The 142,338-nt window shown below is 32.7% G+C and overlaps 17 protein-coding genes and 2 non-coding genes across 23 annotated transcripts in view; 11 read left to right on the top strand and 8 right to left on the bottom strand.

Annotated features, from left to right (window-relative positions):
- The window catches only part of LOC129881878 (membrane protein PM19L-like), a 1,562-nt gene extending 1,330 nt beyond the window's left edge, over window positions 1-232 (top strand). The window contains exon 3 of the mRNA XM_055955991.1: window positions 1-232. This exon is cut by the window's left edge and continues 203 nt beyond it. Within this exon, the coding sequence (XP_055811966.1) occupies window positions 1-41 (41 nt within the window). The 3' untranslated portion in view covers window positions 42-232.
- Window positions 233-14,718: 14,486 nt separating this feature from the next.
- On the top strand, window positions 14,719-16,329 carry LOC129883193 (MYB-like transcription factor EOBI). Its single transcript, XM_055957798.1, has 3 exons — window positions 14,719-14,991; window positions 15,320-15,449; window positions 15,529-16,329. Exons 1-3 carry the CDS (start codon window positions 14,829-14,831, stop codon window positions 16,001-16,003), a joined length of 768 nt encoding a protein of 255 aa, XP_055813773.1. The 5' UTR covers window positions 14,719-14,828; the 3' UTR covers window positions 16,004-16,329.
- A 255-nt stretch (window positions 16,330-16,584) lies between these two features.
- On the bottom strand, window positions 16,585-16,686 carry LOC129883772 (U6 spliceosomal RNA). The gene has a single exon (XR_008765924.1). It is a non-coding gene; the product is annotated as a U6 spliceosomal RNA (small nuclear RNA).
- A 504-nt stretch (window positions 16,687-17,190) lies between these two features.
- LOC129883191 (putative pentatricopeptide repeat-containing protein At3g49142) lies at window positions 17,191-22,297 on the top strand. Of its 2 annotated transcripts, XM_055957797.1 has the most exons (3): window positions 17,191-19,350; window positions 19,623-20,092; window positions 22,143-22,297. In XM_055957797.1, exon 1 carries the CDS (start codon window positions 17,312-17,314, stop codon window positions 19,205-19,207), a length of 1,896 nt encoding a protein of 631 aa, XP_055813772.1. In that variant the 5' UTR covers window positions 17,191-17,311; the 3' UTR covers window positions 19,208-19,350; window positions 19,623-20,092; window positions 22,143-22,297. The 2 variants fall into 2 exon arrangements, with proteins under 2 accessions (XP_055813772.1, XP_055813771.1); XM_055957796.1 differs by lacking the exon at window positions 22,143-22,297 and having other exon boundaries at window positions 19,623-20,359.
- A 1,466-nt stretch (window positions 22,298-23,763) lies between these two features.
- On the bottom strand, window positions 23,764-27,585 carry LOC129883190 (probable folate-biopterin transporter 8, chloroplastic). 2 transcript variants are annotated; one of them, XM_055957793.1, is made up of 2 exons: window positions 26,777-27,585; window positions 23,764-25,652 (listed from the first exon to the last, which is right to left on the bottom strand). In XM_055957793.1, exons 1-2 carry the CDS (start codon window positions 27,372-27,374, stop codon window positions 24,481-24,483), a joined length of 1,770 nt encoding a protein of 589 aa, XP_055813768.1. In that variant the 5' UTR covers window positions 27,375-27,585; the 3' UTR covers window positions 23,764-24,480. The 2 variants fall into 2 exon arrangements, with proteins under 2 accessions (XP_055813768.1, XP_055813769.1); XM_055957794.1 differs by having other exon boundaries at window positions 23,764-25,641; window positions 26,777-26,827.
- A 1,943-nt stretch (window positions 27,586-29,528) lies between these two features.
- LOC129881877 (pectinesterase inhibitor 10-like) lies at window positions 29,529-35,230 on the bottom strand. Its single transcript, XM_055955990.1, has 2 exons — window positions 34,319-35,230; window positions 29,529-29,612 (listed from the first exon to the last, which is right to left on the bottom strand). Exons 1-2 carry the CDS (start codon window positions 35,225-35,227, stop codon window positions 29,586-29,588), a joined length of 936 nt encoding a protein of 311 aa, XP_055811965.1. The 5' UTR covers window positions 35,228-35,230; the 3' UTR covers window positions 29,529-29,585.
- Window positions 35,231-36,210: 980 nt separating this feature from the next.
- On the bottom strand, window positions 36,211-42,201 carry LOC129883189 (haloacid dehalogenase-like hydrolase domain-containing protein At2g33255). The gene is made up of 5 exons (XM_055957792.1): window positions 41,528-42,201; window positions 41,363-41,405; window positions 39,717-39,777; window positions 37,315-37,449; window positions 36,211-36,887 (listed from the first exon to the last, which is right to left on the bottom strand). Exons 1-5 carry the CDS (start codon window positions 41,880-41,882, stop codon window positions 36,723-36,725), a joined length of 759 nt encoding a protein of 252 aa, XP_055813767.1. The 5' UTR covers window positions 41,883-42,201; the 3' UTR covers window positions 36,211-36,722.
- Window positions 42,202-43,317: 1,116 nt separating this feature from the next.
- Window positions 43,318-52,994, top strand: LOC129883188 (DEAD-box ATP-dependent RNA helicase 13). Its single transcript, XM_055957791.1, has 15 exons — window positions 43,318-43,546; window positions 45,236-45,517; window positions 46,345-46,517; window positions 46,598-46,792; window positions 47,651-47,827; window positions 48,378-48,760; window positions 49,073-49,253; window positions 49,653-49,775; window positions 49,852-49,968; window positions 50,415-50,519; window positions 51,705-51,845; window positions 52,005-52,070; window positions 52,310-52,462; window positions 52,569-52,650; window positions 52,753-52,994. The coding sequence occupies exons 1-15, from the start codon at window positions 43,399-43,401 to the stop codon at window positions 52,806-52,808; spliced, it is 2,382 nt and encodes a 793-aa protein (XP_055813766.1). The 5' UTR covers window positions 43,318-43,398; the 3' UTR covers window positions 52,809-52,994.
- A 9,532-nt stretch (window positions 52,995-62,526) lies between these two features.
- LOC129883187 (ammonium transporter 1 member 1) lies at window positions 62,527-64,394 on the top strand. Its single transcript, XM_055957790.1, has one exon. It carries the CDS (start codon window positions 62,641-62,643, stop codon window positions 64,105-64,107), a length of 1,467 nt encoding a protein of 488 aa, XP_055813765.1. The 5' UTR covers window positions 62,527-62,640; the 3' UTR covers window positions 64,108-64,394.
- A 10,771-nt stretch (window positions 64,395-75,165) lies between these two features.
- LOC129883186 (26S proteasome non-ATPase regulatory subunit 13 homolog B) lies at window positions 75,166-81,089 on the top strand. The gene is made up of 6 exons (XM_055957789.1): window positions 75,166-75,419; window positions 76,461-76,907; window positions 77,506-77,586; window positions 79,310-79,506; window positions 79,592-79,691; window positions 80,677-81,089. The coding sequence occupies exons 1-6, from the start codon at window positions 75,270-75,272 to the stop codon at window positions 80,860-80,862; spliced, it is 1,161 nt and encodes a 386-aa protein (XP_055813764.1). The 5' UTR covers window positions 75,166-75,269; the 3' UTR covers window positions 80,863-81,089.
- A 1,382-nt stretch (window positions 81,090-82,471) lies between these two features.
- On the top strand, window positions 82,472-83,604 carry LOC129881876 (pathogenesis-related protein STH-2-like). The gene is made up of 2 exons (XM_055955989.1): window positions 82,472-82,752; window positions 83,181-83,604. Exons 1-2 carry the CDS (start codon window positions 82,584-82,586, stop codon window positions 83,477-83,479), a joined length of 468 nt encoding a protein of 155 aa, XP_055811964.1. The 5' UTR covers window positions 82,472-82,583; the 3' UTR covers window positions 83,480-83,604.
- Window positions 83,605-85,342: 1,738 nt separating this feature from the next.
- Window positions 85,343-89,403, bottom strand: LOC129883185 (uncharacterized). Of its 2 annotated transcripts, XM_055957788.1 has the most exons (7): window positions 89,266-89,403; window positions 88,952-89,106; window positions 88,778-88,847; window positions 88,549-88,665; window positions 86,937-87,017; window positions 86,762-86,860; window positions 85,343-85,895 (listed from the first exon to the last, which is right to left on the bottom strand). In XM_055957788.1, coding segments are annotated over exons 3-7 (582 nt in total). In that variant the 5' UTR covers window positions 88,779-88,847; window positions 88,952-89,106; window positions 89,266-89,403; the 3' UTR covers window positions 85,343-85,611. The 2 variants fall into 2 exon arrangements, with proteins under 2 accessions (XP_055813763.1, XP_055813761.1); XM_055957786.1 differs by having other exon boundaries at window positions 88,952-89,403.
- A 750-nt stretch (window positions 89,404-90,153) lies between these two features.
- Window positions 90,154-92,354, top strand: LOC129883184 (succinate-semialdehyde dehydrogenase, mitochondrial). 2 transcript variants are annotated; one of them, XM_055957785.1, is made up of 2 exons: window positions 90,154-90,261; window positions 90,681-92,354. In XM_055957785.1, exon 2 carries the CDS (start codon window positions 90,695-90,697, stop codon window positions 92,174-92,176), a length of 1,482 nt encoding a protein of 493 aa, XP_055813760.1. In that variant the 5' UTR covers window positions 90,154-90,261; window positions 90,681-90,694; the 3' UTR covers window positions 92,177-92,354. The 2 variants fall into 2 exon arrangements, with proteins under 2 accessions (XP_055813760.1, XP_055813759.1); XM_055957784.1 differs by having other exon boundaries at window positions 90,566-92,354.
- An 882-nt stretch (window positions 92,355-93,236) lies between these two features.
- On the top strand, window positions 93,237-96,636 carry LOC129881875 (uncharacterized). Its single transcript, XM_055955987.1, has 4 exons — window positions 93,237-93,598; window positions 93,685-93,913; window positions 94,787-94,939; window positions 95,938-96,636. The coding sequence occupies exons 1-4, from the start codon at window positions 93,392-93,394 to the stop codon at window positions 96,609-96,611; spliced, it is 1,263 nt and encodes a 420-aa protein (XP_055811962.1). The 5' UTR covers window positions 93,237-93,391; the 3' UTR covers window positions 96,612-96,636.
- Window positions 96,637-106,888: 10,252 nt separating this feature from the next.
- LOC129883722 (putative disease resistance protein At3g14460) lies at window positions 106,889-107,716 on the top strand. Its single transcript, XM_055958332.1, has one exon. It carries the CDS (start codon window positions 106,889-106,891, stop codon window positions 107,714-107,716), a length of 828 nt encoding a protein of 275 aa, XP_055814307.1.
- Window positions 107,717-113,994: 6,278 nt separating this feature from the next.
- Window positions 113,995-116,498, bottom strand: LOC129881874 (plasmodesmata-located protein 2-like). Its single transcript, XM_055955986.1, has 3 exons — window positions 115,207-116,498; window positions 114,558-114,671; window positions 113,995-114,316 (listed from the first exon to the last, which is right to left on the bottom strand). The coding sequence occupies exons 1-3, from the start codon at window positions 116,075-116,077 to the stop codon at window positions 114,309-114,311; spliced, it is 993 nt and encodes a 330-aa protein (XP_055811961.1). The 5' UTR covers window positions 116,078-116,498; the 3' UTR covers window positions 113,995-114,308.
- A 1,819-nt stretch (window positions 116,499-118,317) lies between these two features.
- Window positions 118,318-124,702, top strand: LOC129883183 (uncharacterized). Its single transcript, XM_055957783.1, has 8 exons — window positions 118,318-118,700; window positions 120,268-120,752; window positions 120,850-120,922; window positions 121,043-121,123; window positions 121,383-121,446; window positions 122,901-122,988; window positions 123,078-123,162; window positions 124,241-124,702. Exons 1-8 carry the CDS (start codon window positions 118,614-118,616, stop codon window positions 124,292-124,294), a joined length of 1,017 nt encoding a protein of 338 aa, XP_055813758.1. The 5' UTR covers window positions 118,318-118,613; the 3' UTR covers window positions 124,295-124,702.
- A 101-nt stretch (window positions 124,703-124,803) lies between these two features.
- LOC129883182 (pre-mRNA-processing factor 19-like) lies at window positions 124,804-133,985 on the bottom strand. Its single transcript, XM_055957782.1, has 18 exons — window positions 133,874-133,985; window positions 133,650-133,735; window positions 132,795-132,866; window positions 132,613-132,675; window positions 131,658-131,744; window positions 130,429-130,570; window positions 130,221-130,342; window positions 129,921-130,037; window positions 129,091-129,186; window positions 128,897-128,956; window positions 128,266-128,340; window positions 127,302-127,406; window positions 127,069-127,185; window positions 126,884-126,961; window positions 126,678-126,774; window positions 126,100-126,151; window positions 125,424-125,494; window positions 124,804-125,318 (listed from the first exon to the last, which is right to left on the bottom strand). The coding sequence occupies exons 1-18, from the start codon at window positions 133,884-133,886 to the stop codon at window positions 125,206-125,208; spliced, it is 1,566 nt and encodes a 521-aa protein (XP_055813757.1). The 5' UTR covers window positions 133,887-133,985; the 3' UTR covers window positions 124,804-125,205.
- A 7,286-nt stretch (window positions 133,986-141,271) lies between these two features.
- On the bottom strand, window positions 141,272-141,462 carry LOC129883767 (U2 spliceosomal RNA). Its single transcript, XR_008765920.1, has one exon. It is a non-coding gene; the product is annotated as a U2 spliceosomal RNA (small nuclear RNA).
- Between the last annotated feature and the right edge of the window lie 876 nt (window positions 141,463-142,338).

The raw sequence follows: 142,338 nt of genomic DNA, 5'->3' as shown, positions 1-142,338 counted from the left end.
CAGGGACCGGAATCGTGGAGAAGGGTTCCGGTGTAATTTAGTTATAAGTAAAACAGTGTTTAGATTTGGGAACACTGTATATGTTCCAGTGTCTTTATTATTGGAAGTTTATTTTGCTTTTTATTTTTTGAACAGTGGTGTGTGGAGTTGGTTTTGGTTTTTAAGTTGAAGTCAACATTATTTCCTTGCAAGAGTGTCACCCTTTTCTAAAAGGGGCTAAAAGTTTAATAATAGTCACAAAATTACCTAGTTGGTTTTTGCTTTGCTGCCTGTTAAAACAGGCATTCGTTAAGACAGTTTTGGGCCAACAAGTCTAGTTGGACTTGGTAAAAAACTTTTGGGTCTGAGGATTTTATACTAAACAAATTTGGGCTTTTCAATACAATTTTTTTTGGTATAACTTACCTAACTCACCTAGTGTAAAGGGGGCTAATTATCATTTTTTTCCACTCTTTTTCAATTTACAATTTTTTTTTTAAAACATGGAAATCTAAATCTGGATACATTAATTCAGTAATTTGGATACATTAATTCAGTAATTTGATTACATTAATTCAGTAATTCGATTACATTAATTGGGGTTTTATGTATCAGCAGGTAACATTTAAAGAATTAATTTGGATACATTAATTGGGGTTTGTTTTATCAACAGATAAAACATGATTTTAAAGAATTAATTTGGATACATTAATTGGGGTTTGTTTTATCAACAGATAAAACATGATTTTAAAGAATTAATTTGGATACATTAATTGGGGTTTGTTTTATCAACAGATAAAACATGATACATTGAACATAGAGATAATTTATGAAATAGAATTAATGTATCTAGAATACTAATTAATGTATTCGGATTATTGAATTAATGTATTAGGATGAAAAGAAGCTTTTTACATATCTCTATTGGACCCTATTCATCTTTTTGAGTGAATCGAGAAATAGGTTTGATTGTCCATCTTTTTGATATATATCAGGCATTGAAATTTTTATAATTTTTTGAAATAATTTTTCTTTTTTCCAAGATTGTTCTTTTCATGTCTATACAATCCCTTGGTAAAGGCCCACTTTGGACTAAACAAACTAGTCAAGTTTAATTTTAGTTAATATTTTTGAAAACTGTTCTACCTGTTCATACTTTTATAGTTTATACTTATATAAAGGGTATATTTACTTCACTCAAATATTTCAGAAGTTTTTGGGTATTTCACCGAGAGATCACAAAAACATTAAACATTTTTTCAAGAAATTTTAGAAGTCTCATAAACTTCGGGGAATCAAATAATTCTTTTTCTCAAAGAAATTTCAGAAGTATCAATAAAATCATGTTTTTTTTATATTTTATTATTTTAAATTTTGTTGCAAATAAATTAGCACGCCTAATTCGATCAAATTTCCCTCTTCATATTTTCTCTTACAAATCAAATTTTATAGCCATAAAATCCCAAAGATGAAATCTCGAATATTTGAAGTTCGTCTTTGAGTTTCATCAAATTTATAAATCTGAAATCATAAAATCACAATTTTGAGTTTCATCAAATTTATAAATTTGAAACTATAAAATCACAATTTTGAGTTTCATCAAATTTATAAATCTGAAAACATAAAATCACAATTTGAAAACCATAAAATCACAAAAATAGAACCTCTATTTGTTTTGGTACTTCAAAAGTTACACCTTTGAATTTCATCAAAGTCTATATTCTGACAAACCTTAAAGTAAGACATTTGTAGATATTAAAATTTTGTAGTACTGTATAAGTCGAATTTAATTTTAGTTAGGGTTTTTGAAGGCTAGTCTATCCTAAATCTAAGTTCATGCCTATATAAAGGTTAATATATTTTTCTGAAAAGGTATATCATATATTCCATAATTTTTTGAATATTCACAAGACATCAAATATTGTCTTTTTTCGAAAAAATCTCAGAAGTTTCATAAACTTTAGGAATATTCATAATGAGATTAAAATATGCATGATTTTTTTTTATATTTAAGAAGATCCACAAATTCTTTCATGAAAATCAAGTGCAAATCATCCTACGTTTAAAAAATATATTACTAAAGGCTTTTGAATCACAGAAAAAATTCAAAAAGAAGAATCAAGGAAATAAATAAATTTGCATCCATATTGTTTATCAATAAAATTATGTTTTTTCATATATTATTTGTGATTGTAATTTATTTCTTTGTAACTTTAAAATTTGTTTCTAACAGATTTTCTTGAACACATTTTAATGTGAGATTTATAAAAATTCATAAATTTTAAATTCTAATTTATTTTTTCTCTGGAGAATAATATTTGGTAAATGAGATATTCACTAGGTAAAGAATGAGAGAATATTGGACTATAGACATTGTAGGATTTTATCCGTGGTTAAAACGTTCTAAAGAATTGGGCTTCATAACTTTGGATTTTATTCCTTGTCTATATTTTATTGGGACAATTTTAAATATATACAGTAATTTATAATAAATATAATCATGTTTTATTTATATTACTTATACATGAGCTATATATTGAATATAACTTGACTATGATATTTAAATAAAACTAAATAACCTAAGTAATAGACATATCATTTAACGTTAGATTACGGGATAAAAATTCATATGCAAAACACAAGACATTAATTTGGTCAAATATCGAGTGCGTATATATTTTTTCAGACAATTACATTTTTATTTTGGCATGAAACTTCTTTTATTTATCATTCTCTATTAGTATTCAATAGATGTTTTGAAATTTTTATTGATTTAAATTTATGTCGTAATGCGTCCTTATGAATGAGTCCCTCTTTTTATCTTTTTTCTTTTTGTTTTTCCTCCTCCATATCTAAACAATGAGTTGGCCAGGGTGTTGGAGTGTGTATATATATATATATATATATATTTTATTTATTTTATTTTTTTGTGTGTGGGGTGTGGGGTGGGGGGCAATTGGATGAAATTTTAATGGTTGACTAGGTTGTTGACCGCTGACCAGATTCAAACTTCACATTTGACAGTCCGTTTGAATCACTAGTAATTCACCAAAAGATATTATAATATCAGGATAGGATAGATAACAAATGCAAAAAACCTAAAAACACAACAAAAAGGGTAGAAAAAGATGCCTTTAAATATTCTATCCATTAAGAATAATTATAATTTATTGGGAGAGGGGGATTGAGAATTTGAAGTCATGAATTCTTAAATTCTTCATCAACTTTAGATTAATATTAAAATAATAAGTACTAACTAAGTTTATTATTAAATATTTATAAATTTCATAATATATATTACTTTCTCATATTCAATTTATGTAAAATAATATTTGACTAAACACAAAGTTATAAAAATAAATTGTTTTTAAAAAAAAATTATAGTCTAAAAAAATCATAACGATTTGTGCGGCTATATCAAGGGTAAAATGAGATTTGAAGTTAGAGTGTTATTTCCTTCGATTACTTTTACTTGTAATGTTTTGTTGTATGATCGTACTTTGATCAATATTTTAAGCCGTATTTTTCCATCATATTAATATAAAAAGGATGACAACTTATAAATATTTTCTGTATAGATTTCAAATACCTAAATTTACGATTTTGAATTAATCTAATTCAATATTCAGTTTTAAAATTTAGTCAAATTAATTTCCGTTTTCTATAAGTAAAAATGAAAGCGCGAAAGTACATAATTGAGGTAAATTAGTAACTATAGATAATCATTGCTTGAAAAAGTTTTTTTTATGTTGTGGAATGTGGATGAATCATTTGAATTCCTTAGTGCAAGACAACACGACCAACCTAGCTAGCTAGTTTCATTTACTGTGACAAGTATTGATTCCAAAAATATGACATAAATCCTTTTATGCCTAACTTCTTGGATTTGGACGGCATTACTTTTCACATATTCTTAATTATTGTATTGTTTCATTCATTGCATGTTGCACATCCAAAATAAACACATATATTTCACCTTTTATAACGAGATATAATATTTAAATATAATTACAAGAAGCTTTGACGTAATGATAAGAGTTATCTAATTCGTATTGTAATGATAGAAAATGTGGATCTTGAGAGTTTTATATTAGTGTATTCTAATTCTAGTATATCATCATCTAATTGTATTTCATATTAGTCAGGGCCTAGGGGTAGGCAAGGGTGAAGCCAAATAGGAGCAACGAGGTTTATTCAAACTTTATTTAATAAAAAATTACATTGTAAATATTAGGTTGAAATAATTTCTTTAGATATATATAACAGATGTTAAATTGTTTTTATTTTTTATTTTTTTTATATCTTGTATTTGCATTTGGGGAGAATTGCCTAATTAAGCGGCCATGATCATATAAGAAGATCAAATATACTTTCACATCAATGTGTACATGTATAAGAGATCACAAATTTAAATCATGAAAATAACATCTTGCAATAATACTCAAGAAGGCTATATAAAATAAATTTAATGTGGTTCTAACTTTTTCTTGTATCCATGCATAATAAAAACTTAGTTCACTGGGTTTTATTTAAACTTAGCTCCAAACCGTCCTAATATACGTGGCATTTTTCTTTTTATTTTTGCAGAGTTAATTTAATTAATTTTTAAAAGTTAAATTAGATTAGATTAAATTAGTTCAATATTTTAAAATTAAAAGACCATATTTTAAGTTGTAATTCTTCTCACATGTCAATATGATGAAACATACATTTTGGCATACTGGTCAAATTCATATATAATTTGAATTTTGAGAAAGAAACAGTGTCACATAAATTGAGACAAAGAAAGTAATATTTTAATGTAATTTTTAAAAATCAAAAATCATGTTTGCACTTGAGGAAGCATATCTGTGAAATCATATTGATTGTCTCCTCTTCATCTCCACCCACTCCATTCCCAGTGGCGGATACAGGAATTTTATGAAGGGGTTAAAAAAATTAAACACGCTAATCAGGAAAAAAAAATGTGCTTATTCGGATTCAAACCCGCGAGCTGAGACAAGCTAAGACAAAATATTGAACTCCATTTGCCACTGAACTAATCCTTTGGCTTATGCTAAAGGGGTTCAATGTTAAATATATACACATAAATTAAAATTTTTATCTTATATATACAGTGTAATTTTTTTAACGAATGAACCCCTTGAACTTGCCTTGGGTCCGCCCCTGCCCATCCCCATTGTTTTTGCCTAGATTAGGACGAATTTATAGTTAAAGTTCTGAATTTGATAGAACTCAGTAACTTCAATTTAAATTTTGTATTTATGTTTAAAAATTTAGTTAACAATCATATATAAAATATCTAGAACTCTCTCTATATTTTTAATGATCCATAATTTATACACTTAAAATTTCAAATTCGCCTCTGACTTAGATCATATATAAATATTTTTCTAACAATATTATTTTAACACCCGACGAGTATGTCTGTTCGGATTCATTCATATCCAATAAACTTCAAACAAAAGAAGATTCGGATATCAGAGTTGAGTGGACTGGCGACGAACTCCCATACGTCCCTTCCGTAAATTAAATATGATGAGATTCGGATTACGAGCATCAAATTATGTACTTTTAGATTTAAATTTTATATCGACTTTTCTGAACTTTTTTGACATGCACACCAACACAAACTCAAACCATTAAGATGCATTATATTTTCATTTTTTACAATAACAAATAACTAAACATAATTTAGAAAATTGTTGTCAAAATACTATTAGATAAAACTTTTAGTTAAAATGAATGCAAAATTCAATATGGTATCGAAATAGACAAAATTTCAACACCACCAAAAAGTAGAGAATAGTCACACACGTAATTTGACTAGTGAAAAAGAATCAAGTCCCAAAATAAGGTATGCTCTCCACGTGATAAATATTACTATATAATTAAGCAACTAAATTTAATATGTGCTCACTGAAAGAGCTAGCTTAAATATTTAGATGAGGTGCTCATACAATTTTGCACAGATCCTCGATTTATATATTCACTACGATCGTCATTCAAAAAGCAAAATATATTTTCATGTGTTTGACTAGTGAAAAGGAACCAAGTTTGTACGTGAGAGATTACAAGTCTCAACAGAACATAATTATGTATCTAAAAAATATGTTTTAATTTTTCATATCGACACTCAACTGAATCCAAAGTCTTTCACTTTATGTTGCATGCTTACTACTTTAACATTAATTTAATATCTTCTCAATAATGACTTAATTCATTCTAGAAAGAACATTTTGATAGTATGGCTTAAAGCATGTATGGTTAGCCAGGTTCCTGTAAACTTTTTAATTAATTAATTTAATCACTAATTAATGACAGGTAAAGGTCAAGCCGAAAGACAATTAATTAATTTGACTTAAGTCACAATTGGTTAACTAATTAAGGCTTATGAAATATAATCAAGAGTTATAAAATTGCAGCAACGTAGTGGAAATTAAGATTTTATCTAATTATCTTTGAGAGGCCAACTTCTGTCAGATATTATTATGATTAATATAGTATAATCTTTTTCTCTGTGTAAGATATTATAATAATATATATTAAGTGAAAAAGAATTATTGTTAGCGTGAAATTTAATATATTATTTTCTTTTTACCTTCCATGATTGTAACAACTAAAAGGGGGTTTTGGTAAAATACTTAAGTCAAAGGAAAATTGTAGTTCAAAAGTGTTGAACGTGTGTAGTGCACTTGAAAGTTGAAATTAATCACTAGAGATGAATGGATGATTGATTATCATAGAAATCCTACAAATTATAATTAATCCAAGTAAATACAATGTAATGACCCGTTAGATCATTTTGAAAACTAGCCCTTCTCCTTTCATACGAAAAGAGAAAAAAATAATATTTTTTTTAATATATATATATATAATCTGATGGCTTAATGCCATCAGATGTAACAAGAAAAATAGAGCAGCGGTGGCGTGAGAAGGTTGAATGCCTAAACAGGAAAAGAAAAAAATAATACGGAGGAAGAAAGAAAAGAAAGAGGGAAAGAAAAATAAAGGAGAAGAGAAAAATAGGGATTTTCATTCTAAAGCGTCAAGGTAATTATTCTCATCATTATCATTAAATTTTTATGTGATTATGAACATATTTTTAGGGTATATTGGTGGAGAAACAATGCTGAAATAAGAAAATATGACCCTAGGGTTCTTCATATAAAATCTTGATTTGGGGGTCGAATAACGATCTGTTTTAGCTGAAATTTGACATGTGAGTTTATTTTATCATGAGTGAACATAATCGGCAAGAAAATTTCAGATTTGACTTCAATGACATAGAATGAGTTAGTTCTCGAATTTTGATATATTGAGATATATAATTAAATATTAGGTATATTATATTTTATGAATTCCATTAAATTTATGATATTGGGGAAATTAGAACCTAACCCTAGGCTTAAAATTTGGAAATATGAGAGTTGATATGTTATTTGACATCAACATTAGGAACTTGATTATAGATTTGGGTAGGTTTCGGGTTTAGGCTAGACATATAATAATATGGGTGTTTTTAGTCTCGAAATTTTATTGTGGTTATTTATTTGACTAGATTACATTGAATTGGAGGTCCAACGAAAAGGGAAGACTCAAGTTCTGGAGTGATTGCTTGATTAATTAAGGCAAGTGAATTTCTAAATCTCAGTTTAAGCTTATAGATGCTTGTATTTCCATGTTATGTGTACTGGAGAGTAATGAGAATTGGACTGGGTTGTTGACTGTATGATTGGCCTTAAAGATGGAGATGAAGGGTATAAAATAGTGATTTAATGACATGTTGGTGGAATTGATATGCTGTGATTATGGGTTTATTTTGGACATGCGAAATTACTATATTAATGTGAGATAGGAAAAATTATTGTTGTTGTCATGTTATTATCGTGAATTATATGAACATGAATTGATTGCATTGGTTCTGACATATTGTGTTGAGACTGAAAATGATATGAAACAAAGGGGTCGGACCACACGCTCCGTGGCAGGTATTATGAAACAAAGGGGTCGGGCCACACGCTCCGTGGCACGTATTATGAAATAAAGGGGTCAGGCCACACGCACCGTGGCAGGATATATATATTGAGGGGACGGGCCACACGCTCCGTGGCAGGTTACATGGACAGAAATGTCCCCCATGGGTTTTGGACTGTAATTCAGCGGATGTGTACCAATAAGACAGACATGCATCATCTTATTGTATTGCATCGCATTTTGTTGATATTTGTGAATTTGTGTTTACCCCTTTATTGCTCTGTATATGCTGAACTTGACTTGATATGATTCATTGATAAGACTATTGATGAGTATTCGTGGATTGTATTACTGTTATTATTGTACGAGTGTAGGATTGGGATGATTTTATGCAGGTTGTAGTTAAGGAGGGTCGGTTGGGAGGATAGGAGTACTTGTATCTATTGAGCTTTGCTTAGTTTTAGTTGTCCACTTGCTGAGTACCGTGTTGTTTGGTACTCACCCCTTGATTCTACACTTGTGTAGGTTGTGAGCCCGGATTTGCTTGATCTCCTAGTGTTTCCACCATATCCGAGGTTATCATTTCGAGTGTTGAGGTAGCTGTTACATCCATCTAGCGGACACCTCTTACTCTTTTAATATGTTTTAGTCCTATTCTAGAGACAAAGACATTGAGACTGTATTTTCTTTCGTACTTCGATAATGTATTAGTGGCTTGTATACGTGACAACCAGTCTTGGGGATTTTGAGATTATTTATTTGTTTTTGACTAAGTTAAATCTTGCTTTATCTCAATTACTTTCTCATTTACTTTCCGTTGAGTTTTAGGCTGACTTATCTCGATGGATTGAGATGAGTGTCATCACACCTGGATTCGGACCGTGACATACAAGTATTGTTACAATTAACTAAATTTATTCGTTTTAGACCCGTAATCCACAAAGTAACTTGATAATTGAAACACATACTCCCAAGGGGAATAAAGTTTTAGGGACCCACCCCATACCTATTAGTTGATGCTCCCACACAATAAGAACAAATTGAGTAGGTATTCATTTATATATGAGAGATCGTGTCAAATTAAGGAACTTATTATGAAAACAGATTTTTGATTCGTGAATCAAATGTCTCACTTGGTAATTTAACTCTTGAGTCTTCACCATATACGTACAATCACTCACGATAAAACTGATCAACGATTTTACTTTCCTCTTCATATTCATAAAGATTTATATTCATTCACAGTGCTCGCAGAACGGTATACTGGAAAAAAGAAGCAATTACCTTATTCAAGCAATTCTTCTTATTTCTTAGTTGAAATTTCCCTTCTCAAGCAACTAGTTCAATGATTTTGACTCCAAAATTATTATTGATTGCTTCAATGAAAATAAAGAAGTCCTTAAAATTATCCATATCTAAACTTATGGTAAAGCTTAATTTCATCCAAATTATTGCCTGACAGTTTCAAAATCATCTATACATTTAAAGAAGACGATAAAGTGACAGACGCTTTAACAAACTTTGGCTGTAATTCTCAGTTTAAGTATAATTGTTTTTCTACAACAGATCTACCCGAGTGAAAAGCGAGTTAGTCATAAACAATTATTTATTATTGATTGGATAGGACGTATGAATAATCCATTCTAACTAGAAAAATAAAATTTTATAACAAGATCCAAAATGCTAAAGCTCGAAGACATCTGGGCCTCTAGAGTAAATTATATGGTGAAGTAGTCGAAATTCCTCCTCCCTCCATTAGAGGGAATTAAGGTTCGAATAATGAAAATGAACAAATTTTTCCCGTGTGATATTGGGTGATTACAAAAATTGAATGATTGATGTTGTTTCCTGTGTACCTACTTAATTATTATTTTTTATTTTTTTTTGATTCCAGCCAAGAAATTAGACTGTTGAAAGTGCTTTACTGCGGTCTTGGAATTCAGCAACTAGTAATAGAATGTTCTATTGTGGGTTCAAGTTAAAAGATCATTTTAATTAATGGAGGATGACTCAATAAATCTTCCATTATTAAATAATATTATTCTAATTCCACAATATTTCTAGAACTCTAATTCATCCCTCGTGCAAAACTTAAAAGCGTTCAAGTCGTAAAAATGCATAAATATAAATTAAAATTGTATAATATTTTTTTTGATTCGATTTGTTCCATAATTTTATGCATATTAAATTTATTTATTTATTATTTTATTAAATTTATTTATTATTTTATTACACCGAACATATATATATTAATTTGATATAAATATTTTATGCAAATAACTTTTTACCGTTTTATTTAATTGATTCAATATTGTAGGTGATCTTTTCCAACTATTAGAAAAGAAGTTTGATTTGATCACATATAATATTATGCTAAATATCTATGTTTGATTTTTATTGCTAAGATTAACTCGATTATTAAACGATGAAATATCTTCTAGATACTATGTGTGATTTGATAGCTAGATGAAAATAATAATAATAATAAATAGGATATGGAAGTCGTTTTACTAACTCTTAACATATCTAACATTATTTACCAGATAATATTTTGGGTCGTTTGGCAAGTGAAATAAGGTGTAACAATTTTAAAAATAAAATGTGATTAAACTATTAATTTTGTGCTTGCATTTAATTATGAATATTAATTAGTTTTGAGATATATTTTATATTAAAATTGTGTGATTAGTGATAGTGTTGGAGCCAAAAATTTGATGAAGGTTGTGCAAAAATAATATATATTCATAATAGCTAATATTTAACATCTATACACTATATAATATTTTGAGGAAAAGTGTAATGCATCAGACCACCCTTCATATAAAGTGAATCCGTCCATAATTAGCTATCCCATATAAAAAATGATCTAGCTAACTCCAGAAATTATCTCAATTTATTTCAATCTATAAAAAAAATCTTTATTTATCTCATCTCGATAATCAAAATGACCCTATTTTTTTTTTTAAAAAGAATAATTTAAGTATATACAGAAATTAATCTTACGAAAGGAGACAAACATGATCAAAGATCAGATACTATGTATTAAACAAAATATAAAGAGAAAACACAACCTTATTAAAGTAAGAAAAAACCTAGGATAAAGAATCCAGCTTCAAAATCCTCATGGGACTATGCTTTATATTTAAGATTCTCCAAATCCATGGACTTGCCTAATATCAAATAAACTAATATAGGGTATAACTCATGATATACACTTAACATTTTTTTAATTCTCTCATGATCGGTATTTGTATTGGGTGTGATTAAATTTAAATTCGTATTGAAAAGTTTCATATATTGAAAGATAAAATGCTCTCTTTTAAAATGATTTTATATCCAAAATTTAAACTCAAAACTTTGAATTAAAAATAAAAAAAATAATTACCACTCCATCACAACCGCCTTTCTCTCTATATATATATGGCATATCCCAAATTGTCTTTCAGCTTAAGTAGAACAAAAGTGATTAAAACTTTAATCAACTTCCAAGCTCCTTATCCATATCCACTTTGAAGTGACTCATTTCCAAAAAAAATAAAATAATAGTTAAAATAAATTGAAAATTTAAAATAAAATTAAAAAACAATCTGATGCACTAAGCATTCCGCATTTACATAGAGTTCGGAAAGGAGATGCACCTCCTGAAGGGGTGTTTATGTAAGCAACATATCCTGATGGAAATATCAATGGCTGATTCAATAGCTCAAACTCATGATATATAAGTCACATGTAAATAACTTTAACATTACTACAATGCTCCCCTTCAAAATAAATTGAAAATTTAGATGTATAAAAGATGATTAGTGTAAGAAGAGAAAGCAAATAATTAAAGATTGTCTCCACCTTTACTATTTTAATTGTTTTTAGACAACTGTTTAGCCACTAAATATTGATTATCTTAATTAAATAAAATAACAATATGCTTTGCGTAGTGTAAAGTTACGAATGTACTTCCCAATTAAAAGATCTCATCTTTTTTTCTTTTTATTACATCCGTACATCACACGGATCATTACTATCATTTCTTTTTGGTTACTTTTATAAAATTCCTTTTTTTTTGGATAATATTTTAACAAAATTCAGTAATTGGTACTTTTAAGGTGATTTTTTATTTTTATTTTGGTTCAATTTTTGTTGTGAAAAAAGAAATTTGGTATATATTCCACCAATTTTGGGTTTGTTTTTTCGTTTAATAAAAGCATGACACAAAATAAATACAGCTTTAAAGTATAATTGTAAGAGTAAATATATTGTTGAAAAAAGTATAATGGAGAACAAATATTACTTTCAAATGAAAACATAAAGCTTTTAAAAATTTAAACGATGAGTTTTATAGGACGTGTTAAGTTCGAGTAGAAAAATATTTTTTTAAAAGAACTTCAAAGTCGGACATTATTTTTTTCCTGCAATGAATCCGATGAAAAAAGAAATGCCAAATTATTTCATGTTCGAAAATTTTGCAAAAAATTTTAAAAAATAAGAGTAGAATGCTGATATAAAGAGAGTTTCCAATTTAAAGCATTACTTCCTTGCTACATATTTAATTTAAACATTATAAAGATTCCCACTAATTATTCAGCTTTTAAATAATAACAAGGACAATTTTCAGTGGAAAAGCTAATAAATATATTTTGGAGTGGAATATTAATCCATCAAATTAATATTGGTTCGTATAATAACACTAAAATTGGAACAAAATATATGCTTTTGACATTCCAAGCCAAAATTTAAATAGAGCGCAAAATTTTCCACACACTAAAAATAATAAAAATAAAATTAGTTATGAAATTTATGACTAGTCTGTCGCTGAATAGCTCATACATGTCTATCGTTAAATAGAATTAGTAGCTGACTTTAATATTTAACGATATAAATTATCTGTTATTAATTTTAAGTTTTATTTTTTAATTAAAATCATGTAATTTCTAGTTTCGAACATTAATTTTTTAGAGACACTAATCCCAACTCATTTTTCATAAAAAAAAAAACTCATTTTTCATCAATAATATAATCAATTTTTTTATTTTAGTTTTTGATCTCATCGTTCTTTTGTTTTTATTTGTTTCTACATTTTTTCTTGGGGTATTCTATACACAGAACGACAAAAAAGAGCACTGATATCTATGGTCCTCTACTATATCTATTTATTTCATTCTATATTAGCTATATATAATTGATCCACAAAATTATTACTCCGTACAATATAAATTTCATAACATATAATAAAAATAAAATCTGAAATTATAAGTGCGCAAATCAAGAATAAACTTATAAGGTGGAATAGCAAAATTATCACTTTATCCGTATGGATAATCGAGTTAATTGAACAGATAATTTTTAAATTAGCAAAATCATTTTTTTCGATCGAGCTCGTTGTGCATGACTTTTCTAATATTGATTATCTTTTTGGTGTGATTTGTGAGCTCATAAAAAATAAAAAATAAAAAGCATCACTTTGAACACCACCTGTTCCCTAATGACGTATTAGGGACATGTTTAGCGTGATATTTTTACAAAATTAATCTTATTTTAATGGACCAATACCCAAAATGGAATTCAACAAATTATAATTAAATAAGTAATGGTCATTACCGTGTATCCATCTCCTTAAGAAGTAAGTTAATCCAACACCTGGTTCTTTCTTATTGGCTGGCTAGTGACTTTCAAGATTTAAAAATTATCCACCTAATTAATTTATTAATTAAAGTTTTTAAACATTAAATATGCCAAGAAAAATTCCCTTTTAAAGTCTTTTTGAGAGTGTCAAGTTGTCCAAATGCATTAACCTATGGTATACGTGGCATTTTTCTATGAAACTTACTGTTCTTTTATTTATTTTATTGTATGAGTGCTCACTTTTATGTGTGTTTAATAGTAAATAAAATATAGTTATGTGATTTGATCAAGATGTGAGCATGTCACCCAATCCCTTAGCAATCTTTTTTTGTTTTGTTTTTCCTTTCATACCCTTTTTGGATATTGCTTTTGGGCATTAATATTTGTAGAATATATTGCAATAAAACATACATTCTCCTGATGATCACAATTATATCAACTATTAATCATATATTTAAAAAGGGGGTCTTTGATGATCTACAAAAACAAATTATTTAATTTTCTTCTTGTTCATCGATCATGAATCAAAATATATAAACATGACCCTATAATAAGACGTAAAAAATATTTAATTTGATGTCTAACTTCTTCAACTGATGTTTCAATACAATCTTAGATATCACATGAGGAGCTTATTATCATTTTCTTGAACAACTTATTTTTTTCAGAGAACAAAACATGCTCCAAAGAATTTATTGCTAAGAGTGAAAGATTCGATTTGTGTTTTCATTTTCCTCTGAGAATTTTACACTATACAACAGCTTGACAAATGTCATAACAAAAAATAACTCTAATCTTTAACGTTTTACAAATTTTAGCTAGTATAATCATCATACACACTAACTATACACTTGTTATATACTGAATATATACAGACGATAATTACAATCTCTTCCTTTCTTTTAGTTGGCCAGCTAAAAACATTAAAATCGACATCCTTTCCTTCCCCGCCTCCAAGAAAATATAAAAAGAAGTAGATGAGGACATAATGGTAATTTAATAAGTTAAGTGGTATGAATTATGATACAGATCATATCTAGCTTGTAACAAATAAAAAGATGATTTGAAAAGGACACATAAATTGACTGATGAAAATAGTGTCCAAGCTTTGGCTTACAAATATAAATACCCAACTAACACTTGCAGATTATGTCACAGAATATTTTTAGCACAAAGCAACATATAGCTTAACACATAGGAAATATATCACTCCCCTTTTAAACCATAAAAAAAAAAAGCCCTTTTATATATTAATTATGGTTTGTGAAATATTTAGTGAACAAATAGGGAGCAGCTGGGGATTTATTGAAGAAGTTGGATGGAGAAAAGGGCCCTGGACTACTGATGAAGACAGATTACTTATTGAATATGTCAAGTTGCATGGTGAAGGCAGGTGGAATTCTGTTGCTAGGCTTACAGGTAAATTATAAATAATATTTATTCGCAAAATACTAATCTTTTTCTGTGTGTTTGGTACGGAGGAAATTTTTTTTTTTTAGAAGAAAGTTGTTTTCCTCCTTTACAAATCATGACTATGTTTGATACTCATTTTCTTATAAATGTTTTTTTTAATACGGAGTACAATACGAATTTTCAGTGAATTTCTTTGAAAATTAACTCGTTGGAAATGTATTTGATGGACTTCCCTTTGGAAATTTTGTATTTTGAATAACGTTCGTCAGAAATTTGTGATTGCTTAGAACTTTGAAAGACATTTTTAATTTGATTGGTTATTTGGTTCTTGTAGGGTTGAGAAGAAATGGGAAGAGTTGTAGGTTGAGATGGGTAAATTACTTGAGGCCAGACTTGAAGAGGGGGCAAATAACCCCACATGAAGAGAGGATCATTCTAGAGCTTCATGCTAGATGGGGCAATAGGTAATTTTAACTTTAATCATGAAAATTCTTTTTATATTATCTTCTTAATTAAACTTAAAACTTTTCCAAATTTATATAGATGGTCAACTATTGCTCGAAGCTTGCCCGGAAGAACTGATAACGAGATCAAAAATTACTGGAGAACGCATTTCAAGAAGAAGATTAAGAACTTATCTGATAACTCTGAGAAATTACGAGTACGTCTATGGAAAAAACAACAATTCCAACAACAACAACAACTCAACAATCAAATCAACATCAAAAACATCATGTCATTACCAACTATGCCTCAACCAAAACAAGAAATGACCATTTTGTACCCAAACAACATAATTGATCAACAAGAGCAAGTTGACTTCTTCTACTCAATGCTCAATAATAACTCCACTTCTGTATCACAGTCTGAACCCTCTTCATCAAATGAAGATATCATCTGGGATGACTTATGGAACTTGGATGATTTTTATGGCCATTTTATCAACACTACAACTTATGACAAAACCAACACTACTCCTTGCCTACAACCTATGGTTACTACTCCAGCTTTCTATTAAATCCTCAAGCAAATCACTAGAAATAATTTCCCTCTTTCAATCCTAATTTTGTCCGTGTTTGTGGGAACTATAAGTTACATGTTCGATTTGTGAAATCAGCTATTAATACTAGCATTAGGGCGGACAAATTACACTACATCTCAAACGGGATGCAACTCACTCTTTCCTGGATCTTACATAAATGCTTCATGCACCGAACTGTACTTTTTGTTTACTACTTGTTGCTAGTTGGGAATTAACCAAAGAAAGTTGATTGTCCAACCAAGAGAGATATTACAATTTGTTCTGGATTACATATGAAGGTTCAATAATTTGTAAGTCTCTTATAAGGCATCTTAATTAGTAGTCTAGTGTAATTTATTATTAGAATATGTACTTTGTGCTATCTGAGCTGCAAAATTAGCTCAGTACTGGTGATTAGTGTGATGCTCATGTTGAGGAAATTGTATCATAATTGCCAAAATAATTAGGTTGCTTGTAACTTTGTACCTTTTGTTAAAAAAAATGCTTTGATATGAGTATATACGAAAGCATTGATCAACTTGAAATGCTTTGGCTCAAAAATATTATCTCAAAGCAGTTATCATTTTTGATATTTCTTGATTTATGCGTGTCGTTTTTTCGAGGGGTCATGCTAATCTTCTTCGTAGTGTTCCATCTTTATCGAATGCTCCCAAAGGGGCATTATGTTGCTTCAAAAATTTAAGCCTAAAGTTAGCAATTGATTCCTACTATACCCTTAATATTAAGAAAGGATGCACATTATTTAAGAGAAAAATTATTAATCTACTTTTTCTAAAATAGAGTAACTTAATAAACCATATTTGTATTTATCGTTTTCTTAATGGCCGTGAAAAAGACTAGACCTTGTCTAATGCTTATTATAATATCGTTAAAAAGCTCTAAAAATTTTATAATCTATCACTAATCCATTAGAAAGGGAGTCTTAGAATAACTGGTAAAATTGTTGTCATATGACCAGGAGGTCACGGGTTCAAGTTTTGGAAACAGTCTCTGACAGAAATGCAAGGTAAGACTGCGTATAATAGACCCTTGTGGTCGGACCCTTCTCCAAATCCTAAACATAGCTAAATCTTAGTGTGTCGGACTGTCCCTTTATCACTAATCCATTAAATATGATTAGCGAGGATCGACCAAATATTCAAAAAAAAATAAATAATCAAAATAGTCTGAAAGACTCTTGTAGTATTTCAAATTGTCATTGTGACCCCTGTAATCTCGTCTTTGTCACCCGAATAATTAAACTTATTAGAACTCGGCATTTTTTTTTTTTCCAAATCATCTGTGATGATAATCTTCTCAGCAATCAGAATCTTGAATTTTTCAACTAAAACCCAATGTCTTTACACTTCTTCAACTGCTAATTTCAGTGACTTGCTTCAGCTTTCCATTGAATCCCAATCTCTAAAAGATGCCCAAAAAGTACACGCCAAAATCCTTCACCTTGGACTTGATCAAAACTCTGTTATAGCAACCAAACTCGTCTCTGCATACTTTGCTTGCCAAAACCCACTTGACTCTCAGCTTGTTTTTGACACTGTTGAACACAAAAGTGAATATCTTTGGAACATATTGATTAATGGGTATGCAAAAAATAAGTTATTTGGGAAAAGTATTAAGCTTTTTAATCAAATGTGTAAAAGTGAGGTCACCCCAGATGAGTTTACCTTTTCGGGTATAGTGAAAGTTTTGGCTGAATTAGAGGATGTTGTTTCTGGGAAAGTTGTTCATGGGAGGGGTGTGAGAAATGGGGTTGTTTTAGATACTATTGTAGCCAATTCTTTTATGGCTATGTATAGCAAATGTGGGGTTTTTCAAGATTCTCTGAAGGTGTTTGATGAAATGCCGCAAAGGAATATTTCATCTTTTAATGTTGTAATTTCAGGGTATATGGGTGTAAAAGAGAAAGTTTTGGAAGACAAATTGTGGGAGTTTGTGAAGGATATGCAGTTTGAAGGTTGGAAGTTTGATGCATTTACAGTTTCGACGCTTCTTTCTTTGTGTGGAGAGGTGAAGGAGAACTGGCACTATGGAAAAGAGCTGCATTGCTATGTTGTGAAGACTGGATTGGAGTCAGATTTAGTTGTTTCTTCTGATGTTCACTTGGAATGTTGCTTGATTGATATGTATTCAAAAAGTTTCAGGGTAGAATTGGGTAGGCGGGTTTTTGATAGGTTAGGGCATAGAAATGTTTTTGCTTGGACAGCAATGATCAATGGTTATGTGCTGAATGGAGATTTTGATGAAGCTTTGCTACTCTTTAAATCCATGCAAGTGGAAGGTGTAGAACCCAATAAGGTATCGCTTATTAGTATCCTACCTGCTTGTTGCTCATTTGATCGTTTGAAAGGCGGAAAACAGATTCATGCATTTTCAACTAGGAGAGGGTTGAATCATGAAGTGTCTCTATGTAATGCTTTTATCGATATGTATTCTAAGTCAGGATCCTTGAGTTGTGCACGACGAGTCTTTGAACATGATTGTGTTACCAAGGATGCCATATCATGGAGTTCGATGATTTCTGCTCACTCTTGCCATGGTAATGGTCAAGGTGCTGTCATTTTGTATGAGAAAATGCTTCAACATGGGATGAAACCAGATAGGATTACGGTTGTTGGGGTTCTCTCTGCTTGTGCTAGGTCAGGGTTGGTTGATGAGGGCATCCGGATATATAATTTAGCTGTAAATGATTATGATTTAGAACCAACTTTGGAGATGTGTGCATGTATTGTGGATATGTTAGGTAAAACAGGCCAATTTGATAGAGCATTGAACTTCATCAAGACCATGCCTATGCAACCAGGTCCTAGTATTTGGGGTGCACTTGTGAATGCCTCTGCAATCCATGGAAATAGTGAGGTACACGATTTAGCATATAGGTTTCTTATTCAGATGGAACCCGAGAACCCCTCCAATTATGTGTCTCTTTCAAATTTGTATGCTTCTTCACAGAGATGGGATGTCGTTGCTCAAGTGAGAACAATGATGAAAGATAAAGGGTTGAAGAAGTTCCCTGGTTGTAGTTGGATTAGCGTTAATACTGTAACTCATAGCTTTTACGTTGCTGACAAGTCTCATCCTTGTTCTGTTGTGATTTATGAAATGCTGGATCAACTCATCTTAGCAATGAAGCGAGATGCTAATAGTGTTGGCTTTGAAGATACTGTGAAGGTTTATGAATGATCAAGTTACAACAGTTAGAAAGCAAATTTGAACATGTGATGCCTTTTACCTGTGATAGTGAAACGGATAATAGATGGATCGGGACATAAAGCTTTTTCAACTATTTCACCAAGAAAGTTAATCTGATTATCCATGCAAAATTGGTAATTGCTTCTTTCCCAATTTACGTTTTGCAGGCTGCTGTTGTTCTAATTCTAACAACAACAATGCATTCAAATATATGGACGATTTTGTTGTCACATTTAATTATGTTCCTTGTCCCCTTTCCTCTAAATTTTCTCCCTGGAAGAATCATTGCGCTTGAGTTCTTCTTGTCGAGTGAGTTAAGCAGGACGTTGTAATATTTGTCAAGTGAATTAAGCAGGATGATGTAGTTATTTTCAAGATGGACTGATGTGTTAATTATTGTGTGCAGCTAACATGATCAATCAAGAGCCTTTTTTGACGCATCTCTCCCTCCAACTAGGCTTTGTAGTTATGCCTACTATCATGAAGAGTTGATGGAAGTAAATTGAAGTAGTGCTGAACAACACCACCACCCTAAGATCACCTTTTATTCAGGACATAGGGGCGAAGGCATGAAGGTACAGCGATGCAGCCTAGTCTGGTCTAAGGAGGAGCGGGAGAGTGAAAGCGGCAGCAAGGAGAAGCGGATGTTGGTGAAAAAAAGTTGAGTTCAAGTTTGGAGCATGGGTGTGAGCCAATGAGGGTACCTCGGAATGCCATCCACCACATAAGCCGCTGGTGACAGAGAGAAAGCGACCTACACGTTGTATAGGTTGTGCGAAGCTTAAACAAGTGCAAGCTTGTCTTCTTGCAGGGAATGAAAGAGAAAATCGTCCACCTTGCCGCAGCTGAAGACCTAAGAGTCCAAAAAGAGCTCAGGTTTGCAGAAGTATACATGCAGTTGTGTCGAACTTCTATCATTTATTAGTCTTTCAAACAGGAAATGCTATTGAATTTCTTAATTCATACTTTTCCCCTTTACCATTAACCTTATAACAATATCTTGGATTTATGAAAGTTGGAACTTTTTGAATCTATTGAAACGTGGGGGAACAACACTCATGAACTAAATATGATGTAGAAGTAGCTTATTGAGGGCCTACATACATTGAACTTTTTGTACTCAACAAGTCTTCGGAATAATCAGACAGATTTGAGATACCATCAAACTACACTAATAAATTTTTTCATTTTATCCTCTCCAGACCCTACTTATAGTTATGGGATTGCGCTGGGTATGTTGTGTCTGGTTCAAATTCAGATTATGAAATTTCAGCATAAGCGCTATCCATACAATGGAATACAAAAATAAGGGGTCCTGAACATGAAGTAGGCAAGAAGTTGGACAAAAACGCATACTAATTACTTCAACTAATTAAACTTTGGGCATACACTTGGTTCAGGATCTACAATCCTTCACATTGGGTTGAGAAGATAAAAAAGGAAGACCAAATTGGAAAGTTTTATCATCTTTTCTTTTCAATGAATAAAAGGCAAAAACTTGATTACAAGAACTTATTTACAACAGCACATGATGATGAGGCACACAAGCTGTAGAAAGTAGAGACTCAAAAGCACAAAAGTTCAAAGAACTATTAAACATTCCATTTTCCTAGATAAATTTCTAAGCAGCATTTCTAGAAGGTCAAATGGCTCACTGGGTAACACGCTACTTACTTTCGGATCAACTTCACAAAAAGACCTGAAAATGCAACAAAGAGACATAGCAACTGCAAAATCATTACACGGGTGAGTCGTTTCTTCATCAATCTCACATCTTCAAGCATAGCTGTCAATCGATCATTGATTTCTCGTATCACATTTAAATCAATCGGTTCAGCATCTCTTGGCATATAAGCTTCCAGTTCAGGCATGTATTGTTCAATTACTATCCGGGGCTTGCCATTTGGACGGTAATTGATCCTAGTCGGAAATTCCTCTGGCAGCGCCTCCAATGATCCTTGGGATGCCATTCTAACATCATATGAAAATTTATAAGCAACTTCCTAGTTCATGAAAAACTGGATGATGAAAACAGAAAATAAAAAGTTCCCACCACCCTAACCTCAAGGCCAGAGGAAAACAAGTCAAGATTTTCATTTTCCTTTTGACATTAGACCTCGAATTTGTTGTACAGCAAAGTATTACAGTATTTTCTTCATATACAACATTATGTTCAAACTCTAAAGTCCCATTTGTTTCATCTTTACTTCAAAGTTCACCTATCCAAACAGTAGGAATGACTCGTGCTTTTCTTTCCAACTAAATATAGGTGAAATTAACCTTTTCATTTGATTGCCAGAAATTGAGAATAACCTTTTCTTCTGTCATCTGTAGAAGAGAAACCTTTTTGATACTCCAACCCCCCACCCTTCAAAAAACAATAAAAGTAGCAATCATTGTAAGTTACTGTAATTCTCGACAACACAATACATCATTGAAATTATCGAGAACATGAAAGAAGGGAAGAGAAATCTCTTTCATCAAGAGTTGTCTACCACCGTAAACTTTGATTTCTCAATAAATTATATGTATACTTCTACATTGGTGGAACAAAATTTTTAGGGAACAAAATGTTAAAAAGCAAAAAAGCAGTCTTATGCATTCGCTGAGAAACAGTAACCTCCACAATGGGGGTCAATGATTTTCCTGGATCCATATTTAAGGGGTTGTTTGATTCACGGATTAGTTATGGAGGGATTATAAAGCAGAGTTTATTTGTGCACTGAACAATAATGTTGAGATTGTTATGCAACGAACAAAAATGTAGGGATTATCATGTAAGGATTACCTACTGTAAGAACATTTTTGTCTTTAAATATTGTTATTCATGTATTGCTACACATATTCTTCTTCAACATTATATCTCCTGGTTATTAGCAATGCAGAGTTAAATAGACCAACCAAATGTTTTTTTTTTTTTTTGCAGAGTTCAACACAACCAAACAAACGCGACACTAGTTATGCAGAGATCATTTTCTTATGCGACTAATTTAACTTGCATTACCTGTGGGGAATTTTATGCTGGAAGTAATTTGTATATGCAGCCAACCAACCCCAAAGTGTCAACTTCCAAAACTAGAAAACTAATTACCAAAGAACTAGTGTTCGTGCTCTCCTTCGCCACTCTAAAGCCCAAATAAATTCATTTTAATTTTGTCTTGTGATTGTAAAATTCTAAGTCTTTCTCCACCTACTCCTTGGATTGTCCACAGGTGAAATTGTTTACATTGGAGATATCAGCCTAGTCCTTTTTGTTTTTCCTTATACAACCAAAAGTGATAAGAGTAGTAAAAACAAGGAAAATGCACTCTTGACATTCCAAGGAAACTACCTCCGCCCCCACAAATCCCAACCAAACCAACCAAAATAGAAGTCTAGTCGGGCCTTAGCACTATCTCATGGAGTTAGAGAGGCTGTTTCTGAAAGACTAAAGTCGACTAAGATATAATTTTCATAAGAAATAATCACCTAATTCAGCCAAAGTTTTCTTCTTTATTTATGATAGCTTGTGTCCGTCCACCTCCCACCGACAACACATACCAGCTAACTCAAAGTTCTAGGAAGAGAGTAAACTGTAAAATGGGAATTCCGACGAGATAAAAGTAAACAGACCCATTAAAATTTAAGATTTTTTTCTTTTAACATTTCCCTTGCATTAACAAGATCGGCAAATCAAGAAACAGTACTAAAATTCATTAAAAAAACGAATCATAACAAGAAGAATTACCAAGAGGAAAAAAAAAGAAGAAGATGGGTATCGAAACTTACTCAGAATCAAAGAAATGAGAGTAGAAAGCAGCAATTTAGGAATTTCAGAAAGATCGAGAGACAACAAAATTCAGTGTTCCAACACCTGGGAGAGTGTGAAGCAGGAAGCTGATGGTAACTTTGTTGGGCTGAATTCTGGGCTTTTAATCTATTGGATCAATTTTTTGACTCGTGGGCCCAAGCATTCCATCGGCTGACAACTCATAAAATAGTGAAAATGAGAGGCAGAAATAGCTGAAATTTTATCGGTAAAAATAATGACGTGTCAAAATTGGATATTCGTTGTAAATAAGTGGTCGTTTGATTGTTGTGGTAATGATGTTATATGGTGAATAATAATATATAGATTATTATTTGAGAATAATAACGTGGATATTCTCACTGCATGTATGTTATTCTTCTATTCGATATTCTATGCCTCATAAAATTAATAACGCGTAAAACTAATAAACATAAATCAAATGTAGCATAGTTATGTAAGTGTTATTTTAGTAATGTTGAGTTATATTGAAAAATTGTTGTACTAGTTATGCAAAATTCAAACTTCTCTAGTTTTAAATTGAGTGTAAAATTTTATGACATTCTAAATAAAAGTGAATTTTTTAATAAATCAGTGGTCTCGGACCATTTTCATTTATTTTTTTTTTAAAAAAAAAAACGAAATAATGAATATCTTCATATCTAGAACTTTTTGAGAGTACTTTCAAATGTAACACATAATTTTTTATTTTTTTGTATATTTGGTTTAATGAAGTAATTCTCTAATATTTAAAAATGTGTTCACAAAGGAAAGTGAGGAAGTAATTTATTCATTGATTAGTAACTTTACAAGCACACCCTTTCCTCTCCCATTTCTTTTATTGTATATACGTCATAACCAGCTTATGACCAGCTTACATACACCTCGATTATTCTCGATTATTTCAGTGAGGACATGTTATTTTTCGTCGGCACAAGTATCGAGTAACTTTGCCACCAAAGTTTAAATGAAAAAGAAATCACCAAATGTTGATACTTTTTTGAGCTCAAAATCATGTTCCATTTTGTTGGCTTCTTTTCCTTTGGACAAGCTTCTATGGAACTAAAAAACTAGCCCTCCATTGCAGAAGTAGTACTCCTCAGTGTAGTTGCCCTTGATTGTCAATTTTCTCAAACCTCCCACAAACTCAGAGGCTGCCATCATCTACAAATGGCAATAGAGCGCGAGGAATCCTTCTCGAAACCAGCCTCTGATACATGAGAACTACCTGTGGAGGTCTTGAAAAGACCATCTCTCTTGCCTCAACGCAACTCAACAGTTTACACAACGTGGATAGGCTACATCGTCCTTCTTCAATCTGCTCGAGTAAAAGATACACCTCTTGAAAGTCCAGACATAATCCAAGAAACAAACTGCATCATTGTAACTTGACAAGAATGAATTGATGAGTTCTACCAAGTACCAGAGACTGGTCATGAGTCGTACGTTCTCATCATCCTTTCATCTAGTCAGCTGATCATTTAGTCAGCAATGGAGTCTCATCTAAATCAGATTCTCTTTTGCGTCTATAAGAATAGAACGAATCAACTACTCTCCCTACCCTTCTATATTTTCTCGTCCTTTTACTTTGACCTCTCTTCTTTTCCTTTTCAGCTGCAGGTTGAGCCATAGGGACATAACTGAGCCATCCCAGTGGTAGCAACGCCGCAACAAACTGGATAAGAATCCCAATATGCAGACTCGAGTAGTTACCAGGCGTTATACCAAGGAAAGTAGCCAAGGAAACACCTAAAACACCACTAAATACTGATGAAAAACACAGAGCTGATGCCAAGAAAGACATGAGAGATCCTTCAAACCCCGGTGGAGCCAAACTTGCAAACAGCACATGGAATGGTAAGAGCTTAAATATTGCAATAGTTTCTGCTAGACCCGAGAAGCACAGAGCAAACCATTCATTCGAAATTCCCAATTTGAGATTAAGCTGCTTAACAAGTACAAGGTCAAGAAGAAGAGAAGCAGCATATGTTATCTGCACAATACCAATCAGTTTTCTCATTGGAATCCTTTTGCCAAACCGGTCATAAAAGACTGTCAAGGAAAGAAGCAGCAACTGGCCTATCACCTTTGACATCCCTATAACTGATGGATCAAGATTTAGGCATTGTGTCTGATAACAAAAGATAGACCCGGACAGGACCGGGACTGCTAAAATTGACATAACAATCCATATAAGAGGACGAGCAATACTTTCGTCTGTAACTGCTACCATAAGATCCGAATACTGTTTTCTAAATATTTCCGTGATTGGTTCCCTAACAACGGAATAATTTGATGATTGAGCTAAACCAAGGGACCCTTCTCTGGTAGCTGAGGTTACTACTAATTGCAGAGCAAGTACAGCAGAAAAGGCTAGAAACATTAGCTTAGGTTGCTGTGTTTTGAGTAGGAAATATCCTCCGATCAAGTTAGCTAAAATTCCACCAGCAGCTGAAGCAATAAATGCATAAGACTGTAGACCCGGCATTTTATTTTTTTTACCATATTCAGCCACAAGAGCATCTTTGGCAACTTCTGTGATGGACGCTCCAATGTTGCTGAGAAGAACACATGCCATAAGAGCAGGAAGAGCTTCACTCGCAGCTGAGGTTAATGCCAATTGACCCCATGCCAAAACCTGGAGGAAAACTGTAATAGCACATTATTAGGCGCTTGTACAATATTTATACAAAGAAATTCTACTTTGTACGTTACTATATACCTTTATATCTACAAATAGATTATACTTTGTATGTTACTATATACCTCTATATATATAAATAGAGAGTTAAGACTACAAGTTCCTCGACCACCTCAACTTCTTCACAAAAAAGAAAAAATAAGAAAGGAAAGGAAACACAGCTAATACGCAAAGAACGAGATCGATAAGTAGAATTTGCTAAAGAAATAATTCAACTGAGAAAGCTTTAATGCATATTGGATCATTTTCATCCAGCTACCGAAAACTTTAGCTTTATTGGTTTGCAATAGGTGAACTCTCAAACCTACCGATAAATAATCTGTGTTCATAAATAACAGTAGCATTTAGAGACAAAGGAATTAAAACAGGTGCACTTCAAAACTAATTTTAGCACTTGCCTCAAAGGTTCTAGTACTTAAAATTTTGACTTGCTACACTAAATTACATCCATTGCACCCCGTCCTCCCCACCAGAAGCGGAGCTACAGTACCCCATCATCAAAAAATTACACTAAATATACACAGTCAAAATTATATTTTATGTATATATAGTAGCTATAGAACCCCCTCGGCTTCTTACTATGTTTACTTTGTTATATTTTGAATCCCCTCACACCTTGTTTGGATAGTTGTCACCGATTGTATTGTATTAGTGAAAATTCTGGTTACGCCGCAGTTCACCACAAAGTGAGGCTTTCAAATCTCTTTAATTTCGTGACCTTCAACTTCCAAGCAGTGAATTGCTTTACACTAAAAATCAGTATCTTATTTATAGAAACCTTTCCTATTGTTAGAGGAAACTAAAAGCTGCTGCTAACTTTATTCCAACTACCTTTACAACCAAGGAACCTCTTTGCTTTTGTAGTCTAGATGCCAGAATCAAAACAAAAGTGGCAAAAAGGACCAAAAAAGAAAAGGAATAAAAAAACAACACCAACATCACACACAAAAAAATGGTAAACTGCTAAATCTTGAAATTCCAGAAGAAGAAAAAAGAAACAAATATAGCAACAAAATCCAAAGCTATGGCAAATCAAATAAAGCAATTGCAAAAGCGGAAGTCAAAATATTACCTCCAAGGGAAATATAAGGTATTCTATGAGCACCACCAATATAAACAGCATCAGACAGAATTCCAAATATAGGCTTAGCAACCATAGGCAAAGTCCCAAAAATCTGCACAAGCTGCAATGTTGATGGATGCATATTCATTCCATAAGCCATATGAAAGTTAAGAGCCAACCAAGGAAAACATCTAAACCCCTGTACCGAATACCCAACCCCACACAAAATTGCCATACACTGACTCCCCATCTGAGATAAAAACCCATTCTTTTCCTCAAAGAACACTTTTTTCTTGACCTTATTAAGAGGATAAACTTTCTCAACTTGTGGGGGTTCTAATGTCTTTATCAGATGACTTTTGGGCTTCCATGGTTTGTTAATGTTGTTCTTGGTGGAAGGATTTTGCTGCTGAAAACATGATAAAGATTGAATCTTTCTGAATTTTTGGACATTGGGTAATAAAGGGTTTCCACTAGAAACTACTGAACAAGTCTTCTTGGTGGAAGGATGATTTTCCTGCTGACAACATGTAAAAGATTGGATTTTTCTGAAATCTTGAACATTGGGTAACAATGGGTTTCCACTAGAACCTACTAAACAAATCATGATTTTAAGCAAAAGGGTGTTTTTTCCTTGAATAAAAACTTCAAAGAAGATGAGAAAAAAAACAGTTCTTGGTTCTTGATTTGAGATGATTTTCTGAATCTTTCAGAAAGGGAGGAAGAATATGATAATCGTAGAGAAGAGAGAAATCTAGATTATAATAAAAATAACAATTCGAAAACATATTTTTGTTTTTATAGAGAAATCTACTTGCATAATTTTTCTCCTAATTAATGTTGGAGAAGGATTATATTATAGTTTTAAACAAACATGAAGAGGGTTCCAGCTGATACCTTGCACAGCAGCTTTGGCTGTTCTTTTCTATGGAGATTTGAAGGGACCCATTCACGTACCCTAATGGGTGTTTGATCCACACGCGCCCACCTCACCCTCACCTTTTTTTATATTTCAAAAAACATAAAATTACTTATTACTACTTGGTATAAGAAGCTACAAGCAAGGCCTGTTCGTCGACATCTTTTGTATCATCCGGAGGGTATTTTGGTCTTCTCATCTAACTATGTTTTGTCCGCTTCATTACTCATCGATTTTATATTTGGTTGAAATAAAACAAAAAAAAAAATTAAAGAGCTTTTTAGATTGTACTATTTTCAATTGTTCGAGGATATTTTAAGTTTTTTTTTTGTTTAAAAATTGAAGTTATATTTAAGCACAAGAAATCTGTAATTGAAAAACTATTATTTCATTTCAAATATGGAGTAAGTTTTTAATTATTTTTCAGTATTGTAAAATTACGTCTAAATTAATAGCTGCCAAATTTTGAAACATGTTAGTTATATCCTATTGATGATAACCTAGTGTTGATTCAAATAATTGATTATCATGTTTGGTTAAAAAACCAAACACATGATTATCGTGTGTTGAATAAGATTGAATGTCTTAAAATTTAAATTAGAAAATAATGAATTTGTAAACGGTTAGAAAACACCTAGATGTATTTTATTATTGTTAAACAAATATGTAATTCTCATAATAATTCTGAATAAAAAGTAAGAGTTTTTCTAGTTTCACTAATCTTGATATTAATTTTTCTGCAAAATATAGTGAAACTAGTTTGGAGATTTTTATGCTTCTTAAAATGTACAAATTTTAATTCATAACGACACGTACTCTAGATATAAAAATGCCGGCATGCCTTTTTATTTGTTTGTTAAATTTACTCTTTAAATAGCCATTTAACATATTTTTTCTTTGTAGATATGAAATTCATAATGTACCTCTTTTATGCAATTTAAATATTATGACTTGAAATTTCAATTAATATTCCACTCAATTCATTCGGGAATAAGGACAAACGTATTTTTTATTATTATTATTATTTTCTTAATACAAAATGTTTCCTCCGTACACGTAACTTAGATAAATCAAATCACGGTTAAATTAAAAAATATATGTCTCACTATCACACTTTAGAAATCTTTGTTTGAAGGTGATAAAAGATTCTAAGTTTGTGAATTTTGAATTCTATTTTTTTTTAATTATTGAGTTTTAAATTAATAATTTATTTATATATATTATATAAAATTCTAAAATAATGAGCTAAAATTATTAAATTCTACTGAATTCATACTGTTAATTAATTGTATAATTATATATTTTTTTGTTTAAATTTATGTGATACACTTTTTTTAAGTTCATTTAAAAAAAATGTCACATTTCTATAATTAAAAATATTTAATTTTAAAATTTCTCTTTTTACCCTTAGAGAAAGATATATAACTACACAAGTATTAAAAAATTATTTTAGATCACAATTTTTTAGAGATTTCTTTCTTTCTTAAACTTTATTTCAAATCAAATAATGCTACATAAATTAAGATAAAAGTATAACATTTTTTGAAGAGTCAACAAAGAAATATGGAGACACGCGAATAGAACTCTGTCACGATCCAACCCACCGGGCCGTGCGGGCACCTACTCTAACACCTAAATAAGATAACCCTAAAACAAATATCATACGGAAGTTTAACAATTACCAATAATATGCCAAAAGAGTTATGAAATCACTTTATATCAACTTAAGAAAACTTTGATTGTTTATTACAAGGAACAATCTAACACCCCCAAGGATATTAGTCTAAACATGTACAAGAGCTTTTAAAAATACAGAGTATAAATAAAAATAAGACACAATTCCCCCACATAAGGAATGAAGAGTAGAAGCTGTTGGAGACTCATTTTCGTCTTCACCTATTAAACATCACTGACCCTGCAACTAGACTATGCCAAGTGGCATAGCAAGAGTAGTATCAGTACAAACAACACGTACTGATAGGCATCATAGGTCAACCCGATACTCACCACAAAATATAAAGAAATCAACAAGAAGAAAACATGCTCTTAAGAGATTCACCGCCAAACTATATGCAAAACTCTTATAATTCTCATTAACCTCATTAGAGTCGTTCAAGCCTAACTCTCATTCCTACTAGTTGGTCCGCTGCCAACTTTGATAAAGATCAAGACTTAGCCCTCCTAACACATAGAGGAGTTTCCAACTACGGGTCACCACTAACTCTATCTAACCAGCCTGCTTTCTTTAATACTTACACGCCAATACATGGCCCTAGAATAATTAACACCTCACTTGAAAGAGGGAAATATTTAAGGGGACCAAGGCTTACCTTCTAGCCGTGCTGGCCTGCCTTGGCGGGACCTATCCCCCTCAGGCGGCCTCGCCACATCGGGATTCCTGCCGCTAGGGCGGCCTGCCTGGAGACAAAAACTTTGATTAGCCTCCCAATTTCCATTTTAACTCATGTGCCCATAGGACATCAACAATACCTAACTATTAAGTCATTAATCTCACTTCACAACGCATTGACTGCTTTCCACTTTCTTACCGACAACCCCAAAATTACTATGCGGATGCATCTAGCACCCATAACATAATCCGAACAAGCATACACAGTAATACATTATCAATTTACTATTTCAGGAGCAATATATAGTATCACAAGGTAAATCTCAATTACAACAGTCAACACAGCTACACTTAGACCTTCGATCATTTCATATCAACTACTGCACAAGATGGGTTTGTTCAATTATGTTTGGGTCAGTTTCTGTATCATCAACCATATAGTCAAGATCAATTCACAGATGATAGTCACAATGGTTCTCTCATGGAACCCATACCCAAGCCATCTATGTGTCAGATCGTGACATCCGATCTAATATATGTGTCAAAATGTGACACCCAATTCTTTATGTGTGTCAAAATGTGACACATGATTCAATATATGTGTTAGTACATGACACCCGATTCAATATCACAATCACAACCACAATCACATGTCCATAACGAATATTTCACATTCTTGCACAATCAAGTAACAAATTCATTGCATGCAATTGTTCATAATTAGTCATCTCATTAGTTTCATTCTATCTTCCCTTCATGAACAACATCTCAACAAGACTTCTTTATTCAAGGCATCACTTTGGGTAGAACAAGTTCAAGATTATAAATTTCGCGGTCTTGGATTTATAGACCAATCACAACAATATTTCATTCACCCATCTATAACAATTAAATGCATGATAAACATCATAGTATTACTCAATCATTATTAAGAGTCTCTCTATGATATAGTCTAAACCATAACTTACAGCTACAGACCATCAAATAGGTTCATGGCATGAGACCTATCAACACTAAGTCATTCACACTTACCCTTTTCTCCATGACTCGCATTACTCAAGCAATTCACAGGGAATAATCAGCATAAACACACACAATTATTGTATAAGCCTATCCTTATATGCTCAATAGCCCATAATCCCCAAGTCTCAGGATTTCGTTATGACCCAGCTATTGTCTATACTTAATCTCATAAGAATTATTGGTCTTCTAATAGTTTCACCAAGATTAATATTCAAAAATTGAGTCTTTATCACTAATCACGTAATAATTATGACCTTTGAATATAATTACATCTACCCAACCCCTCATAATAACAATATTGCTTCATCTTTTTAGTCATTTAATATAAAAATGCATGCTTGTTGTGAAAAAAATTATTTAGTAGGATATGAAATATTAAAGAATAGCTAATTAATATCGTTGTTGTTATTATTATTTTTTGTATCGATAGATTTTCGTAACTAATTGTAATTTGATGAATTGTAATAATTGATAATTATTTTATTAGTTGTTTTATAAAAGTATTGTGTTATAATTTTTTATTAATGTATTATCTAGTCTAGTTCATTATAAAAATGATAAATTTATGTCAAATCTATGAATATTTTTAAAACTTATGAATATATAACATATTTAATATTCTTCTTTTAAAAAAAGTAAAATATATTTTTCAAAAATTATGATTAAACACGTGTTAATACTTCAAATTCAAAATTTTACCAAATTCTAAATATTAAAGAATCTAAGGTCAAACTTTAGCTTGATATTTTGTAGATTTTTTTCTCTTTTTTATTGGGGGAGGGAGGGAGGGGGGGTGCACTAGTAATACGTTATAAACGAAGAAGACTTAGACACGCCACATGTGATGTGACTACATGCGGTATGTTCCTAATTGTGGTCATAAAACATCACGGGACCTTTTGGTAGAGTAGAGGAGGATTGAAAATTTTGAATTGTGGGTGTAAATGAGCTTTGAACAATAATTTATGGTAAAAATTTCAGCATAAATCAATATAATACTTAATAGTTATTGTCAATTTTGCATATAAAATTTAGATTTGTTGTGTTGGTTTAGTTAAGATTTTACTTACAAGAGGTTTTATGATTCCAATCTACTTAGTCACAATTCATTTTATAATAAATTAGCTAACGATGTCTTGCATGATTAAGAAAGTAAAATTTTAAGAAAATACACCTCACAACAGGCCTCGAACTTGCATTCCTATGGTGTTAAACTTGAGCTTTAACCAATGGCACCACAAATTTTATTATTTCAAGGCGTGCCACGTTTAATATTTATATTTTCCTTATAAAAATATACATGTATATACAGGTTTTGAACCGAGACTAGAGGGTGGCGTGGCACCCCCTCCTATATACATAAATCCGTCCCTGTGTATTAATAAAAATAATGCATGCATTAACTTTGTATATTAATATAGTATCTCGTTTGATAAAAAATTTCGGTCTATGTGTAACGTATGCAAGCATTAGTTGTACACTCTATTATTTATTGAGGAGTGTATTGCGGGATCGTTTGGTAGGATGTATAAGAATAATATTAAATAGAGTGTATTAATAATGTTTGCATTACTTATGCTTGCATTATTTATTATGTATTGTTTGGTATGGTGTATTAAAAGTAGCATGCATTGTATATTTTTTTTAAAAAAATATTTGTTTACAAAGATATCTTCCACAAATATGGTGAAAAAGATATAAAAAAAGATTTTAAAAGATAATTAAATCTTTAACCATATTAATGCACGCAATTAAATCTCTTTGCATTATATACCATAAATTTCGAGATTCAAATTTATTAATAAAAATATTATACATGTATATACAATTGAGAGGAGCAAATTGATCTCTAGATTCAAATTTGAATCATCTAACTCTATGATAATTTGATATTTATCTAAAACAATTTAGAGTTACTTTCTCTTATGTATGTATTGATCGGTTCGGTTTGATTTATCTATTTTTAAATATCCTAAATCAATAATCAAATTAATACAATACTTTTTTATCAGTTTTGATCCTTAACGGTTTGATTTTCGGTTTAACCGATAAGAAAATACTATAAATCAATTATATGACTTCTCTAATAATTTGATATGACAAGACAATAATATAACTTTACATCATGCTCATAAATAGAATGCTCATAAATAGATTCACTAGTAACTAACATGAAAAGAACACTACAAATGCAACACAAATAAAAGAACTAAGATAATAATGTGAATTAAAGGCTAAAGGACAAATATAACAATCAATAAGGTATTGATATTAATATTAGTATTTAATATTTATGTAGGGATAAAGTATTGAATTAAATATGTCTTAATGAGTTATCAGATTATTAATAACTCAATATTAAAAAATTAATATAAAATTAATAACCCAATAATTTTTTTTATAAAATCATTAAAAACCATTAATCTAATAACAATAACTCAATAACTTTTTTTATTCAATTAATTGATCGGTTCAATTTTTACACACCACACACACGACAATACTCCAAAGAACAATGAATCTTGAAGTTTTTGTAGACTATGCCAAATTAATACGGACCAAGTAAATATAAAATAGAAGGCATATTAAAATTCAATATTACAATAGCACCACTGCATGCAATCCATGCAACATTAATTAATTGGTTGTATTTTCCCCCCTCTAAAACCCACCTTTCAACTTCATTTCAGTCTAAATAATTATCCATCATTTTATTAAATTTAACTCCTTTGTAATTTGTTCGAATTCAATTTAATCCGATCATTTTAAATTCATATACACCCGGATGAAAATAGTCCTAAATCATCCATATTAACTTAAGAATGTTACAATTACACAAAATCCTAATTAATGTGCTTCACAATATTTAGTCATTCTTTTCAAACAACTCTCAACATTAAAAACGAAAAATAGGAACATATTCTATAGCTGTTATAAGATGATATTAACAAATTAGAACACTAGCTATTTCACTAAAACTAATTAACATGTAACGTATAGTAATGAATATTATTTTGTATGAATATGAAAAATTCCTTGTTGGACGATCTCCATATATGCCAAGTCAGCAGCTTCCACCCTTAAGATTTATATAATTGAAAAACAAAAAATAAAAAAGTAAGATTTAATTAGGTGCAACAATTATATTTCTCAAATTAATATTAATGTAGAAAGATGTTTAATCTAAATTTTGCAGTAAAAATATCTTACTAAATAAAAAATGCAAAAAAGAAAATAGAAATATTAAAATTAATTTTACCTTGATTCTTGTAGTTTCCTCATGCTCTGTTCCTGAAGTTAATGCCGGAATTGCAGCTGCGGGTGCCGGTGCCGGAGCAAGAATAATGGCCGCAGCAGTAGGATCAGAAATTGATCTACGAAGAGATGATTTTATAGAGATTGAATTGTTCTTGACGTTTTCCGGTGACTGGGAATTTATGTAACGACAAAAATCAGTAAAAGAATCGAAAATTGGTGGTTCTGACAGTGTCCGCCGCAGAATTTTGTTATTATTGGGATGCTGCGTTTTTGTGAATCTTGAAAATGGGAGCGGTGGTGCCGCCGCATCAGCAGTGGTGGCGTTGGTGGTAGCAAAAGGTGATTTTTCAGACCCTCTTTTGGAGAATGGTGAAAATGCAGGGGATAGTGAAGTAATTGGTGAAATGGATGCTGGACCACCCTCCACGGCGGCAGCAATGGTGGTAGAAGAGGAGTGTGGTGAATTGTGAATGACCCTTTTCGGGGATGGTGAAGTAATTGGTGAAATGGATGCCGGACCATCCTCTGCAGCAGCAATGGAGGTGGCAGCGGTGGAGAAGGGTGGTGGTGAATTGAGAGTGACCCTTTTGGGGGATGGTGAAGTAATTGGGGAAATCGATGCCGGACCATCCTCCGCGGAGGCAATGGCGGTGGCGGCGTTGGTGGAGGGAGGTGGTGAATTGAGAGTGATCCTTTTAGGGGAGGGTTCACAAGGAGAAGATTTGGGTGAAAGAGATTTTCTCTTCAGAGAGACAGTACTACTGTTCATCATGCTGCAATTTTCACCGGAGAAGACAGCTACGGTGGCAGTGGTGGTGGTGGTTGGGGTGGCAGATGTGTGGTGGCAGACGGCGGAGCAACTGTAAGTAATATTTTGCTCTGTTTTTCTGTTTCTTGTAATTTCTTTCATTCAACTGATTTCTTGAAGAGGAAAACTGATTAAGCGCGCCAATATATAAACAGAATTTTGCTGCTTTAGCGGTTGAATTTAACGTTTTGCACATTTAGTCCCTTAAATATTGAAAACTTCTATTTTAATCCTTATGTTATTTAATTAATTGAACTAGCAATTTTGATCCCTCTGCTAGTGACGTGTCTTCGCAAATTTGAGGAATAATTTGTGCATTTAGTTTCACAAATATCATTAAATTTTAATTTTGATCTTTATGATATATGGCAAAATACATTTAACATTTAATTAATTAGAATATGCAATTTGACCCATGAGTCTTCATTATATTCTTTACATCATTTGATTGTCTATGTTAAATTTATATTGTTACTCCATATTTAAGGATATATATATATATATATATATATATATATATAGTTTAAATAATGCAATACAATTTCTATATAAAAGGACCAACAATAACAACATATCCAATATAATCTCACAAGAACCAAAAACATATTTTAACAAATTGAAAATCAAATATACTTAATTATTTATCACAACAACCAAAATTAAAATCTACTAACAACAAAAAGACCAAAATTATTTATTGTGAACCAAGATAACTCTGTAAGAGTATATGAGCTAGAAGTGGTGAATAAGACTGATTTTGTTTAAATTATTGGACTAAGTAACATGTTGAAGAGTTTTATTTAGAGTCGAGACGCAATTAACAATTAGTTAAAAGGGGACGAGGGGTTTGAAAGAAAGGATTATGCATATTGTGAAGAAGTTGTCGGCTACTCTCATCTTCTTGCTAGAGTTTAAGCTTCTCATCCTCATTCTTATCTTTATCTTTAATTACTTATTATTTTAGAATAACAGAAAATGTTTAATACTAACAAAGTGATCTACACATTTTTGTAACACTTGCTAGAGTTCATTCAGAAATGTACATGTGAACTATGCAATTTGATCTACTGGGGAAATTGATGACATTTCAGAAACAATACTGCATGAATTCTAAAATGGAAGCTACACAAACAACTCTCAGACCAGCTTGGTCTCATTTCTGAAATATAAAGAAAATCTTTGCATTAACAAGTACAAATATTCCTAACAAATCTTAGCTAATATGATAAAAATCGTTGGAATTTGAAGAAGAGAGTGATTGCGCGGAAGAGCTGTGCTACCTAAGTTGCTAGAGGTGACAAGATGACGATGTCACCCCTAACGAACCTGGCTAGTCGATAAAAAACTAGTCTCTGTAAATCACCAGTTGCACCACCAAGAGCGAACAAAAACTTATATTCCCCATTTTTGGCTTGAAAAATAAATGGCTGGTCACCATCTCAAAGATTCCCGCTCACTTGAGCAAAGCTGCAATCCAATTATTCTAATCGGGCAGAAACCAAAAGAAATGTGCATGCAGGAATGCTATATGGAGGCTTACGAGGGTAAACCATGTCTCGCTCTTCAGCCAGGCAGGGGTTCCAAAGAGTTGCAAAAATCAAGATGTCAGCTCAAAATCTCTTTCTAAAAGTGACTGAACCTCAACAAGAGAAGACACCTTATAGTCTGGTTGGTGTTCGAAGTTTTTATATTCTGGAGCATCATACCTTCCTGTTTCATCGAGCAGGCAAGTAAAAGCTCCAGCTCGTTTGCCACAAGCAACCTGTGTATCAAAACCTCAAAATTTTTCATTACATGTCACTTGCACATATTTTACCATGACTTTCTAAATGACAAGAAGAGCATGAACGGAAAAAAAATAATTCACAAGGCTACAGAAAGCATCAAAGTAATTACTTAGAGGTGAGAGCCAAAGCCTGTATGCTAAGAACCGCTAAAATACGATGCAGGGACTAAGCTAATTCAATACCCTGTATATTAACTAATTTAAGGTAGCACATTATTCTATTCATACATATGCCAAGCACAAAGTTATGTCAAGTCAATTAGTACCAATATGAATTAGTTGAAAACTTAGTCAATCTAAGCGAAGGAAAATGTCACATCTCTTGCACAGATGCATCGAATCACCTATTGCAAAGAGCAGAGATGAAAGAGAAGAAGAGCAGTCAGCTTGATAGGAAGCTCACATCATCTTTAAGGCTGTCCCCAATCATCATTACTTCATTAGCTTGGACTTCCCAAGTTGAACAAATGTGCAGCAATGGAGCTGGATCTGGTTTGTAAGGACGATATTCCCTGCTCAGTGCAGGAGAAAATTTCACCTGCATCAAAAAGAGATTCTAAACTTAAGCTTTATATAGAATATGTAATAAAGACCATGGAACTAAATGTATAGCATGAGCTGATGTGAAAGATATGTTATAGCAAACATGGAGAGATTTCTTTTCTCAGGAGATTAACCATAAGTGTAACACCTGGAGGTTCCACTCAGACATCAAGCTTCCTTAAACACCTCGAGAATCCACTAAGATTTCAAGCTTCCTTTTTTTTTTCTTTTTCTAGAAGTTAGAATTCGAGTTTCTAAGGGGCCAGAAAGCAAATGACCTTTTATTCTATCATTCTGAAAGATACTAAATAATAGGATGGAAAAGGGAAGTTTGTTCACTCGTTCTTGGATTCGGACACAACTATGCATTTTAGATTTCCTCCTCTTGGATATGTTCACTTCAGAATGAGATCAGTTCTCCCTACCAAAGACTAATTCTCCCTAAACTGTTTCCCAATCCAAACACAATCTTAAATTTCCAAATAGAGAGACACAATATCCACATATATTGTCCGCGCAGATGAAAAACAGAAAAGATTGGGTGGCTTGTTCTTTTTCCATTCTTCTGATTATTTTTTTATAACCGAGAAATCCTCAAAGGCCAGTGGCACACGGTTTGAAACTCAGTGGATAATGGGCCTACCTCTCTACCCTTCTCCATTTAAATACCAAGCTTTTGTCTGGGGCAAGATTCGAACTTGTGACGTGTACATACCCACACATCACATGTTGCATTCATATAACTAGACCAAAACCATGGGGGGCCTACTTCTGAATATTAAAAGGATGAGTAAAAATACCACACAAAAAACAGGGCGCACAAATTTATTAAAGTATTAAAGCCTACGTATAACGTATTGCAGGCTCCGTACTGTTTCGGCATATTTCCTCTCTTTTACCTTTCAATCAGTGCAGTTTTTGCGCCTAAGGTGTTTTCTTTCCAAAATTCCCATGTCTGCACAACTTTTTCAGAACGCAAAACTCCTCTACAATATCACTCGTGAGTGGACCCTTCTTTGAGGACATCCATACTGGCACTGATTACTGGTGCCCAGTGCTTATCTGTCAGGATTTTACATGGCACAGTAATTAACTACTCAGACATTGAACTGAAGTTGAGCTTGACAAGCCAAATCAAGCTCAGTTGAATCAACCAACTATTCCAATATCTTAGAAAGTACATGGCTGGCTACCTAGATGCTGAAAAGAGGTGTTATCTTAGAAGAAATGCATGAGCATCCTACAAAGTTCTGCGGGCGCAAAACCACTAATAAGCTAGCAAAAAATCGATTTAAGAGCCGCAGAGTGAACAGTGACTGTTCCTTATGACTATTCAAAACGATTTTGAATTGGTTTATAACTTGTGAGCTACCTACAGTGAGACCCAAGTAAATACAAGATCAAGAAGTCAATTTAAACTTTCAGGGTTCTTTTCTCACTTTTGATGAGAAAATGAATTCACTGCAACTTCACGCATATCTCTGCTTATTTACTAGGTTTGCATGCCTTTTTTTCATGAAAAATGTCTCTTATTTTTCTTTTAAATATCATTTACAGATTTAGTTTTATTGTTTCCTTTATTTTGCCAACAAAGCAGAAAGAGGGTATTGTCCACCTTTTCTCCCTCTCCGGATTACATGTTTCAGCTACATAAAATTAAACATTATGTTACAAAGAGTGTCGTAGATTATCTTTTAAATCATTGTTCGGCCACAAGGCGGATCCTGTAAAGAAATGAATTGAGCATGCTATCATGCTTCCTTCTCGTAAGCTCAACAGCTATCTTTACCTCCTTCCCCTAAATGGGCACTGGAGCTCAGAGCAACATAATTGTGACGGAAACCATACATCCTCTAGTTGAGCTTCCCTTCCCTATTTGACTATAAAAACATACAGATTCTCCACCACACTGTCTGCACAAAATTTTTAGGCCATCACGACCTTAGCAGCTCATGATCCTCTGACTGGTAATGAGTGAAGAAGAAAAATTTAAGCTTAAATATCCATTCTGTTTCCTATTTGCGTTTACTTCAAACTAAAGAAACTAAAGCGTACAAAAGAAGATAAATTCTTCCTCTTTCTTCTCCTATGCAGTGGTGATTCTTGTTTCATCCCCACATAGAACTAGCATGGTCTTCTTTTTTTTTCTTTTTCTGGAAAGTCCAATTACCTTTGTTCACTAACTTCAGCATACAATGTCAACAAAGAATTCTTGCCAAAACAATTGTTTTATATATTTAACTGAGAAGGGAAAAAACTTACTCCAAAGCGTTCATGAAACAAGTCAACTGCATCTTTGACATTTCTAGTGATTAATCCCCTTCTGAAATAGAATTCACAAAACAATTAAAATTATTCTCTTCGGAAGAGCCAGAAACATCTAAACTGTGAAATAACATTCCCTTCTTCTAGTACATTGAGTCAATATAGGTACTTTTCAATATGAGCGAAGCATACATAAAATCTATCCAGTACAGGTAAGTCGTTAACACAGAAGCGCGAGCTGTTTCCTTCACTCGAATTTATCAAAGATGTGATAATCCAGCTTCTGGAGCTTAACTTGAACATGTCATTTCTCTCATCAAATCAAATGTGTGGTCCAAGGGAATCCATCAACAGTGAAGTGCATAAAATAATGTGAGTGAAGGTGGAAGGGCATAAAATAATGTAAGATGCCTTTGACCGATATAAGCAGATTTAAAAATCTCACAAGCATAGCATTTTGTCACAACTTATGTATCCCAAAAGAAAAACCATTCTGTCACAAGAGAATTAAGCTTGATAAGTCTTCCAACACCAACTTGAATATAATTTGGCTACATCCTCACGACAGTCAAAAAGGAGGAAAACAGTAAGTGATGCATCATAAGACAGTACAAAACACATGTCTAAAAGATCAATAAATTGAGGAAAAAATAGTTTCACGCATGAGAGAGGCCAAAAAAATGCCCAAAGAATTATGTTGTAGTAAATACTCAAAAAACTGGAAAAAAGATCTGGCCAATTTGCATCAGGGATTTGTTTCACTAGCGAAGGTAGTACAATGAGGAAGTGTAGGAACCGTACATCCCGAATAGTGAACGAGGTCTCATATTTGGGTGGAGAAGGGTAGAGGAGCAGGTCCATGATCCATCCAGTCGAAGTTGAGATTCGAAAACACTGGATTTCTTGGTTTAAAAAGAGCTGGTTAATCTGCATACCTGCATCCTCAGGCAGTCTCATGAAGCATTTTAACTTTCAACCACATCTCAAGATGGAAACTTTTAAAAGAATAAGCAAAGTTAAGGATTGAGCAAGAAAGATTAGGCACATTAGACCTTAGGTCATGACATGGATACTATAAAACAGATGGCAAAGTCAAGCGCGCACGAGAGAGCGAAAAAATAACTACTTTGATGTAGGAAAATGCTCAAACTGGTTACCGCGGAACTGAATAAAGAGAAAAGCTCACGTAGCTCACAAGGAAGATTACATCATAAATGAAAATTAAGAGGGAGCTCTCTTTCCATCCTTAAGATATAAGATTAATTCTCACCTAACCCTCCCTTTTCCATTCCCCTGCTATGTACCACTACCCCCTCCCCATGAAAATGAAAGAGCAAACAACTGAGTACTTGGATTCAGCTATATGAATCCTCCATATCCGTTTGGATCCATTCGAGCTCAACAACAACAACATGCCCAATGTAATCTCACAGGTGAGCTCTAAGGAGGATAGAATGTATCCTACCTCCAAGAGACCCTCGGCTCAAGCAATGCATATCAAAGCAATTCAAAATAACCTTGAGAAATGCTTGAGCTACCAAACTCTATAGCTTCAACTCTGCCATACTAGTTGATGACTAAGAGTTACATATTTTGTGCAAGTGACAAAAATCTACAACTTATAACTAATTAGTGAGTCTTACCTAATGTTCCTAGAATCAAGAAAACTGCAAAGTTCAGCAGCACCTACACCCAAAATCAAAATGTCAAAACACCCACAAACTAAAAAAAGATTCAATTTTTACCCACAAACTAAAAAAGACTCAATTTTTACCCACAAACATAAAAAGTAGAGAGAAAAATCTTACCAGGCATAATTTGAAGGCGATCAAGTCCCTGTTTTTCAAAATCAGCAATAACTTCATACGCCCGAAGTTGTTTATCGTGGCTCCAACTTTCAATGTGGTGCAAAATATCAATGCCAGAAGGGTTCTTGGATTTTACGGCAAGGTACTCATCATGACCAAGAACAGCCCTGTACATGGCCTGAAAGTCGATAACGGGGACCGTTAGGGTTCCGTCCATGTCAAATACGATACCCTTAAGATGGGGTTTTGGAGAAAGAGAAATTGAAGTGGATGTAGCCATTGTTGTTAAAGAACACGAAGAAAAAAGAGTTCTTGGATGGAAAAAAATGAAAGCTTTGGAAAGTAGAAGCTGCATTTATTTATATTTTAGAGATAATGAAGGAGAGTGGCTTTAATGGTTTGTGTGATTAGGAAACAAAACAAGTGGCACTGATCAGTGGGAGATGAGAAAAAGGGAATTTTAAAGGTTTGGTTTGTTGGAGAAGAAGACAAGAATGCAAATGAGTGTTTTCGGGATTTTTGCTCTATAATGAATTTGGTTTGATGTTGGATTTGGCAAAATATAATGGATTTGATGTTGGATTTGACAAAGTTTGTCAAAATCTAATCACTTTTTTAGAAATAGTTAGACAAATATTATGCGAGATAAATGAGGGGAAGATGAAGGGTGTTGGAGATACAACTGTCAAAATAGACCGGTCCAATTCAATTCACTTCAACCCTAAAGGGTATTGAATTAAATGGGTTAGGATAGACTGATCCTTTTAATTAAAGAACTTATAAAATAGCAGTTTAATTCAGGCCTAAACGAGCTATAGATTGGCCTCCAATTAAAAGATGGACAACATTGACCTCTTAGATAAAGTTTATTAAACATTGATCAACACAATACTAACAACAAATCAAAAATTTATATGTCCATGAGTTGCACACACTTTAGTGAAATACTTACAAAACAACAAAATAGGCAAGATACAACAGTCAACAGTCATAAGATTAATCAGAACAACATACATTACATGATCATTTTTCAATAAAATAGACAAAGAGATGAGAAACGAGAATTTAAGCATAAACACAAAAATAAAAGAGGTCAAAAATTCATAATTATAATAACTTTAATTGTTTGACAAAATAAAACACTACTTAAAATATATATAATAAATTTTTCTAAATTCACGATCCACGGGCTGGCCTCTAAGGCTCGTAGGTTGAGCCTATGAGGCTGGCGGGTCAAATGAGATTGGCTAAAAAGCATTGTTCCTAAATGGGCTGAAAAAATTTAGTACAACCTCACTTAATTCAAGAGTTGGGTTAGATCGACCTCACGGGTCAAACCCGACAATTATTATGAAATATCACTGATATAACTTATTTTTCTTATTTTTATTAAGGAGTGTATTTAAAAAAAAAAAAATTCAAAAAAAATATTTAACCAACCGAACATAAGGAAAAATTGAATGTCATACCGTACACACCCTTAATCGAAAATGTTAACTTTTGACTAATTTAAAGGACTAAAACTGTTTATGTCAATGTATATTTTGGGGACTATTTTAAATCCACTTTTAAATAAAAGAGACCATTTTTATCATTTTCTCGAGAATACAAAGGTGGAATGTTATTTTGTTTTCGTTTTTTCGCATTCAATGAGAGGGTCTCATTGTCCATTTCGAAAAATAAATGAGACGTATCTGTAACTATCAGAAACTAGTGTGGAGGTCTTTGTAATTTACAAAAAGAAATATATAATCACTTCCAAAAAATAAAAAATAAAAAAAATCGAAAGGGGTAAAGCCCTAAATGCTTGTTGTTAAACCCTGTTTCTCCTTCTGTTCTTTTGTAAGAGAATTTTTGAAGTCTGTGTAGCAATGGCTTCTCAAAATTCAGATAAGAAGAGAACAAAGAAACGAAGGCGAGTTGAATCAGAAGAATCCGAGAGAATCAACTCACTAAATTGGAACCCAACAATTACAGAGAAAGTCTCCTTCCTCATTGGCTCCAATGAGCTCGAAGGAGGTTTTTTTTTTTCTTTTCTTTTTTTCTGTCTTTTTGCATTGAATCAGCTGTATTGTTCTTTTTCTGATAGTTTTAGAGAAACCCCACAATTGTATAATGTTGAAGGTTTAGCAACAATTTAAAGATTGGATTTTTAGCTTATAGTCTCTTGGGGAAGATAAATAATTTAGACCAAATTTGGCTTCAATGAGCTCTAAGGAGGGTAGGGAGCGGCCCCCCAATTCTCAACCCCAACCTACACAAGTGGTTTTCACTTGGTTAAAAAAGAATTTGGAAGAAAGTCAAGCGCACCAAGTGCGTGTTTATTTTTCTTCCCTTTTGCATTGAATCAGCTGTATTGTTCTTTTTCTGATAGTTTTTGGCAAAACCCACAATTGTATAAAGTTGAAATTTAGCAATAGTATAAAGATTGGATTTTTAGCTTATTATCTCTTGGGGAAGATAAATAATTTAGACCAAATTTGGCTTCAATGAGCTCGAAGGAGGATTATTTTTCTGCTCTTTTGCATTGAATCAGCTGTATTGCTATTTTCTGATAGTTTTTGAGAAACCCCATAATTGGATTGGGATAGTTGTATAAAGTTGAAGTTTTAGCAACAATATAAAGATTGGACTTTTAGCTTATTATCTCTTGGGGAAGATAAATAATTTAGACCATATTGGCTTCAACGAGTTCGAAGGGGGTTTGTTTGTCTGCCCTTTTGCATTGAATCAGTCATATTGTTCTTTTTCGATAGTTTCTGAGAAAACCCATTATTGGATAGAGATTGTTATTGTATAAAGTTGAAATTTTCTAGCAACAATATAAAGATTGGATTTCTAGCTTGTTATCTCTTGTGGAAGATAAATAATTTAGACTGGATTGGCTTCAATGAGTACGAAGGAGGTTTATCTTTCTGCCCTTTTGCATTGTATCAGTTGTATTGTTCTTTTCCAATGGTTTTAGAGAAAACCCATAATTGGATAGAGGTTGTTATTGTATAAAGTTGAAGTTTTAGCAACAATATAATGATTGGATTGTTAGCTTATTATCTCTTGGGGAGGATAAATAATTTAGTTCAAATTGGATTCAAGGAGTTTGAAGAAAGCCACTTTGTTTCTCCCCTTTTGCACTAACTTCTTTCAGGATGAGGTGGATTTTTCAGATAGTTTAGAGAAAGCTCACTATTGGATACAATTTTTTATTGGATCAAGTTGACACCTTCAACATGTTTTCTCTTGGTGTCAAATAAAAAATTTGACTTTCCGCGAAAGATGCAATAATTAGCCTATATTATGGACCCAAACAGAACATTTATGATATTGAGGATTCATATGCCTTCTCCAGCTAGCTTGGGTTTGAGGTGTAGTTATTATTGTTGTTGTCATTGCTGGTTCTCTTGGCAAATAAAAGATCCATTTTTAGCCTTTTATCTATTGGAAATTATTAGAACTTTTTTCGAGTGGTTATTTTGCGAATTTAAGAAATTGCGCATCCTAGGAGATTGCAAACCTTAATATAACAATAGCTGTTTGGTTTGTAAGCTTTCTTAAACTCTGGGTATTTTTTTGTTTGTCATTAAGCTTTCTTGTATTCTGTTGATTTTCCCCTGTTGTTAGTTAAAACTTATGTGTTTGTTGATTTGGATTGTTGAGCACAAATAATTTTGGGTTCGAAGGACTGACACAGGTTCGGGTGCTTGAGTGTAGGTTTTATGTGTCTCGAAGAGATCGATGAATCAGAGTACAATTTGGGTATTGCCAAATCAAATGGAGGAAGTGAAGAAAAGGGGAAGACAAGACCGAAGAAACAGAAAGTAGATATCAAAAATGAGGAATTGAATGGTGAAGCTAAGGGTGAGAGCGAAGAGGAGACTGAGGAGGTGGAAAAGGAAACGAAACAGAAGAAGAAAAAGAAGAAGAAGAATAAGAAAGATAAGATCAATAAAGATGCTGTAAATGAAGCTGAAGGAAATGAAGAGTCACCAGCTGGTTAGTGTTGCATTAAAATCTGATATTTTCCTTTTTGTAAAGGCTTCTCAATAAGTTTAGTATAATGCTAACTTGTTCTTTCATTGAGTCTCTGGATATTTTCATAATTTCTGAAATTCTGGTATCAGTCACTTAACTTCAAGTTCAATGTCGATGCATTACAACCTTTAATGACATTGGCGAATCTTTCAATAAATTCTTTGTTAGTTAGGTATTTTTGGATGTCAATGCATCAATATCTTGACCTATTGTTTCACTAAACTATGTTCTGTGTTTTTGGTTTTTGAAGTGGCTCTGTAAGTGATATATTTTGCAGTCAGTTGAATTCAGTTCCAGTAATAAAATAGAAATTTTACCTCTGCTTGAATTTTGGAAGAATGCAGGATAAATGCAAAGAGTCAGACCAGAAGAATATGTGATTTTTTTGCTAAATGTATTGGCCATTCATCAGGCTTCTAATTGTTATAACTATAGAAGAAAAAGAAAAGCAATAGGCATACTTTCCTATACTTTCTATTTCTACAAGTTCTTCTAAAAATTCTATTACTTCGACTGGTGCTCACTAGAAAGCTTTTGACCTACTTCCGTTTAACTGTTTTAATATATGGGGAATGTTCACTTACACAAGTTTGGAGTAGACCGATTAATTTTTATTGGAAAAGAAACTGGTGTGAGTTAATATTGCAGTCGATATAGTCCTTAATTACTCTTTCTGAACGAATGACTAGTGCCTTGTCCATTGGTTTTATCATTGCAACATGATCTCACGTTGAAGACTTCTCTTACGATTTGGTATTAATTCTTGTTTTGAAATTTGATTCGAACAGTCACTGATGGAAACGATGATCAAGAACAAGATTCAATAGATGAAACAGAATATTATGCATGGAATGAACTGAGACTTCATCCACTGCTCATGAAATCGATATACGCATACAAGTTCAAAGAACCCACACCAATACAGAAAGCGTGCATTCCTGCAGGTGCTCACCAAGGAAAGGTTGGTTATGTGATAAAAATCGAGGTATTTCACTGGAGATGATATACAATGATATTTACGCTGGTTGGTTTGTGTGCCAGGATGTTGTGGGTGCTGCAGAGACAGGTTCAGGGAAAACGCTAGCATTTGGTCTGCCCATTCTTCAACGTCTGCTTGAGGAGCGAGAAAAGGCCGAAAGGCAGCTTCCAGAAAATGGAGAATTGGATGAAAAAGTTGCCTCGACAGGTTTCCTCCGCGCTCTAATTATTACTCCCACAAGAGAGCTTGCCCTTCAGGTGATGATTCTCATATTACAACTGTTTTCCTTTATTATTTCAAAATAATAAGCTGATATCTTGTCATCCATTTAGGTTTTGTTTGAAACAAAGCAATATGAGGTTCTGTCAAGAAGTTTGTATTTATACCAAGACACCTGTAATGGAATATATGCATTTGTGTATATATATTTAAACGCACCAATACACACACACCTATAATATATGTTTGCATGTCTCTGGTCCCAAATGCTTGTTCAAAATATGTAAGTAGTAGAAAGCAGCTGCTTGGCAATTTTTTCCTTCTGGATTTCACGCTGTTGGCGGCAAGCATTCCAAGTAATCACCCAGGAATTTTGTATGTTGTTTTCAAAAAAAAAAAAAGAAATAATCACCCAGGAATCTCTTTTGATCAAGATAAAGGTAGTAATGTCACAGAAACAAAAATGTATTGATGCTGAGGGTTATTCTGAGATGCATCAAGTTCAGGATATTATTTCCCTGCAGCCCCCCTTATCCAATCAACACTAGGGGGTAAAGAAACAGAAAAAAAGGAAGAGAATATATGCTTAACTTATGGTTGATTATGTTAAGTGTGTGTGTTCCTATTTGCTTCTACTTTCCTGTTTTAAGTCCTTCAGAATGGAATGTGGACTTCATGTTTTATTTGCATTGCAGTTCTTGTTAACGTAGTTGGATCTTCCTTTTGTTAGTCAATATTTTTGCCTGGCAGTGCTATCTATATCTTTAGACTTGGCTGGGGCGCTGGGTTAGTTCACTGCAACTCATTTTGATTGCACATTGTGAGGGGTTTCTCAGTTGCAGTTTCTTGCCCATCCTTTTTTTCTTTTTAAATTTCTAATAATTTCTTCTCTCCAGGTCACTGATCATCTGAAGGAAGCAGCAAGACATTCCAATTTTAGGGTTGTCCCTATTGTTGGTGGAATGTCAAGTGAAAAGCAAGAAAGACTTTTGAAAGCAAGGCCTGAAATTGTTGTTGGAACTCCAGGGAGGCTTTGGGAACTTATGTCTGGTGGTGAAACTCATCTCGTGGAGGTTAGTGGCAATTTATGACATGTGACAGGCTTGTTTCACAAGGCGACTCTTCCTATGTCTCCCTTCTCCCCAGCCTAAAGGAAAAAGGAGGGAGAGAAAGGAAAAAAGAGAATGATCTGTTGGCTAAGCAGCCAAAGGATAGAGAGAGTTTATTCTGCCTCTTAATCTATGAAATAGCTTTCTGTATTGACCTGTTCTTTTCACGATAGAAAATTATTTATGTTATTGAACCCTCAAAATCCTCTGTTTCAACTGGTTGAAGGTTTACTCTAACGTAGAATGTGAATCCTAATAAGGTTGTTCACAGGGGTGTCTGTTACCTGGTTTGCTCAATAATTGCAATTCAAGTGTGAATAACTTCAAACTAAAGATTGTGGTGCTTAAGGCCAACTGTTCATCAATTATTTGTTGTCGCTTCTCATGACACCTGATAATCTGAATGGTCCTTGTCAGTTACTCCACATTTGTTATAGTAGGTTGAAACATGCATTCCCATGTTTCTATCCGTTCTATAGAGTGGATGATGTTATTTTCTTTTTTGCTTGTGCAGTTGCATTCACTGTCATTTTTTGTGCTGGATGAGGCCGATCGGATGATAGAAAATGGCCATTTCCACGAGTTGCAGTCTATAGTTGACATGCTTCCTATGGCTAGTAAATCAACTGATGACGATTCTCAGAAATCACAAAATTGTGAAACAGTTTCCAGTGTCCAAAGAAAGAAAAGGCAAACATTTGTGTTTTCTGCAACCATTGCTTTGTCTGCCGATTTCAGGAAGAAGCTAAAGCGTGGATCACAAAAATCAAAAGCAAACGATGAGTTGAATTCAATAGAAACTCTGTCTGAGAGAGCAGGAATGAGGGCAGATGCGGCAATCATTGATCTGACTAATGCATCAATTCTAGCCAACAAGCTTGAGGAGTCATTTATAGAGTATGTTGGTATTTCTTGTTTTTTCTTTTGAAAATAATTTATGCCAACTTTATCGACATTGGCCAAACATCACCTCATCTTGCTATATACATGTTTCCAATTAATTTTGTGCTTATGTGCTGGTGAAGTTTAATCTTTGCCCAGAGTTTGCAAATTTTGTATATATTTCGGCGGATATACCCTTTCCTTCAAATTGCTATAGTTTTATATTAAACTGAAGCTTCTCACATATTTCTGCTGCTGTAAATACGTACTTGTTTTCACCATCCATGCTCACCTGGTGTGGAATCGATCTCCATTGTTGGGTTGCAGCTGCAGGGAAGAAGATAAAGATGGGTATTTGTATTACATTTTGAGTGTTCATGGACAAGGTCGGACAATTGTCTTCTGTACGTCCATTGCAGCTTTACGCCATATCTCCTCCCTCTTGCGCATCCTTAGCGTCAATGTCTGGACACTTCATGCCCAGATGCAGCAGAGAGCTCGACTTAAGGTCACTTTTTTATGATTTCTTTTCCATATTAGGTTATGCTCCAATTTCTTTTCTTTCAAATTGTCTGGTAATTCTTCCGCGTAGAAAAGGAGATGTTCAGTCTAGTGCCTCTTGATTGGTACACCAATGATCTGTTCTCGAATTATTTAGAGCCTGTTTGGATGGGCTTATAAGCCAAAAGTCATAAGTTAGGATTTCTATGACTACAGTCGTGACATTTTATCCACTTGCTATGAGATTGTTTCATATAATTGAGAATAGAAAAAGATGTCATTTTGATCCATCTTGTCCAATCGTCACATCAATGTGCTTTTCCTACTCACAAACACTGAACTATTGCACATGTGCTTTACTTTGTGCTCTGTTGCCTTATCTTCTTAGCCATTTTGTTCAATGCAGGCAATTGACCGTTTTCGGGGACACGAGCATGGTATACTCATTGCTACAGATGTTGCAGCCAGAGGTTTGGATATTCCTGGTGTTCGAACTGTCATTCACTATCAGCTACCTCATTCAGCTGAAGTAAGTTTGTAATGTGCCCTCTTGTTGGTAGCTTGTTACAATGTTCACAATTTCAATCTATGAAAATTGTGTGCAGGTTTACGTTCATAGAAGTGGAAGAACCGCTAGGGCTCATTCTGATGGGTGTAGCATTGCTTTAATCACACCAAATGATACCTCAAAGTTTGCTGCTTTATGCAAGTCATTTTCAAAGGTAATCTTCGAATATCCACTGGAAGGAGCAAATACTCATTAGATGGATACATATCCTCTTTAAATGAGCGGAAGCGAGGAAACCATTCATTTTGGAAGTTGACTCGATATGTATAGATTTTTGAGCATATGAATACTTCCTTTTAGATTTTTAACTTTTGTGATTATTTCGTTCTATATTCCTTATACAAAATGATTAGATGATGCAGTGACATTATTTTTCTCTGAGCAGACTGCTTCTGGCTTCTCTTTTCCTGATGTTTTAGAGTTTCTTGCTTCTATCTTTCTCGGTTGGTCAATTGTAGCTGTATGCTTAACTTGGTTGACACTCATTTCAAGACATATTATTTTTTTCTCCCTCCTGTCTTTGTATTTAAATTTTTTTTTATGAAAGCTCTATTTGAGTATCAATTTTTTTGCACCAATGGATGCTGTTGTTATTTCCAGGATAACTTCCAGCGGTTTCCTTTAGAAATGTCATACATGCCTGAAGTTATGAAACGATTATCCCTTGCACGTCAAATAGACAAGATTTCGCGAAAGGACTCTCAGGTGATCTTCTGGTCCCATGTATCTTTGAGTGTTAAAATGCTTCTTCCTATGTCATGGTTATGAGTCTGTGTGACCAATCTAACTCTGATGATTGTAATGCTTTTTTCTTGATAATGCAATTTACTTTACACTTCAGAAGCCTCTTTTGTTCGTAAGCAGCTAATGTTCTTCACTATAGTCCACTAATGTTCTTAAGCAGCTAATGTTCTTCATCTTGTAATCCATATGCTTCTTATTAGCATCACTTTATTGTACGCTGATTCCTTCTTATATTTTGGGACATACCAACTTGGTTACTAGACAACTAGTATTTTCTTTTTAGGAAGCATGTTGCATACTGTTTTGAATTATCATTGAAGGGATAAAGATATGTAAATGTTTTTCCTTTCGTGGATACAAAATTGTTAAGATACTATTATTCTTCCTTTATAGTTGTTTTGCTAAGAAGAATCTAGCACAATTAGTTGAAAACTTCTACCTTATTGGTTTATCTTTTCTTTTGGAACAAATTAACATGGTTATGATACAATAAGTAGTTTTCCTCGTAGAAATCTTATTCCATTCTGCTATAAATTCCATAAACAGCTTAAAAAGAAGGATTTTTTGCTAGAGTATAGTGAAATATTTTTTCTTTGTGTTGGGATTTGTACCATATATGTTAGGAGACAAAAACACTCTTAGTTGATCATTGCTTTAATAAGAAATAATCTGCTGAAAGTAGTTGGAAACTTCTCCCTTATTGGTTCCCTTACAAAAATGTTTACCAACTTATCTGTATTAACCCAAAACGAGGAATAGCTTAGTGGTAACTGACTAACTGGTAAGGACCCTCCACCCCCAACCTTATGGTTGGGATTTCGTGTCACCGAGGGAGCAATGTAGGAAATAGCCACTGATGGGCCCTTCCCTTGGGTTTTGGGTTTTGGGTTTCAGAAGATTTGGGCTTTAAGCAACATCCACCACTACGCTTCACCAAGCTAGTTGGGGATCGGCTTATCCAAATGCGTCCTATTTGATGGGTGGTATTCACAATTTAAAGGAAAATAACCTATTAAGCAAATTGTTTTCTCTGTATTTAGCGAGTAACTTGATCTTAAAGTTCCAGAATATTGTTTCCTCTTTTTGCCGCTTGTAAATTGTGTTCAGATATATACATTTGGCTCATTGTTAGTTTCCTTTTTTCAGGACAAGGCCAAGAAAAATTGGCTTGAGCGAAGTGCTGAATTAATGGAACTAGTTTTGGAAGATGATGATAGTGAAGAGGAAAGAGTGAACAATCATAAGCGAAAGAAAGCCACGTCTGCTCAACTTACCAAGCTACAAGAGGTCATTCTGATTATTAAATTTCTGATATTAATATCTAAAAAGAGGGCAGCTAGGTGCAATAAGCTCCCGCTATGTGTGGGGTCCAGAAAGCGTTGGACTAATTTGGGTCTTAAAGACTCTTATTTATACTGAACTATTGAACTTTTTTCGGAATTGCAGGAACTCAAAAATCTTCTTTCACGGCCATTGCAACCCAAAACATTCTCAAAACGCTACTTGGCTGGGGTGAGTTCTTGAAGTAATGTGATGTTTCTCAGAATGACTGCTTTTCTCCAAAAGCCATCCTTCCGTATATAAGCTTGAAAGATAATATTGGACAAATAGACTACCTATTTTTTCTTTCTAAGCTATGTGGTACAAGAATGAATAACATAATCGTTTTCTTTGGCGTTTTGGATGACTCTTATTTTGGACGCATACATCGCTTCGTGTGTTAGTCTAAAAGGTTTTGTTTTTCTTTTCAGGCTGGTGTTTCACCTCTCCTTCAGAACCAGCTGGAGGAATTAGCTAGGCAGAAAAATCCAAATAACTCCGGAGATGTTAAAGGGAAAAAACTGATTGTTATTGGTCAGGATTGTGTCGAGCCCCTCCAGGCACTTAGGAGTGCTGGTCCAGAGGTAATATAGAAGTAATTGTTTATATGTGTATTATCTTCAACAATACAGTCGTTAATGCTACTTTCGTTCCTAAACTCTGCCTATTACGCGCCTTTTACACTCGCAGAGTAAATTGAATCTGAAGGATATGGCTGAAAAGCGGAGAGATATAACCGAGTTAAGGAGAAAGAGGAAAGACACCAAAAAACGTATTCCCCTCACCACTCTGATAATTAACATTGACATCTATTGTTTGCCTTTTATCTTCCAACCTTAATTCTTGCCATCTCTGTCCTGTTTCCATTTCACAGGTTTGCGTGAACAACGACGAAAACAGAAGAAAAAGCTTCAAGCAGGAAAAGAGTGATTCTTTATCTGTTCTGTCAGAGGATTCGAACTCACGTATAGATTTTCTATGCTCATGTAAACGACTAATGACTAAATTAGATAACTATATATCACACTGCCAATTTTGTAGTTTACAGCTTTAAGTTTAAAAGGCCAAATCATGTTGTAAAGACTATATATATCTGATCCCAAATTCTTGAATGTATTTTCTCAAGGTAAAAAGATTTTTTTTGTATGTGTTTATTTCAGTTTAGATAATTTGGTGAATCTAAATTTCGAGCCAAGGGTCTATCAGAATTAACTTCTTTACTACCTTACAAAGGTAGGAGTAAAGTTTGCGTACATCTTACCCTTTCCAAACATAGAGGTGTCAATATTAGCCCATGAAATTATAAATCGCCCAACTAATCCATCTTTGGATTGATTATTGACCCCTCTATTTATTAGTTTAGCTCAATCCATTTTTGTCTATCAAAGTTTGGGTTGATATTTATTACTGCGATGCATGAAAAATTTAATCAAAATATCTTCAAACAAGATGTTTTCATTTGATATGCTATATATATCATAATAATAAAAAATAATAATTTATAAGATACTAAAAATATTATGAAAAAATAAATAAAGTAATTTAAATTTTGTAAGAGTTATAATTTGCATTTTAGTCCAAGTAACTTTTAGATGGATTAATAACTTACTCATTTATTAATTCGGTCTATTTTGATCCGTTCAAATTCAATTTTATCCATTCATTTGCCATCTGTATTAAATTTCACTTTCACTTTCACTTATACTGAATTTGGTGGCAGTGAATGCAAATATCCTAGAATTTACTTCCTCGTTTTAAATTGAACATCCACCTACTTTATATATATATATTAAAAAGATTGAAACTTCCCATAAAGGAAAAAAAACATGTACTTTCCAGAAAGGGAAAAGTTGCAAACTTTTACTCATTTTACATTTTAGTGTTCTCCCCTCTTTTTTTGCAAATTCTTCTCTCATTTTTTAATTCAAAATGACTTTCTTTTTCTAGATTATTTTCCTTGTTTCTATAATTTTTCCTTTTTCGTTGGTGGGGTTGGGTAGTGGAGAGGGGAAATATAAGTTTTTAAGTGTCTAATTAAAAAAATATTTTTTAAAAATATTTTAATAAAATTTCTCATGAATCAATTTAAACTATATATCAATTCAATTTTTTAAGAGAATTTTGAATGAGTTATATTATAAAAGTCAAATTGGATTGAACCAATAAATAAATACTAAATCATTGAATGGATAGGGCAGGATGAGAGATCATATTTTTCATAGGTTAATTTTATCACCAACTACAGGGAACTAAGTTCCAGTCAGCTATCGAAAAAAAAAATTGGTCTCGTAATTTAGATTTTCTTATCATTTACGTTCACGTGGCCTATCGATAAATAAAGTAATAGAAGAATCATGAAATTTCAGTTTTAAATTTCATGATAAAATGAATTTTAACCTATCTAACTCTTGATTAAGGGTCTATTTGGCCATATGATATGAAAACATGAGATGAAGTTGAAGTTTTATTTAGACATACAATTTGAACTTTTTATGTTATATATTTTCTCATAAACATAAAAATCTCATAAGTTGCAAAACTATAAAAATTGTCTCAACTGTTTATACAATCTTGCCAAATAAGCAAAAGTTTATAAAATCGCATTAGTTGTAATGTTCAAGTTGTTAGTATCTAAGGAAATTATTTTTGCACTTAATATCACAGATTATAGTGATTAGTCTTTTCCACTCCATATAATGATGGAATTTTTTTATTATTAAACATTGATGTGAATGAAGCGGTAATAAATTAGATCAAAAATAATAAATTTGGTGAATATAAATGATAAACTAAGAATTGATTTGAAGTAAAAATAAATTTTATATTGGAGAGAATAGTCGTTATATGAGATATAGAAGGTTTTAAAAGTAATGATGTGAATTATAAATTTTATTTACATATGAAACAAATGGCCAGTAGATATCTATAAAATAAATATGGGTTATTTTGACAAAATATAAACTTGCGGGTCAATTTTTATATTTGAAAAGTTCATATCATCAATTTGAAATTTTTAAATCATGATTTTTGGTGAATTTGAAATTTCATCTCATTATATGAAATCAACATAAAATTACATGTCCAAATGCTGATTTCATCTCATGAGGTGAAATTGATGGTCAAACGCCTACTAAGGATAGCGGGTATTCGATAGGGGGGTGTATCGATCGGTTCGATATTAAGTATTATCGATTTTGTGTATCGATTTTCAATTTTTTTAAATATGTTAAACCGATAACCCAATAAGAAAATACTTTCAAAATAAATATACGACTTTTCCAACAATTTTCGAAAATCTTGAACATTATTGAAAAAAGGAAAAAGAGTTTATTAAGGAAAAAATTCAAATGCTCATTAGAATTAACCCCAATTGGAAAGAAATATTCTCTTAATTATTTACCAACGAAGTCGAATTTTTTGAGAAAGTGGATATTGGGAAGAACAAGAGAAGTAAAAAAAAAAAAAGAGAAATCAAACTCACAATCCTAACCGTCGCCTAAATCTTACCGTCGTAATTGTAACTTGCAAACTGTAGCCATCATTCTTAGTTCTTTAGATTTTGAGTTTTAACTTTGTGAACCTAAAGCGACAAAACTTATAGGATAAATGCACTGTAAACTATGAAGTAGTGTGAAGTGTGAATTGTATAGGGCAATGATAGTATGATATAATGATTATATATTTATATTAATATTTTTTGTTTGATATTTATATATGAGTAAATATTAAAATAGTAAATTATAAGTCTTAATATATTATCGATTTACCTAATAATTCAATATTAAAATAGTAAATTAATAACATTTTTTTTAATTCAATTTATTACTAGATTCAATTTTTTAAGTATTTGTTAAAATAATTGAGGTGTCGTATATCATTGTCATAAGAAAGTTGACTATCTCTAGAAGCTGTTTTTTTTTCTATATTGGTGACTGTTGGTTGATGTCATTTGACGTCAGGCAATACATTAATTAACAAGTAGTAAATGTTGCTATTAAATTATTAATTGCAATCCAATTCAACGTTGACTTCCTTGTAATTACTTTTTTCCGTCAAATTTTAACTTAACACATTTATTAAGAAAATAATAATTAGTATATAAATTTATTATTTTATTTTTATTAATTGATAAAATCTTAAACATATTTACTTACTATATTTTTCAAAGATATTAACTCAATGTTAATAAATTAAGGGTATAATATGAAGAAAAAGTGTCATCCCTTGATTTATCAAAAATAACAAGTAAAAAAAATCAAATTAAAAAATATTTGACAAGTAAATAAAAACGGAAGGAGTAATTCAACATCGACTAGATATGATATTCTTCCGTTTCTTTTTAGTTGTCAATTGGACCAACTTTCAAAGTTAAATTAGATTAGATTAATTCAATATTTTAAAGTAAAAATTTAGAATTTAAAAATTATACGAAAAATATTATAAGTTGCAATTATTTTTATATTAATATAATTATAAAATACATCTTAAAATGTGAGTCGAAATTCATATTGTTTGATTCTCAAAAAGGAAACTTTAACAACTAAAATGGAACGGAGAGAGTATTTTTTTTTAGCGTTAATGTACATTCACATTTTTATACAGACATAAATTCATAGCAATTAAATCAACATTGATAGTTCCCTTCCCCTTTTTATTCAGCCACTTGTGGTGGTTCATTAAGAGAAAAACAAGATCACACGCAAAATTATGGTGTATTGATTAATAAAGTGAGTAAAAAATTATGAGATTTGAAGTTCTTATATTATTGAAGGCAAAAATATAAGGTGATTTTCGTTTATTTGTCCAAAGTTTGGTGGACATAATAACTCAATACATGGCGTTGGTGAGAACTAAAAAATATCTCATGAAATTTATCGAGATGTGTACAAGCTAACTCAAATAGTACGGTCGTTATCTTACTATTAATAATATCATTTTTTTTTCATCGCAAATCAGTGAGAAATTTGTATTATATAACATGATTTTTCCACTTATTTTCTACTAAACCAGCTCACTGAAAAAATACCTGGTAGGAAACAGATTCTTACTTTTAAGTGGGAAATTTTCTAAGTTTTCCTTAAGAAAACATTATTATTTTTTTTCTCATCGATTCAATTAAAATATTTATGAAAATAGCTCGTGCATTTCGCTAATGGTTCATTTGAATTAATTTTCTTTTAGAGCCTTAATTGTGATTTAAAATTTTCAAAAAAAAATAAAAAAATTGTAAAGATATTGCCATTAAATTTAGAATAAAGAGAAATTCTGACTAGTATTTAACTTCTAGACAAAAGGTATGAGAACTAAAAATAGAGATTTTTTAGCAAGCACATAAAAACAATTTCTCTAACAAGACCTATAGTTTCTTTCTCTCCAAATCGCATTACAAATAGGGACGAAGCTAGAGTATAAAAAGCAAAATTTAATAATTTTGCACACTACTAAAAAAAATATAAGAGACAAAATTCATAGCTAATTTCAACTTATTTTTAGTTTTTTCATATGAGCTTGTTTCATCACTTGCTTGACAGAGTACAATTTTGACAAATTTAATGAATCAAAATCGCTCAAAAGCATATTTAAGAAATTATTTTAAATCTACTCCCTGTGATTTTCTGTAGAAAAGTTATATGATCATTTTCCCTTAATTTTCACGTTCTGAGTTCTGATCCAAAGTTAATCTACTATTTTGTGTAATTAGCAATTTGCTTTATTTAATAAGTCGACATTTTTGGGAATCTTATCCCCCCCCCCCCCACTACCACTAATGATTATATTACAGGATACTATGTTCTTGACATCTTGTATTACAAATATTATATAGATTCACAGAATATACGTGATTAAGAGTTTGTTTTAACTCTGAAAGTCAATACCAATTGGAATATAAGCAATTTGTGTTTAAGAACTAGTTAATAATACTAGCAACGTGTTGATTATGATAATTTCTACAAGTAACTAGAGTTGCTTAGTTTAGAGACAAATTATATCGTATAGATTAATAATGCAGAGAAATCCCGTAAGAATGATCGAGTTAATTGAGCAAGTACAGAATGGGAATCTCTAGTTCGAAATCTCCTGCGACAAGGAAAGGGGGGGGGGGGGTTTACTTTATGTGTTACGTTTACTTCTACAATAAAATAAGTATTCTTTTACTATTGTGAGGATCATTTATTGTCTTTCTGATATTTGAATTTATGTATTGCTAATCCGATTATCTTATTCATAATTTATTTTATATAAAATAATAACATAAATTTTCACTTAACATGTCATTACGATTAAAACTAATCAAAATTTTTGTCACGTTATTCATACTCAGACCTCAAACTCAAAATTTCTAATTAAGTCCGGACTCTGTTCATCCTATGACAACTATCTTCACTAGTATCAAAATACAAGTATATGATTATCTCAAAATAAAAAAATTAAACAATTTGCCAAAATTGTCAATATCAAGCATGTGCACCCCATGTAACCAAGTACATATATGTACCGTAGAGATTGAGCTTAATCATTGACGTAGGTATCATTATATTAGCTGTAATTTTAGAAGAAAAAATAAAGTTTTTTTGTCGTTTTTAATTTAGTATTTTTTTTTTCTATCAAAAATAAACTGAAGAACAATGAATCTAGCCCCTAGAAAAATAATAAAAATTATCAAAGTCTACATCTCTACTAATTTAACTTGTTAAAAAGGTGAAAAAGTGACCATGTTAAATAAAGGTACGGTATACATTATTAATTAAAGAGAAAAGACATAAAACTTTAAATTTTTCATGTTTAACGTGCTCCATTAAACATGTGGTAAAATGAAACTTTTGGGGATTAGAGCTAGAAATAAACACTAACAATGGTCGACAATTAAAGGTAGCTTTAAAACCAACTTACTTTTCTCATAATTAACCTTTGTGTCTATTTTTTTTTTAAAAAAAAACAAGTTGCAGATATATCCTTCAATTTGTTTTCATAATTAAGATGACAGATTAAGATGTCTGAATATTTTAAGAAGTTGTATTAAAATCTAATTGATGACTATTTATTATCTCAACATACATAAAACTAATTTTCATTTATGAATTAATAATTATAAAATTTAAGAATATGCTAAATAAATCTAATATATATCAACAAAATATTCTTAAAAAAATTATATGACGATTGACGATAATAATGACTAATGATGGTGATTGAAGATATTAATAGGGGATGGTATTGCTAATAGCTAGTGTTGGTTACAATAATTGTTTCATGGCGGTAATTGGTGATAAAGGCGGATAGTTGTAATGGATAATAGTGATAATTAATGGTAATTATTAAAATAATAATAGTAATTATTGATAGTAATTGATGGTTGATAATATTTGATTTGAATAATTTTAAACTATAGCTAATAATGATAATCATTAATTATAGTGATTGTTAATAACGCCAATTGTAAATAACGATGATAGTTATGAATGGTAAAATCGTAATAATTGATAATGGTAGGTGTCCAAGTGTCAAGTCCCGAGGGCATATTGCATCGGTTTCCTACAAGGAAAGAAAGAACCCAGAGGCTACTCTTCTTTCTCTAAACAAGTCGTTACGAAGCGCCATCAGCCAAGGTGATAGAATTCCGTTGTTCAGTCCAAGGGGACTGGTTAGCAGCTTCACGATAACCCGATCTGAATCATCGTTCATATTCAAGTTGGTTTAGTGAGGGCGACCGCAATGCATGTGGGCTGAGTCATTCCCATCCCAAGTGGTGCCCCGCACAAGCAAGTTAACCGAAGGGGACCAGCGTTTCTACTCCTCCCCTGAGCTTCATGCTCCAAACTCAAGAAGAAACTTTCGAAGGCGCGTGTACCATTACTTGGTGAATTTTCTAAGTAAGCTAGGTCAATGCCAATTGCTTCTTTCGGGACCGGAACATGGAGACTAAAAAGTTTTGACTTACCGTCATACCTTGCTTTTCCTTTATTACTATTACGTTCTGACAAAGTTCGGAATCGTAGAAGGAAGACAAGACTCTATCCCTTGCCTGCCCGGCAAGAGCAGCAAGAGAAGTTTTCCTCTACCAGAAAGCAGTTTGACTTATAATCGAATTCATACCCGGCAATCTAACGACGCAATTATCAGAGGCGCGCTCTGGCGAGATCCAATGGTGAACACCTGCCTAAAAGAAAAATCGCATGGAAGTCCGAGGACTTTCTTTTCTTGAATTCTAAAATTCTCCGCCTTTTCTCAGCTTGACATTGAGCTTCGGTACTCTAAAATAGTAGTCGGAATTCCACAACCCTTCTCGATCTGTCTTTTCAGACTCATTCCAATCGAAATCAAGGTAAATTCTCCTGATGGGAGTGAACTTAAGGATTCCCCGACGAACGAATGCGCAGGGATAATCATTTCGATCCTGGTAGAAGTGGCGACCATACAACAAGACAGCTCAGGAGCAGTAGAAAGTTACGAAGGCGCAAGAAAAAGATTGAATGAGGTTATTAACATTGAATCATCAGCAAAGCGCCAATGGCGCGTGAACCGCATGTGGGACAATCCTCTGAATAGAGTCCATTGCATCCCACAATAATCGACAGGCAGCCCTCGTACATTTAGCATAAACCAGCGGCGTGGTCTTGAACAAGCCTTTTCTTTGCGGATCCATAGGCAGGATTCTCTCGTCTTTTATTTCCGTTTTTTCTGAAAGTACTCACCTCAGGAGATCAAACAAAGGTATCCAAGGAAGAACATCTCACACATTCTGAAAGCAGAATTGAAATCCTTGGAGAAGGGTGGCTGGGTGTAAGCAGAAGGGAAGGCGCAACGGTTTGCGACTACCCGAGGAGTGATCCGGTCGAGTGGTCTCAATGGAGATAGAATTGTACGTATTTATGGATTGAACGAGATTTATCCCATCAATAAAGTTCGGGCTTTCCATTCTTCCTCACTCCCCCTATTTCCTCCGGGTCTCACTTTCGGCGCAAGAGGGCAAGCATTTTGCCAGACGTCCCAGCCTGGGAGCGATCTACTACTATATTTTTCTCTTTATTTAGGAAATAACTCCCTTACTCGCATGCTGCTTAGCCCTCCCAAGCGGACAAAGAGGTGAATCATCTGATCTTGAAATAAGTCATCCGCCCGACCGGCGATTTCCGACAAGTCTTTGAACTTTGTGAAGTTTTGTCTTTATTGAAATTCTTCAATAGCTAGAACTCTTATTGATATTAAGGTATTTTTAAGTTAAAAAATCTAAGCAACATGTTAACTTTGTGCTTATCTTTCTTAATATTTTAATTTATAATTTCAGAATACATTTTTTATTTTGTTAATAAGCTTTGTCCTGTAGTGTGCTAACCTCCCCACATATTTTTTTTAAAAGGGAACTTGAAATATTTTATTTGAAGTACAGTGTGTATTTTATATTTAATTTGGAATTTCAAGAAAATCATTCACTTTGTGCATAAATAAATCTTAAGAATTTGGGTTAAATTCATTCTGACGTTTGATATCGTAATTAAGAGTTGATTAATTGAGTTTAACGATAAGATTAACTATTATGATGAAAAGGAATATAAGTTATATTTGATTTCATTGGAGAGAATATCGGGTGTTCTTTTCTAAATATATTTGTCTGTCAAGTCAATCTCAAAATATGTATTTACGTAGAGGAATAATAATTTGATAGAAGCAACATTTTGGTCTTAACTTCAATATCTGATTAAGTACATTTTTTGGATTATTCGAAATAAAGGTGCTTTTTCAATCCCTTTTCTTATATATACTCACAAATTTCCCAAAATATAAATCATTTCACCATTTAATTATTCATTGTCAAACTTGTATTGTTATTTGATATTTGAGACTAATTTGTATTTCTAAAAATGATATGAACATAATATATTTCTTATATAAAGAATCAAGGAGAGAAGACATGTTTCTTTACATGATGTATATCGACAAAAATATATTTGGGTTTCTCTTGAGATTTAATTTTTGAAGTTAATTATTTGAATTGTAAATTTGTTGCTACTTTGATTTGTTCATGAATGATTTACATCGACAATAATATGTTTGGATTTCTCTTGAGAGTTAATATTTGAAGTTAATCATTTGAATTGTAAATGTATTGCTACTTTGATTTATTCATGAATGACTTCACTGCTAGTTGATTATATATATTATTTTTATTTTAAAAAAATTAATATAAGTTCGATTCTTTGGTGTACCAAAATTTTGAGATTCTTACACCATCAAAGAATCTTTTTTTTGAATAAAAAAAAATTATCAACATCAAACCGAAACATCAAAGAACCAAATTAGTTCAGTCTGATCCTATTTTTTGATATTTATGCTCATCCCTAATTTCAATTAAGATATATGTCCTCCAATTTTAGTGTGCATAAGTAGACACTTAAATTTGAATAAAATTAAATAAATAAATATACGCGTCCTACAATACACATAAGATGTGAAATTGCCAGATAGGATGTCACTTATAATGAGTATATTTATTTATTTAATTTTATATAAATTTAAATTTTTATGCCTATATTAAATTATTTAAATTTTCCCCTCAAAATACCCAAAAAAAATAAAAAATAAAAAAATGAAAAGTCAAACTTTTCCCTTTGATTTGCTCTTTATATAACAGTACCCTATCACAAATCCACCACCCTCAACTTCCAACGAGATTCCTTGAATCTCTCCCCTTCGTCTTCCTAAACCCACGCAACCCCCCCCCCCCTCACCCCCACCACCCTACTCCACCCACCTACGCACCCCTATGGCTTGTTCCGTCGACCAACTCGCTCCGTTCCTCGGTCCCAATACCACCGATGCCGTCGGCGCCGCCACATACATCTGCAACCAATTTTCCGGTGTATCGGATAAATTTGTCGATACCGGCTATGCAATCGACACCACATATCTCCTCTTCTCCGCTTATCTCGTTTTCTCCATGCAGCTTGGTTTCGCTATGCTTTGCGCGGGCTCTGTCCGCGCAAAGAATACAATGAATATCATGCTTACGAATGTCCTTGATGCTGCCGCCGGTGGACTTTTCTACTATCTATTCGGATTCGCTTTCGCTTGGGGTGGTCCGTCTAATGGATTCATCGGCCGTCATTTCTTCGGTCTTAAAGAGATCCCGTCTAATTTGTTCGATTACAGTAATTTCCTCTATCAATGGGCTTTTGCGATCGCCGCCGCCGGTATCACCAGCGGTTCAATCGCCGAGAGGACGCAATTTGTGGCTTACTTGATTTATTCCTCTTTTTTAACGGGCTTTGTTTACCCGGTTGTTTCTCATTGGTTTTGGTCCCCAGATGGGTGGGCCAGCCCGGGTAATTCGAATCTCTTATTCGGATCCGGTGTCATCGATTTTGCCGGGTCGGGTGTGGTTCATATGGTAGGTGGAATTGCTGGATTTTATGGAGCTTTAATTGAAGGTCCGAGAATCGGGCGGTTCGATCAAACAGGTCGATCCGTTGCGCTCCGTGGACATAGCGCTTCGCTTGTGGTTCTTGGTACCTTTTTGTTGTGGTTCGGATGGTACGGGTTTAACCCGGGTTCATTTAATAAGATCCTAATTACTTACGATGGAGGGTATTATGGTCAATGGAGCGCTGTGGGACGCACCGCAGTGACCACTACCTTAGCCGGTTGCACTGCAGCACTAACCACTCTTTTCGGTAAGAGGATCCTTTCGGGTCATTGGAACGTGACGGATGTATGTAACGGTTTATTAGGCGGATTTGCAGCAATCACGGCTGGATGCTCTGTTGTTGAGCCATGGGCCGCGATTATCTGTGGATTCGTCGCTGCTTTAGTTTTAATCGGTTGTAACAAGTTAGCGGAGATATTTAAATACGACGATCCACTTGAAGCAGCACAACTTCATGGTGGTTGTGGTGCATGGGGAATAATTTTCACTGCCTTATTTGCTAAAGGGGAGTTTGTGGATCAAGTATACCCGGGAAAACCGGGTCGGCCTCACGGGTTATTCATGGGTGGTGGTGGAAAACTACTCGGGGCACATATAATCCAGATTCTTGTTATAATCGGGTGGGTCAGTGCTACAATGGGTCCACTTTTCTTTATCCTTCATAAGTTCAAGCTTCTTCGGATCTCGTCGGAGGACGAAATGGCGGGTATGGATCTGACCCGACATGGTGGATTTGCTTATTATCATGAAGAAGATCCCAAACCAGGAATGCAAATGAGGAGAATTGAACCAAAAAGCCCAAATTAAAAACAAGAAAAAAGAAATTATCTTTTAATTTATTCTATTTCCCTATATGTCCCTTTGAATGATCTATTTAGAAGTATTTTCTTTTTAGAAAATTAATTAAGGTCTTTGTGAAAAGAGAAAAAGTTGGATTTTTTAGGGGTAAATGGGTGGTTGTATTTGAAGATAATGTGAACATGGACTCTTTTTATTATTATTTCTAGTTTTCTACCTTTGACTATAAATATGCACTCATCTTTGTACGTAACTTTTACCATTATTGTGGAACCGTCAAGCTTGACTTGTCTTTACTATGTACTTTTTTTTTCTCTATATTCTTTTGTGATTGAAATTTCATGGAAAAAGATTGTAAAGAAAAGGACAGTTAGTACTTGTTACCTGTATTGCTAGAACTCTTTATAATTTATTAATAAATATGTGTGGTATCTTTTATAGAATATTGTATTTTTGAAAATTTGAAATGGATGCAGGCATGTGCAACGTTATTAAACAATCTAAACAACATAGCTTTGCTGTCACAAAAATCACAACATAATTTTTTATGTGAGTTTAACTTATGCAAAATAATTAATTACTACTTTTTTATACTATAGTATCACTCGTTCTTTACTTTTTTTTTAAAATGGGCGGTGATAAATTTAACGCCCTTTTTCATTTATATATTAAAAAATAACGTACAAAAAAAATGATAAAATAAAAAAGGAAAACTAAAATTTGATTTACTTAACACTAATAAATACCACTAAAATCTTCTTATACTGTCGTTATTCATCCGGATCTTTATAACACTTGACGAAAGTGTTTTTTCCTTTAATTACACTCAACAATCTCTTTGAATGAAAAAGAATTAAAGTCACTTATTTTAGAAATGGCGACAACAACAATAATATAATAATAAGTGAAGTCTAAAGAAAATAATTTATACTTATATTTTATTGGGAAAATGGTATGAATTAGCAAATATTTACTAATTAATTAATATACATAGCTATAGTTTAAGTTAATTCTCACTCGCGGCAAATTTTTTCCAGTAATTAATATACATAGCTATAGTTATCCAGAATTTGTTTAATTAAGCTCTCAATTATATAAGTTCAGAATTTATTTGTATAAAATTTAGATTTTTCTAATTGAATAAATTCAGAATTTATATATATTTATCCTAGCATGTATATAATTATAATATTGATACATTTGATTTGTATAAATTCTAAAAAAAAATTCTAAAATATATAACTACAGAATTTGTATATATTTACCATGTTTGTATATTACTAGCAAATTATACAAACGAATTTATATATTCGCAGCGAATTATAAAAACAGGTATGCGAATTATACAAATAATTATTATAGCTATAATTACAGAATATAATTACCTAAATTATAGCTATTTTGACCTATTAATATTTTTATAGTATCTATTTGTGAAATTTTTGCTATTTTATTTGTTTTTGGTGAAGATAAAAAGACTTGTTATAGGGGAAAAAGAGATAAAGAATGAAGAGATAAAAGGTAGACACATAGGAGGGTGATAAAGGAAGATTCAAAGGGATCTCCTAGGGTAAAGGGTGACCAAACACTTTTGTGTGAATGGGAGAGAATCTTGTGAATAAACCAAAAAGGTCCACTTGATTTTTCTATTGAATTAAATGTAATATTTTGTTGGGGTGCCCATAAACCATAGGCATGAGAAGATGATAAGACCATTATGGGGGGTTATAAAGATTTGTCCTTTTTCATTTTTTAATTTTTTTGACAATTGGGTGGGTATGATATCATTGTACTAGATTTATGAGTTTCGTTTTGTGGAAGTGAATATGTAGTAGTTTAGTATCATTTCTCTAATTCATATTAAGTAAATTATAATTTAAAATAAATATATTATTTAAAGTTTAAAAGAATTATTGAATTTTTTTTATATTTATTTTTTATTTAATGAGTTTTTTTTAACTATTTCATATTTTTTTAAGAGAATAATTTAGGAATAATTAAAAAATTAATTATGAAAAGTAGCTTTAAAAATTAAAAAATTTAATATCATATCATATCCATCTCTTATTGGACATGAAAAAAAAGAAGGGAAAATAAGATTATTTAAGAAAAAGAGGAACCTCTTCTCCAGTTGATGAGAGAGAGGGAAAAAAAACTAATTATCCACACCCCAACTAGAGGATATTTTGTGGGTGTGTTTGATCAGATTTTATTGTGAAATTTGAAAAAAGTAATTTTTTGTTTTTAAATTAAAAAATGATATATGATAACTAAAGTTATGTTGGTTATGAATACAATTTCGAATTGTTATTTTATTTTATTGTTTGTGAGTAATTTGAAGTAGAAAAAGTAAAAAATACCTTTTAATTGGTTTTCATATTCTAGAATTCAATTAGCAAAATGTATTTCCTGAAATTCAACTCCAAAAAAAATTTAAAAATTCATGACCAAACGCCTACAAAAATCCGTCAACTTCTTCAATTATCAGAAGAAGAAAAAAAACAACGTGCTTTGGCCTTTGGCCCCTCCATTTTGACCAAATCCTAGAACAATCCAAAGAAAATTCATGTGGCTATGTACAAGTTCTTACCTAGTCCTGGGTGTTCAAGGGTTGATTTAGATATGTTATTATTGATCAAAATTAAAATTTAATTAATTTAATTAATTTTTAAATTATTATCAGCAAATTAAATTAAATCAAATATAATATAAATTTATCAGTTTGGTTGTTATCAATTTCGGTTTGATTTGGTTCAGTTATTCGATTATTAATCATACATAAAAAAAAATCATTCAAAAGAAAAAAAAGACAGGAATTCATTCAACACAAAAAATAGTTAGAGCGACTGACACTTCAAAACTTTGATCATTGAATTGACTATGAATAAAACTTTAAAAATCACCATTTTAGTCTAGAAGGAAGAGACAGTGGCATTTTTAGTCGCACCAAGAATTGCCATAGGCATTCATATACATGAAATCAATAAAATAAATGTTCATGTCTTGAGCGTTTCTGCTTTCACAAGTAAATTATAAATAAATTTTGATGAAAACATATATAAGATATTTAAAATTGTTTATAAAAATAATATATTATGTATGCATAATAATAAAAGATATGTATATAATTTATCGATTTGGTTCGGTTATCAAACCAAATACTCTCAGTTCTTAAAAATCTAAAGTCAAACCAAATCAAACTCAAATAAAATTGGTTTATTTAATCGGTATGGTTTGATTTTTCGATTTGGATCGGTTTTTATCCAAAACATGAACACCCCTATCTAGCATGTTAGAATATTTGATTAATTCAATCTTTATTTTAAAAATAATTTTTTATTTTTATTTGTTACTTTTAATATATCAAAACAAATCTTGTTTATAGTTAGCATTAATTACTTATTCTCCAAATTATTTTTTAAAATTTTAACTAAAAATCAACTACTATAATAAAATTCTCATATCAATCATTATTTCTTAAAAGACATGTAAAATCAAAAATGAACAAGTGAAAGTAAACAGAGAAAGTAATTAAATAATGAAATATAATTATTATCAAACTAATACCTTAGTATGATCATGTGTTTATGTGGTGTATAATGCTTATCCACTAACAAATCAATTCTAATAAACCTTTCAAATATTTAGATGATCTCATTGTCGGATTAGAAGAGATAATGCCCATTGGTTTGAATGGACCTAGACAATTCATTTAATTTCTTTAGTTTTGGAACTTTGCGTAGACAATTGAAATTTTATTGAATTTAAAATGAGCTTTTACAAGATGGAATCAATCAATATTTTTTAAATTCTAAGCTTCATTAGAGTTTTTTTTTAAAGCTATTATACTATAAACTCTAACTCACATATATAAAACCAGTGCATACAGTATATACTCTAACAAAAGAGATATTTAGTGGTAATAAATTTTCTTATTTTAACGATAATTAAATTAATGTCATTGCATTCGGAATCGCTGTAGTCTTTAACAATCATTTATATAGAGTGTTGATTATAAATACTCATATTATTCTCATAATCTTGAATAATAAACTCATTATTTTTATTTATTTTGTGATTGTAGTTTATTTAATTTCCATAGTATTGTGCAGTGAATGAACTTAGGATTAAATTCATTCTTCTTGTTAATTTGTATCATTTGAGTCCTTAAGAAAAAGGACTCTAATTCTGTGACTATTCTTTTGGGTGGAATTTGTAAAGCTATTTTGCATTTATTGATTACACAAGGAGAACAATTGTGCATTAATAAATTCACATCTTTATAGTTTGAAAGGACTTGAAAGCATTTTGTGCAATAATGAAGTGTTCAAACTAATTCTTTCAATATTTAATTTGATGTTGATAGTGTAATAATTATCACACTATCATTTTAATTTATCCATATATAAATGTTTTTTGTTATGTCTAAAAATATTTATCACGTTTTACTTTTTGAGAATCAAATTATATGAACTATCTTTTAAAATTATTCTCTTATTATATTGATATAAGAAGAATATAATTGCAACTTATAATACTTTTTTTATATATAACTTTTGAATATCTAAATTTTGATTTTAAAATATCAAATAAATATAATCTAATTTAACTATAAAAAAAATAGTTCTAGTATTAAATAATTCTTGAAAAAACAAAATGTGGTAAGTATTTTGGACGGAAGGATTATCATTTAATTTTTTATACTACAATATCAAGTTTTCTATGAAAATTTACTTATAATTTTTACTATATGAAAAGTTTATATACCGTTGATGTACAAAAGTTAAACTCGATGAATATGGAAATAATTTCGTTTGGGGACTTTACATTTTTCGACATTTATAACGTGACGTGGAAGATACTGAACATTTTGCGTACGTATATATTTTACAAGTTTATACTATTCTTCACTAATTAATAAATTCAGTGGATTATTTGACTTGATTAATTTGTTGTTGAACATTACGTTTAAATGATAGCTAGTTATGAAAAAATCAATAACCTCAAAGGTCAACTACAATATTTTTTTTTGGTATAACAAAATAAAGTGTTTTAACAAACATTGTACTTAGCAGTTACGCAGTACAAAACAGGTACTTATTGTTTATTAACAGAAAAAAGTACGTGAAGTAAGACTTATGTCATCATTCATATAAAATAATGTAGTTATATACTAATAAAATAAAAGCACAAATATGCAATCTTATCAAAGACCAAAAATAGGAACTTCCTTTGGGAAGAAATTACCAGCACGCAGTGTTTAAGGCGGGGCGTGAGGTGAGGCATTTTACTTAATATAGGGCGAGGAGTAAGCCTCGAGATATGGGGTGTAAGCCTTATGAAACTTTAAATTTTTAATTTACAATACGATATAATAGTATGATAATACAAAATTATAAAAATACATCAATAGTTTGAAATAATTACAAATATAATTAAGGAAATTCATAGAAAATAAAACTTCTAACATGACTATACAAGTATAAATAATCTAATATCTTAACTTTCTAATAATAAAAGAATCATTATTTCTCAAAATATTTTTTATCATACTATACAATTTACCCCCCTAATAGAAAATAATCAATAAAATTTACTAGTATTATAATTAAAACATCACTCTATCATGAATAAAAATAAAATTACTTTCAAATAGATAAATAAAATATGATAATTTTGAGACATATGACAAAATCATGAAGATCAATGATAAGTGAAAAAGTAAAATTTCACTACATATTTTTAAAATAAATTTTACGTAAAATATAATCACCTTCATAGTGTTACGAAATAGTAAAGATGTGATACTACAACTTGTTGTTTGAGTTATTCTTAATCTTTTTATCTCTATAGATTAAAAAATTATTAATTATTATTCATTTATTCAAGAATTATGAGGATCAACAATGTTAATAAAGATTTTAACACATAATTTGTGTAAGATCTGTTAGGCGAGCCCCGAGCGTGCTTAAGACGTACAGTCGGCCACTTAGGACGTAAGTTTTACAGAACTAAGTCCCACACTTGAGTATTGGGCGTTTTGCTAGATCCCTGCCCCAGAGCGAGTTTCGAAGCGAGTCCCAACAGAGTCTTTTAAAACATTGCCTGCATGCAGTGTTTATATCAAATAATTAATTAATTTACGACAAGTGTGTTATGTTAATGCCGGAGGGCGAATCAACAAAACGTGTTAAAGATAAATACTGACAAACTTATATATAAAAAAATGTATATGACACTTTAGATGAATCTCATATATGAATGAGAGAGAAAAAAATCAAGTCTTATAAGTCATAACATGAGGTATGCAGACTTTTTGAATTCGATGATTCGTAACTCAAAAGATAAATTTATAATTGGCTAAATCGAATAATACATACGTATAGAATGAGATTAGGTTGAGTTAGATAAATATTATTTATAATTAAGAATAAATGTCTTCGTTTTCAAATTCAAATTCATAAAGTTAAATCATTAGCATATATTATGTTTAATAAATAAAAAATGAGTAGAACTTTAATATTAAAACTTTATAAGAAAAAAAAGTGGCATGGTCAGCTACCTTCACCAACAATCTTAGGACAAAAATATTCATGGAAAATGATTAGATAAATTTTGTGTGGTTTGGTATACATTACTATCATTCAAGACTTCAATTATTTTATAATTTTGACGAAATGTTTTCGTTTAATATTTCAATCATTTCAGAAAAAACCAATATTGAATTTTTAAAAAATCTAACTATAAAGTATGGCTATCTATTGGAAGATTTCAAAAGAAAAAGTACTTCATCCGTTTTAATTTATTTATTTGATTTTAAATTTTTTAATTTTAAATTAAAGATATATAAAATATTTTTAAAATATTGTAATCTTAAACATGAAAAGTGAAAAGTGATAGAGAGAAAGAAAGGGTCTTTTTTTTTAAATGAACTAAAAGTAAAAATAAGATAAATAAATTAAAACAGATTTGGTGATGATTACGTTGTCTAAACAGTGTTCCAGAAAATTATGGGCCTGTTGAGAAACTTGTTAAATGATATAATCCAGATAGAATCGCACTGCAAAAGAGAGCCAATAAAAACATAGTTTAAGACTATATGAACTTCACATTTGTCCAGGCAAATGTTGTAACACCAGTGTCACCATCCATGGCAGGGTGGCCATGGAGGGTGATCAGTGACTCTGATATTATTGATATAATTTATAGAGAATCATATTCTAAGAATTAGCTATTAATATAGAAGTGTCGAAAATTATATTAATATCATATCATCATATTTCTATACCGACTTGAGACTCAAGTCTATACTGCGCAATGAATCATAATAAATTTCGGAAAATGACTTCCCTAGAAATAGGGGAAACAAATTTCACAAGTGTTATTTCATATTAATTGTTTCCTCCCAACAACTCACATCATCTTCATTCTCACACTCGTAACCCCCCATTTCCATGATCCCACACCCCTACCGCATCCCACAATTACCTCCCATGATATTTATCTGGATTTTATACAAATGCTTTTAGGATGAGAATATATTTTGCTTACTTATCGAACACAAAAAATTAAGTAAGAAATCTACTTATTTTTTTAGAAAATGTTTTTCTTTCATGCCAAGCTCACCCATTTTTTTTTATTTTTCATTTACATGTTATCCGAAAAATCACCACACACCCAATTTGAACTTGTATAGATTACCTACCATGGAAAAAGAGATAATTTGATTATTTTAAAGGCTCAATATGTCATCAAACTTTGAGAAAAAGGTTTATTTATGCCATCTGTAAAAAGATTGGCTCATTTATGCCATTTTCGTTTGATAAAAGGTTCATCCATGCCATTATTTGTTAACTGAAATGACATAAATGAGCCAAACTTTTAACGAATGATATAGATGAACTTTTTCTCAAAGTTCAAAGGCATACTTGAACCTTTTTTAATTTTAAATAATAATCTAGTTAATGACATGACCGAATCATAATTGACCACGTGTATAAAATAGTTTTGCAAAACGGAAGATATTTTTAGTTTACAAATAATGAGCCTTGGATGAGCCGTTTCTCAGACGAAAATGACATAAATGAGCCAAACTTTTAACGGGTAGCATAGATAAACCTTTTCTCAAAATTCGATAACATATTTAAACTTTTCCCCCCTTTTTTATATGAAACTTGCGTGAGGTATAAGGCCCAACGTATTTGGTTCATTGGCCTGGCAGCCCATTGATCAGGTTTGCATAAATAGCTGTTTTTAACTTCGGCCTAAGATATATAGTGTATATGTTAGGTATATTTGGATACGGTATATTAGTTGATTGAACGATATATACTCTTGACTTTTTCTTTAATTGTTTCAGATTCAATTTTAGACATGCAAGTCTAAAGTTGAAATCATATATTTAAATTTAAATTGAGTTTGAATTCTATTGAAAATCATTCTAAAGATTTGAAGTTAGGTCTACAGATCTGAAGTTCAAATAAATCTTGATTCAAAGTTAGGCTTTTATTTTTTATATAAAAGAAAAAAATACTTTAAAAATAAATTTTCTTTTAGATTATCATCGTCAATGCACACATAATTTAGAAACATATTAAAGAATATGTAAATCATTGAAATTTGAGTATCTGCATGAAATTGCAAAAAAGAAGCAAAGGAGTGTATCAACAGTGTATGTTTGAAGTTCACCTACACTGACTAGATTTTAAATAGTAATAGCTTTTAAGAATGACTATGTTTTAAATAGTATCATCATAAGTGCTTATCTGGCTTATTTTTACACTAATTATGGGAATCCGTGACAGCACGGACCCAATATATATTAGGAAAAATTACTTGATTGAGTGCTTTTTAAAAATTAATTACTGATTTTAGCGATATTTTTTATTTATTATCATTTATAGCAATATATAGCAATATTATGATAAATCTACACTTGTATTAAAAGTGAATTATGCATACAATATAAATGTATTATAAGTGTTTTAAAATATATATTATGTTTGTGTAGTAAGAAACTAACATAATGTATTATAAGTCTATTAAAGTATGTGATAAATGTATTATCCATCTATAAAATTTGTATTATATATGTTTTATAAATAGTTTTCTGCAATATGTATTAAAACTGTATTATAAATGTATTATAAGTTTTCAGTGAAATTATTTTTTTATTGTTATAAATGGTAAATATTTTCTTAATATTGTATATTTACGTAAGTTTCCCTATAATATTATTCTTGCGGTTTCAATTTAGGCCACGGTTAGAATTTGAAGAATCATTCAAATTTCTTATATGGCTTTAAATATTTTACGTTGTTTATTATTGTGATTTGTAGTATTTTTACATAATTTTTAAATAATTTAATATTAATTCCTATGTCCCAATTTACGTGGCGAAGATAAAATTTCAAGGATCAATCAAATTTTCATATATATTTCAAATATTTCAAGTTATTATTTATTGTGATTTATAGTGCTTTTTATGTCATTTTAAAATAATATATGTTACTTCTTCTATCTCAATTTATGTGGCCATCGATAGAATTTCGAGAGTCTATCAATTTTTTTATATATCTTTTAAAAAATTAATTATCATAATTTTATATAATTTATTTATGTAATTTTTAGATATTCAAAAGACTAAAAAAATAAATTAAATTGATAAAAATATAAAAAATTATATGAATACCCTTCGCTGAAAGCACGTACGTCAATCAAAAGGTGCCTGCTTCTACATTTCCTCTATAGTACTCTCTCCGTCCCACATTAATTGATCACTTTTCACTTTGCACGATGCTTAAGAAATCATAAATAAAAAGATAATTTTACTGATTAACCCCTTAAAAAAATTCTTGGAAATTTTACAAACAAATGTTACCACTTTAAAAAAAAATATTGCAAGGGTAATATAAAAAAAATTAATTAATACTTTCTTGATCTAATAAGGTGGTAACTAATATGAGATAATTATTTTTAGTATATTGATCAACTAATTTGGGACGAAAGGAGTAGTAAAATAATAGGGGTCGTTTAGTGTGATGGATAAGGAGAATTAATCATAGAATAATTTTGAAGTGACATCTAATCCCTTATTTGGTTGCAAAGGCTGAGATAACTTATCTCAGGATTAACAATTAATATTGGGGTAAGTTATCCCTCCCTGGGGTGGAATACTAATTGAGGATAACTTATCATGGAATAAAGATATAAAATAACAAAATACCCCTTTAAACTCTCTTTTATACACCATTTTTACATTCATGTATATTTACATAATTTTTAAATACATTTATAATAACATTCATAACTTTAATTAATTGTTGTTTTTATGATAGTATATTTTTCTATTAAAAAATTATATTTTATAAATACAATTTCTATTTATGAATATATTATAAGTTGAATTTATTTATCTAATTCTTATGTTTATTTATATTTTGACTTCTCTTCAAATGTTCACTCCACTACTAAATTACATATTTTTAATTAAATAATTTAATACTAACTTAAAAATTATATTTTATATATCATTTAATATATAGATAACTTTAAAATGTAGCTAGTTTTAATAACAAAATTTCTTTCGCTTTAATAAACTTAAAATGAAAGTTTTATTTTTAATCTAAACAAGATGGAAGTTTTATTTTTTTTAGTTAAATAAGAAAAAAGTTATATTTTTAAGTTAAATAAGGTGAAAGCTTAATTTTAAAAATAAGTGGCACAATCATGAAAATGCATAAATAAAAATATTTAAGTTAAATAAGATGATAATTTTATTTTTAGGAATGAATAACTAAAGCTTGCAAAAAAAATATAAAAAAAAAGTTAAATAAGATGAAATATATTTTCGTAAATAAATAACTTATTCTTGAAATGTAACTTTGAATATAACCAACCAAACAAGCAATAAAAACTTTTCTCAGCATAATTAATCCTATCATAATTTATCCCAACATAACTTATCCAACATAATTTGTATTCAAACCAAAAGACACCGAATACTTTGAGATATATAAAAATAGTGTAATTAAAATTGTTTTTGTATTGTTATTTTCTTTTTCACACTTATACCACTAAACTCATAAGACTACACCTCTTTCTTCGTCGTCTTCATCGCTGGAAGAAAGACTGAGAGAGAGAGAGATAATTTTCGAACACTCAATTCAGCTATGGCGGCACTACAATATTTGGAATCGCTAAGCAATGACCATCCTGAGCTTTCTGATTGGTACACCACGCTTGCAGATCTGTACCAACGCAAGCTCTGGCACCAGCTATCTCTCAAGCTCGAACAGTTCGTCGCTCTCGCTGTTTTTCAGGTACTTTATTTGAATATATCCATATTTTATTCTCATTTTATTGTTTTTAGGGACTTTAGGTTTGTGATAAATTAGGGGTTTTGCGTGATTTTGGTTTGGAGATATAGTGATTGATGATAAAGTTAGGGGTATTTGGATTATGAGCTGAAATCTTAAAAGGAGGAATTTTGATTATGAAGGGATGGGAATTGTATTGAAAAAGAAAGTTTTTTTTTTCTGTTGAGTTACGGATTTGTAATTTTGGTTTTTGTGTTGGGAATTGGGGTTTATGAATATTGTAGGGTTTCAAAGGAATTGAAAAGGGGCATCTTGGGGATAAGATAAGACAAGTGGATTGAAGAACAAGAGAGCTTTAGTTGGAGATTTGTAGCTTTTATTGTTATGATTTTAGGTTGCAGTGTGTTGAGCTCGAAATGTGAGAGCTTTGAATTAGCTTAGTTATAAGTACCAATGAAAATTGCTTTGGAATTATGGTTCCCAGGACTCACATCATTTTATGTGCAACTGGAGTTGTGTGTCTGCATTTCTATTTTGCTTGCTCTAACATAATCAATAACAACATTCTAGTGTAATCCAACAGGTGGGGCTTGAAGAGGGTAGAGTGTACACAAACCTTACCTCTATCTTGGAAGGTAGAGATGTTTCTGATAGACGGTAAAAAAATAATAATATACAGTTTATCAAGTTTAAATCATCTGTATGATACTTCTCCAAATAATTCTAAAAAAATCTCTGCAAATCTTTTCAGTTTCACTTGTCCATTACACATGAGTTATTGAAGGATGTTGCCGTAAATTGAGTTCTCTGAGTAGGTGCATGCTCAGGGCTGTAGATGTTCTTGAATCTTGCAATGTAGTCATGGAAATATGTGTCCATATAGCATAGGAAATGTGGCGTTTTTATTCTGTTCCTCATTATCTACCTGCACCTTGTTAAATTGCATATGCTTGATTCTCAGTCACCATAGTTACACTAATTGTCTTTTATTGTGTTGTATACAAATCTAATGCCTTTCATTTTGTTTCCTTATTTTGTTCTTAGGCTGGTGACACACTGATACAGCTATATCACAATTTCATCACTGATTTTGAGACAAAGATCAATCTTCTGAAGCTTGCACATTTCGCTGTAATCGTCTCTCGGCAATACTCTGAGAAAGATGCTGCAATAGGTTACCTGGAAGGAGTAGCTGAGAAGCTCCAAAATACTAAAGAGACACGGATAGAGGAACCGATACTTTATATTAAGTTGCAGATTGCTCAATTTAAGCTTGAACAAGGGGATCAAAAAGAGTGCAAGAAGCTTCTAGAACAGGGGAATGCTACACTTGACAGCATGACCGATGTTGACCCCTCTGTTTATGCTAGTTACTATTGGGTTTCATCTCAGTATCATAAAACGCGGCAGGAGTTTGCAGAGTTTTACAAAAGTGCTCTCCTCTATCTTGCATACATTTCAGTGGATTCTCTTTCGGAGTCATTCAAGCTGGTATGTTGCCATTTAATTTTCTGCCTTGTATCCAAAGAACAATCTAAGAATTTCTTGGCTATGTCTAGCAGATCTCTGACCTCTACATGTTGATCTCTCTTGCCTTAGTATTGTTGGTAATATATATCTTTGCACAGAAGTCCTAACATTGAATAAGGTCTAAAATGTGGTGTACTGTTGGCATCATGGAGCAGGTTGATAAGAAATGTTGCTAGTAGATATCCGTGATAAAAATACGTTCTAGTTAGATTACGTTTTTAATTTATTTATGCTCCTTGCATTTTATATTACTTGGTATCCCAATGAGAAATGAATCTTTTGACATAAAGTTTGTATAAGCTGTTGATTTTTTTTAAAAAATTGTATGCATTTCATCGTGACCAATTATTTAGTATTGGAGAAATTGGTCTGAAACTCTGAATAGAGCAAACTGGATTATGGAGGATTCTTTTAAATGGGTAGGATTTTTTCATACCCGGAAATCTGGAAATTCTTTCTGTAACTTCAGTCTTTTTAAGAAAATGCATCTGAAAATGGTTGAGTGTCAACATATTTGAGATTTGTTATTCTATGTAATTGTTTCTTCTATCTTGTCTAGGATTTGGCGTTTGATTTATCCTTGTCAGCATTACTGGGAGACAACATATACAATTTCGGGGAGCTGCTTGCTCATCCAATTGTAAGTTCGTTATTTTTCTTTTATTTGGATAAATCAAATCTTCTATTGAATGTCACACAAAGTTGATTTCATGCATAGAAGAAATTTCCATGTAAGCCATCCATTTATGGATGTTTCCTTACACCTAAAATACAACTGAAACAAAAGTTTGGTTAAAATTTCCACTGTGGTCTCTCTACTATTCTCAAAAATTGTAGTTTGTAATACAATTGTTGTTGTTTTTTTCGCTTCCAAAACATCTTGTAAAGCTTCATTGCTGTGATGTGGCTAAGCTTCCCATTCTAGGAATTAGCATTGCTGTCTTCCTAGTTGCTAGAATTTTGTATAGACTTATCTTGTGTTGTCATTTTTGCTGGAATGAGATCTTGTTAGGACTATAGTAGCATGCTTTTACTGTTGCAATTCCCTTCCATTGCAGGCTGTCCTTGACTTGGGTATTCACTTGCTTTAATTGCCCAGCAATGTGACATTTTTCTAGTTACCAGTCTTTACAGTTTTTTCTAAGGATGATTTTTCCAGCAGTTCCACTTACCATAAAAAAAAGAAGAAAGATTTCAGCAGTTCCTATCTCTATATTGAGCCTTTTCTTTTTGTATCAGACGCAGCAGCTATATGATATACATCAGAGGATACTCTTTTAGAGAAAGTTGACCCAACCATCTGTCATGCCAAAAACATATGTTTTCTCCATTTCCTAGTGTGTAGGTTTCTTTTGCACTGAATTTATCCCATAACTTCCTCATGAACTTCCGTGGCCCATCTCAAAAGGATAGGTGTTTGCTCGTTTACACCATCTAATCCGTTTTCCATGCTTAGCATCTGCCACCCTTTTTCAGAGTGTATTATCTTCACAGTTGTATCTTCACCACCGTTCAGCAGCTGGCTTTGGTTGTGTAGATGAAGGTCTTTCATATCCAAGCCACCCATTTGACTTGGTTAAATGAGTTCTTCCTGTTTGGCAAGGTGGTATTTGTGTTGACCACTTGAGCTTCCCCAAGGGAACTTGTCTCATTCTTATCCAAACATTTTGATTCTCTGGAAGGTAGCAGGAAAAATATTTATTACTTCCGGTCAAGCATTTCATGTACTCCCTGCCAATCTTTTGATTAAACCCTTTTCGCATACATCAAGTTTGCCATGAGCTCTAGATTAGTCACTGCATTGACTAGGTATATGCTTCTTCTTCTTCTTTTTTTTTTCATAAAAAAGGATGTGTTTACTCACATCGATATGTAATCATGAAAGGCTTCCAAGATCATTCGGACTACCTTTAAGTGCGTTAATGTGTTATGTCGGCTCCATCAAAAATGTGAGTCAGCATCATAGAGTGGATGAGAGATTTTGATATTTCCCCTGAAGATGCAGAACTTGATCCATTGCCTCCATTTAGACACGGGACTGCCATTGATAGAAGGGAAAGCTCCCATGAGACTGCCATTGATCAATACCTTACAGTGGATGCAGAATTTTATCCATCCCACCAACGGGCGATTTTGTTTAAAAAGTATCAAGAAGATTTCTAAAAAGAAACCGAGTATAAAGTATGTACAGTGTAGCCATAGCACAAAGCTATCTGAAATCTCATGAAATTCAGTTTTGACCATCAAATAGGCTTCAGAAGTGGTGGAGTTGATCAGAGGATTATATTAGAGAGCCATAGGGTGATCTTATGTTGGTTTCTTTGGCAACATTATGTAGGTTTCATTATATTTTTTTTTTACAGATAAAGATTTTGGTAGGGACACAAGTTGAATGGCTGTATCATATTCTTGAAGCATTCAACACTGGTGATTTAGTTCGTTATCAAGAGTTGTGCCGTGTCCATCAAGCTGCTTTTAGTGCTCAACCAGCATTGTTGCAGAACGAGAAAAAGCTTCTCGAGAAGATCAACATTCTGTGCTTGATGGAAATCATCTTCAGGTATTACAGCAATTTTGCATATAGTTATACCTCTGTAATTTATTTTTGTTGAACTGTAACTTATGGAGAGATCATTTGCATGCAGTCGCCCAGCAGAGGATAGAACAATTCCATTGAGTGCCATTGCAGAGCGCACTAAGCTTAGCGTGGAAGATGTAGAACATCTCTTAATGAAGAGTCTCTCTGTAAGTGAATTATTGTTTGTTTAATTAAGATATAATCTCTCCTCTGTAACTGGCTTCCACGCACCAACACATGCATTAGAAATAAATGCTCATCTTTGTAATGTTAATGGTGGTACAATCGTACCGAGATGTGATATGGCAACATATTTCCCCCCCTATGTTCTCAAGTCGTGCACACGCTGCTCACCTAATTTGTGTGTTTTCTCAACTTATAATTTAAGTGGGCTGCGAAAAAGCTTTTGGATAGAGGAGGTATAATATCCATGATCAGCTTAATAGCTTAGTTTATCAAGTCATCAGAAGTAGGTCAGCTCCTTCTTCGAGAAGGATAACCTCTTAACTTATTAAAAGAGATCATTTGATTCAAGTGAATGATTAAGCTACTACTCCTTCCGTTTCAAAAAGAATGACCTGGTTTGACTTGGCACGTAGTTTAAGAAAATAAAGAAGATTTTTCAACCTTGTGGTCTTGAATTAAAGTTATGTTAAATGTACCAAAATACCCTTTAATCTTGTGGCCTTAAACATGCCACGTGGAAACTTGAAATTAAAGTTTTGCCAAAAAGGAAATGGGTCATTCTTTTTGAAACAGACCAAAAAGGAAAGTAGGTCATTCTTTTTGAAACGGAGGGAGTATATCTTAACTCTTAAGTTGCGGCAACACTCAAGTTTTCTGCTGTGCAGTTTATATATCCCAACAGTCACTTGGAAGTAATTCTCATTATTACTTTCTGCCCCGACTGAAAGATCCTCCACATGAGCAGTATGTAGGTTGCAACCAAGAAGTTTTTTAGATGTTTTCTTATGCGTTTTGTGTTCCTGCCTTTCTCATTGTGTTCCCCTTTCTGTTTTTTCTCGTCACAAACCCTGGATGTTTACTTTTCCTAATATCCTGCAAAGTTTTCCTGTGATATATGGTGATGTTACATGTCGGCCTTTAGGTTTATGAACAGTTTTTCTCCGGTTTGATGTTGTGTTGCTGTAGGTGCATCTGATTGAGGGAATAGTCGATCAAGTGGAAGGGACTGTTCACGTTTCCTGGGTTCAACCAAGAGTTTTGGGTATTCCTCAGATCAAATCATTGCGTGATCGGCTAGACAATTGGGTGGATAAAGTACACACTGCATTGTTATCCGTGGAAGCTGAAACTCCTGATTTGATTGCCTCGTAATCTTTAGTTTTCCAGTTTGCACTTCCTTGTCCCTGCAAGGCTGCAACACTCCAATTTCCTCCTCTTCTTCTTTTTTTGGTTGTCCCTATGAGAAGCTTGTAACACAACAGAGGTAGTAGTGAAACATTTGTTTAGTTTCTCAGGCCTACACTGTATGCTTTGGCTTATGTCCTGACTCATTGATCTGTCATTATTTTCTGGATTTAGGTGCTTGTTTGTGAATGTCATTACTTTCTAGTCTATAGACTACTATAGTGACAACGTCGCCTTAGACGTCTTTATGCAGTACACTTGAATAGAATCTCGTGGACCGTTTCTCGCTCCGATAAACCACCAATTTTTTCTTTTTAAATCTAATTATCCGATATAAGTTTAAGGTTTTTTTTCTCTTTGTATCTGGTAAAATTTATAGAATGTTACTGACAGGATACAATGAAAGAAAAGGATCTACACAAATGATACTAAATTAGCTGGTTATGTGTTAATTGTATATCAGATCCTACGTTTTCTGTAAGTATCCTAATTTTGTTTTTTAAAAAATTACGTCAGGAGCCAATATTGAGAACTTCATATGCTTTTTATTTAGTACAATATTAGGCATAGATCATAATTACTGGTAAATGAAATTGTTACTAATATACTAGTAATTAGAAACCAAGGTATAGTTTAAGAATTAAACAATTATGTTTTGCTTGGACACATAAGAAGACAATGTATCAGTAAGTAGTACAATTATGTGTCAATTGTCTCTCATTGGTTAAAAAGTAAAATGTAAATGAATGAATTCTCATTTTTTTAATTTTTTTTTTTTACATTAATACTTTGTCTTAACTTACTCAAGAATATCCAGGAAAAAGAAACAAATGAACGGCCAAAAATCACTAAGCAAGATTAAAAAAAAATCAACAAGTAAACATACAATTCTGTGTCAATTGTCTCTCATCGTTTAAAAAGTAAAATGTTAATTAATGAATTTATAGACCAAATGATGAGCTCTTCCATCTATCATACTAGTCTTTTGAATTTTGCTCTTCTATTTGAATTATAACAATGATATCAGAATGTGTTATGAACGGTGATCTGAACCCAAGAGGGGTGCTAGTCTTGACTAGCAATTGATCATTAACTAGTTCTAGAGCAAAAGTGATTAATGTTATGTGTCAATTGTCTCTCATGATTAAAAGAATAATATTAATGGATTTATTGACTAAATGGTCTCTTCCACCTCTATCAGACTAGTCTATTAAAGTATACTATCTTGTTTGGTCTATAACACATACCTTATTTAATTGATGAACAAATAGAGTTAAAAAAAAGTAGAAAGAAAACTTTGTAGGTAATTTGAACAGAGAATATAGTATAGCCATAACCCATGTGTCAGTAAGCCTCATTGTTAGACCATTTAACATAAAGTTTTCCAACGGCATTGTCTAAGTCTCTAAGATGCTATTAATTTAATTTAAAAAGAATGTACAAATTAAGAACATCTAGAAAAAATGACACAAATGTCAAAAATGGACTACTTCGAATGTTGAAATTAAGGTAAAAGGAATTAATTGTTATTGATTTAACTCTTGAGACTGTCACTTGTATTTTTACCTATAAATACCATCTAAGAATATTACATTATCACACAGCTCACAACATTAATTCTCACACATACATTTTACATTATATCCTTTTTTGTGTTCAATATCTCTTAAGGCAAATTAATTAACACTATGGGTGTCATAACCTATACACATGAGACCACAACACCAGTTGCCCCTACTAGGTTGTTCAAAGCTTTGGTTGTTGATTCTGACAATCTTATCCCTAAGTTGATGCCACAAGTTAAGAATATTGAGGCTGAGGGAGATGGAAGCATCAAGAAGATGAACTTTGTTGAAGGTAATATAATACCTTTATCATTTTTACCACCTAATTATTATAAATGATCGATCTGATTGTGTAAATATTTTTTGCACCTTTAATGGATATGACTAATTAAATTCTTTGAGTGAAGGGTTAAAATCACATCTAAAGTATCTTTATTATAAGAGTTTTATATCTGAAATATTAGATGTGTGAGTTTCTATCAAAATTCGTTTGCATTGATCGAAATGTTGACTTTTAAATTTTTCAAAAAAAATAATATTACAACACATCAGTATATTTTCATAAGTAAGGTCTGGGGAGGTGGATGTATGTAGATCATACCTCATCTCTGTGGGGATACAATGGCTATTTTTGATAGACCTCAGTTCCTTAATTAAATTCATTTTTGGGAAAATGATTTGTCTCCAAGAAAAATAATTGCAATAATTTGTAAATGACAGGTTCACCAATCAAGTATTTGAAGCACAAGATCCATCTTGTTGATGACAAGAATTTGGTGACCAAGTATTCAATGATTGAAGGAGATGTTCTTGGAGACAAACTGGAATCCATTTCCTATGATCTCAAATTTGAAGTTGCTGGAAATGGAGGATGTGTTTGCAAGTCCATAACTGAGTACCACACAAAAGGTGATTATGTGTTGAAGGAAGAAGAACACAATGAAGGCAAAAATCAAGGCATGGAACTTTTCAAGATTGTTGAAGCATACCTCCTCGCCAATCCTTCTGTCTATGCTTAAGTGATGAAAAATAATCAGGTCCACACGTAAAATATAACGTGTTGCGACATTATATAATAATAAAAGAATGTTTTCGTTGAAAGTTTAATCTTTTAATGAGATGATCATTCTAAGGGTTTGATTTTCATTGTTATAGTTTTTTTTTTTTTTGTTGAGTGTGTGTTCTTTTTCCAAGTTTATCATGGGAAGAACTCCTAATAATATAGCAAGCTTTGATTTTACTTTTTGAGTGTTGCTTTTATATTGTTATCACAACAATCTGGAAAATTCATTATATATACTGCAAGAGAAGGGAAGCTATTCTCATATTCAAAAAAGGAAAGCACCACTTATTTTGGACCACAAATTTTAAAAAATCCTTTTTTTTCTTTAAAACTTCGTATCTTAGAAATTTGTCCCACATCGCTATAGAATAGAAACTGTTGGTACTTTTTAGTAGAATGGCAGGGAGAGTTGTTCGCTGAGCTCAGTAATGTGGGCTTGTAACCCAAATGGGGGCAATAATGTGGTGGGATGTTGGGCTGTCCCAGATGGTTGGATTTGGCGGGCTAAATTCTGGCTTGCCCTGTCCAAGCTTAGAGTTGGTTCACGTGGCCCAATTGTAGAAATGGGCTGCTTGATTCCTAAAGTGGGGTGGATCGCGTGAGGCTGGTTTCACAGAGCAACGAACAGTTCCCGCTCTGTGCAGTGGAAGGATAACGAGCTGGTGCCTTCCTAAGTCCTGTAACGCCTGATGAGCTGCTCCAATTAAACCACCACTTTTTTTTTTTTTTTTTGTGTTATTATGCAAAGTAGATATGAAATTCTGGCTTGCCCTGTCCAAGCTTAGAGTTGGTTCACGTGGCCCAATTGTAGAAATGGGCTGCTTGATTCCTAAAGTGGACTCTCATCATTTTAATATAAAATAATACCGAAATTAATTAATGTTATAACCAAATGCAAAATAGAACATTCAATATTCATTTTATATTTTCTGAATCGTGTTGTTGGAATAATGAAAAGAGTAATCTTTATATTTATTTGATCACAGTATATGCACTGCATAGAAGGAAAGCTTTGGATATAACAGTTCTATAAAAATATATTAACTAATAGTTCATGAAATCGTCCCCCTCGTAAATAATTTTACAAAATCCACTCTTATTTAACAGTTCCATAAAAAAAAAAGTCCCACATCGGAGACTCTTAACTGAATTTTTGCGGTAAACATAATTTGTATTTGTATATGTAAAAAAGAGGCGAGAGAGAGGAGAGAAACGATGTAATTACAGCTAAAATTAAATCGCGAGCCGTAATTAATTCAAACTATAGCTATGTTAACTAATTAACTAATATATGTTTGCTTATCCGCATAATTTTTCCTTATTTTTTAGAGAAAAAATTTGGTAATTAATGTCGGATGGTAAAATATGTATGTGTTGTGTTTTTTTTAGATATATTATGCTCTTTGGACATATGATATACTTGTTGTTATGCCTTTTACGACATAACGAGTGGGACATATGACATACTGCTAAATGATGAGGTCCAAGGGTAGACCTTTCCTAGAAGCTGTCCAGAAGACTACTGATAGCCAAGTATGAATCTAGTTTTGGTACATTGTAATAGTTTCTTTTTGTAGAGAATAAGCTCGAGTCCAAAAGAGCTAACTGTGTATATATTGTCTATATTTTGGTTAGTGAAAATCTTCTCTTTGACTTAAAAAAGAAGTTGAACAAAAAAAAAACATCAAGGACAAGACTCGACAAGCATAACATCAAGGATCTGTCGAACCAAGAATATCAGCTGATAAAGTAGCCATTAAAGCAAGAAAGTTCAGCTATTCGTGTAGCTCAGAACATTACTTTTCACAGGGAAAAAAGAGAGCGCTGGATGATGGCACTGTTATAGCTAGATATCAGTGTAGTCACATAGAAGAACATAAGAGGCAAAACATCAAGAGTCTGAAAATGCAGAATTTTCTGCAGAGAGGATGAGTCTTTTCATAAAAAGAATCATCTAAATAAGGTTTCTCTTTGAAGAGTTTCAAGTTCAGTTATAACTTTCGTCAAGTGGAGTAGCATCACTCAGAAACTTTTAGAATTAGTATATGCAGGCTAGAATGAGTTGATTACTTAGCCAAAATGGACTGCTTACTGTTTTACTTTTGAACGAACAGAATGTTGATCTCCTTCCTGAAGGTGTGTTCTTCCACGTGGATAACCTTTCACTAGCCTTGATCTTGCTCGAGAATCAAGTTTCCCATCATCCGTCTCTTTTGAGCCCTTATTTCCACTTGTATGATGTGAATCTTGAATTGATTTTGGAAAAGTTTTGCACTTGATATGATGTCTGTTTTGACATGAATTATGATTCTTCAAGCCTGAAAGTACTTCTGCTTTCGTCTTGCTCCTCGTGCTTATCATTTGATCATTATCTGTAAACAAATTTCCATTACTTTCAGCAAGAAATTCACCATGTATAGTGTGTTTTATCTTTGTAAATTGCACAGCATTTCTAAATTTACAAGAGGTTCAGCATTTGATGATCTCGCTCTACCACTGATTCACGGTTATTCTACAGCGCAGTTGACGTGCTAAACATGTAAAACACATGAACAAGTTTCACAAAATAGTACAAAATAAAGCAGAATCAAGAATAACTTTAGAAAATGAGTCGGCAACATTCCTGTTTCTCGTCTAAACAAATTTGTCAGATGCGTTGGTAAGTCAATTCTGATGTGAGAATAATCAGATCACCCGTGCTCAATCAAATACAGCAAAATTCCCATGATGTCTCACTGACAACCAGTACCTAAATGTGGATTATGTGCATGAAGCTTGCTTATTTGAATAGTAGAAGTATACATCCCATGCATACTGAGGCAAACTACGCAAGGGTATGATTTGGCATGTTAGTGCAGAATCACCAGGACTTCCAGCCCCTTATTTACTCTGCTCACTCACAATGAAGATGAAGCTATTCTACATACCCATTATGGGTTTCCTTCTTTTATACACGGCCACATTTACTGGCCCCAAATTAACAAGATTAAAGTATCAGAAAAGAAACTATGCAAAGACAGGACATGTAAGATTAACATGATAATGTTAACAATAAGCACGAAAAATGTAAGTGATATGCTATTAAATCATTGTTCTCAAGTGCATTTTCAGGTTTCTTCCATCACACTTTGTTCATGAAAAAAATTGGTTTTGCTACACCATTCAGTATCTAGAAGTCCAAGTCTGCGTTACCCCATGAAGGAATTAACTCTACAATGCAAAGTTCATTATGTATTACCAGGGCTTGATAAGACTGCACGTGGTCGAGGGACTGAAGTGGCCCTTGCATTTGTTTTGCTTCCACCAAAAATGCTTTGGTTATTGTCCTTGGTTCTCCCTGCCAATCAACCGAGTGAATGTCAATCCACTTTCAAAGTGAGTGGTAACAAAAAGCTGTTAAAGAAGTATGTAACCTCTCGATGATGGAAGCCCATGTCTGTCTGGGCTTAAGATACATGCTCGGGGTATCCTCACAACTGATGTAGGAGAATCATCTTTATACACCATCAGAAAGAAGCGAAGGAGAGAAAAAAACCAGCAAGGAACTAGTCAGACACTATCAAAGCTGAGAACAAATAAAGTGATGGATATGGAAAGGCAATGACGAATTGATGGAATCAGTTAAATACTACAATAGTATGGTTGAAGTTATTGCCGGATGTTAATATGCAAACTCCCAGTTTTTGCTTAAATGCTACAATCAATACTCTGCGTCATGGTTTTGGAGATGACATACTGTGAATAAAACCAAAAATCAAAGCCTTCAACGAGCACTATGCAAGACAACAAAATGTGACAATTAAGAAAGAACTACAGGGATTTGGAGACTTCAAGAAAACAGTCTCATAGTCACGAGATGGAAGTGGATCTGCATCTGCTAAAGCTGACCTAGCTTATCAACTATAGATAGAAAGTTGCATATTGGTGGTAAGCCTAAAGATTTTGAATAGGATCATCAAACACTAGAGAGTACTTGAAGGATTTCCAATCCAGCATGACACTGGGATTCTGTTCAAAATAGATGAGGTACAGGAACAGAAAAAATGGAAATGCTCTAATTTCAGGATTATTTACAAGTAGCAAATCCTTGGGAGGTGAAAGAGAATATGATGCCGTGCACTATCCTTTTTGCTTGCATCAGTACATTACATATAAAATGTGTCCTGTTTACGGAAAGCAAGAAGATAAGCAAAAGAAAAGTATTACTAATAGAACTAAGTGAGCTACAATTAGTTAAACAAATTGTGTAGAACAATCTATACATCATTCAAGAGATAAAAAGCAATTCAAAACAATGCTGCCATGTTGAAATCCAATTACAAGAAAAATTTAAAGCAAAAATAATCCTTTACATTCATATCTACTCATAAATCAAAGCCTGCTCAATTCAACTACACCAAAATCCCAAACTAGATGATGTTGGCTATATAAACTTCTACATCCATTTCACTTAGTTTTGTCCCAATATTGGCAAATAATTTGTCTTTCAAGGCAAATCAAAATTCTCTATCATTAGAGGTTCTCAAAACCTCACATTTTTCCGTATACTGACATACAAATCTAAATAGCAACAAATTCTATTATCCATAAGGCTTGCTATTAGACGAAAGCCATAGAAAGATATGATTATGATCAAGATCCCTTATCTACAAATAGAATTTTGAAGTTTCCTAATCTCGCATGATAAAGAAAGATATGATTATGATCAAGATCCCTTATCTACAAATAGAATTTTGAAGTTTCCTAATCTCGCATGATAAAGAGCAACCCAAAACTAGCCAATCACAAAAAAAACAAGTTAATTGCATGATAATAAAGAATTAACCAAAAGACCAAGTTATATTGGGATGATTTCTGAAATAATCACTCAACTAATAGTTATTATCTCAGAAAATCTGCTTGATTCCAATTTTCTTCTGACAAAGAAATTAACTTTACGAGATACCAACTATACTCAGCTATATTAGCAAATACAAAAGATCATACAAGGATAGAAGATGGAATTCCTCACAAACAAAAGTGTACCTGAAGAAGAGAAGTCAGTTATGGAAAGGGATTCAAAAGCCTTCAAAGAAGGCAAAGACTGATAAGCATACTGATCATCTTCTTCTTTCTGTACCCTCACCTTAACCCTTGGATACACTTTCAAAAAATAAACAAAATCAAAATACCCATTTCAGCAAAGCAAATAAAATCAGAATCCAATATACACATAAAATTAAAGAAAACATAACAAACCAAAATTGGAACCTACTTGTCTTTTAACTTGCAGAAGCTTCAGAATTTGACAAGTGAAATGAATACCAAGAGTCAACCAGCTATCTCTGTTCCAGAAAAGTGAAAACCCATATCAGCAAATAAGATCAAAACAGCAAAATCATAATCATATTCAAAAAAGATCAAGAAATCATAACAAACAAAAACCCACTTGACTTCTGACTTGTATATGCTTCAGAACTTGACAAATAACTCAAAACTCTCCTGCTCCAGCTGTTTGACTTTAGATATCTCTAAAAAGGTGAAATCTTGGTAATGAAAGTGACAAAAAGGAGTGGGCAGACATGAGAAGCATGTGGTGGAAACCTGTGAATATTCAACGAAGCACTATGAATGATTCTTGAAAATGGAAACAAATCGTTAAAAGGGGTTTCTTTTTTTCTATTTTTTAATTATTGATCAAGAGTTTGTGTGGGGTTTATGCTTGTTTGTATGAGAGGTCAAAGGGGCAAATTGGGGGCTTACAAAATGGGTCCCTTTTTGAAGCACTTTCGGCAAATTTGACAGAATCTGATGCGTTTCATAAGCATGTACGGTAGGTAATCGAAGAAAGATCAGCTGGTCAACTAATTGCTGTTTGCTTTCAAGTTTCAATTTTCAGTTTCCTTTTTGTATCTGTGTCTATTTTATTTTATTTTAGTTCTTTACGCAATGTAACGTGCCAAATAGAGATGTCAATGAAGTAGGACCAAATAGAGATGTCAATAAAGTAAATATAATGTGGTTGATTAAGTTATTTAATATTATTGTATTTAGGACGTTAGATGTTAAAAGAGTTAAGTAGAGTACAGTGAATTTATTGTATAAAAATAAAGGTAATATTTAAAATTGTAACTATATAGAAAGATATGAATCTATTAAGCTATACTATGAAAGTTTGGGAGGGAGGGCAAGATGAGGATAGGGAAGTATGTGTTTATCTCTACGAACCAATACATATTAATATCAATGTGATCAACTACAAAAATCATTCATTTTATAAGAAAATTATTGAAACAAATATATAAGAGAACTATACATTTTGATGTACACTTAGAATACGATTGAACTCAAATTATGAGCATGCTATTGAAATCGAAACAACAGGAAAACCTTGAGCGACTATAACAAAGGAAAATTATAAAAGGACTCATTATGTATTAAATTGATTTAGTCAATTGACTTACGTATGATGATATAAAAAAATAAAATAAATTAGTCAATTGACCTAAATATATAAAATAAAATAAAATTCATAATCAAATTTAACAAAAATTAATACACGAAAGCAATAAATTGCATTCTAATTGGGAATGTGTAAATATTGATTTATAAGAATCTGAAATAGTAATTTATAGGTGCATATATGGTATAATATATAGTTTGCGTTGACCGATATTGAAGTAGTAGGTACTATCTTATCTCATCTAGGGTTCCATCTCTTCACTGTCCAGTAGATCTCCGAATTCTCCATCGAAAAAGGTCAGTAGTATCTATGTCATTGGAATTTTTGCTTCAGAACTTGACTCATCGATTGTAGCTTTTAACTTGTAATTTTGAAATTCAGTTTAGGTAATTTATGGGTTAATTTCGCATATCTGTGAAATGATATACCTTTGGCATTGGATTTCATGGGAAATTACATATGATGGGTGTATTGTTTGTGTATGTTAATGGATATTTTAATTGGAACCGGCAACAGTTTGGTGAATTTAAGCATAAAAGTGCGATGAGTGATATGAATATGTTAAACATCTTTGCCTTTTTTCCCATTTAATTTTGTCAGTTTATTCATTTGGATGCTTGAAGTTGGAATTGGGGTGCCATGATGCAAATGATTCGTGTGCGTACCAGAATGGCGTTTTCTGCTTGTGCGATGTTATATCGTTCCTCAATTTCAGGTCCTGTACGTTTAATGACGACGAACACACAAAGTGTTGCTGCTAAGCTGAACAGCTGTGGATTGTTGCGGAGTCAGGCTCTTATTGGAGGGAAATGGGTGGATGCATATGATGGGAAGACTATAAAGGTACACAATCCTGCAACAGGGGAGGTAATAACAGATGTGCCATGCATGGGCGGGAGGGAGACGAACGATGCAATTTCTTCTGCCTATGATGCATTTAGTTCATGGAGCAAACTTACTGCCGCTGAAAGGAGCAGATATTTAAGGAAGTGGTATGATTTGATAATGGCTCATAAAGAAGAACTTGGACAGCTTATGACACTAGAGCAAGGGAAGCCTCTGAAAGAGGCTATTGGTGAAGTTAGTTATGGGGCTAATTTTATTGAGTTCTCCGCTGAAGAGGGTAAACGTATATATGGTGACATCATTCCATCACCATTAGCAGACAGGCGGTTATTTGTTTTAAAGCAACCAGTTGGTGTTGTTGGTGCAATTACACCGTGGAATTTTCCATTGGCTATGATTACCCGAAAGGTTGGCCCTGCTCTTGCTTGTGGTTGTACAGTGGTGATAAAACCTTCTGAACTCACACCTTTGACTGCTTTAGCAGCAGCTGAACTCTCCATTCAAGCTGGAATACCACCGGGCGTAGTGAATGTTGTTATGGGAAATGCACCTGATATTGGAGACGCACTGCTTGCAAGCCCACAGGTAAGAAAAATTACATTCACAGGTTCAACCAAGGTTGGGAAAAAATTGATGGAAGGTGCTGCTGCCACCGTTAAAAAGGTATCTCTTGAGCTAGGCGGTAATGCACCTTGCATCATCTTTGATGATGCAGATCTTGAAGTAGCTTTGAAAGGAGCTCTGGCGACAAAGTTCCGTAACACTGGACAAACATGTGTATGTGCGAATAGAATACTTGTGCAAGAAGGGATATATGATAAATTTGCAAATGCTTTTGCAAAAGCTGTCCAAAGCATGAAAGTTGGAGATGGTTTCAGTGAAGGTGTGGAGCAAGGCCCTCTAATCAATGAAGCAGCAGTACAGAAGGTTGAATCTTTTGTAGAAGAAGCTACTTCGAAGGGAGCCAAAGTCCTCGTTGGTGGGAAGAGACACAGCCTTGGCATGACTTTCTACGAGCCTACAGTCGTAACTGGAGTTAATAATGAGATGCTCTTGTCAAAGGAGGAAGTATTTGGGCCAGTCGCCCCTCTTTTGAAGTTCAAAACAGATGAAGAAGCAATCCAAATGGCTAACGACACCAATGCTGGTTTAGCTGCTTATATATTCTCAAGAGATATTAAAAGAGCTTGGCGTGTCACTGAAGCTCTCGAATATGGAATTGTCGGAGTTAATGAAGGACTAGTTTCAACTGAGGTAGCTCCATTTGGAGGCGTGAAACAATCAGGTCTTGGCCGCGAAGGTTCTAAATACGGGTTGGATGAATATTTAGAGATGAAGTATGTGTGCTTGGGAAGTATGAGCTAAATTACCAATGTAAATTTTCTCACTAATAAGGGACACAATGGTGCCAATCTCAGTTTAGGTTAATCCAGTTTTCTTGTCTATTATTTCCTTTTGGCTGAACACATTTTGAGTGTCTTTGTTGCCTTGTTCTGTTCAATAGCTCTGCTCTTTCCTGTTATCAATTCCTTTTATGTTTTTATCTCTTCTTCGACAACTTTTATCTATTGATGCTGAAGGAAGATGAATGAAAGGACTTCATATAAGGCAATTAATTTGTTCATCTTATAGTATAGCTGACTTGCCCAAATTTCATATACTCGCACTTGCCCAAATTTCATGGCCAAGGGGCCACAAGACAACAGTAGGCATAAATAACATTTTTACCCTCTTGATATCTACGTCTGACCATATTCTTGATTCTTAAATGGAATATATAATAACAAGTTCAGTGTATTACTTCTGAGGATATCCTAAAGAGAAAAATGTAAAATACATCAAGTAAAATAGTCAAAAATACTCATCTACTATACAAAATATCTTAAATTTATATATTTTCTATACAATACTCCTTCCATTCTTTTTTACTTATCAATTTTTGACTTAACACACCGATTAAGAAATCAATTATTGATATGGTGAGTTTACCATTTTACCCTTATTAATCACTAAAGCCATAATCCAAATTCCAAAACATTTTGATACCAAAGATATTAACTCTCTCAATAAATTGAGGGTATAATAGGTAAAAAAAGATTGTACTTTCTTGATTTGTCAAATTTGACAAGTAAAAAGAAAAATCAAATTAAGAAATTTTTGACAAGTAAAAGGAAACAGAGGGAGTAATAACAACATGTCAAGTGAAATTTTATAAGTGGGGACGGTGGAAAATAAAATATACGCAAACTTTACCAACGACAGATTGTTTCCTAAAGACACCCGACTCGAGTGTAATATAGCAACGATGCGAGATATCATCAAATGCAACTCATTGTAAAAAATATAACAACGATACAAAATATCAAAAATAAAAACTGCAATGATATGAGTGATATCAGATACCAAAAATCAAAGACTAAATAGGCTAATATGACAATCAACACGATGCTCTATACTATCAAGCAGCAAAATACATGAATTAGGCTAGTAGTTAAATTACATTTGAACATTTTTCGGGTATATAATAAAAAAGACCCGAAACTTCCGTATTGAGGGTTTTAGAGAGGGTTTTTGGTGAAAATGTTGAAGTTAACAAAACGGAATTTGCCATGGCAGCAGCTGAGACGATTATCAACGGCGATTCGTCAAAGTGTAGAAGATGAAGGCGACTGGTTTTATTCATCGGAATGGTGGGGCACAAACTCCGGTGGCGACACAGTTTTCCGATCAATTTCCGATAAGGGAAACGGCGTCGTTTCTGTTGTAGCTTACCCTTCTTCCAGACCAGTTCAGTCTTTCTTTCTGTCCCTTCTTCCGATTGAGCTGTTGTTATTGGATGTGATATTTCCACTAAAAATGTTTTTTTTTTACAGGAAAATTGTTATTGGGGAAGAGCAGAGAATTGGCTTCAGAAGAGGTATAAAAAGATATATCCAGGGCATGAACATGAAGGGAATTTCAAGATTCTTGGTTATCAATGGCGGAATCTTCACTTTAATGATGATACTCGTCAAAGCACAGTTAAAATAATGGCTGCTTATAGGGATTCACATCCTGGCTCTATATACTTGATGCAGCAGGCAGAGTGTCTCGCTGTTCCATGTATGTATCACATTATTATTGTCTGTTTTGCAGCTCTTATGCAATTGTATAATCATGTAAATAGAATATATGATTCTCAATGAGTATAGTTCATTACTTGTACATTTAGTTTTCCCAAAGTATAATGGCTTTAAATTTTGGTCCATCATTTGTACATCAGCTAGTCAAGGTTCACACGGAGAACATTTTCGCGGGTGCATATGCTCTTCTCTGTTTAGTGTAGTAAACTTTTAGTGTCTATATAGAAAAGACAGACAAGACATGCTCTAACAATAAAACTGGGAATCAATTTTCAGTTTCCTCATGTTCCTCAAGCTCCACAATATCGTTGTCAGCTAAAAGACTTTAGGTTTCAACACTTGGAAGCTTTTTTTGTCTTTCACTTGCATTTTGGTTTTCAGTAGAAGAACATGTTACAAATACAATGATATCATTCATGTGCAAAAAGCATATTAAATTTGATTATGCCACATATGAGGAAAAGGAATACTTCTATACAATATTAAGGGTTCTTGTCATGCATATCGTGCACCAAACCTCAAATATGTACATCATGACAAAATTGTTTTTTTAGCCTCAGGTTTTCTGTAAGAATTGATGCACGTAATAAATTTCCTAAGCATTTTCTCTTACAAATGTTATTTTGATAAGAAAAAAGATTTGGTGATTTCATATAGAAATTATGGATGTTGAAGGTCTAGTATAGTTTGTTTTACAAGATCCTTTCTGGCATGCCCTTAGAGTAAATAGTGCATATACAATATTTAGTTATTTGAAGTTAAGGCGTCGTACACATATACTTATCCAGTTCTCCCCAATGATGATCGTAATTTCACATTTTTAATGTTGCATCTTTTTATATTTCGTCTCCAGATGTGAAGAGCATGGTCTCTGCTGGGTTGGCTACCATCGCATCTTGTAAATACGATCTTGAAAGTGCAGTTTGTGGGAGAAAACCAATGAAAATTTTATGCATTGGGCATGGCGGAGGAAGCATACCGTTGTTTTTGGCTAGTAAAATCCAAGGTTCGAACTGAGTGCTGTTTTTCCTGCCTTTGCTTCTCTTTTAAGTCTCTGAATTTGAGCATTCTTTTGGTGGCATTGTGTCATTTGACAAAGTATGAATGGGAATTTATTATCCAATCCTTCTTATCACTGGATCTGATATTAAAGACACATACTTACTTTCTCCCGTTGCTGTAAAATCTCATCTTGAACGTAAGTTTTGGGGAAGATAATCTGACATGGGATGATGTGGGAAACTCAAGATTATGTATTTCTTCTACTATAGTTGATATCCTCTGAACTGACTCAAATACAATATTGACTGAATTCTTTCAAGTTTCTGAAGGAATTTTCATTTTCTCATAGAATATGTACAGGATGTGAGGTCTGCTGGAAGAATAAATGATAAAAATGAGTGCCTTTTATCTCGAATAGACTTGGTTGTGGTCTGGTATCATAGAGAAAATTTGTTCCTGTTTGCCTGGATCACAAGGACAGGGGGCTTAAATGATGAAGGATTATCTGTGTATCATACTGCAAATTCTTCCCTGTAGTTCTTGTTTGGTTCACATAGATGGGTAAATTTGGATACACTTTTGTTCATAATAGTAGAATTTGGAGCACTGCTACTCCAAACATTACAAAGTTCTGAAGCGCTCTCTTGGCTTTTTGGATATGGTTGTAAAATGAGCACCTTGGATAGCTTGTATTCTTGCATTGCATACCTCCCAGTCAGTATTTCCTTTTTATCTGCTTGAATATATTTACGAATTTCGCCAAAAGATAATAGTCATAGTACTTCTGTCCAACATTTTCTTGGAGAAAATATATGAATATCAGATTACCTAGAATAGAAACTACTTTGTTCTCTGCTTTTAAATTCCTTTCAATGGCATTGCAACTTTACTTTCTAGTTTGACTGACTTGGCACTTGTTCCTAAACTAACTGTTGCTTGTTTTAATTTGATGTACTAATTTGCCAAATGTCTTCTTTGGAATTAACCCCTGCGATGTATCAGGTGCTGAAGTGCACATAGCTGAAATCGATCCTGTGGTAATCTCAGCATCAGTCCAAGCAATGGGGTTCCCATCTTACACAGTTATGACCTCATCTGGTAGCCGTGCACACTCAACTCCTGATCCTATCCAAGAATTCCAATGGAAAGGCATTCATGAGAGGATTCAATTACACGAAGCAGATGCCGAGAAGTTTCTCCTCGAGAACAAAAATCTTTATGATCTTGTTTTCATCGACGCATATGACGGGGAAGATATCTTTCCTCACGCCTTGTGGGATACACACTCTCCATTCCTCAATGCTCTCGCGGATCAACTTCACCCCGAGCATGGAACGGTTGTCGTAAACCTTCACTCAGATGTAGACTTCAGGGATGCTGATTTCAGTCCACCTGGTTCTCACCTTTTGCCAATGGGGAAGTATATTTCGAAAGTGTGCAGATCATATAAAGAAGTTTTGTTAGGGAGTAAGAGTTCCTATAATGGTCTGGCTTATGTAGTTTCTGTGCCTTGGGTATGTAATACCTCTCTTGTTGTGAGCAGAGGTTTAGAGAAATCTAATAGGGATATGGTTATGAGGACTATCATGTCTAGATCCCTAGTTGTTGAGAATATTCTTGACTTACCATTTTCTTGTATGCAATATCTGAAACGAGGTTTTACTCTGGTGAATTAATATGAATTGAAGTGTTTTGCCTTCACTTCAAAGACGTTATACTAGTTGAGGTGCACACAAGTTGATTAAAACATCGCAGTTATTAAAAAATGGCTAAAATGGAAGGAGCTTGTGACATGAACTCGTGCCTTACCTTGTACGTCCACCCAACCGATAGCATGTTCCATAACCAAGAGTGAGTTATTCAAAATTTTGTTTATGAAACAAAGATTTGTGAGTACAATTCTATTTATCTCTTAATTATTTTCTCTTAAATTGTCTTTGTAATTCAAGGGTTATTAATAGCGTACTTCTTGAACGGAGGATAAATATTCAAGAGTTAATGATATATTAGACATAGCAAATCATTCATGGATATAGAAGTCAGAGAGATTTATGGTAAAGGCGGTTGCAAATCAAACGATGGGACTATTCAAAATTAGTACTTTATTGATAACATAAACCTTGATTACATTTGATTCATCTAGATTCTTTTCTAGTTTACTTTTACAATAAACAAGTAGCATAATAGTACATGACTTTCTAACTAGGTGCAATCTCTCGTTGAGCATTCATGTATGCAGCTCCCCATTAGCTTCTTATCTAGTAAAAAAAAATGTTAAAAAAGTAAGTCATAAACTTGAGTTATTGGTAGTTGGGACAAACATAGATAGAGCCCTGAGGCGATAAAATTAGCATATCAAAATATAATTTACTCAATCATTTTAAATTTGAACGGATCATCAATTAGTATATTTTTTAACTCAACTTGTTTTGATATGTGCAATTCTATCCATTTGAAAATTGAGTTGATATAATTAGATCTTAACACTATGAAATTTGTGTATATGTAGACATCAAAATTTTGGAGGACTCCACAAGACGAGTCCTATTTCAATTAGGATTTCTTGGAGGCTACTTTATCCTAAACTCTAATTCATGCCTATATAAAGGATATTAAATTCCCTTAAAGAGAAATCTCGAATATTATGTAAATTCATGGAATATATATTAATAAAGAGATAGAATCCTAATCTCCTAGTTCGAAAAACACGCCACTAACGATATGCCATTTATCTCTTCTATCACAAATTAAATATGCAAATCTGAAGCCACAAAATCACAAAGGTAGAAGAATGAGTACTTCAAGCGTCGTATTTGAGCTTCATCAAGTCTACACTCCGACAAGCAATGAAATAGGGGACATTTGTAGACATCGAAATTTCGTAGGACTCCACAAGACGAGTCTTATTTCAGTTAAGGTTTTTTGGAGGCTACTCTATCCTAAACCCTAATTTATGCCTATATAAAGGATATTATATTCTCTTAAAGATGCATCTCGAATATTCCGCAAATTCATAAAATATATATTCATAAAGAGATCAAATCCTAATCTACTAATTCGAGAAATCCGCCACTAACGACCCTCGAACCATAGAGAAATCTTATGAGAGAAGAATCAAGGGAGGAACATAATTGTATCTATATTGTTTTATCAACAAAATATTCTTATTTCTTCTGATTTTATGTATTTTCCATTTATTTAAAATTTATTGCGAACAAATTTAATTTGTTTGCAACAAATTTTAAAGTGATGAATAATAAATTACAATCACAAAATAAATAATAAGAATAATTTTATTCATCAAGATTATAAGTACAAATCTGTTTATCCCTTGATTCTTCTTTTTATATTTTCTCTATGATTTGAGGGTCGTTAATGGCGTATTTCTTGAACTAGGATGATTTGGATTTGATTTCCATCGTAATTCGAGGGTTGTTAGTGGCGTATTTCTCGAATTAACAGGGATAATTTGAACTTGATCTCCATGAGAGGATTTGTGGATCTTCTTGAAGTATATAATTATCAAGAAGAGTTTGACATATTTTGATCTCTTTACGACTATTTCATGAATTTGTGAAATTTTTGAGATGCCTTTTCAAGAAAATATGATATCCTTTATATAGGCATGAGTTAGGATTTAAGGTAGAGTAGCCTCCAAGAAATCTTAACTGAAATAGGATTCGAAAATTTTGTAGAATCCTACAAAATTTCGATGTCTACAGTGTAATCCCTACTTTATATTATATATACATAAAAATAAGTTTAATCTTGTATATACGTTGTGATTTTTTATCAAAGAAGGTTAGAGCCCGTTTGAATTGGCTTTAAGTTGGTCAACACCAACTTAAAGCCCCTTTTTAGCTTTTGGACGTGTTTGTCTAATGCTGACTTTAAGCCATAAAGTTCTTAAAGTCAGTAAAAAATGAAAAGTTAGGATTCCTAACTTTTTTTTCCAAAATGCTTAAAGTCATTTTCTTTGACCATAAAAATTACTTTTATATCCCTTATATTTTAACTAAATTCCCAAACTACCTTTTTTTATTCTTTTAATCCTAAAATTCACATCATAAGCACTTTTATCCAAACACTCAACTACTTATTTATAAAAATAACTTTCAGCACTTCAAAGTTCTAAAAACACTTCATATATAAAAGTTACTTTTTTTAAGCCCATCCAAACGGGCTCTAAGACTCCTTTCTCCTACCTCATCGCGCCCTGCTTATTTTCCTTATTTTGATTTCATAGTAACAATTATTTAAAATTATTTATCTCATCTATACAAAATGATAACAATTTGACCATTAATTTATGTGCTAGCTAGGTTTGACTAGATTTTGTGATATGTACTCTTTAGAGTTGTATGATCATTAATAGTTTTTTTTTCTAGTTCAAATTATTTGTCCACTTAACTTTCAGCACATTCTTTTAAAAAAAAAAATATACTAACCCCTAAAAAATAGATATTTTGACAAAACTATTCTTAATTAAAATTTACATATTATTGACTTAGACATATTGAAATCTGATTACTTATCACTTAATATTTTTATAGTATGAATAGTGACGGTCAAACTTGGATTGAGCAATGCATATCAAACTTTGAACCTATTTAATGATATTTTCCCTTTTGAAACATTAGATAAAAAAAATATATTGTCACTTTTAATATTTTTTTGGTTAGATGACTGATATCTGTTTTGAGATTATCACTAATTTTAATTTACGTTATAACTGTTAGATGTGGATAGTGTTACTTTGGTCACGCATACAATTTGATGGGAAGTAATTTGGGAATCCTGTGTTTTAGAGGCTGATCTACAACAAATTCTAAGGGATGGTTTGATTTGACATTGGGATATTCATAGTTATAATTTTGGAATTAAAATCATGATTTTATAGCTTGGATATTATATTTCATCTTTTACTTGATATAAGTTATTTAGATTATAATTCTAATATTACTACGGATTTTAGCTAATACATCCAATCAAATATAAAATAAATTTAATTTAATTTTTTTAAAATCATGATTTTATAAGTTGGATATTATATTTCAGCTTTTACTTGAGATTAAGTTATTTAGATTATAATCCTAATATTACTATCGATTTTAGCTAATACATCCAATCAAATATAAAATAAATTTAATTTAATTTTTTTTAATTGGGATAAACCACCTAAGTTCTTGAACCAATCAACCCCTAAGAATTTAATTACATTCATTACTTTGGAATAAATTTTGTATGCACATAAAAATTCTGAGACTAAAGTAAGCTCTTGAATCAAAACAACCCCTAACGCTGATTTTCAAATAAATTGAAATAAAAAAATCTTTAAAAAAATAAATAATTTTCATGGACAAACAAGTCCTCAATTTCTCTTTATTAGGAGATAACAAAGGATGTTGCAAATCAAAAGATGGAGATTTCAAACTTAATATTGTACTTCATTAACAACATAAATCTTGATTACATTTGATTCATCAAGAATCTTTTCTAGTTTGGTTTTACTAAATAATAGTACATGCCTTTCTAACTAGGTACAAACTTTTCTTGAACATTCATTCCAACAGCTGCCTGTTTGCTCATCATCTGATAAGAAATTATTAAATCGTTATAAATTCGACTTATTGGAACAAAAAGATATAAATAGAGATAATAAAACTAGTTGACGCCCCTAAATTTGAATTATTAAATTAAAAAACAAGATATAAAAAGAATATACCTTCATTAAACTTGTACCATCCTTGTTACAATCCACCACGCATTTTGCTAGGCAACCATGATTGGTTGGATCTACACATGCACGTTGACAAAAAATCATACAAGATGCTAATGAGTAACTAGTAGTAGCATTACTATTTGCTACAAAAAACATAATAAGGAAAAGTTTCACTGTTAAAACTTTTGGGAAATTCATAATTTTTTGTTATAATTTTTAGACTTTGAATATGTATGATAGATGTTAAAAGTAATGCATCCTATTTATAACCAAGGATTTTAGTTGAAGACAAGTTCCAAATAGAATTCAATTTGATAATAAATATTAGACCATAAAAGTAAATGTAGTACATTCTGCAAATTCAATTTGTTTAAAATATTTTGACTATTTATCAGTAACTCTAAGAAAAAGTAATTACTTAATTAAGTGTAGATAGGATTGTCATTTCTCTTCATAGAGTGAAAAAGCTATATTTATGGACTTTCAAGATTATAAGATTAACTTTAGATTTGCCATCAAATAGAGTGAAAAAGCTATATTTATGGACTTTCAAGATTATAAGATTAACTTTAGATTTGCCATCAAACTAAGTGAGAAAATTACATTTAATTTTGATTAGGCTATTCTCATCTTCTATGCAATTTCAGTATCCATCGATTTACTACGAAAAATAGTGCTGCTTTTAAAATGAAAAAACTCTCAAGGCTTGAAGAAAATATGTTCATATAATTAAGGATAGTTAATTTTAAAAATATAATAATAAAAAGGACACCAACAACATACTCAGAATAATTTCACAAAGTGGGATCTGGTTAGAATAGAAAGTACATATTTAACACTCTTTACTATTTTAACTTAGATCAATCCCAAAAAGCCTTGAGAAAGTGAGGAAAGTGGACTGCCCAGTGAACCACAAGTAGACCTACGACCTGTAAAAGGTCCTATGAGTCGTAGGTGAGGCTCGAAGAAACCCCAACACTTGGTGAAAAATTTGAGTTCTGAGAGTCATATTATGAGTGCCTTCTACGGCTCGTAGAAGATTTTACGGACTGTAGAAAGGATCCGTAAAAAGAACCTTGAGCCAGTCTTCAGACCCAACTTCCACGAGCTAGATCTACGACTCGTCAAATACCCTATGGCCCATAGGGACATCTCGTAAACCCCGTGTCACATTCCAGTAGCTACTGGAATGTGCACTAAGTCCCACGAGAGGGTTTTGCGAGTTGTAAAAGGGTCTGTAGACCTCAAGTCCCCATCCCTAAGTGAGATCCTACGATCCCCTTGCACGACTAGTTAAAGGGTCTACAACCCGTAGGTAGGGCTCATAGACCCAACACCCCAAATTCCAGTAGGTCCAACTTTGGACCATCAGTTTCTACGATTGGTCTTCTACGGTTCGTAGAAGACTATACGGTCAGTAGAATGACCCATAGCGGCTCAGTTTAGTTTTAAGTGGAGGGTAAAATTGTCTTTTTCCATCACTTTCAAACTAAAATTTCGAATTTTTGAGACTAATTTAGGTCCTTATCAGTTCCCAACGATATTTTTATCTCATTAACACTTATAATATTTTGAGAGCAATGATTAGAGAGGAGAAAAGGCTGAGGTTCAAGCAATTTTACCAAGTTCTTCGAGTTTCGCTCAGATCATTGATCTTTCAGGTATGTAAAGCTAATCACAACATTGGACTGAGTTCGTCCTCGTGTCCTACATCTTCGTCAGTCAGTATGAGTTTGAGTTTGAGAATTAATTCGATTATATTGAGTTTTCGAGTTAATTATTCTATTTCTCATTGAATCCCATGTATATTCATTCCTATTATGATTATCTCCATATAATTCGAGTTCTTTAGTTTAGTGTTCATGCTTACATTTCCATGAACTCTAATGAGTAATTATAATTGCTTCTTATCATGCATTGTTTTGAGTTAAGGAGGATATATATTTTCAACTATTGATTGAGAAACGAGTTTGAGTTCATTATGCTACGTGAGTTCATGAAGTTATATATTATTGATCTTATGCATGTTTTACTGAATCTAAATGAGTATGAGAATTGAGCATAAACAACATTTTTGAGAAAGAGTTGATGAGATATGGATAGTCTTAAAAGCATTTTTATTAAAAGAGTAAGCATAAAGAGTTGAGAAGAGTTTGTGTTTTTAGAGTAAAGTCCGAAGAGACTAAATGAGTTTAAAGTATGAGTATTTTTACTCACTTGAGTGTTATGCCCTATTTTCACCGAGGTAAGATAAAACACAACTTATAGACTCTAAAAGGGTTAATTATTGTATAGAGTCGCCACCTAATTTATTAAGGAAAATAAAGAAATCTTTTGATGCATGACATGTATGACTCACGTTTCAATCTACGAAAAACCAGTTTAGATTCTAAGTAAGGGTTTACATTATTCCAAAGGGGAAGTGTTAGGCATCCTTCAGAAACCACAAAATGTGGTACTCGACTAGACTTAATTTATCAAAGAGGGAGGAAATAAAATTATTATTTGCAAGTATTAGCACACGCCCCCCCCCCCCCCACCCACATATATATATAAAAGAAATATGTACTAAAATTGGATATAAAAATGTATGTATAAAAGAGTATGTATCAAGTAAATAGTGTGTATTATTGTCAACTAGGTGTATGAAAACATGAGAAAAGACTATATAAATGTATATAAAAAATAGTTTTTATGCAATATTAAAAGAATTGCACTTTATTAATTGAAACAAAGAAACTCTTTTACCATATGAAAAGAAAAACATCTTTTATAATGTATGAAAGAAAAAAAAATACTTCTTTAATAGAAGAAAAAAAAATCTCAGATAACATTTAAACTTACACCACAATGAGAGAATAAATTATGAAAAAAACTATTTTAAAGGAAAAAAAATGATTAAATATTGTCTAAAAATATGAATTAACTGATTAAATTTCTTTATATAAGTATTAACGGCCTAAGTTTTGCCTAAGTGTATAGGCCGAGGAGGACGCGTGAAGGGGTGTATGTATGCAGGTATAGATGTGTATGTTGTTGAAGCTGTGGGAATTAAGGATGATGAATTGAAATAAAAATAGTAATTGAAATTGTGTTTTGTTGGAGAAAGAAATTGATATTGTTGTGTATTGTAGGGAATGGGTTAGTAGGCTAGTTGTTTGAAAATAATAATGCGTAGGTATTGAAAAAATTGGTAGGCTAGTTGTTTGAAATAATAATATGTAGGTATTGAAAAATTGATAGTATATAGGTGTTGAAAAATAATAATGTAGCCAGTTGAATAATAATATTTGTCTAACATCAATAATATACACAATAAAGAATAAAATTATTCGAACAAAGTTCGAATAGCTTTCTCGGGAAGTAACTCTGTGTTGGGTACATGTAAAGATACTTAGTAAAAGTGTTAGCAATAGATAAATATGGACTAAAATAATAATAATAATAATAATAATAATAATAATAATAATAATAATAATAATAATAATAGAAAAACAACAGTAATTAGAATGTCAATATATTTTTCATATATTACTTTTGTTTAACATTATTCAAAAAGAGCAACTCAAAATATAATCAGTTCAACATTAACAAAAAAAAATGAACTAAACATTCTAACCATGAGAAAAATAAAACAACTACATCAACAAAACAAAAAGTACTTAACTAATGGAGAAAACAAAACCTAACATCAATAAAAATGTAGAAAATAAAATAAATAAATAAATAAGTTAGCCCAAATAGAGGAATGAATCAAATTGTTAACTAATCATTAAACCAATATTATTCTCAAATAAAATAAAGTAATGGAAAATAGTGAAAATGATGGCCAAAGTAAACAAAAATAATGGATTCCACTCAACATTTATAAACAATGTAATGTAAAATGTTAACATAAAATAAAATTTTCGTCTTTTAAAATGGGGAGGCCTCGAAAATCGACGGAGAAATTTTTTCATTGGCTATTTTCAATTTGTACTATATGATATATAAACTTGAAGTAAGATTTCATATTAATACTTAAGGCCATCAAAATATATAGTAAATCCGGCCAACCACGTACCTAATGTTGTACCTAAATTTTGAAAATTCAAATGGCAAAACTGGCCTTTATGTCCTCATAAAAGTTGTAGATATATGTCTTAAGCTTGTCAACAAATAAGAATCACCCCAAAATACATTTTGTACAAAAATATATGATCAAAAAACTAAAAGTTGTACATGTGGGAATTTTAAATCAATAATCTGTACAAAACTTGTCCTATCTTGCATCCTATTTTTCAACTCAATAACAGCATATCTAGACTCCAACATGACATAAGAGTTGTAGGTACGAGTTTTATCTTTCCAAAACATATTTATTTACTAATAATAGAGCTCTATACAACGAGATATGCTAAAATTACTAACAGTTGCACAGTTTTAAAATCGAATTTGATTTACACGATAGTTCTAAATGATTCATCCAAATCAATAAATAATTTCTTTTTTCAAGACATGTGATTGCTGCAACCAGAATCGATGACCCATTCATTTCCTTTATTTTCTTCAATTTCTGAGTTAGAAAATAATAAAGTCTCTTGTTTATTTCGATAATTTTCAGCTACCTTTGCATATGCTTCTCTATTTTCAGATTTATTAAACCAACAATCTCTTTGATAATGCCCAAATTTTTCACAATTATGACACTGAACTGTTGATTTATCACGTCTCTGAAAATTTTGATTACTTTGTTATTCCTTTCTAAAATTATTATTCTTTCTTTGTTGATAAGAGAAATTACCTCTAGCACGACTTCGAAAGTTACCTCTATTTTCTTGTCCTCTACCCCTGAAATTCTGATCTCTTTGATTTGTCTTAGTCAAGTTTGATATCTCTTCATTTCGGTTAGGTTGAGTCACCTTTGCTTGCAACACTTCATCAATTGTTTCTGTCTTCTGCTGATTAAGGGACATCTCGTATGTCACCAATTCACCTTCTAAATCATCAAGTGTCAAAGTGCTAAGATCTTTGGTGGCCTCTAGGACTGTCTTCTTGGTGTGAAATTTTGTACTCAAGGATTGCAATACTTTTTCAACAACTTTAACTTAGTCTAATGCTTCTTCATTAGTTCTCATATCGTTGACACTATTAGTAACTCTTGTCAAAAAAAAATTGACGAACTTTGTTGATTTCATGTGGGTTAACTCGTATTGTCTTCTAAGCTCTTGCAATTTGACTTTTCTTGCGTCTGCAGAACCTCGATGTGAATTCACCAAAATTGTTCAAGCCTCTTTTGTTGTCTTAGTATGTAAATATTTATTATATACATGCAATTCGACCTTGCTATCAAGGTAAAAACATGCCCTATAATCCAATTGTCTATTTTTCTCCAATTGTTTAGCTGCTTCACCAGTTAATGTTATGCCTTCTAGAGCTTCCACAAATCCATTATCAATAATGGACCATAGTCCAATCGTATTGAAAAAATTATTCATCTGTTGATGTCAATTCTCAAAATTATTTTTGCCATCAAACACAAAAACGGGACAATTGGGTAAATATTGAATATTCATATTCTTTTGCATATTACTTATCTTCAAATTGGTATCAGAGCTTCTACGATCTTGATAGAGAATCAAAAAATTTCCACTGTCGGCGGGCGGCTATAACGCATATATGCTGTCCGTCTAGCCAATGATCATGATGAAATGCATCGGACGAATGATAAATGCATGAAAACATCATGCTAGGAGGAAGGACTTACAAAAACATTACAGAATTAAAGAAGCACAAACAAACATGGTATAAGAGAAAAAAAAACTTTTCTCTAATTAAAAGTGGAGAAAGTAAAAACAAAAAAAAGAGTTCCCTCTATGCAATAAAGTAAGTAGGAAGCCTACTACGCCTCAAAAGAACGGAGGATGAGTGGATGTATTTCAAGATTCAAGATTTGTCAAGTATCACTCGAGGAGGCAACAATGTAATGGCCATTTTGAGATTGAGCTATAATCACCTACCTCAGCATTTAAAGATATGCTTCGCATATTGTGCCCTCTTTCCAAAGGATTTCGAAATTTAGAGATTTGATTTGATTGATTTGTGGATTGCTCAAGGATTTATTCAATCAACTACTAGCAACAGAGATAATGTGGAGGAAGTTGCAAATTCATATTTCAAGAAACTGAAGAACATGTATCGTTTCCGCTCTTTCAAGAAACTGAAGAACATGAATCCCTACTTTTTTACAAAATGCACAATCTTATTCATGATCTCACGAAAGAAGTTGCAGATAGAGAGTTCTTAAGTATCAGTACAACTGAAGATACAGAAGTTGTACCAGAACAAACTCTCCATGCTTCTTGTTTATTCCAGATCGATGGTTCATCGGTATTTCCCAGTGACTTCTATAGGAAGCATATCAAGTTGCGGACATTTATTTACCTAAATGGTTCCCCATACAGTGTCATGAACAATTCAACCTTGGAGAGAATGATTTCAAGTTTTGAACGTTTGCGCGTTCCACATCTATGTCAGCTGCAGATAGAACTTCTGCCTCAATCTTTAGGTGGACTGAAGCATCTAAGATATCTTGCTATTTGTTCTGAGAGCATTGTTACTTTACCAAATTCCATCACAAAATTGCATAATTTACAAATTTTAAAGTTGGTTAATTGCAATAAACTCAAAAAGTTGCCAAGAGATATTTGGAGATTGGTGAGCCTTCGACGTTTGGTATGTAGATTCTGCCACTCATTAACCCATCTTCCATCAGGACTTTGGCAGTTGGCAGGTCTCATGCATTTGGATTTTTATTATTGCTTATCCCTGGAAGATATGCCACCTGGAATTGACCAATTGACGTCTCTACGGACATTGACAAGTTTTATCATAGGCAAAGAAAGTTGCATATCTGGTCTGGCAAGTGACAAGTTGAATGAACTAAAAGGCCATGTTGATCTCAGAAGTAGATTAACCATTAAATTCATGGGACGAGCCCATGCAATTGGAGAAAGAACACCGACAGATGTAGTGAATGTGGAAACCATGAGGATGATGATACTGGAGCTGATCCGATAATGTTGGAGGTGTTAGTAAACTGTATTGTTAATATTTAAACAGTAACAAGAACTACTGAAAGTAATAAAAACACAGAATCTGAAAAATTAATGTAAGAATAAAATCGAGACCACTGAATGCACAGTATGTCCTTAAGGAAATTATTTCCCTCAACGTATCTGAGGTTTTTGGAATTTTTCCTTCCAGGATAGAACGATTTACTCACCAAAATAGAGGTACTACAAATTCTGGTGACTGCGAACCACTCGAAGGTTGTATATCACACGAGTTTTAGGAAGTGCAGAAAGAAGAAGAGGATGATGTTATTTCAGAAATTTTGTATGGAATATTCTGAGGATTAACAGATATATATAGACTGTTTACACCTTTTAAGAAAAGGCACCTGTTGGGAAAAGGTTTGCAACTTTTCGGACAAGGTTGCAACCTTTCAAAAAATCCGTAGGAAAAATGGAGGGAAAATCTGAATCCGAAGCCGAAGCCGTAGCGGAAGCCAAGCCGAGCGAGCGACGACGATGATGGCGCGAGGGGAGACCCTCTTCTTGACCATTTAGCAACATGAATGAGTGCTTCTACTTTTAAGTAGGAGACTTTTTCTTTCCACCACCTATGTGGACCAAAGCTTATTTAATAAAGCAAGAGAGAACATATCATTTTTTCCTCCACTTCTTTTCCCCTCAATTTCTCATTCAAACTATCAATTAAACCCAACAATCCCCCACATGAATGAGGAATGTCTACAAGATAAAGGAATGCACGGATAAGTGTGTGATATACAAGCGAAGATTAATTGCATCTAGATAAGTAGGTTTTCCTTTGAACTTTCCATAGTGAACTTATATAGGATATACTCGATCAATCGGTAGATGCGATATCTTTGAACCGTCGAACTTTGTTGTATAACTAGACAACATAAGTCACACAATTAATCATCAACCATCTATGGTTCTCACGGTTGTGTTTGTTTCAGCCATGAACACCGCCTAGTTTCGTGAATGCATAGAGAATGTGCTTTTACCGTCATTCCCCTTGAAGCGGCTTATACTTCACATTCACATAGGTGATTTCTAAATGTGTAGTCCTATAGACACATTATCTAGTCATTTTCTACCAGACTTAGATAATCATTAAAAAACCTTTAATGCTTTATTAACTCATTAAAAAGCCTTAACGTTTTATCCTTTGTTTCTGAACATTGTCATCATCACGAGAATGGATTGAGTTATTTGATAATGTTGAACCGCCAATCATAACTTTGTTTGATCTCTTTGAACCTAGTTCTTGGGATCTCCAGTCTACTAGGTAGAGTTACCGCCATAATGACTTATCCTAGGCCTTAACCCCATTTTCCTCGATGATCTTTCAACAGCCTCTCTAGATAGGCCTTTTGTTAGTGGATCCGATACGTTATCTCTTGACTTTACGTAGACAATAGTGATAACACAACTAGAGAGTAGTTTTCTAACAGGTCAAATGTGACGCGATTTTTCATTATACATAACGCTTCCTGCCCTCCCTATTGCCGCTTGGCTATCACAATGTATACATATGGGTGCCAAAGATTTGGGCCAAAATGGAATATCTTCCAAAAAATTTCGAAGCCATTCAGCTTCTTCACCAGCCTTGTCTAAAGCTATAAATTCATACTCCATTGTAGAGCGGGCAATGCATGTCTGTTTTGATGATTTCCAAGACACTGCTCCTCCACCAACGGTGAAAATATATCCACTTGTGGATTTAACTTCAGATGATCCGGTGATCCAGTTTGCGTCACTATATCCCTCAATTACTGCGGGATATTTATTATAATGCAAAGCATAATTTTTGGTGTGTTTCAAATACCACAAGACTCGTTTCATTGCCATCCAATGAGTTTGATTGGAATTATTCGTGAATCGACTCAACTTGCTAATAGCATATGTTATATCTGGTCGTGTACAATTCATAATATACATCAAACTTCCCAAAACTCGTGCATAGTCCAATTGTGAGTCACTTTTACCTTCATTCTTTTGAAGTGCAAAACTTACATCAATTGAAGTTTTTGCAACATTAAAATTTAAATACTTGAACTTATCAAGTATGTTTTCAATATAATGTGACTGTGATAATGCTAGACCTTGTGGAGTTTTATGGATCCTAATTCCTAAGATCAAGTCAGCAACCCCTAAGTCTTTCATGTCAAATTTGCTAACAAGCATACGCTTCGTAGCATTTACATCGGCAATGTCTTTACTCATTATCAACATGTCATCAACATATAAACAAACAATGACTTCATGATTTGGAGTATTTTTAATGTAAACACATTTGTCACACTCATTAATCTTAAATCCATTTGCCAACATTATTTGGTCAAATTTTGCATGCCATTGTTTAGGTGCTTGTTTAAGTCCATAGAGTGACTTAACAAGTTTGCACACTTTTCTTTCTTTACCTGAAACTACGAACCCCTAAGGTTGTTCCATGTAAATTTCTTCCTCCAATTCTCCATTTAAAAAAACCGTCTTAACATCCATTTGATGGATTTCAAGACCATATACAACTGCAAGTGCCACTAACACCCGAATAGATGTTATCCTTGTTACCGGCGAGTATATGTCAAAGTAATCAAGACCTTCTTTTTGTCTATAACCTTTGACCACAAGTCTTGCCTTATATTTATCAATAGTGTCATCAGCTTTCATTTTCCTTTTTAAAATCCATTTTGATCCTAAAGGTTTATTTCCAGGGGGAAGATCAACCAATTCCCATGTGTGGATATTCAAAATTGATTGAATCTCACTATTGATTGCCTCTTTCCAAAATGCTGAATCAGAAGAAGACATTGCAACTTTAAATGTTTGAAGCTCATTTTCAAGCAAGAATGTCACAAAATCTGGTCCAAAGGAAGTAGATATCCTTTGACGTTTGCTACGGCTTAGATCCTCTTCGGTTGGTTTACTTTTCTTTGGTTCTTCTCGCGATCGTTTTGATCTTTCACTTGAGGACTCACATTTAGTTTTATACGGACAAATATTTTCAAAGAATTCAGCATTATCTGATTCAATTACCGTAATAACATGAATTTCAAGATTGTCCGATTTGTGAACCAAAAATCGACAAGCTTTGCTGTTTGTAGCATAGCCAATAAAAATACAATCCACGGTCTTTGGTCTATTTTTTATTCTTTTGGGCAAAGAAACTTGGACCTTTGTTAAACACCCCCACACTTTGAAATATTTCAAATTGGGTTTTCTTCCTTTCCATAGTTTATATGGAATAGATTGTGTTTTGTTGTGGGGCACTCTGTTGAGTATTCGATTAGTTGTAAGGATAGCTTCCCCCCCCCCCCCACAAGTTCTGCGGTAAACCAGAACTTATTAATAAAACATTCATCATTTCTTTTAACGTACCTAAGGTTTTTGAAATTTTTCCTCCTAGGATAGAACGATTTACTCACCAAAATAGAGGTACTGCAAATTCTGGTGACTGCAAACCACTCGCAGGCTGTATATCACACGAGTTTTAGGAAGTGCAGAAAGAAGAAAAAGAAGATGTTATTTCAGAAATTTCGTATGGAACATTCTGAGGATTAACAGATATATATAGATTGTTTACACCTTTTAAGAAAAGACACCTGTTGAGAAAATGTTTGCAACTTTTCGGACAAAATTGCAACCTTTCAAAAAATCCGTTGGAAAAACGGAGGGAAAATCCAAAGCCGTAGCGGAAGCCGAGCCGAGCGAGTGACGACGACGACGGCGCGAGGGGAGACTCTCTTCTTGACCCTTTAGCAACATGAAGGAGTGTTTCTACTTTTAAGTGGGAGACTTTTTCTTTCCACCACCTTTGTGGGACCAAAACTTATTTAATAAAGCAAGAGAAAACAGATCATTTTTTCATCCACTTCTATTCCCCTCAATTTCTCATTCAAACTATCAATTAAACCCAACAGGAGGACTGCAGCCACACCAAAACATTGAAAGCTTGCGAATAGTAAATTACAGTGGGTCAAGGTTTCCAAGTTGGTTGATGATTGAGAATCTTGGTTTTTTGCTACCCAAGCTTGTTTATCTATGTATAGGAGATTGCCATAAAGGCCAAAAGCTTCCACCGCTGGAAATTGCCTTCTCTCCAAAGTCTTGTACTACAGAATCTCGACTTTGTGGAGAACATCAATGGACTTAAAGGTGATGATGATAAATTCATGCTACCATCAAATACTCCTACAGATGAAATCTACTTCTCTTCCCTAAAACGACTTGAATTGTGGATAATAAATGAGAAGATATTGAAGCAAATTCTTTGCCCACCTCATCATCTTTCTCCTCTTTGCAATTTAAATGATTTGACTTTAGTTTCTGTTGATGGCCTAGTAACTATGCCAGAGGACGTGTTCAAGAGTCTGGTGTCGCTCCAATCCTTGTCTATTCGAAGCTGCAGAACTTTGGTCTCTCTATCCACATGTCTAACTCATCTCACTTCCCTTCAGTTCTTATGTATAGACAATTGCCCTCAGCTCAACTTGTCCAACGATGAGGCAATGCAATTTCAAGCCCCGGGGAACTTGTCAACTTTCAGAGTTCTCAGGCTCGACAAGCTAATGACACTTCCAGTTTGGCTCCAACATTTCTCACATACTTTGAAATCAATAGACATTTTGGACTGTCATAACTTCACAACAATTCCAGAATGGATAGGCGAGCTCATTTCCCTTAATCGGTTGAAGATTGATGGTTCCCCTATGTTAACATCCTTGCCAGAAGGCATGCGATCTCTCACAGCATTGCAATTGCTTACTCTTGAAAGAGGTTCATCAATCCTGAAGCAAAGGTGCCAGGAGGAAGTAGTAGAGGACTGGCCTAAGATTGCTCACATCCCAAGAGTTTACATACATAAAGAATGATTACCTTTGAGGTAATTATCCTGTTACAGCCTGTTCGGATTGTTGTTTCACATAATGTATTGTTTTATACCGTATTATGTTGTGTTGTTGAATCAATGTTTGGATGGATAGATGAGTTGGGGTGCTGAAACCCATTTTCTGGAGAGCTTAAAAAGAAAGAAGTTTGCGTTTCAACTATGTTCTTGGGAGATTCTAGTCAATTAAAAAGTTGACAATCTAGAAGAACTGCTCTGAGGCTTCCACAAGCAAATTTTCTAGCTTGTGGCTGAGCACAAGTCTTTTAGATAAATTCCCTTGAATTACTGGGAGACTTTCAGAACTATTGTATGGTGCTTAACGTGAGTATTAATTTACAAATATACATAGTACTATTATTATATACACATAATGTGAGTGGGAGGTACATGAAGGAGTCATAAACAAGAAAAGGATAGCTCAGTTATGGGAAAAAGAAGATTCTTATATTGAAAAAGAGTGACATCAAGGGTGTGTTCCTGTCAGGCTCAGAATTTTTTTATTTTTTTTACATTGTAAGCAAATAAGTAGTAATAAAATTCATTTCATGGAAACAAAAAAAGTACTTTGTAGTTGTGTTTTTTTTACTATTAATCTTTAAGAAGCTCTATGTTAAGCTTGTCTCCAAGCATTTGAATCTTTTTCTATCACCAGAACAAATGGACACTTCCAAGAATTTGAAGGAAAAAAAAACATGTTATATTTATTATTGAAAAAGTCATTCACTTTTAATCAAACTAAATAAGACAAAACATTGAAAATTTACACATCCAAGAATGTGAAAAAAAAATCAAGAGAGGTTTCATTCACGTGAATATTTTAAAGAAATTTGCAAGAATTCATGTGATTCGCTCATTTTTGGGTGAATCCCTGAAATTATTTGTTATTTAATTTACATTTGAAGAAGACGAATGTTAACTATGTAAGAGATAATTCACCCATTTTTGGGCAAAGTGTTTGCTTTGATACATGTTTTTAGACGGGGTCTGTTTTGATATGCTATGTTTAAAAAGTGTCCATTTTGATGCAAGACTCATTGAATTCCCATCATATACATAATAAAAAATTAAGTGTAAAAGCAAGGTAAACATTTACTAGCATCTGAGTATTTATAATTAACTAAACAATTAACCTTAAAAAATCAATAAATCAGAGTGAATTTTTATTTTACTTAATCATAATCAAATGACAATGTTGTTCTTGGATATTGACCCAAGTAACTTTTAGTTTTTTTTATATATATATTATACAAGTGGAAATGCATATACAGTCAGAGAGAGTGAGAACTTTCTAAAAAGTATAAAACTTTAGAAGAAGGAAAAATGGGAGAAACCATTATTCAAAGACAAAGAGAAAAGAGACAACATGCACATGGCAATAGGAGAAAAAGGCCAAAACCATTATAATGCTCTTTCCAATCTTCATTCATAGTTGACAAAAAAACATGTATTGTTACATCATTTCTCCAAAAATTTATGTTCCCAAATAGTTTTTTTGTTTTCCTCTTTTTAACTAATAATTCCAAGAATTACAGCTCACAAACTCCCTCACTTTTTTTCAGGAATTTCCAAGAAAATAAAATTTCTTTCTCATTTTTTCTTTTTATCTTCTAGGAAGAAAATCTAAACAAGGAAAGAATCCACCTCACAAAAAGCTTTTGCCAGCCTTTATGATAATACACAGCTGACCCCTTCAATAATCTGCAAATATTTAATCATAACATAAGCAAGTGGCAATTTTTTAAACCATAGAATTCTTTTAGGGTTAATAGCATTTTTAGTCTCTCCGTTATTGATAAATTCTAATTCTAGTCCTTGTAATATACTTTCTAAACGAAGTCGTAAGTGAAGGTTAGACAAGTTGAGTCATATATCACGATGATCAAAATCATAATTTATCAATAATCGAGGGATCAAAAATATTATTATCCCAAAAATTTACCATCATGTTTCTTCATTTGATTCCTTGCAAAGAGCATGCAAATGACTAGAAAACCAACTCCTGCTGCTCCTCCTAGTATTATAGCCACTGTCTTACCTGTGTTTTGGCCTGTCCCTACACATTCATTCAACACACACAACTCTCATTACTATATGAAATGATAGCACACAATTCTAAGCTTGACAAACATCTTGTTAACAGTGATATTATTAAAAAAAAACACAATTTATTATGCTCCTTGTTTGTTTATTCCAAGATCCTTTTTTTCAATTAAAATATACAACTAATTTAATGAGGTAGACAGCTCAAAATTCCAAGAAAGAAAAAATCTTGATTATAGTGTGAACACTTGCAAATTAAACCAGAAACTATTCTCACAATCTAACAGATTGAGCTCCCATTTGGACATTGATTTCGAAGTTGAAACTTGAAAAGTTGAGTTCTTGAAGTTGTGATTTTTGAAACTTAAAGTTGTGTTTGAACGTGCATTTTACCTCTACGAGTGGAACTTGAAAATTTTTTAAAGACGGATTTTTAAAATCTGATCCAAAATATATGGTCAACAGATATTTAAAGATGAATTTTCAAAATCTATGACTAAAAGCTAGCTAAGCAAATTCATGAAATCAATCAATTCAAGGAAATGTACCTGCTGAAGGAGATGGAGACCAGTATGAAGATGATGATGATTTTGTGGGAGCCCCATTGGGATAATAATTAAAACTGACAAAGCACTTATGAAGAAAAATTTGGCCAGAAATTGAGCTACCACATTCAACCTGAGCTTTTTGGACAGCACTTTTCACACATTCACCACAATCAGCAGAGCCCACATCCCCTTCACATTGTCCCAAAACAAAAACAGACTCATAATTTGCTGTGTAAAATCCATTACTAGCACTAGACATGCCATTTTCCAATGAGGAAAAAGCAGTATCCCTCTTTTCCTCAAATCCACTCCCTGGTGCATTTTTCCCACTACAAGTCTTGTACAACATTTCCATTCCTGAGATTTGTGGGAAACCAGAGACCTCATAGAGCATATAACAGCCTAAAAGCTGAATTCTTGCAGCAACAGGGGTGCCACAGAGCTTGTCAATTAGTATTGGCAAACCATTTACACAGTTATAGCAATCAACATTAGAAAGGTCACCTCTACACTGAAAAAGACCAGTTACTGTAGTCTGACCAGTACCAGTTGTAGTTTTGTAAAACTTGGATTTTGAGGATTGTGAAACAAGAGAGCCAAAAAGGGTTGAAAGGGCTTGTGAGTAAACACCAGATGGATCTGATAATGCCTGTTTTGCACAACCCTTGTACACTAAATTAGTGTTTCCAGATGCAGATTCAGCTGGTGATACATTCTTGAAAATGGCTAGAATGACCAAGAAAACAGAGAAAATGCAACAAAATGGTTTCTTGGACAACCCCATTTTTGGGAGATTCTTGAAAATGGCAAGAATGGCCAAGAAAACAGAGAAAATGCAATAAAATGGTTTCTTGGGCAACCCCATTACCATTTTTTGGAGATTCTTGAAAAATTATATCATAGTTTTATTGTCTTCTTTTTTTTTTTTTTTTTTGCTGTTTTGAAGATTTTGAGAGAAAAAGATTGAAGCTTGAAGTTTTTTTTTAAAAAAAAAAAATTGCTTAAGAAATCAGTAAGGCATTTTGAAGGGTTGAGATTCTACTAGTACTATTTCTTCTTGAAATTTGTTTCTTTTTTTCTGAAAAAAGGGGTCTTGGTTTTTGTAGTGGTGTTTGGGATTCACTTTCTTTTTAGATGGCCTATTATTTGTCTATCTTTGGATGTGCAGAACTGAGAAAAATTGGGTATCTGTATCTTTATCAATATATATATATGTATACAAGGACAATTTGATACTGTATTATAACCCCTAACTCTATTTTTTACTAACAATGGACAAATGGGGGTGGGGTGTATTTAGAGAATGGAAACAAAAAAATGGTTATAAAAACCAACAAAAAAAACAACAACTCATAAAGTGTTAAGAAATATTCCCAAGGTAACAGAGGGGGGTAAACATGGATTAACTGTGGAAGTTTGACCAAAGTACAATAATATTTTGAAAAAAACACTGTAAAATTTCAAGATTTTGAAATTTGAAATTTTTAATAAGTTTCATGGTATATTTGTTTTGTATTGGTTGTCTGAAGTTGAACATTCTTTAATGGAGTTTGAATAAATATAGTGAATTAATGGGCACGAGACAGCAGAATTTCTTTATTAATGGCTTTATATAGTTATGGCAACCAATCTTTATCATGTGATAACTGCATATATATATATTACTTGAAGTTGGTAAGATTTGAAAGATTAGCTTCTAACAGTAACTAGAAATAGTATCCTCAAAGATTCTTTGTTTGTTTCTTTTTTCTATTCCAAATTTGTGCAAGTAAAGCTTATTAAATATAATTAAGGAAATAAAATATATGTCAGTTCTATTATTTAAACTCTTGTGAACTTGTTATACACTTCAATATGGTATTAGAGCATGTAAAGGTCTTAATTCACTTAAATAATCATTGGTCTTTGAACATATCTGAATGTAACGACTAACGATCCATTCAGTCAATTTGAATATTAGGCTATTTATGAATGACACTTCTAGTAGGTCTTCCTGTTCTGTCATCTGGCTTATGTTCTAGCATTCAAATGAATGAATGAATAACATAGGAGATATATTCAATATGTTGTTGGAGATTTTTCTATTTTTAATTTTGAACCCAAAATTTATTATTAAAAATAAAGAGATTTCATTCTTTTCATCGTATTTCGTGTTGGTGTTGTTTATTCTTATTTAAGTTGAACATTGATGATTTTAATCACAATAATTTTTCTATACCATACGCTCCAAGTGACTCTCTTTAGGTTCTTTTTAATATAATTCTCAAATATTATATTTTGTCTTTTTGAAGAATGTTTTGTTAGAAAATTGAAGTAGAAGACAAGAATATTACTCAAACTATGATTACTAATAAGGTTTAGAAGATGTTTTGTCATTTTTATGTACTCTGCTATTGTCACTATCGTGGTCCTGACACTTCAAAACACAAAAATAAAATAATTTTTTTATAAAAAAAAACAAACACGCCAACCATCAAATTAACTATGTTAATGAGTTAAAATTTTATATAAAAGCGGAATATAAATTCGATGGTGTGACTCTTCAGTTTTTTTAAAAAATATTTTTTGTTAAGTTTCTACAATTTTCCTCAAATCTAACAAATAGACAAGGTATGTTAAAATATTTGGCCAAAATAAAAAGAAATATTCACTTTTAATAAATTTTTAAAATCAAAATAACATAAAAATATATTTAAGGGACTATTAACTTATTAATCCAAATTATACATGCCTCAAAATTGAAATAATCACCAAAATACTAACATAGCAAGGATCACAAAAATTTACACCTAAAAGGTTTCAAACATCTAGCTAATAAATAAAATTTTATATTCTTTAACATATATTATTGAAACACGAAAGAATTAAAATCTTACATATAAAATTATATATGAATGATATGAACTTTAAACCTGGTACTAAATAAGAAATATGTGATCAATAGTTCAATATACATATAAAGAGTCTTCACATTAGAGAAAATTACTTTTTCTATTTTAATTTGTTTGTATTATTACTTTTTTAATCCGTTTGAAAAATTATGATTCTTATCTTTCCACATATTTTAATTTAAAGCCAATTTACAAATTTTTGCAGCTTTTTTAAATTTCGTAAAAAATCGACATCTTGTCGATTCATCTTATATTTTTCAGCTGTTGCTATAATTCGTTCGTCGGTGCTCTGCATTTACTCCTCTCGTTTTTTTTTTCCTACCTTCTCAGATCACTACAACAAGATCGCAAAAATCCAAGAAAAACAGCCCCTTTTGCTTTCACATTGCCCTTTTCGACAAATTTCTGGATTTGGGTTTCTTAAATTAACCCTTCAAATCTCAGTTTTTATTGTCAATTTTTCAAAGATTCTGAATTGGGTAATTGGCTAAAACGAAGAAAAACAAGTAGAAAGATATGTATGCCATAAAGGATACAGTTTCTGAGAAGCTTTCTCGTTTATTTTCAGCTTCTCCTTCTAAATCTGTTGATCAACAACCTCAGGTTCTTTTCTTCCTCTTTCTCTGTTAGAATTTAAGATATTGAATCTTATTGTGGGTTCTGGTTCTTGGTTATAAGTCTTTTGCCTATGATCTGTATGTGAAGCTAAAGTTTTGTACTTTGTAATTTAATTGTTTTTGCTGGCAATGTTAACTTTTTGGTGATCCATCAGTTGGGGTGATTAGTTTGTGCATGATGTTTAAGGAATTTGTATATGAAGTGAATCAAGTAACTAAAAAAATAAAAATAAAAGATGAAAACTTTATATGATGTTGAAGGATTTTACTCATGAGCATGTAATTATGACAACAACATACTCAGTGTCATTCCACAAGTGGAGTTGGGGTTTGGGGAGGGTAGGATGTATGCAGACCTTAGCCTAACTTCGTGAGATAGAGTGGTTGTTTCCAATAGATCCTCCTAGGCAAGATAGACACAACCAAGAAAGCAACAAGTTATAATAAAACAAAGTAAAAAAAAAAACTGCTGACGAACTAAATAGCATTACTACTAATGAAGAGAAAGTAGCAAGAAGACTAACCTCTTGACTTTCCCCTTAAAGGTTCTAAAATACTTGTCTACCTACTAACTTTGTACCCATATTATCAACCTTCCTATCTATGGTCATGTCCTTAGTCAATTGTGGAGGTGAGTCATATCCTATTGAATCACCCCTCCAATTCTTTTTGGCCTACCTCTTACCTCTCTTAACACACTTTATGGCCAATCTTTTACACCTCCTTACTGGTGCATCCACGCATCTTCTTTGCACATGTTTGAACACACATTATTGTCAACCTTTTACACATCCTAACTGGTGCATCCACGCATCTTCTTTGCACATGTCTGAACCATCTCAGTCTAGCTTCCCTCATCTTGTCCTTCACGGAAGTCACTCCCACCTTGCTCCCCGAATATCTTCGTTCTTGTTCCTATTCCTATTCCTCGTAATATGTCCACACATCCATCTGAGCATCCTCATCTCTGCTACCTTCATCTTCTAAACATGAGCATGAAATAGGTGACTGAAACAAAAAGCAAATATGATGAAAAGTATATATCATGTCTAAGGAATTTGTATATGAAGTGAATCAAGTAACTAAAAAAGGAAAATAAGATGACAAAAAGAAAAGGTGAAAACTTTCAAAAGCATCGAAGGATTTAGTTAGTTGTTTCATGGTAGTTTATTCTGCAGTTGCAAAATATGAAGTACTTGATATATTAATGAGAACAAAAGTTTACAAGAAAGCACACTGGATATTCAAGCTCAAGTTTGTTTATCGCAGTTCGTCACTAAATGGAGTAGCATTCGTCAGATGTACTATTTGATTGAATTATATTCATATAGAGTTTGGATTTCCTGCTGGAAAGTGAGCTACTACTCATGCTACAATGTTCTTATTTTAATTCTTTTGTAATTTAGGATATTTGTTTATTTGAGCAAAAATTGAGATCTACATTGTTTCCCTTCCTTTTTCTGCATTAGGAGGTTTGTTGTTTGATAGAGGATTGTCGTTATCATTATCCAGTGCATATTATTTGTAACATTATTACCTCTCTCTGTGTTTAGGCCAGGCCATATACTAAGGAGGGTAAATCTATAACATCTATACTATCTTTCCTTCTACCATCAACATATTTTGCGAATATAAGAGATCGAAGAGAGGTCAAACCACTTCAATCACATTCTTTTACTTGGAGAAGTAAAAGTTTCTCGTTGCGCGATAAACCTTTGGATGATGTTGAGGTTCACAAATATTACAAAGAGATACCAGATATTCATCCAGAAGAAAGTGAAAATGGCTTCATCAGGAGTTCAGTTTGTGTGATGAAGGAGACAGTAAATGCAGACAATGATAATGGAGAGCCTACTTCTGCTGGGAGCATTGCCAGCGGTTGTGAAACTTTTGAAGATGCTCCTGATAGACACAGTTTTGAGCAGTCACTGGCCTATCTCACCACTGATTCTGTTTTCATTACTCCAAATTTATATGATTTTTTCCAGTCCTCCCTTCCTAATATAGTGAAAGGTTGTCAATGGGTCTTGTTATATAGGTAATCTTGATTTTAAAATAGTTTCTGCTACGACGTCTATTTCAACTTCAGTATCCTGAATATTAATATCTATCCTGTTCATTCTAATGAAGGGCAGTACGGCCAGACACGGTATATCACTCCGTACTCTAATTCGCAAGAGTGCTGATATTTCTGGCCCTTGCTTGCTGGTATGTTCACCTAAATTGCTGCAAATATTTGCCGGGCATGCATTCCTGACTTCTATAGCAATTTTTAAAGGATCTCTTCTTTCTTTTGAAGATGAACTTTCTTTATAATGTTTGTGTCAGATTACTGGTGATAAGAAGGGTGCTGTGTTTGGTGGGTTGCTTGAGGCACCGTTAAAACCTACTGCAAAGAGGAAGTACCAAGTAAGAAAGCAAACACATGCAGTATTTAATTTTCTTTAACCGATACAATCTAATGACGAAGTAATGTTAAAAAAGAAAACCACTGGTTTCTGGTCTAATCTTACTCTTGGTAATCGACTTGGTGCAAGTAAAGTGTTTCAGACCCCCTTTTACTTCAAATGAAGAGTTAAAAAGCAATAGCCTATGTCTGCCTTCTCCATTCTCATTGAGCATTGGTTTTATTTTTAATGCTAATGTGATTATTGTATTATTGCAACAGGGAACAAATCAATCATTTGTATTCACAACTCTATATGGTGAACCAAGGTTATTTAGACCAACAGGTAAGAAATTTGTCTGGTGTTTGTTAATTGTTAGTTTGTGTAAACGCAGTAATAGAAAAATTCCATTTGAGAGAAACTGCGTGGATGAATTAACTATGAGCTCTCACAATTAAATACACAAGTCAATTGGTTTAAACATTATGGAAACTGGCTCTTCCAGCTGTTGCATTGTGTTATTATGGTTATTTAAACTCATGATTTGTTTGGGGAAAGTTATCCATTATGGTTGAAGATAGAGGCCTTCTTGATGAACCTATTGCATCCCTTGAAAGTATTTTACGCTATTACAACTGATTGGAAGCTGCTTATCTTCAATGTAGTCCATGCAAATTTTATACTACATTAGTTCTGAGAAGGAAGGTGGTTTACTTCCATAATTCATAACTGTCTCCAGTTTTTGGTATGGTTGGAGGTTATGTAAAAGTGATGTCTTCCTTCTTTCTCTCTTCTTTAGGAGAGATTTATAAAACTGAGTTTACCTCTCCACTTTTCCTTCCCCTCTGTTACTTCCTTATCTACAAGAGAATTAACCAAGCATAGAATCAAAGATGTATGTCAAAGGCTTGCTTTAAACAGTGCAACACACTAAAACATTCAGAAGTCCTTTTTTTTGTTTGCTCAAAAGAAAGGAAAAGGCTTCTGGAAGTTATACTATGTTGTGTTGTTACATTCTTACAAGGAACCTAATTCCCCCCTTACAACGTAGTTAGTCTCTCTGATGAAAAACGTACACTGCTTCTTACTTCTTACTGTCACTGGCAAATTGAGGTGATAAACATATCTCAAAAGTGTAGTCCTTTCTGACAAATGACAATTATTAGCAAATTAAGTCACTTTCACTTAGTTGAAAGCCTGGTCCAATCCTTTATTGTGGCCCTTGATGAGATTCTTTCAATCTCCACATATGATCTTTTCCCTCTTTTTTCTCTTTCCTTATTTCTTTTTGTTTGGTGAGAGTAGTAGTAAGAGTTAATTCAAATAGAGTTTCTTAACAGTCTATTCAAAGTAAGTTCAAATTGTTTTTAACATATGTTATGGCTAGCTGACGACCAAATACAAAATAAACAACAAGAACATACCCAGTGTAGACCCTATCCCACAAGTGGGGTTTGGGAAAGGTAGGAATTAGGATGTACACAGACCTTACCCCTTACCTTTGTGGGGGACCGAATACAAAATAAAAGAAAAGAAACTTCAGTGTCTTAGTGAGGTTGGTGATGTATTTGTTAAGCATTTTGTATGATAAATCTTCTTGCTCAGTACACATCCAAACTTGTCTATCTTTCAGTCTCTTTTGTGTTGGAAGTTAACATAAAATATGAACTTTGTTTACCCATTATGATACATGTAATGCAACGATACAAACGGTGTATATTAATTGTAGAAAATCCCAAGAGTCCCGATCTGAAGTAATCCGTGCAGACATAAGCTAAACTGTTGCCATTTTGGAATAGGTGCCAATAGGTATTTTCACTTGTGTTTGAATGATATCCTGGCACTTGGAGGAGGTGGAAATTGTGCTTTAAGCTTGGACAGTGAATTGTGAGTTTCTCTGCCTTGCACTATACCTTGTTGCTTGCAAATTGCAAATTGTAAATTTCTTCCTTTCTCATTTCCAATATTCTGCGAAGGTTATCTGGCAGCAGTGGACCTTGTGAAACATTTGGGAACTCATTTTTGGCACATGATCCAGAGTTTGAACTGAAGAATGTTGAGGTAATTTTCTTATTAACGCTTTGTCTTTGTGCCCATTTATTATTCTACTTCCAATCTAGTTTCAAAAATCTATCTGAGTATCGATGTATTACCAACTTAAAGAGAGAGCTAGACAAAGAGGAAACCTAGCCAAAAAAGGTTGATTTAAGTAGATCCTCATTTATGCCTCCTAATAGTTCCTAGGGAGAAAACTTGTTTTAAAGAGAGAGAGTGTGTACTTGAGCACTTGGTGTCTGTGCAGGTATAGACCTATAAATGTGGAGATTCATATTTACGTATCATTTGTATTTTAACTATGTGTGCTTAAGCCAGTACTTAAATGTAGATCAATGACTCTTTATAGTTTTGTGTCAATGAAAGGAGAAATTCCTCGCCTTCTCTGATGAGGATTAATGTTGAGTTATTTGTTGTTATTATACTCACATTGGGTTTGATGTTTGGGATGAGTCTTTTTTGTTTGGTTAGGAACTTGCATATCAGTGCTATATCTATAGAACTCCTAATTTTCCTTTAAAAGCATATTATTTAACAATATTGATATGAAATGGACCTAAATAGAGTAGAGTAGGTATAAAGGATTCGTGTGAATGAGCTTTCCTAGTTTCAGACTTAGACATTGTTAATTGACTGATTTAAGGAGAATTGGAGATTCCTAGTTGCTTCAATTTTGAGAACCAACACTCTAGGAGTTAACGTTTAACTAATGCGGAAGAGCACATATACCGCAAAAATAAGAACGAGCTTAACTGATGTATTACTCCTATTTGCACTTTTGAGGGAAACAAGGACGGATAATTGTAAGGAAAACAGATTATTATAAATTTATTTCAAATGTCTGGGCAGTTTGTAGAAGTCAAAATAATGTGCTCCAAATCTCAAACATACGTTCTTATGAATGAAGATTGTAGCTTAAGATAATCATATGACTTTGTAAGAAATTGTCTCTGAACTCATTAGTCACTAGGAATGTGTTCTAGACATTGTATGTTCCGGTAGCAGACTGATGAAATATTTCAATAAATTTATTTGACATTCTATCACCAAATCTTTGACAATGTCTTGTTTCTTCTTGATGCAGCTATGGGGTTTTGCGCATTCATCTCGATACCTCCCCTCCTCGTGCCAAGCCTAAATTTTCTTGGTTCATTTTTTTGTTAGCTATATCTTTTAATACACTATTATTTATTCTTTCATGTCCATGAAGCAGTTTCCTCCTTTATAATCCTTGAGGCTTCTTGCTGTATATGGGCGAATTGCAGCCTAGGAATGAGTGTCTAGCAATTGTGAGTTATGTATGTAGATATTCTTGATCCTTCCAGCCAGGGGAGGCTTTCTAGTGTATGATTATTGTGATTTTATATATAGCAACCCACAAGTTTTCCTGATGTCAATAAGGAATGCTGTATAAAAGGCATCAACTAAACCTCATGTGATGCTGATGTCAATAAGGAATGCTTTCACAATTTTTTTATTCATTCTCCAAAAACAAATATGCTCCTCAAGTGATGCTGATGTCAATAAGGAATGCTTTCACAATTTTTTTATTCATTCTCCAAAAACAAATATGCTAGTCTCGACTCTCGTCTCAGAAACCTGCTACAGTTGCACACAACAATGAATTCGAAACAGAACGGAAAAATATCAGGTAAAAAGTGCAATGATATAAATTGGTAACATGAATGTCACAGAAATCTTTAATGCAATGCAATATCTACTATAGCTACAAACATGTCATCTCAATGTACTGTAACTGATCATTATCCATTCACAGTTTTGCTTCCAGGACGGGCAATGGTTACACAAGAATGATACAACAGACTACCCAAGGCTGGTAGTGGGACAACCAAAGAAACTCTGGTTATCCCAAGTTTGCAGTATGTCTATTTAGCCTGCCCACCCCAAAATTTAGCAAAAACCAGAAGAATTACATATTCAAGAACGGGACCAATCGACCTCCTGCCCTCAAGTTAGCACTGTGATCTTGCAGCAGATGCAAAGGCAAAAGCTGTGGCATCGGCTGTTTGCTTCACGCTGGAAATGAGCCTAATCCTCCATTTGATCCTCACCAGGCAGCCCAAATATTCTTAAATTACGGTCCATAGATCCAACAGCTATGTACGTTGCATCTGGGCCAAATTTCAGACATGTTGCTTTGCCTGCATTAGATGATAGCAACGACTATTATTACCTTTATAAACACATGTGCAACATATGTTATCAAGAGCACATTTTAGAGTCTAAAATGAGGGGAAACACAATACCTGTGCCTGATAAGTCAGGGAAGGTTTTGATGGGACTCCATTCAGCCTTGACACTGGCGACTTGATAAACTCTGATTCAGCACAAAAAGAAATGATGTAAATATTAATAGATCAAAAAGAAAACTCCAGGGATCCTAAACAAGGGATATGTAGTGGCAATTAAAATAATGGTAATCAAAGTACAATGATAACAATCCACCAAGGCTCTTGGTTTCTTTCTGTTTTTTTTACTCTCTCCAAACCACTTTACTTGTCGTCCTTGCTATAAATAAATGGACCAAAATAGTTATTTTGGAAAACCAGTATATAATTGAGTACATCTTCCCATTTTCCCCTTAGTAATAATTATTCTTGGAAGTAGTAAACGTTGACTAATTAGCATAGAAAACCTAAGTGAAGAGCACATACACATACTTCAATATTGTGATTGCTTGGATTAACTCTCTTTTAATTTATTGAAGAGAGATTAGAATTTTAAATCATTAAAGATAATAAATAAGGGTATGATAATCAAAACACATTTTCTTAAGGGGTGTGTAACCCAAAAATGTGACAAGTGGTCCAGAGGGAGTATTGAACTATGCTGAAGTCTTTTGGGATTCATCAAGAGGAACTTCTTTTAAGTTCAAGAAAAATGAGAAGTATCAGATTCTATATATTTGTGTAGATGTCTTACCGTATATCTGAGCCTCCTAAGGCAAGATAACTTCCACTATGGTCAAATTCCACTGCAAAGTAACAGGAGAAGCAGAAACATTAGACGATCTTAGATGCACATAAAATTGCTAAAGAAGATTAATTTACAATAGAAGTAGCTTAAATCATCATCCCGAAAGATGAAGGTACAACAGAGTTGATATAACACTACTCAAAAGGAATCTGAGTTGTCCACAATATGCAAACGGTGTAAAAAATGGAAGCTCTGAAGTACACTTCTGAAATAGTCAGCTACCAGACTATAAAAAGGGAATGGCCCATTAACAACAGTGAAACCTGAGATAGCATACTCAAAACATACAGTACTTCCTTAACGTGAACGCTTCTTAGACAGTGATCCATGAAAAAAAATTCGCATAACCGACAGTGAGTCCTATGCTAGTATGCTGTAATATACAGTAATCCATGAAAAAAAAATTACCTTCCGAAAGTACTCAAGCAGACAATAAAATATCTTTTTTTACGAACTACCAAAGCTTCTTTCATTCGTAACATGGATTCATTGTCCTGCTTCAGTAGAATGCAGTTAATTTATACCTGATTGAGTTGGTGTGTTTTCATCATAGGGAGTGAAAGTTCTAAAGTTCTTCAATTTGCGTAGATCCCAAAGTTTAACACCATCTTGGGCAGCAGTCTGATTATTAACACAGAAAGGAAATATCAGTCACAAGTTCAATCATAAATAGCTTTACGCTGATGAAAGGAAGATTATCAAAAGCTTAATTCAGTATTGAAATACTCACTGCTAGGAAATAACCATTTTCTGAAAAGGAAATAGCAGTTACAGACCCAACATGGCCATCAAATTTTGCAACATTTGCCTGAAGAGAAACACCCCCAAAAAAAAACAGAAAACAAACAGTAAGAATACTTGGATAGAAGAAGAGGAATGAAATGAGCAGTCATGCTGCTTTTGAGGCAAACAGACCTGACTTTTCACATCCCATATCTTGACCAGAGACCCTGAAGTCCCTGTTCCAAGGATCAGACCATCAGGGTGGAAAGCTGCGGAAGTATAGCCCTCAGATTCTGAAGCATCTGCTACCTGAATTACAATATGAAATTTTTTTTAACAAGTCAATTAGTTTATAAAAGTTGATTGATGGCTCCAACCATCTACACATTGTTTCTTGAGAATGAGAGGCCAGAGGGAAAAGCAACCTGTGTAAGGCATAAACCAGAAGAAAGATCATAAAAGCACCACGTGCTATCAAGAGAAGCTGTAACAAAATAATTATTGGTCGCATGGACAGTGACAGCTTGCACCTGCAATCATTGGTAAATAGATGAATATGTAAAATCACTGATTAAAGGGTTTGAAAATGAACTATATTCAGTTGAAAGCAACAACCTAAAAATGAAGTAACGTCAAAATGTAAAGGGTGAAGGCAATTTCAAGGGTCTGCAAACTTATATTTGAAGGCAGGACAACATAACATTGATTTCCACTTGAAATATCCCACTAGCCCCCTGTTTACTGCAAAATGTTTTTCCCTTTGTTTTCTTTACTTCAAGCAGAATGGGGAGAAACTTTTCAAGGCATGCATGTAATACATTCAAGAAGTGGAAGCTCACTATAAAACTAGTCTACGGGACAAAAGAACTAAATCTAACATGAAGTAAAGACAAACTCCCAGGACAAAAGAAATACATTGTTTCTCTTTGATACTTGATACAGCAGCAGATATATTCCCAAGTCAACCTTACCATTCTCAGGGAAAAAAAGATCTAGCAATTTCGGATCTGAAACCATTTTTTGTACTATCGATCTACTCTTTTAATACATAGGTATATATTGAAAAATACATTTTTTTAGTACAACGAAGCGATTCGTCTACCTTATCAAAAAAAACTAGTTCCATCTCCATCATTCACTGCTTAATGATCTATTCTATCATTCTCATATCTAAGCCTAGAAAGGAAATATCCAAAAAAGTGGAATGCTGAATGGGACACCAAGATTGATGATCAACACCAGCAAACTCATTAGCTTGTTTCCAGAATCAATATCAAGTTCTGTGCAATCAAGCAGGACAATTACCAGCATTGTGTCTTTCAGTAATAAAAAGGTATTTCAATATCAGTACTTTCAGTATTGATCAACAAGTTTTTAATATGAAATTACCTCGGCTGTATGATCCTTCAAGACATGCCTGCAGTCATAATTTCTATTTTCAGAACTTTGCCACACACGAACTGTCTGCAAAAACTCAGTGACACAGTTCAGTAGAACATCAAAGGAAGAATGCAACTGTGTATTAAACAACACCAGAGTTACTGTTCATACTTCTACTACTTAGCGAGGTGCCAAACCCATCTAAAATGACAATAACCTTTGAATCTAAAGTTGCTGCCATATTAAGAACTTCCAAATCCTACTTCTAACCAGACCTGATCCTAGAAGGCTCGAACTGAAGAGGCAAAGCAACCATTAAAAACACAAATGTTTAATCAAAATAATTCTTTTCCTTTTTTTTAATCCATTATTTTCTTGGAAGCATAGCAGGGGTAAATTTGGCGGCAAAATTTTAAAGAAACTCCTTACTGAGACATCTAATATAATTGGCTCATGTTCAGATATTTTTTACAAGTGAACGCTTTTCAGTATTTCTAAAAAAGTAGCACATAACCGGCCATAGAAGGGGATAACATACTAAAGAAAGTATAAGTGTTAACAAGACAAGAAGATGAAGGCTACTATTGATTATAGATGAAGTGCATGTTCAACTCGCACTTAGAGAAACAATCAGGTGTACCTTATCTGCTGAACCAGAGACCACTAGTTCACCCTCAGCCGCAAATTTAACACTGGTAACCTATAAAAGCAGAATATACTGAGACAGATTTTTTTATGAAATTAACTACTGAGACAGAAATTCTTGCTGAGGAAACATAGCTAATGAATTATCAAGCAATAGCAAGAAAAGTAAGTATCAATAAGATGACAGACCCTCTTTGAATGACCACTTAGTGTTGATATGATCTGTCCTGAAGGTCGATCAAAGACCACAGCATTTGAATCAACACCACCAGTAGCAATTATGTCCTGACAAAACATAAATTAGATTTAGACATGCTGAAAGTAGTTCAACCATAAATACGCATCAAGAAAACAAGAAAGCATAAGAATCAAGCGGCACGGATCATTGAATATCCGCAACAATTGACTTTCTCATCAATGATAAATTTCATCTTATCAAGAGAATCTCTTAATAAATAATAACACAAAACTATTCCTCTGTTTTGGACTAATGTGATAATGCAGATGTATGAGCATGCTCTAGATCTAACTTACTAGCTCATATTCCGAGTAGATAGCCATAGGAATACTTCTGTGAAACCAGTCATGCCACGCAAAAGCAAAAAATTTATCGCGTGTATCTAGATAAGCACTCAATATTTATGTAGCTATAAAGACAACTTTCAATGGCAAGGCTATTATGCAATAGCTATTAACTTTATGCAACTGTACTAAAAGCAGAGGTTTCAAAACAAATGACTCATATTAGCTAATGGGAATATATTTTAGTCTATGTTACGTGGATCTTTCATTTGAGTCAACAGATGTGTCAAACGGGTGTGACATGGGCATCGGTACTTCACGCAACTTCTTCAAATTATAATAATACTTGGCAGGAAAAGTGCAAGTACAGGTTCCAGACTCATACACCCGCATTGGATAAGTACACATGGCAAGTCCAGGAAACAGATTTTGGCTGCATATGCCTTGTGAACAATAATGAAAAACAAATCACAGAAAAAACAGAAGAAAGAACTTACCTTAGCATAATGAATATCCAAAGACAAAATGCCCGGTTTGTTGGTTTTGTGAAGAGGAAAACTATTCAGTTGGGTATATCTCTCCACAGCATCCACAGGGGCCAATGTTGCCGGTATCTAGGTGGGAAAAGAAAGTGAAAAATAATCATATTTCGTCTAACTGGGAGAAGCGGCAGGAAGAACAGTGCTCATATAACACCTACTTACATTAGTCTAAAGAAAGGAGTGATGCAACATCAGAAGAGAATGAGGGAAAATTACTACTTATAAAGCTCTCCAAACATGTGTAGTAGATATTACCTGTCGTTTTTTCCTTTGTTGTGAAAGACCAGCATTACATTCAGTAAGAGTCTCAATGACAGAGTGTGATATCCCAGGGCGAATTTTCTTTCCATCAGGGCCCATATCCTCATCCTCGGCAACTATTGATACAAGTTGATAACATGAATAATAAGTATGGGATAAAGAAGATGGTACAAGACACATATAAAAGAATAAAAACAACTACCTCTTTTCCCATTGCTTACAGCAGTAGTGCCAACAGCTGTAGTGGCTGCCATGGGTATTTGTCTTTCAGCCTGGGCAAGCAACCCCCTTGCCTCATCCCTTTCCTTTTTCAGCCTTGCAATTACCCTGCAAGCAGCATCATGCTGCCAAGATAAGACATGAAATTAGCAAGGCATGTACTAGACGAAGCAGACAGAACAATGTAATATGGACAAGCAGCTACTACAAGAATGTACAACGAGAGAACCGGGAGAAAATTGTCCAGATGTCAATTTTGGAGATTGAGAAGAGGGAACTCTGGATTTGAAAGACAGGACAAAAATAGAAAAGAAGACAAAAATGAAAATGTAAAGTGAATCTGGAACCTGATTATTGGCTCAAGAAGCAACAATACCAAATTTTAGGATGCTAATTCATACTCAATTTTGACTCTAACAGACAACAGTCTTGCATGTGTTTTTCTTTAAATGAGAACTCATGTCAAACAAGAATAACTCATGTCAATTTACAGGCAATAGGGCACTACTTATTTCTTTGCTATGCTTAAATTTTGTTTCCATTATGATAAAAGAGAGATATCTTGGACGCTTCGGGGTGGCCTAGTGGTTTGAGCTTGGGACTTCCATGTTGGAGGTCTCAAGTTCAAAACCCCTTGCCAGCGTAAGCAAGGGGTTTGCCTTTTGAGTCGAGCTCGTCGCACTGGACTTGCCTAATGCGAGTTACCTCTCCTATGTGCGAGCTATTGCATAGGAGCGGAGGTTTTACCCTGTGCGCACCCAAAGGGTAACGGCTGGGGTTTCCCTTGTCATCAAAAAGAGAGAGAGAGAGCTTGGAGTAAGAAATAAGGATCCCCTAATCTCCAACATAAAGTTGGAGTTTGAGTCATAAAAGGAGCAAAAGTGGAAAGATCCATTGTTGAGGTCCCTGGAAGGGAGTTAGAGGATACTGGATTTTACCATAAAATTAAAAAATTCTCATTATACAAAACGGAAAGCTTGAAAAAATAAATGACGTTACAACTGAAAAAGTAGCACAAAAAGAGAACTTCTAACTTTGCACCACCTAGCTTTCAGAAATTTCAACTTGTACTTCCTCTCTCCTCTTTCATCAATAGTCTATGAGGCTGCCCTAATGTCCATACTGCCTAAGACCTCAAAGTTTCAGAAAACCAATCATTGCAACTATGTTATCAAATATGATTTCAAAGACTATGTAGGCCACTTCCTTCACCTGATATAAAGCATGGCTCAGCTCTTGCCTTGCAGTATGTAATTGTTGTTCCAATGCAAAATTTGACAGCATCAGACCATCCCATTCCTACTAGACAAAAAAATAAAAATTAAGAGGAAGCATCAACGTAACAGATGCTCCAAGATAAATGGTAATTTGTTTAGTAGTCGCACCACGTAAAGGATTAAGTGATGAGAACACTATTTGATAAACAATCAATTAGTCTAAAGAATAAGAGGTCAACAATGCACTAGAAATCATGCTGCTGAAATTGTTCATCATATGTAATGATGTCAAAGGCTTAATTGGGAATATTCGAGAACTAAGCTAGGACGATAATTTCTAGATGATGCTTTTAACCTGAGCTGCATACCACATTCTAATTGAACACTGATCAAAACAAATACTTAAGCAATCCTTTTTATTTTATTCTTAAAATAATTTTGAGAGATAAGGGGCATATCAGGAGAAACCTGCTTAAATCTTCCAACAGAACTCTCAAGAGGTAATCTTCAGAGAAGTGCTTTCAAAAGAGATGATTAAGAAACATAATTTAGCAAAATAATTTTGTTCATCATATGTAATGATGTCAAAGGCTTAATTGGGAATATTCGAGAACTAAGCTAGGACGATAATTTCTAGATAATGATTTTAACCTGAGCTGCATGCCACATTCTAATTGAACACTGATCAAAACAAATACTTAAGCAATCCTTTTTATTTTATTTTTAAAATAATTTTGAGAGATAAGGGGCATATCAAGAGAAACCTGCTTAAATCTTCCCACAGAACACTCAAGAGGTAAATCTTCAGAGAAGTGCTTTCAAAAGAGATGATTAAGAAACATAATTTAGCAAATGATATTTGAGTAGCCCAGTTCCTCAGCATTCATATAATTAAGTTGCAAACAAACCTTAGAAAGGGAAGCAGAAAATCAAGGATCAAAAACACGTACTATTTGAAACATTCCCAACATCCCAGGAATGCTAGCAGCCTGTACAGGTCGGGGTTTAACTATCTGCAATAAGTACCAATAACAGTAAGCTTCACGTTGTAAACCCATTTGAGATCATACCAGATGGCTAATACTGAGGAAAATTAGAAGCAAATTACATTATAATTTTCATACAGTACTACCTTGCCAGTTTTAACAGGGATAATGTCATCTGCCGTCAATGGCTCTCCAGTAACAGGACATTTACCATAATCCTGCACCAACCAAAAAGACAAAAAGATTAAGAAACACATATAAACTAGAGAACATATTGCTGCCTTCAGCTAGAGGTCGAAAATACCACTTAAACCCCCCCTCCCAAAAGAAAAAAGATGGTACTACTCCCACTAGACGATTTAGAAAATTCTCCAACAATCAAGCTACATGAATGATGATCTTTCTGCTCAACCTTTTCACTTTTCACGAAAGCCTTAGTTGGCGCAGCTTAAGTTTCTATTAGCTACTATGGAACCCATTAGGGGAGGAGCATAGAGGGGGAAGATAGAGACCAGCGATTCAAAATTTATACTGGATAAAATATATATGAAAGATGAACAACTAAGTTTTTTTAGTGAAACAGACACAAATTGAAAGAATGAATATAGAGGATCATACAACCCAACCCTAACTAGCTTGAGATTAAAACACAGTTTGTTCATTTGTATTTAACAACGTACTGTCAAAGTTTCTCCTTCCTATATTTATTTTGCATAAGACAAGCTCAGCACAAAACCTTTTCTCTTCGAAATTGACCACAAAATCAACCACACAAATCAAATTAAAAATCCTACTAGCAAAAGAACACACACAATGCACGCATTAAAAATGAGTTTAATATTCTGACAAATGTATTAGTCAATTTAACGCAAATTACAGATAGGTCTCTATAGCAAACACGGATTGGTACACAACACAGCAAACATAGATAGGTAAACTATAAAATGAATGTAAATAACAAAATATAAAAGTTGTATTTTGTACAAATGAGATAAACTCACAGAGATATGTCTTTCAATTAAACGCTTCTCGAAAAGTAGTCCGGACTTCTTCGAAACCACTGGATCCTCCGGCACCTCGCCGGAAACTTTAAGCAAAAAAAATTTGTACAAAAACAGTGAAAACTATAGATCAGAGACACAAGAAAAGATCTATATAATGGAAAATATGCTTAAAAAAAACAAAAAAAGTAGATAGCGAGAGAGAGAGAGGGAGCGAAGCTTACTTGAACAGTTCATTGCGGAAAGAGAGAGAAAGGCAAAGAGGTAGAATTAGGGTTTAAGCAGCACAGAAGGAGCTGATGCAGAGTGAGACCGAGAAAGGAGAGAATTTTTTTATTTCAGGGTTTCAGATGATACTAATGGGATATGGTAGGACCCGACCCGACCCGACCCGATATGCCTCTTTTCAAGTTTATTCTTTTTTCACCCCTTCTAACAAATTTGACCTAGAAAAGAGTCATCATGACATTTTGTATTACTGCACCAAGAGAAAAAGATAGTCGATTTGAGGATCGTTATTTAAGTCATAGATAAAGTATACAAGTTTTGTTAGTTTAGCCATTTTAGAATTAACTTTAGATTTATTGAAATTGTATTAGATATTTGACATATTGTTTGTGCGAGTCTGGAGTTTGATTTGTTAATTCAAAACTTTTAATATCTATGTCTTAAGTTAGGCTTGGCAGTTTCATATTTATAACCTGTATGTTTGAACTATTACAAGCATGACCTTATCCTGCAAATGTCATTCAAACTTGACAAGTCTTCCAAACTCGATAATTTAAGGTAAAGAGATCTTAACCATCTTTATCACATCACAACTAATGTTGATTGTTAAGTCATACTATACATTTCATGGTAAAACAAAATCTAAAGGTCAAAGAAGGCATTAGTTGTCTCCAATTGATCAATGATACAGTAGACAATATTTAAGGCTTTGATATGTACTAAGATTATCTTTGATTCATTTGGTTAAGTCCATTTGAAAACTTTTTAATTTCTTTTACAATAAGGGGGCATAGGGAACAATCAACAAAGTTCTAATGTGTTCTAATATTCTAAAGCTAAATAGAATCAACAGCTTAATTAGCATTTTACTTTTCTCTAAGATGTGAGAGGCATGCACTAAATGTTGTTCAACCAAAATTTCTCCCTACAGCAGTGGGAAAAAAGGTTTTGGTCTACATTAATTTAGCTAAGTATCCTGTACATTAATATTTCTATATAAAAGATTTTTCAAAATAAAAACGGTGTCTAGCCAATTTAATAGTTTTTAAAAAAATATTTTATTTATCTCTATATCAGATTTTGGGACAAATTAGCACATGCTTTTATATTTTCAGTATTGTATTTGAATTCACACTCTTTGGGAAAAGGAAAGGGCCAATATTGAATTCTAAACCTAAGTAAAAAATAATTATTCGGTGCAGTAAACTTCCGTTACTATATTTGTTATTTTATCTTTGCAATATTATTGTAAAAGAAATTGTTATCATATAGATTAAATCTATGGTTAGATGCGCGAACAATGTATAGCGACAAAATTTATTTATATTTTTTTAAAAGATAAAATAATATATATATATATATAATGATTTTGCGAGACAGGTATGAAAATAGCTAAGTGATGACGTGAAACAGGACAGCCTACTACCTTTGTCTATGGGTCAACTTATCTAATTGCCCGTAGTTTGGAGAAGTGCGCATAAAAATTTTGGTAGCCATAAGTAATTGAATGATCATGTGAGTGACATATAGTAAATCTTTAGTTAAACCTATAAATAACGATGATGAGCCATGTGATATTTAGTTTCAAAGGAAGAGATTATTGGCTTTGTGTACTAATTAGTTCCACATTTGAAAAAAAATCGTGTCAACTTGACTATAATCATAACTATATATTTAATGTAATTTTATAAGTAGAATTAAGAGAAAGTGGATCGCAGCCAACCACTCCACCTTGCAAAGGTAAAGTAGTTCTGATAGACCATCGGTTCAAGTAAATTATCAAATCAGGTAAGGAAAGAGAATACAATAAATACAAGCCAAATAATAAAAAAAGAATTGTACCAACAACAAATTTACGATAAGAAAAGCAAATTAAAGAAAACAACAAATAATGCTAAAATCGAAGAATAAGATAACATGATAGGACAGATAATAATACAGAAAAGGGAAATTAGATGTTACACGACTGCCTACTACCTTTTTATCCTAATTCTTGATTTACATAACCTCTTATACATTCATGTCTTCAATAGACTGCAAGTGAGTCATTTTCTGTCTAGTCACTTTTCTGTAATATATACTTCTTCATGACGACTTGACTAAAAAAATAAAAAATATTATATCATATTAAAAGTATGTCCGGACCAATTTAACTAGGCATATAAAATGAAATCTTGATGGAAGTGCCTAGCTACTATCTAGGTCTGTGAAATATAAACGAATCGTATGCAAAAATAACAAGAAACCTCGATAAAGAATGAATCACAAAATCATTTCATCTTAGAAATCAGTGTCCTTTTAGGCTCCAGAGATGCCAATCTCCACAATTGTTGGCATTGATGCAGCCATGTATGAATTAAAAGTCTTTGACATGAACAACACACACAAATTAACCTTGCTTACAATTTACAACCATCACATCAATGCCATGGAATATATATATTTATCTCAATAATGCTAATTAAAAGAACAAACATGTACAACCTTAGTCTTGATTCCTATCATCAATAATATATATTGCTCAGATATATACACTTCATTCAAGAACTAGTATTGGAAGAAATAGAATATTTCTATAATAAGTTAAAAGGAAGATGTCCCTAGATAGGTCTGCTTGCTATTTTTGGTATAACATTAATTTTACGATGTATTTGCTAACCTTCTCACCAACACAAGTACCGAGCAACTATGTCCATCAAGACTTGGCCAAAAATAAAAAGAATCACATACACTTTTTTTTGTTGCATTCACTGAGAGTTGATATATCTTCAGACTTCATGGTTCTCAATCCAATTCGTTAATCACTAGGTCACATTCTTAGGTTTAATTCTAAATGACTATACATATACATGTATAGGGCGAATCTAGTGTGTAACTTACGAGTTCATTCAAATTCAATAATTTTGACTCGGACACTGAATAGGTATGTTAAAAAATTGACCTAGTACAAAATATAGATTTCGAATCCAACAAATCAAAATGAGTTATGACAAAAAATTTAATTCGATTCCCATAATGTTCATATTTTGAATTTGCACGCCTCGCTTGTTTGGTTATAAAGGATAAAATAACCTTAGTATGGGGGACTAGGGGGTGGGGTGTGTGTTGCCTGCCATTTTGTACTACATAAAAGGTGGTTTTTGATGCAAAGCAACCTAGTTAGGACTAGGTATTTTATTCCAAATTGTTGGCTAGAATTTTGGAATCACGAAATTAAGATGGTTTCTTTTCCTTTTACTACAGGTACCTTAGTATGGTACAAACTATTTAAATTAAAGAACCTATAGACAGAGCTTAATTCAAAATTTAAACTTGATAAAGTTAACATTTGAATTTAGGTTTTCCTCATGTGATTTGCAAGTCATTACGTAGGAGCGAATTTACTTGATGCCACTATTAAAAAACTGTCAAAAAATGACACAAAAAAGCGATGGACTGTGTCGCTTTCTTGGTCAAACTCGACGGAAAAGCAGCGCAGACACTTCGGTAGCTTTTTTGCTCGACGCTGTTAATAAAGCAATGTACCGCGTCGCCCCTAAATTTATCTTTTTTAAAAAATACATAAATAAAAAATGACGGACAAAGGGTCCCTGTCTGTCGCCTTTGTTCTTGATGTTCTTGAAAATTTTCAGAAAAGCGACGGACATAGGGTCCCTGTCCGTCGCTTTTTTTCTTGGTGTTCTTGAAAATTTCCAAAAAAGCGACGGACATAGGGTCCCTGTCCGTCGCTTTTAAAAAAAAATTGAAAAATAATTTCAGAAAAGCGACGGATTAAAAGACCTTGTCCATCACTTTTCTAACATTTTTGACAGCAGAAAGTAGATTTTTGCTGCCCACCTGCAATTAAAATGCAATTCTATAATAATCAATATAATTCAATCCAACACAAATAACCACCCAACAAGACACACAATATACATCATAACGAACATAATTAAACACTCAAAACGAATGAAGTCATAATGTTTTAAAGTCTTTCAAATTTAACAACTTAAAGTTCATATATTATCCTATAATAATTCAACATTTCTAAAGTGCAAGTTGGATTCTTTTGGACAATTAAAGTACAAACTAATTCCAACAAATAAACCAAATCAAAGCTAAGTGTCAATACTGGATGGTCACAAATTGATCTTGCAAGAAAATTAATTTTGTCATCAATAAAATCAACTAATGTTGTCACTTATGCTAAACGAATACTTTATCACTAAAGCACACTCTAAAAATTCAAACATATCCTAAGAAATCACACAAACCCTAAGCAAAATGCAAGTGTTGTACATTCAATAAAAAAAATCTAATATATACAATGATTAAAATTTTAAAGGAAAAAATACCTCGACTTTTTTCAATTAGGGTTGAGATGGAGGGGTTGGTGGTAGTGGGCTTGACGACGTCGAATATTGGAATATTTAATTAAATTGTAACCCTATACTTAAAATTTTGTACAAAAATATTCAATCATAATTAATTATTTCAAGTATCCTTATTTCAAGTATCTAAAGTTGAGAATTTTTACAAACCAAAATAATTTCTAAATATTTAATTAAAAAGTCCTAAAGTTCAAGCTCTAAAATATAAGTTCAAGTAAAAAAATCTCAAAGTTCAACTTAAAAATTCTAAAGTTCAAGTTTTAAATTCAAGTTCAAAGTTCACAACTTAAAGTTTACGAGCATATTCTTCAAAAATTTAAGAATTTTCAAGTTCAACATTTCTAAAGTTCAAGTTAGTTGTTTTTCTAAGTTAAAGTACAAATTTTAAAATTTCAAGTATAATTAAAGTTCAAGTATCTAAAGTTGAGAATTTATACAAACCAAAAAAAATTCTAAGTACTTTAAAAATCCTAAAATTCAAGTTCTAAAATCTAAGTTCAAGTTAAAAAATCATAATATTCAACTTTAAAAAATCCTAAATTTCAAGTTCAAAATTTAAGTTGAAAGTTCACTACTTAAAGTTCATATATCCTACAATAATTCAACATTTCTAAAGTTTTAATTTAATTAATTCTTAAAAACCACAATTCAAGAAACCAAAGTTAATAACGTCATGAAAAATATAAATAATTCACAATTTCTAAAGTTTACAACCTAAGTTCAAATAAGTAAATGCTACACCAAAAAAAATTCTAAGTTCAACTTAAAAAATCCGGCCTAAAGTTCAAGTTCTAAATGCAAGTTTAAAGTTCTAAATTCAATACAGGTTATGATTAAGTTCTAAGTTGTAATTAGAAGCTCTAAATAAATTCTAGGTTTCTAACTTCTATAATTACTTCTTAAATCTAACTTTTAACTTCAACAACGCTTCAATTCAAACAAAAAAATACTCTAATTTACAATCTAATTCAAAAAATCCAATTCAACTAAAACCCAAAAATCTTCATTCACTAATTTACAATTAAATATACAAACTAACAATGTTAATAACTTTATAACTTCAAAAACACTTCAATTCCAACTCAAAAAAACTCAAATCACTAACTAATTCAAAATACCAAAATTCAACGTAAAATTCTAAAATCAAAACTATAACTTTTTGTTCACTAATTCACAATCAATGTTACAAATTGACTATGTTAACAACATATATTCAACAACATAAATGAAATAAACTAACTAACAATTCAAATTTTTCTCAATTTACAAAAAAATAAAACCCTTACTAAGTTTAACAAGGAGAGAAAAAGAGAAGAGAGAGGGGGTCGGACGGAGTACGTGAGAGAGAGGGAGGGACGAAGACGGCGGAGACGCCGGCGAGCTGCGGCGGGGGTGGGGTGGTCATTGGGATCGGGGTTTAGGGGAGGGGATCGAAGAGAGAGAGAGAGTTTAGAGAATATACGAAATAAAAAAATGAGAGAAGCTGTGACTGATAATTAGTAGGGGGTGATGGACAGCATCGCAAAGTCCGTCGCTCCATTTAAAATATTTTGACCAAATTTTGACCAAAAAAGCAACGGACTAAGCGACGCCGCCCTTCGCTATTTTAAAAAAAATATAAATAATAAAATAAAACTTCATAAAAAATATTATAAATTAAAATTAAAAATAAGCGAAGGACTCTGTTGCTTAATTTAAATTTAAAATAATTATTTTTATCGGAAGCTACGGACGACGTCGCCGTTTATATTAAATAATTAATTATTAATTAAAAATATTTTTGACGCAAAAATCCGCCAAAAAAGTGACGAACATAGAGTCACTGTCCGTCGCTTTTTAAAATAAAAAATAAAAAATATAAGCGATGGATGATGTCCCTTTGTCCGTCGCTTTTTACCGTTGACACAGTCCATTGCTTTCTTTCCGTCTTTGTTTTACCATTTTTTAGTAGTGTGCACATCCAAAAAAATAGAGACCTCGAATTTTCAGGATTTTCGAAAAGAAAAAAACATTTGAGATTCATTGAACTTATTGCATTTATGAACTTTCAGGTGATGTTTAAGTTTGGTACGTAATTTGATACCCTTATTTATAAGGACCAATAATACCAAAGAATAAGAAACTTATACGCTAGTCTTAAGAATAAGATTGACAAATTATGCTTGGATTGTTTATGTTTCCTCTTAAAATGTTTCATGGAAAAAGTTTATTCAAATTCTGTGTTTATATCAATCTTATAAATACGCTTTACATCTTTCATGTACCTTAGTAACATTTAATATTAAATTTTAGTTAAATAATACATATTTTCACCTTAATCATGTAAATTGGGCGATAAAGCATCTAAATAATATTCCTTTTCGACACATTTTTATATTGAAAATAATTTTAATTTTAAACTTCTCATATTCATAAAAGCATGCATTCACTAAAGCTATAAAATTACATATCCATGCTAGAAATTAAATTTATATCAATTTCATAAAATGTTTGTTCTAAAAGCCCTTTTAATCAAAAGTGAACAAATAGTTATAACACAATCAAATTATTGTGGAATAAGGCTGTGTTTGACAAAAAAAAATAATTTTTTTCCTCATATTTGAGTGATCAAATTTTTTGAAAAATATTACTTTTCAATGAGAAAATGACTTTTATCATGTAAATAGTGAAAACATGAATCACAAATGGCATTTCACTACTCCCCATCCTTCAACAAATATAATAAAAATACACAGCAGCAATAATTGTAGCCAAAGAAGCTTGGGAAGAGTGAAATTGTTTGAAGGTGGATACCATAGAAGGGATAGGTTCTCAATGAAAGATAGACTCGGATAAAAATAGAGAAAAGAAGCTGACAATAAGCATTCTCCTTCAGTTTAAATAGGCTGCATGAAAGCAGGCAAGACAATGACAAAATACTTGCAAACTATTTGTAAGCTGTTTATAAGTTTCTTCAATAAAAGCTATTTATAGACTACTTTGTAAGCTGCTACTCTAAGAAGTTTTTTTTTTTCGGTCAAGGTGGGGTGCGTCCGGCCAGTGTTGCAACGCATGCGCGCAAGAGCCCAGGTAGCAAGCTACAATCTACATTAATGAACTCTTCCCCTTAAAACTAAGTTAATATTGTGTGGACCAATGGTCCACATATTAGATATTAAACCGATAAGAACCTATATTATCCTTTATCTTAACCAAAAGATCGAGAAAGATATTGCAAAGCTACTTGTAAACTATTTATAAGCTGCTTGAAAATTTCTTCGAGAAGAAGTTACTTAATTGCAGGATTCTTTGTAAGCTAATTCTCCAAAAAATTAATTACAAAACTATTTATAAGTTACATCTAAGTTTCTTGAAAAAGCTATGTGAGTAATAAATAAACATCTACCATTCAATATTTTCATAACAAGCTCTTTTAAAATAACTCAATTAACACCTATAATTTTGAAATTTGGTAGGTCTTCGGTTCTGCTTATCGATCCGCTTCGACTCTCAATCGGTCAATCTCTTGTCATTGCTATCTCGTGCGTCAAAATTCAAACAGCCCACTTTGCTCCGTTGTTCTGCTCGCTCAAACGATTCTACATACCGACCGTAAAGAGAGAGCGTCAGAAGACCGATGAGCCGTACCAGAGCGGCACGAATGGGTGTAAGCCTCGCTGCTCGAGCTAGCACTAAGCTATGTCATAACCTTGTCTCGTGCGGGAGAAAACTCAAATGGAAGAGGGTTTTAGCGGGGCGGCCGACTTTCGATACTTTCTGCCAACTACCCTTCTCCAAGGATTTCAATTCTGCTTTCGGAAATTATTCCATTCCAAATCCTTTCCGATACCTCTTGCAGACTTTTTTCTTTTGTCACCTCCTTTCCCTTTACGATTTTGCTAAGCTAGTTGAGTTCCTTTTTTTTTTGTCTCATTTAAATACACAAGCAAGCTATTGAGTTCTTGCACTCTAATTTCACTAACTATTTTCATGGTTATGCTCCTATTTTTTTGGTACAATACATAAGCAGATGTTTAATTTATTCTTAATCGATAAGTAAATATTCTAATTTTGATAGTGCATAATCAGACACTTAAAAAATGATCTCA

Source organism: Solanum dulcamara, chromosome 3 (genome assembly GCF_947179165.1).
Source record: "Solanum dulcamara chromosome 3, daSolDulc1.2, whole genome shotgun sequence".
In the NCBI taxonomy this organism is placed as follows: Eukaryota; Viridiplantae; Streptophyta; class Magnoliopsida; order Solanales; family Solanaceae; genus Solanum; species Solanum dulcamara.
This window is presented reverse-complemented; position numbering and strand designations above follow the sequence as displayed.

Coding starts and splice junctions, on each gene's coding strand:
- LOC129883193 (XM_055957798.1), top strand. CDS start 14,829: ATGGTTTGTGAAATATTTAGTGAACAAATAGGGAGCAGCTGGGGATTT. Junction 14,992..15,319: donor TTCTGTTGCTAGGCTTACAG/GTAAATTATAAA, acceptor TGGTTCTTGTAG/GGTTGAGAAGAAATGGGAAG. Junction 15,450..15,528: donor CATGCTAGATGGGGCAATAG/GTAATTTTAACT, acceptor AAATTTATATAG/ATGGTCAACTATTGCTCGAA.
- LOC129883191 (XM_055957797.1), top strand. CDS start 17,312: ATGATAATCTTCTCAGCAATCAGAATCTTGAATTTTTCAACTAAAACC.
- LOC129883190 (XM_055957793.1), bottom strand. CDS start 27,374: ATGATTTGTTTAGTAGGTTCTAGTGGAAACCCATTGTTACCCAATGTT. Junction 25,653..26,776: donor ACCTTATATTTCCCTTGGAG/GTAATATTTTGA, acceptor GTGCTATTACAG/TTTTCCTCCAGGTTTTGGCA.
- LOC129881877 (XM_055955990.1), bottom strand. CDS start 35,227: ATGAAAGAAATTACAAGAAACAGAAAAACAGAGCAAAATATTACTTAC. Junction 29,613..34,318: donor AGGAAACTACAAGAATCAAG/GTAAAATTAATT, acceptor CACTTGGCATAG/TCTAGTTGCAGGGTCAGTGA.
- LOC129883189 (XM_055957792.1), bottom strand. CDS start 41,882: ATGCAGCTTCTACTTTCCAAAGCTTTCATTTTTTTCCATCCAAGAACT. Junction 39,778..41,362: donor CTTGATTCTAGGAACATTAG/GTAAGACTCACT, acceptor ATTCTATTTCAG/AAGGGGATTAATCACTAGAA. Junction 37,450..39,716: donor TGTTTCATGAACGCTTTGGA/GTAAGTTTTTTC, acceptor TTTTTGATGCAG/GTGAAATTTTCTCCTGCACT.
- LOC129883188 (XM_055957791.1), top strand. CDS start 43,399: ATGGCTTCTCAAAATTCAGATAAGAAGAGAACAAAGAAACGAAGGCGA. Junction 48,761..49,072: donor CTTGAGGAGTCATTTATAGA/GTATGTTGGTAT, acceptor GTTGGGTTGCAG/CTGCAGGGAAGAAGATAAAG. Junction 49,776..49,851: donor AGCTACCTCATTCAGCTGAA/GTAAGTTTGTAA, acceptor AATTGTGTGCAG/GTTTACGTTCATAGAAGTGG.
- LOC129883187 (XM_055957790.1), top strand. CDS start 62,641: ATGGCTTGTTCCGTCGACCAACTCGCTCCGTTCCTCGGTCCCAATACC.
- LOC129883186 (XM_055957789.1), top strand. CDS start 75,270: ATGGCGGCACTACAATATTTGGAATCGCTAAGCAATGACCATCCTGAG. Junction 75,420..76,460: donor TCGCTCTCGCTGTTTTTCAG/GTACTTTATTTG, acceptor TTTTGTTCTTAG/GCTGGTGACACACTGATACA. Junction 76,908..77,505: donor TTTCGGAGTCATTCAAGCTG/GTATGTTGCCAT, acceptor TATCTTGTCTAG/GATTTGGCGTTTGATTTATC.
- LOC129881876 (XM_055955989.1), top strand. CDS start 82,584: ATGGGTGTCATAACCTATACACATGAGACCACAACACCAGTTGCCCCT. Junction 82,753..83,180: donor GAAGATGAACTTTGTTGAAG/GTAATATAATAC, acceptor TGTAAATGACAG/GTTCACCAATCAAGTATTTG.
- LOC129883185 (XM_055957786.1), bottom strand. Junction 86,861..86,936: donor TGGGCTTCCATCATCGAGAG/GTTACATACTTC, acceptor GTTGATTGGCAG/GGAGAACCAAGGACAATAAC. Junction 85,896..86,761: donor TGCAGTCTTATCAAGCCCTG/GTAATACATAAT, acceptor ATTTGTTTACAG/ATAATGATCAAATGATAAGC.
- LOC129883184 (XM_055957784.1), top strand. CDS start 90,605: ATGATGCAAATGATTCGTGTGCGTACCAGAATGGCGTTTTCTGCTTGT.
- LOC129881875 (XM_055955987.1), top strand. CDS start 93,392: ATGTTGAAGTTAACAAAACGGAATTTGCCATGGCAGCAGCTGAGACGA. Junction 93,599..93,684: donor CTTACCCTTCTTCCAGACCA/GTTCAGTCTTTC, acceptor TTTTTTTTACAG/GAAAATTGTTATTGGGGAAG. Junction 93,914..94,786: donor AGAGTGTCTCGCTGTTCCAT/GTATGTATCACA, acceptor TTTCGTCTCCAG/ATGTGAAGAGCATGGTCTCT.
- LOC129883722 (XM_055958332.1), top strand. CDS start 106,889: ATGCACAATCTTATTCATGATCTCACGAAAGAAGTTGCAGATAGAGAG.
- LOC129881874 (XM_055955986.1), bottom strand. CDS start 116,077: ATGGTAATGGGGTTGCCCAAGAAACCATTTTATTGCATTTTCTCTGTT. Junction 114,672..115,206: donor GTCTCCATCTCCTTCAGCAG/GTACATTTCCTT, acceptor ATGAATGTGTAG/GGACAGGCCAAAACACAGGT.
- LOC129883183 (XM_055957783.1), top strand. CDS start 118,614: ATGTATGCCATAAAGGATACAGTTTCTGAGAAGCTTTCTCGTTTATTT. Junction 118,701..120,267: donor CTGTTGATCAACAACCTCAG/GTTCTTTTCTTC, acceptor CTCTGTGTTTAG/GCCAGGCCATATACTAAGGA. Junction 121,124..121,382: donor CTGCAAAGAGGAAGTACCAA/GTAAGAAAGCAA, acceptor TTATTGCAACAG/GGAACAAATCAATCATTTGT.
- LOC129883182 (XM_055957782.1), bottom strand. Junction 130,038..130,220: donor AACAAAGGAAAAAACGACAG/GTAATATCTACT, acceptor TTTCCCACCTAG/ATACCGGCAACATTGGCCCC. Junction 128,957..129,090: donor TAAGTGGTCATTCAAAGAGG/GTCTGTCATCTT, acceptor CTGCTTTTATAG/GTTACCAGTGTTAAATTTGC.